A 111,868-nucleotide genomic window follows, 5' to 3' on the forward strand; every position below is an offset into this window, starting at 1 on the left:
GTTGACTGGAATACTCTCTTTCAAATTCTAAAGGTGGCAGGGGTAAAACACAGGGAGCGAAAGGCTATTTACAATTTGTACAGAAACCAGATGGCAGTTATAAGAGTCGAGGGACATGAAAGGGAAGCAGTGGTTGGGAAGGGAGTGAGACAGGGTTGTAGCCTCTCCCCGATGTTATTCAATCTGTATACTGAGCAAGCAGTAAAGGAAACAAAAGAAAAATTTGGAGTAGGTATTAAAATCCATGGAGAAGAAATAAAAACGTTGAGGTTCGCCGATGATATTGTTAATTCTGTCAGAGACAGCAAAGGACTTGGAAGAGCACTTGAACGGAATGGATGCTGTCTTGAATGGAGGATATAAGATGAACATCAACAAAAGCAAAACGAGGATAATAGAATGTAGTCGAATTAAGTCGGGTGATGTTGAGGGTATTAGATTAGGAAATGAGACACTTAAAGTAGTAAAGGAGTTTTGCTACTTGGGGAGCAAAATAACTGATGATGGTCGAAGTAGAGAGGATATAAAATGTAGACTGGCAATGGCAAGGAAAGCGTTTCTGAAGAAGAGAAATTTGTTAACATTGAGTATAGATTTAAGTGTCAGGAAGTCATTTCTGAAAGTATTTGTATGGAGTGTAGCCAGGTATGGAAGTGAAACATGGACAGTAAATAGTTTGGACAAGAAGAGAATAGAAGCTTTCGGAATGTGGTGCTACAGAAGAATGCTGAAGATTAGATGGGTAGATCACATAACTAATGAGGAACTATTGAATAGGATTGGGGAGAAGAGAAATTTGTGGCACAACTTGACGAGAAGAAGGGATCGGTTGGTAGGACATGTTCTGAGGCATCAAGGGATCACCAATTTAGTATTGGAGGGCAGTGTGGAGGGTAAAAATCGCAGGGGGAGACCAAGAGATGAATACACTAAGCAGATTCAGAAGGATGTAGGTTGCAGTAGGTACTGGGAGATGAAGAAGCTTGCACAGGATAGAGTAGCATGGAGAGCTGCATAAAACCAGTCTCAGGACTGAAGACCACAACAACAGCAACATACATATACAGTTACTGTATTACAGTATCCTTACATGGATCGTTACCTAATTATATTACAAGAAGGCTTTCATGTACATTACTACTTTAGGAAAGCAGTGATTGCAAATTTAAACACTGCACCACATTGAAACAGCCTGTGCCCTTAGTAGCTTTATATCTGTGTAAACTGTAAATAATAACAATCACAAACTTTATCTCCACATGGCAGACTGGTAACTTTATAAAATATAACGATTTATGACTTTGTATATTCCCATATCAAAATTGTGAATCATCCATCATATGTTCTTCAAGTTCCATGACTGTATAAGAAATTGTGCTTTTTACACATTTTGTTATTATCTTTTCAAATTTACTAAGGGGCCCTTGTTGAGTATTTTAGGTAGTTTGTAAAAATATTTGAGACCAAGATAATTATAGCTGTTGTTGATCTTTGCTAGTCTAGCTTGTCAATTATATGTTTATTTCTTGTGTTATGGTGGTGTATTGACATCCTTAGGTCAAAGTTATTCAGGTTTCCTTTGGTGTATATCTAGCAAATATAAATAGATGAACTAGACACTGTCATAATATTCGATTCCTTGAAGCAGTTTCTAAGTAATTCTCAGGATGTGAGTTTCATAATGCAGCTGATAGCGTTTTTTACCATTTACATGAAGCCTTAAACCCAGGTGAGCTCACTCATAACAAAATTCCATGTGTCAGATGGGAACTGAAGAAAGAAAAGTATGTATATGGTAGGAGAACGTTAATAACACAGCCGCTCAACTTATGCAGAAGACATTTCACACGTGCAAAAGTGAGCATAATTTTTCTTTGTGTGTATCCTAGGTAAGACTTTGATCAATACAGCATCCCAGAAGTTTCACTGATTTATTTCTCTGTTAGAGGGTCATTATATTAAATACAATATTTTCCATTTTGCTACTATTTATGAGTAATGCATTATCCTGAAATGAGCAGGTATACCTAATCGTTGTTACTGCTACATTCAGTTGTAATTCATTCAGTTTGGCATTCTAAGCAGTTAATGTGGTGTTGCCTGCATACAATGTAGCCTGACAGGCAATATGGAAGGCAGCTTGTTTATATATAAATTGATGGAAAAAGTTCACAACACCAAAAAATAATTAATGTAGAGTGATAAAATTTCTGGACTACATTTGTCTAGGTAACGTGTTTAAGTGATTAATATTGCAAGATCACAGGGTAATGTAAGCGTGAAATAAGACTTTGAAAATGTGAAACGCTGGTACATTAATAACAGGAAAGGAAAGCATGCAAATGTGCCTGAATTCTGTTGTACAGATGCCAGACATCAGTTTGTCAGATAGAGTTTCATGCCTGTTGCGCTGGCTTGGTCAATACAGGTATGGTTCATACTGTCTGTCAATGACGCTGGAGTAGCCGTGTAATGACGTCCCATATGTGATCGACTGGAGACCGATCTGGTCATTGAGCAGATCCAGGCAACATGTCAACACTCTGTAGAGCATGTTGGGTTACAACAGCAGTAACTAGGAGAGCATTATACCATTCGAAAATACCCTCTGGAATGCATTTCATGAATGACAGCACGACAAGTCAAATCACCAGACTGACAAACTGATTAGCACTCATGGTGAATGGGATAACCAAGAGAGTGACCATAACTCCAGTGTGCCTATAAAGTGGACAGGCTGGCTGGAAAACCTCAAATGACCTCCTCTTAACCAACACACAGCCATCACTGGCGCTGAGACAGAACCACTTGCATCAGGAAACACAACAGACCTCCAGCCTGCCCTCCAATGAGCTCTCGCTTGACATTACTGAAGTCGCAAAATGCGGTGGTTTGGGGTCAACGGAATGCAGGCTACAGAGCGTCTGGCTCCATGCTGTCCTTTAAGTAACTGATTTGGAACGGTTTGTTGTGTCACTGTGGTTCCAACTGCTGCTCAAATTGCTGCTGCAGAGCCATACACGGAACACAATGGTCTTCCCCCTCGTTAGTGCCATATGGTCGTCTGGGGCCAGGTCTTCTTGCAACAATAGAGTCTCGTGACCACCTCTGCCAGCAATCATGTACAGTGGCTACATTCTGTCCTTGTCTTTCTGCAGTGTTGCTGTAGGAACATCCAGCTTCTTGGAGCCCTATTATACTACTTCGTTCAAATTCAGTGAGGTGTTGATAATCGCGTCTTTGTAGCCTTAAAGGCATTCTTGACTGACATCAACTGTACACGCCTAATTTCAAAGGTAACTAACGCTCACGAGCTTTATAGCATGTATTTAAAGCAAACCTGGCACGAAATTTGAAAAGACATCATCATTTAGATGAAGAAATACACCTACCAATTTCAGTTTATGTCACGCAGCTCCTTCTTGGGTCTGAGATTTGTTCAGTCATGGAATAATAAACAGAAAGGTTCTAAGAATGGAGCCCTTTGACACTCCCTTTTTAACAGGTAAATCACCTATGTTTTGGTTACATACATACAATAACTGTTTCCTATTGGTTAGGTATGAGTGCTGTAGGAGGAGAGGATTCTCCTCTATTTGAAAGTACTTTAACTTTCTTATTAGGATACTGTAGGACAGTATATCAAAGACTTTTACTAAATACAGTAGCGTTGCACAATTTATTGACTTATATTTGCAGCATTTATATATTGTTGTTATAATGTCCTCAACTACATGCACAGTAGATCTAAAGCCATGCTTCCAAGAAGATATTGGGATGCTGTATTCAAAACATAGTTTATCTCTAGGGCACACAGTGCTCTGTTATTTTAGAGATTCTTGGAACATGTGAAATGGATTGGTAATCATTAGGTTATACTGTGCCACCTTTCTTATGGACAGACTTGTTTATGAATATTTTACTTACTATTATCATTTTCCTTATGTGGTTGATGAAAATATCAGAAAAGCCACATTGATTTTCTGTCTGGGATTTACCTAGCTTAGCTATTGCTTACTGACTGGTCAGAAGTTACATGAGTCCACTGGAAACATTCCATTGCTTTATTGTTAATAGTGACAGTAGTGCTTCTGCATTGCTCACATCATCGCTGATTTTTGTTCCTAATATACAATTGATAAAAACTGTATTAAATATATCAGATGGATTTGTAATTTTTAGTCTTTTTTGCCAGTATATTTCAGTATTGTTGACTTCCCATAATTGCTTTATTTTTGTTTAAATACTAAAGAATATATCCATCATTGGCTTTGCAGTTTACTAGCTTTATTGCAGATATTTAGAGATTCTTTATGATCGTGTATTTATTCTTATCTGTTATGTTGTGTTGTGATATATCATAATATAGGAGCATCAATATTCTTATATTATTTAGTTGAGGTATATACCATTGTTTTTTGCTTTCTGGTTTAGAATGCTTTCGGTGTTCTTTGTAATACCTAATTAGGACACATTTCTTCAAAGATTTCAATTACATTACAGTTAAACTATATTTTTATTTTGTTTAGCTTGTGTTCATTTATGGAATAGATTAATCTTCACTGACATGTATCTGATTTATGATCCAGAAGAACTCTAAACTACAGCCCTTCATTTTCAGAAAAACTAATTTAATTGTATTAAATGGACGTCTGCTCAACTGGAAATTACAGACAATGTTACCCAGACATGTGATCAGACTGGTGGGCTTGTCATTATGCAGTAAAAATTTGGTGACCTTAATGCATTATGTAAATAACTTAGAGTTCTATTTGTAAGCCTAATTACTATATTTATGTCACCAAATATTATTACTCTGCAATTTTTATTCTTCAAGAATACACAAAATGGCACATCATAATGTAGCAAAACCAATTCATACACAAGATTAACATCTTCCAAAAACATAAGTTTAATGTGTCGTTAAAGAGAGACAGCACAGTACAAAGCAAATAAGAAAGATAAATACAATATTTCAGGAATATATGTAATAATGTGTAGCAGATGCAACCCTAAAAATATCAGGGAGACTATAACAAGTTTTAATATCACATACATATAATGTCACTGAAGAGTAAATATTCCCATTCCACACATGCAGGATATATAATAAAAGAAATTCACGACCACACTGGCATAAAAGCAAACATGGAAATCTTCTGCCATAACTACAAAGGAGGGAACGTGCACTCTGCAGGAATATCCCCACTTTACTCTCATCCTCTACAGCTTCCATGATCTCTCAGTGAGCCCTGCAACATGTGAGTAAGACTATATACAGAGCACTACAATATACACTCTTGGAAATTGAAATAAGAACACCGTGAATTCATTGTCCCAGGAAGCGGAAACTTTATTGACACATTCCTGGGGTCAGATACATCACATGATCACACTGACAGAACCACAGGCACATAGACACAGGCAACAGAGCTTGCACAATGTCGGCACTAGTACAGTGTATATCCACCTTTCGCAGCAATGCAGGCTGCTATTCTCCCATGGAGACGATCGTAGAGATGCTGGATGTAGTCCTGTGGAACGGCTTGCCATGCCATTTCCACCTGGCGCCTCAGTTGGACCAGCGTTCGTGCTGGACGTGCAGACCGCGTGAGACGACGCTTCATCCAGTCACAAACATGCTAAATGGGGGACAGATCCGGAGATCTTGCTGGCCAGGGTAGTTGACTTACACCTTCTAGAGCACGTTGGGTGGCACGGGATACATGCGGACGTGCATTGTCCTGTTGGAACAGTAAGTTCCCTTGCCGGTCTAGGAATGGTAGAACGATGGGTACGATGACGGTTTGGATGTACCGTGCACTATTCAGTGTCCCCTCGACGATCACCAGTGGTGTACGGCCAGTGTAGGAGATCGCTCCCCACACCATGATGCCGGGTGTTGGCCCTGTGTGCCTCGGTCGTATGCAGTCCTGATTGTGGCGCTCACCTGCACGGCGCCAAACACGCATACGACCATCATTGGCACCAAGGCAGAAGCGACTCTCATCGCTGAAGACGACACGTCTCCATTCGTCCCTCCATTCACGCCTGTTGCGACACCACTGGAGGCGGGCTGCACGATGTTGGGGCGTGAGCGGAAGACGGCCTAACGGTGTGCGGGACCGTAGCCCAGCTTCATGGAGACGGTTGCGAATGGTCCTCGCCGATACCCCAGGAGCAACAGAGTCCCTAATTTGCTGGGAAGTGGCGGTGCGGTCCCCTACGGCACTGCGTAGGATCCTACAGTCTTGGCGTGCATCCGTGCGTCGCTGCGGTCCGGTCCCAGGTCGACGGGCACGTGCACCTTCCGCCGACCACTGGCGACAACATCGATGTACTGTGGAGACCTCACGCCCCACGTGTTGAGCAATTCGGCGGTACGTCCACCCGGCCTCCCGCATGCCCACTATACGCCCTCGCTCAAAGTCCGTCAACTGCACATACAGTTCACGTCCACGCTGTCGCGGCATGCTACCAGTGTTAAAGACTGCGATGGAGCTCCGTATGCCACGGCAAACTGGCTGACACTGACGGCGGCGGTGCACAAATGCTGCGCAGCTAGCGCCATTCGACGGCCAACACCGCGGTTCCTGGTGTGTCCGCTGTGCCGTGCGTGTGATCATTGCTTGTACAGCCCTCTCGCAGTGTCCGGAGCAAGTATGGTGGGTCTGACACACTGGTGTCAATGTGTTCTTTTTTCCATTTCCAGGAGTGTATGTTATGTGCAATGAAATGTTTAAATGTGACCTATCAATCAGAAGTTTGTAGTATGTCCATCTAGTACATACAGATGAACTTTAGTACATGAAGATGAAAGTGAATGTAAATGTAAGAAAAACAACCACATATTTGTAAATAGATAATTTTAAGTGAGCTGACACCCCTCGCTACAGATCTGTTATGAAAACATACCACACAGCGGAATGAAGCAGGACATGTTATCATTACTATTTTGTTAGTGCTAATATATGAAGGATTTATTTCAATAGTGGTACAAGTCCATTTCTTGCTCATTTTGAGACACAGAGTCGTAAAATTAAATGAGCACTGAAAAATCTGGAGTTGAGATACCAGAAATATTCAAGCATATGGCTTCTTGCTAGAGATGAACCTTTATTTCTGTTTGTTTGGATCATTAATTTCAGAAGCATTATAGGCAGAAAAGTGGATGTAATGGACTTGTACCAATATTGAAATAAGCCCTTCATATAGCGAATCACTCTGAAGTTAGTCTATGCACTTAGTTTTGTCCAACAAGGTTTAATAAAACAGATACATGTGTTTTGAGTTAGTTTCGTTGGTAAATAGTTGACAGAATATTTTTTCTTTTATATAGGAAAAGGAAAACTACCTGATACCTTCGCAAAACTCTCCATAGCTTTGAAGATCACTAATAGAATTATCATATTAACCAGACCTGGTACTGAGGTTATTCAGTACGACAATTCTCATGATATTTTTGTCATTAATTTATCCACAAGGCTAATTTGTTTAAATAACTGCTGTTTTCGAAGGGAAAGTGAGACATGCTCAGAAATTATAAAAACCTCCTGGGAATGCTGGACTCTTTAAACAAGATGAAAATGTAATGAGTAAGAGTATTGCAGAATACTGGAGAAGTGGCAGAAGCTTAAGGAAAATAGCTGAGGAATATGATGTTCTAAAAACAACGCTGGGAAACTGGGTAAATGAAAAATTTAATAAGCAATATGGAGATCAACAAGTTTTAATTTATGAATATAAAGAATTATTAGTAAAAGGGATGTCTACGGCCTTGCCACAGTAGTAACACCGGTTCCCACCAGATAACCGAAGTTAAGCTCTGTCAGGCTGGGCTAGCAATTGGATGGGTGAGCATCCAACCTGTCAAGTACTGTTGGCAAGCAGGGTGCACTCAGCCCTTGTGAGGCCAACTGAGGAGCTACTTGATTGAGGAGTAGCAGCTCCGATCTCGTAAACTGACATACAGTTGGGAGAGTGGTGTGCTGACTACAACCAGTGCCGCCTGTGGGTTGAGGATGACACGGCGGCCGGTCGGTCCCCATTGGGCCTTTCAAGGCCTGTTCAGATGGAGTTTAGTTTTTTTAGTAAAAGGGATTTTAACGTGTGCACACTGGGGGTTTCCCCTTTAAAGTGGTGATCTGAGGATTTGATGAAAACTTTTCTTGATCGGCATGGACATCATGTCAGCAAGTTCAAGGATAACAGACCTTTGGTCGATATCATAATCTCATATTTCGTCTATATGAAAATGTAAATAGGTGAATGGTTGTTATTGTTGAAATAAATCTGTAAAACTTTGTATATGATAGCCTACAAAACCCATGTTCTACTTATTGTTCTCTGGAGTGTTAATTTCCTGCAAGAGAGAGAAAAGCAAAATCTCTGTCCCACTTCACTCCAAGAGGGGCAAAGTGAGACATTTCGTAAAGCCACAGAAATAGCAAAATATATTTAAGAAGTTTGAGCCTGAGCACATTATAACACATTGTTGGATGATTTTATATTCAAAATGTCATGAAGCATGGAAGTAAAATTGATGGGCAAATTTCCTGAATAGTTGAAAAATCTTTTCCACCTAACCCTATTGTATAATATAATTAAATAATTTTCTTTGTATTATAGACCACTGATGACGCCTAGCAAGAATAGACAAGCCATGTTTGGTAGATCTAAATAAAATATTCAACTGCTAAAAACGGAATTTTCCCTGATATATATGATAAAGCGTAAGTAAGATAACTATTAAGACCACAGAACAGAACAAAACTAAGAACCGACTATTATAATAAGAGTGTAAGAGTGAATATGGCAAGAAAACATTAGTTACCAATATTAACAGATAACCCCACACTTGCCCCCCCCCCGTCAACACTTTTTTCCAAGTATCCTTAACCCTGATGTTCCATTCCATTGATTGTCTGTGTGAATAACGCCATTTGAAATACAATATGGAATGTTTTGTTATTCTGTACCTTAAGTCCTGCCTGCACTGACCTTTAAACATTGGCACTAGAAATGGTTAAAGAAGTTTGTACCCCAGTAGACACTGTCTTCGCTACAATCAGGAAATGGTACCATACCTTTAAATTGGGATGAATATATCGTTTCAGTTCCATTTTATCTAGCATATTAATGTAACATATCACTTGGCATTATGTTTTAATATGAATCACGAAATCAGCATTATTAACATCGACTCACACTGGATGGTGTGGAACAAAACGTAAACATAAAACATTCAACGATGCGTTTCAAATAGTCACATTCATACTCGTATAGGTCATTAGTAGAATGGCATATCAATGCCAAGGTCCATCACGAAGGAAGAACTGACACTGACATTGGTAGGAGAGGGTGGCGCGACGATATCATGGCACTGTCTGCTAACATTGGACTCTCACCTATTCTCATTGCTCTCACTCATGGTATAATAGGAGATTATGTGTTCTTATTCTTAACTGTATTGTTTGCTATGTTTTCATGACAAATTGTAAAGCTTCCAAGAGGACTAGGATATTTGAATTTTAAGATCGATTCCCAGCTGACACAACTGAATATCAAGACATTCTACAATGCACTTCCAAAGATGGTGTTCACACAAGGCATCAACGAAGGAGGGTATCAACAGAACGGACGTCAACGTTAAGATTTCTGAAGACGAGAACCATGATGTTGACGTCGTTGGACGGCATGGTTTGCTTATATCGAAAGTTAACCTATTTTTGCCGCACTCACTCATGTTATAGTAACGGATTTCATGCATTCTTAAGGCCCAGCTATACGAAACGATGTTTCTGCTCATGTGTCTGTACACATCCATCTATGCAGACAAATCGTTGTATGTGAACAGGAGAATTGCCAGATGTGAGGTGTGTGCAAAGCTGGAAGTTTGGAGTTGGAGATTTGGGTAAAATTGCTGAAATATGCGGACACCAACCACATCTGCACGGACAAATCGTAGCGCGTGAACAGAAGAGCGCCACAAATCTGGCAAGTGAAAGGTGTTTGAGTCAGCTGTTTATCAGTCTAGTGTTTCTTATTTGTCAGCGTGTAAAAGATTTTAAAATGACAGATACAGTCAGTGTTCTAGAGAGTTCACTGCTGACATTATTAAAATGTATGGGAATCACGCGTTTGTGGACAATTAAGAGAGAAGAATACAACGATGAGGTAAAAAGGCAGCTGTTTATAATTCTGTAATAGAGAAATTACAAGCGATTGACCCTATGGCACACAGGGAAATGGCAATAAAAAGTATAAATTCATTGCGGACTGTTTGTCGTAAAGAGGTAAGCAAAGTAAAGAAACCTATTCGATCTGGCACCGAGGACGATGAGATATATAAGACAAGTTTGTGTTTTTTTGGCTTCCTCTGCTTTCTGAGTGATCGCAGGTGAAGGTTGACCATACGAAACACAGTGTAAGATTTATCTTGTGTTTGCAACTCTATTTACTTATCTACTCTATTCACTTATCTACAACACAAAAACCATACAAGGCGCAACTGAGGGAATGGCTGCATATATTAACACAGCTTTACCCAGTTCTTCTTTTAAATGTTACTGACAGAAAATCTTTGCAGCAAACTGAAGTGGCACTAGCATGTGAATACTTTAACTAGAATTGATAGTTCTGCTTGCTTTGCACTTAGAAATCTCTCTCATTCTGTTGACCTGCAGAAGGGATTGTTAGCACATTGTTAAGCCCCAAGATAGTACCGAGCATACTTTAAAAATTCCTCCAGCTTCTGCCTTGGCAGTTACCGGAAGACAAACAACCCATGTCAGTAATCCATAAACTGGCAGCTAGGGTGAAATGCTGAGCGAGTTGTGGCAGACACGGAAGCTATTTCAGCTTGGGGGAAAGACCAAGCGCCCAAGTCTGTAACCTAAGTATAATGACATCAAGAAAGCCAAGAGATACTGTTGTACTATAGACAAAGCAGAGTGTCATAAGAAGGCATAGCTACAACACAACAATAAGCATTCAGGCGCTGAACCAGCAGAAAAGAGCCTCTGAAAGGTGAAGTCAGGAAAGTCGGAACTCACTAGGAGAGCTGAGAGAGAGAGAGAGAGAGAGAGAAAGAGAGAGAGAGGAAACCACGATATTTTATATCAATGCTGTCCCCACTGCTGCAGGGGAATCGACAACTTAAGTACCCCACCCTTCTTAAAAAATATCTGATTTCTGTGTATGGTTTGCGTGCTGTACAGTGCATAGACCAAGCCCTTTTGTCAGTTGCAACTATCTATGGAGGTCGATCCTCAGCACACCTAACTGTCTTTGAAAATCTATGGAACCACGAGTCTGACTGAAGCGATACTACTGTGGCCAGCTGTACTGCTAACTTCTGAGGCAATGCTGATGGTACATGGAGGCCATCATAATCCTGCAGACCTGCTGGAAACCTGACTTGCGCGACCAGGACGCTGCCCTTGATTGGCTTTCGAGAGGAAGGGCCACTGCTGCTGCTCATGCCATACCTGAGGCCGACACCGATGCTGCTGGCTTCTGTTTCTTAAATGGGGGCTGAAAGCCGACCCCTGTGAGTCATAGAATAATTCAGGTGGACCTGGGGTGTGACTCCTGAGTGCAAATCTTCGACGTAAATGAAAGGCCTCTGGAGATCGGTGCGTAGAGCTAGAGGCCACCAGTTTCCATGGGTCGACATCCGCCCCATGATGCAACCACTGCCACCCAATGCTTTACTGCACTGGTGGAACTGCAAGTCGAGTGCTTACTGGCCCTCTTCTGCTGATGAGGCCGCCTCTCTGCCGATCTGGACGTGGCACGATGCTTTTGAAGATAATCCTGTATTGCTACATAATAAATGTGTTGTTGTCAATTGTGGTTTCTTGGTGTTCTCAAGTGTAGCAAGATCCTCATCACCACACCATGCCTGGCTCTCTCCTGACAATTGCTGGAGTCTGGGACAGGGCTCCTATATCTGATATCAGCAAGTGGTTCCTGGTGGAAGAGGCGTATATGCCTGGTGCCATACCTACACATATAGAATCTATGCAGCTATGACTTGAGGTCAACAGCAATGAGTTGGACTTTGTGGCAATGCAGTGTGGTGAGTGACTGATATTGTTTTTTGCTTTCTTCTTCTGTATTTTCTTATAGCCATGTTTAAGCATAGGGACTTTCACAGTACATTAAAAAAGTCATTAGTTAGGCCACAGGAAACTGCAGACTTGTCTCAGTTCCATGGGAAAACTTGGAGCCAATGATGTTTCCATAGTGTAATTTATCTGGGCATGCCTTGCCATGTTTTCAAGCTGTGTCAGCTACCTGTGGTACGTGTAGAATGGTGGGCCACAAAGTACAATAGTGGACCGAATATCCTTTAGCTATGATACAGCATAAAGATTAAGTGTAGCTTCACTCCTCTTTTTTGCCTATCGTGTATGCAGTTTCCTTCGTTTTTGGTATTAGGCAGATGGAGTTTATGCAAATGCCACATGCATGAGCAGTGAATCTGACTGAAATGGTGGAAGTTTTGAAGGGGCAGAGTGCCACATTGTTGCAAACTACAATGCAACACGAGAAAGTCAATGAAGCATTGCGTAGGAGTATAAAGCAATGGGAAGCCATTGGACATTTAGTCCTCCTTCACTCAAGAGAAAGTGAAACACTGCTAGGTGTACATGCCCATTCCATCAATTCCACAGTAGCTAACCTCATACAACCATTTTCGGAGAAAGCAACTCAGAATGTATCTATTTTTTTAGTGAGTTGGAGGCTGCCTCCAAATTGGGAAAATGGTCAGAGGAAACGTCTTTGAAAATGGGTAGATCAAGGTTGGTGGGTGATACAAAGATGTACGTTATGTACCATGAGACCAACAGTAAGGCCCAAACATTTGATGAACTCGCAAATAGTTCAATACAGCGCTATTGGATGCAGAACAGGGCGAGGTCCTTTAGGAAGAAACTCAGTGGACTATCACAGAAGCACAGCGAATGAGAGGAATCCTTCTCTGACACAGTTAGAAAACTGAACTCGCAAATGTATGAACTAACGCGGAAACGTGGAGGGCGATAGAGTGATTCTGCATGGGGCAGAGAATAGGGCTATGGATGTGTTTCTAAGCGATATTTCTACTGTTATGTCAAGGACGAGCAAAATAGAGAACCCAGGTGACTTATCTGCTTCCATTAGGACTGCTATACAACTGGAGGAGATTGACATTGCTACACGAGACAGATAATCGCGGTGTTTTTTCATATGAAGTGAAATGTTTTAGATGTGGGTGAATGTGCCATATAAGGAAAAAATGTCGTCGACTCGCATGTTATGAATTTGAATAGGTAGGCCAAGAAGTGCGTGATTGTCAGAAGAAAAGTACAGGACAAGCAGAATCCTTATAACCAGTTGTTAAACAGGAAGAGGGGTGCCTCATCCATCGGACAGCAACCCTAGTAGAACATGAGACTGCAAAGCCGTATGAAGAGATGGAGTGCTGCTTGCTAGGCAAAGTAAATGGTTGGGAACATAAATTTCTGGAGTACAGGGGGGGGGGGGGGGGGGGGCTCACGTGTCAGTAGTCAGTATGGAACTCTTCGCTAGAAAGAGACTGAGGTCACCACAGTATAGGTTACACAGAGTAAGTGACAATGCCGTGAAATCGTTGGTAACAATGCTGTTCAGTTTTAGCATGGGAAATAAGTGTTCTAGAGAGCATGTGGAAGTATAGAGCGGTCCTGAGACGCGACTTCGTTGCTAAACATGATGCTAAAGTTAACTTGGTGTGACATTGTTTCCACTTGAGGCAACAGCTAAAAGTGTTACATTGTCACAAGGTTCTCCAATCATGGAGGCTGTACCCTATAAACTGTGGACACAGGCATTGCAAATTAATTCATGTGATACAATACCACGAGGTACAGGGAAGTTGAGCTGGGCGGACATGAATATGGACCCACCTATGGATGTATTATATTTGTAGAGCCACTGGAAACTAAGAGAAGAAGTCAGTAAGTTACACCATTTTGTACGCAGCGTGTTAATGGAGATTTTATAGTTCCAGTCAGTCTTGATAATTTTAGCAGTGAAGAAGTGAGTCTGCTGAAGGGTTTACTAATTTCTAATTTGGATGTTTTGGAGCAAGATGACATGGATAGATCAAGTGAAGATCTCTGCTGCAAGCATACCATCAAAGAAACTGCATCACATGAGAAACTAAAACGTTTACAGAGGAATGCTGGAGAAGCAATGGAAGCTTTGTTACTGCAGTTAATGGCTTGGTTTAATCTGAGTGGTCCATTACCAGCAATTCCACATACGTATCACAGAATACCAACAGGGAATAATGCTCCAGTGTACAAGAACCTATATTGAGTTCCAAAGTGAATGATATTGTTAACAGAAGAATTTATCTACCAACAAACTATCTGATGCTATTACTGAGATAGTGATAGTTCTTGTGGAGCACCCATAAATTTTGTCCTGAACAAATCGCCAGATTTGGCTGCAAATTCCAATACCTCACTGCATTAACGATCACAAATGCATATCCAGTACCAAACATAACAGAGTCTCTCGATAACCTGGATCAGCATGACTTTTTCTCGAGAACAGAGTTAAGTAGTGGATATCATCAACTAGAAATAATGCCAGAGGATGGACCAAAGACAGCTTTTTCTGTTCTGGGATGATCATTTCCAATATCATCGAATGCCATTTGGACTCAAGAATGCACCTGCCATCTTTCACAAATTGTTTGGCGGTGTACTTAGAGAATTGAAACCAAAACAATGTACAATCTATCTTGATAACATTATAGTGTTTTCAAAGGATGTGGAAGAGCATGTATGATGGTTGAAGGAGGTATTCAAAAGAGTGAGAAAAGTATGACTACTGATAAGCAATGATAAACGTCATTTTGCTCCAACAGAAGTAAATTATCTTGAGCATATAATTAGCAAGGAAGGTGTGAGAACAGATCCACATTTGGTCTGAGCAGTTCAGAATTTTTGCCACGAAAGGTAGTTACAGAGTTGCAAAGTTTCATTGTATTTATATTACTATCATTGATTCATAAAGGACTTTGCTGAAATTGTCAGACCTTCGAACTGTTCGTTACAAAAATGAGCAAAACTTGAATGGTCTACTGAATGTCTGATGGCCTTTGATACTTTAAAGTGAGAATTCACCATGGAGCCAGTTCTGATATTCTCTGTTTCTGGAAAAGAATATATTCTATTTTGTGATGCAAGTAATATGGCCCTTCAGGTACTCCTAGGGCAGGATATAGATGGGTAAGAGCATCCTGCAGTATATGCATCATCACAGTTCAACAAAGCAGAGCAAAAATATTCCAGAACTGAGAAGGAGGTTTTAGCAGTAACCCATGGTATTATCTACTTCCGCTGTTATTCACATGGCCGAAGGTTTACAGTAGTGATGGATCACACTACTCTCAAATAGTTATTAGGACTGAAGGACCCTTGCAGCAGATTAACAATGTTGGCACTCTCAGTGGGTGAATTCGATTATGGGGCAATACACAAGCTAGGGAAAAAGCATTGTAAAGCTGACAGTTTGACTAGAAAATCTGCAATTTTACAGCCATTGGGCAGGAGCGTTATTGAATGGTGAAAGGCTGTAGCTGCTTATCTATCAACAATTCAATTGGCAACCTCAGTTTGTGATGCATGATGGCTTGCTGTGCAGAAAAATGCTGTAGATTATGATTGGTCGTACCTACAGGTTTCTGGAACAAAACCTTGGCACAATCCCATGACCATATGTTGTCAGGTCATGGTGGGTGCAGAACAATTGATAGACAAATTTATGACAAATTTTGATGGAGGACTAGAAAACGAGATACCGAACAATATGTCAGGAAATGTGAACTTGTGCTAAGCGAGCTGATCGAAGCCACTAATCGATTCCATTACAGTGTCAGCTGGAAGCATCTAAAACATTTGAAATGCTTGGGATGGACACATTAGGAGCATTCAATAAAACACCAACATGAAATAAATACTTATTAACTATAATTGAACATTTCTCGTGTTATATAGTATTGACTGCAATTTCTGACCAAAAAGAGAGTATAGTTGCTCAAGCATTAGTAAATAATTGGTTGCTCACATTTGGCATTCTGGACATATTAATTACAGACCAGTGTATCAGTTTCATGTCTGACTTTATGAAGCAGCTGTGTCGATAGCTCCGAATTCGCAAGATGCAAGAAGGCATCTTCCACCCACAAGTCAGTGGGAGAACAGAGAAGGTTCATGGCATGAGTTTGAAGATGTTGAGCTATTATGTGATCAGCAATCATGAAAATTGGGATGTATATTTAAATTTTGTAACTGTTGCATGTAATGCTGAAGTTCGTATGACTACCAGTGCTTCGCCATATAAGATAATATATTGGAGATAACTGCCTTCATCTTTTGAAGTGATTAAGCTAAAGTTTGAATCTGATGTCGAATTAGTAAAAATGTTTGTTAAGAAATTACAATGTTTCTTAAGAAATTACAAGACATATGGCAACAACCAAATGTGAAAGCCTTAGAACAAGAGCAGATAGGACAATGTTAAGGGAAGTTATGACAATACAGTGTAGGCCAAAAGGTATTAGTAATGAATTCATGTACAGTCTTAGACATAAAAACTGACTGCTGGCCGGCCGCCACAGAGACTAAGTCTGATTCGTTCACTTAAAGTGGCCAATAAAATCAACCACCGCTGACAAAGGTTAAGTCCGGCTGTCTGCACAATGTGGCAACACTGTAAGATGCATAAGTGTCAGGAGGAAATTCTGTCTACTTTCGAGATGTTGCCATGCTGTGTGAGCCTGTGGTCTAATGGTACTCGTTACGCAGTCTAAACTTACAGTCGCGTGTTTGCGTCCCACCTTTTTTTTCCTTACCACTATTCGACCCTTGTCTAAAGATATGAGTCTGATTGAACATAAAAGACAATTCGCTTTACATTCTACCCACCAGTAACAACAAATACTTGTTGATGCATCACGACCAGAACAACTTTACGCTCGAGCGCTTCCTCGAACTGTAACGGCTACCGACCATCAGCCAGACGCCATCCGCTGCCTGAAATCGGGCACCGCCTAGGTGAACGCGGCGCGATGCTATCAGTGTAAGTATCAATTGACATTTTCGAATTTGAAGTTCTAGTTATCATCTTGCATTGGATTTTGCATACTTGAAAATCATGAACTATGGTTCAGTGTTGTAAAATTTGATCGCAAAGGTAAAAACTGTAACATCTGTAACACAATATTTACTTTTGGTATAATAGAGGGAGAATGCAGAGGAGGCAGCTCAAAATATTTGAACTGTGTGTGGAGTGACTGCCTTTGGAAAAAATACGCCAGAAAAAGATATAAGATATTCTTGTTTCAACAAAGATCGTTCTGGCATGAATAATTTTCCACATTAAGGAAGTCTCGACTACTGATATAAGTTAGCCATCTGCTGCCAAGCAGTGTGTCAGCAGTGCGCAAATAGCAGCATTACTGCATTTACTAGGCAGTCTTGAATTTTAATAACCGTTTAAATTTTGTGTCGAATTGTTTGTGTTCTCTGTAGATTAGTTCAGACGTTCTTTGCACAACAGTATTTAGCATGGATAGGGATTGCGACTGCTGTGTTCGGATGCGGGCTGAATCGGCATTCCTTCGCTCCCAGCTTCAGGCAGTGCTTGTTCCGGTCACACAGCTTGAGGCTGTTGCCAATGGGCATCACTGTGGGGGTCTGGACGGGGGCTTGTCAGCGATGGCCAGCTCGTTCCACACATCCCCCGATCGGACTATGGCTGTGGGTGCCCAGGATACTGCCCACATTGAGGCTGACCCCTCAGCTGTGGTAGAGTGGGAGGTCGTCTCGAGGTGTGGCAGGGGGAAAAAGACATTCTGGAGGGCTGAACGGAAGGCCTCTCCTGTTTGTCTGATGAACCGGCTCTGTCTCCAGCTGATACTGATCTTCGGCTGGACATGGCTGCTTGTCCTGTTCCAGAGGTTGCCCCTCAGTCTGCAAGATCCAGGTGGTCGCAGAGGGTAGGCTTACTGGTATTTTGCAGCTCCAACGTCAGGCATGTAATGGGACCTCTTAGGGATATGGCTGCAAGGGAGGGGAAAAAAACCAATGTACACTCCATGTGCATACCGTGGGGAGTCATTCCAGATGTGGAAAGGGTCCTTCCGGATGCCATGAAGGGTATGGAGTGCAGCCATCTGAAGGTGGTCGCTCATGTCAGCACCAATGATGTGTGTTGCTATGGATCGGAGGAAATCCTCTGTGGCTTCCTGCGGCTATCTGATTTGGTGAAGACTGCCAGTCTCTCTAGCGGGATAAAAGCAGAGCTCATCATCTGCAGCATTGTAGACAGGACTGACTGCGGACCTTTGGTACAGAGTCGAGTGGAGGATCTGAATCAGAGGCTGAGACGGTTCTGCGACCAAGTGGGCTGCAGATTCTTCGACTTGCGCCATAGAGTGGTGGGGTTTCGTGTCCTGCTGGATAGGTCAGGAGTCCACTACACATAGCATGGGGCTACACGGGTAGCAGGGGTTGTGTGGCGTGGCCTGGGCGGTTTTTTGGTTAGATGGCCTCGAGCAAGTACAGAAAGGGCAACAGCCTCAAAGGGTGTGGGGCTAAGTCAGGACATGCGGGGACCACGCAGCAATCGGTACTGTAATTGTAAACTGTCGAAGCTGTGTTGGTAAAGTGCCGGAACTTCAAGCACTGATAGAAAGCACCGAAGCTGAAATCGTTATAGGTACGGAAAGCTGGCTGAAGCCAGAGATAAATTCTGCCGAAATTTTTACAAAGGTACAGACGGTGTTTAGAAAGGACAGATTGCATGCAACTGGTGGTGGCATGGTTGTCGCTGTTAGTAATAGTTTACCCTGTAGTGAAATAGAAGTGGATAATTCCAGTGAATTATTATGGGTGGAGGTTATACTTAACAACCGAACTAGAATAATTGTTGGCTCATTTTACCGACCTTCCGACTCAGCAGCATTAGTGGCAGAACAACTGAGAGAAAATCTGGAATACGTTTCACATAATATCAAGTGAATTTAGCAGGATAGTTCTGTGTCATCAAAGAAGTAACTCGTCGGTCAGAGAGTTGCCAAACATATTCTAAGTTGTTGCCAGGATACCAGCTGATGTGTTCTGTGAGTCACCTCGGAAGTGACTATAGCTTCGTCTCATACTTGTGGGTGGCAAGAGCTGGAATATGATCATTATATCTCAATGTGTCTTATTGGAATTTCTGTAACAGGGTTTAGGGGCTAGAGTGTAATTACTTGTAATACATCGAAGCACTGAGTGCAAACGAAACGTCACAAATTAGTAATTGCGACAATTATTTTTACTCTCTTAATCGGAGCGAACCCTCGAAAGGGTATTCACCAGACGCGATTCACAATTTTGGAGCTTCTCCTGTGGTTGAGTTGGCAACGTATCTTCGCTAGACAATTTCGCTATTGAGATCATTGTCATTGGCACACCTGCCAGAAGACAGGAATGACCTGGCTTCTTGTTGTCAGCTTTTCTGACGGATATTCTGCCGTTGCTCAAAACGTGAAGACTTAAAGTGAATTCGAATATTCTATATGGCGGAAGTCCGATGTTTCTATTCTTCCAACTCCAACGTTCCAAAAATAGTTACAATAAGCGGCAGGAAAGCGCCTCTGATGAAGCAACAATTAATGATGCAGTCATAATTAGTGGAATTTGACAAACTCCATCAGTCATCTGACAACTGTGAAAAACTACTGTTTTCATCTGCACAGCACCGCAGTATGAACTCAGGGGGCTTCGTAGGATTCCTATACTTTCGTTGTGATTGTTTTTAATGGTATTACAGGAGCAACAAAACCATCTGACTTGAAATATACGTTTCCAGCGGGATTTGAATCTTTGGCTACAGTTGCAGTAGCACAGGCAGTGAGGTATCAAGAATCTGAGCATTCACTCATTGCTGTAGTGTAGGCAAGGGCAGAAAGAAGCAGGTTTCGCAAATAGTAAACGATGAAAGACACTGTAATTAACGCATAAAGTAACCATCTTGCAAACGTAAATTTTCCAAATTGCTGTCATTTGTTAAACATGAATTGTTCAGAAGTTACAATATTATATCTAGTGAAATGATTAGGTTTATGCAACTCCAGTCCATCACTACCACTGAGTTGCCAAACATTTTCAGCAGTTAAGATAGAAATGTATGTATGTGTGTGTGTGTGTGTGTGTGTGTGTGTGTGTGTGTGTGTGTTGTCTGATCTTTCGGACATGTCCGAAAGAAAAGACACTACCAATCGACACAGACAACCCTGTATCACCACACATTACTTTGTGAGAAGGTTTCTATTTTCTTGGGGTTCAAATAAAGTGGACATTTCATCACTGGTTAATATTCTGATGACTAATGACATATACCAGTTCCAATTGCTCCATGGCACCGTGAGTAGAGATGTCCGCTCACTGTAGTCAGAGCCAAGATTATTTCATTCTGTTGATGACGAAGCGTCTGCTGCAATGTCCACACTCAGCCAACATAAACAAATCTCGGTGGCATTCATCACTGCTAATCGCTGCACTTGTCGCGAGCCGTGACAAGAGCACACTGTCTTTGCTAACGATATTTTGGAGTTAATACATCTTACTTACTTAACGTAATATGTATGGTCCCTTTAAAGATGTGTTATTGTCAGTATTATTTTCAAGAGTAGGTAGGTCCTTGTCACCACATCCTGCCTGGCACTCCCTTGTTTGTGCGTCTAAAGCACAAATAACACCAATGTTATCAGCTCCTTTACACATGTTAAAAGAAACGAATGTAGAGGTAGACTATATTAGCTTCAATTTTAGTTCCATAGACCCAAAAATGAGGTGATTTTCATGGGTGTGGAATATGTCAGATAGTATAACACAAAAAACATAGAACATCTGAATATAATACTCACTTTCACAATAATTTGTCAGTAGATTGTCTAAACATGTGAATACATTACAATAAACTGGAACTGCCAATATTCACAGAATTAATACACTGCCAGAATGACAGATAGTTACGCACTTTCAATAACTTTATCATACATAAGTTACCTAATCTTGACTGTTATGACCATGTGCTGTCAAAACTAAAATCAAACAGACTTTTTACTTAAACTGATCTAACAGTCCCTGTAAGATCTATAGAGTAGAAGGAGTTGCCCAACAAAAAGTCTTTCAAACTCTGTTTAAACTGTACTTTACCTGAAACCAAGTTTTTAATAGTTGCTGGCAATTTATTAAAAATGTGTGTTCCTGGCCATTACACTCTGTTTTGGACCAAAGTAAGTTATTTTAAGTCTTTAAGTATTTTGACCTTATTCCTCGTATTGACACTATGTATTGAGCTATTGCTTGGAAATGGAGACATATTATTTGAAACAAATTTCATTATGGAATAAATATACTAAGAAGCATTGGTTACAATACCCATTTCCCTGAAAAGGTTTCTAGATCATGTTCCTGAATATATACTAAAAATGAGTCTTATAACACGCTTTTGAATCCTAAAACTTTCACTCAGCTAGAGGAGCTACCCACAAATATGGTCCCATATGACATAATAGAATGAAAATAGCAATCATGCAAGTTTTTTATATTTATGTCTACTACATCTGACGTCATTCACATTGCAAATACAGACTAGATTAGGCAGTTAAGCATTTCTGTGGTATGTCCTTCCCAACTGAATTTATTATCGAGTTGAAATGCCAGAAATTTGATACTGTCAACTTCTATCTGCATGAAATCATATGTTGTACTCAGGCTGAAAGGGAAGTTTTGAACTGCATGTAGTGGATCTTTTAAAAGTTTAATGACAGTGAATTAGTTTTAAACCATTTATTAATGCCAGTGAAATTTTGATTGGCAGCTATTTCTGAATCTGTACTTCACTTGCTATTTACTCCAATGTTTGTATCATCTGCAAAGATAGAAAACTTAGCATTGGCAATCTAACAGACGAGAGGTCATTAATGTACACAAGAAAAAGCAACAAAGCCAAGATGAAACCTTGAGGAACAGAGCATGCAATTAATTCCCAATCAGACAAAGACATATTGCATGCTCTATGGCTATTTCGCAACGAAACTCTGTTTCCTGTTAGTTAGGGAAGACTCGATCCATTTTGTCTTTGACACCATCATATTCTAATTTATTTAAGAGAATGCTGTGATTCACACAGTCAAAGACTTTTGACAGGCCGCAGAAAATGATAGTAGCCTTTAATTAGTTATCTAATGAATTAAGTTCATTCTCACTGTATGTATAAATAGTGTTTTCTATATTGAAACCCTTAAGGTACTAAAATTGCAACACATTGAGGAAGACACATATAAAGTGACACTCATTCACTCGCTCCCACCTCACCCATGTTGACTCAGAAGATCACTGCGTCTCTCACACTTTAACACAATGGAAAAAGGGTGCTACACATGGGATTAAACCAGAAGTAAAACCACACAAGAGCTAAAAGAAAGGCACAGGGTAATGTGACAGGTTGACCACTTAGAAAAAATTTTGGTGAGCCAGTCACGCTGCTAACACATTAAGCACACTGAAATAAAATTTTAGTAAACAAGTTGGACAAATCACAGAACCTTAAATTTCTCACCACATTCATTTGAATGTTACGTAAATTAGAGGGTAGATCTGTCAGCAAATCTGCCACTGCCCTCTGGTCAGAAAATAAAACACAGTGTAATAAAATGTTGTCCATAGGAATCTGTACATCACAAGCACCACACAATGGAGTTTTCTCTAGCTGGACCAAGAAGCCATGTGGCATAGCGCTGTGGCCTATGTGAAGATGAGCATGAAGGATCTCGTCTGGTCAACGTCACTGGAAAGAGGTACGCCATGGACATGTTGTCAGCTTTACTAGATGGAGCTTATTGTCTGCCACTTCCAGCCACTCACCCTCCTATCGAGGCAAGACTGTATCTCAAAAGTGAAGTGACAGCATGTTCGAGAATGGCACACTAAAATAGTTGAGGATCACGACATGCCTCCTTGGCTGTTACTACTGCCCTTTCATTCCCCGCAGTATCCATGTGCCCTTGTACCCAGTGGGGAGACGCCCCCTCCCACAATCACTGTAGTTGGAGCAGGGCATCCTGGATATTCTGGGCGAGTTTATCTGCTGGTACAAGCGTTGTAGACAGTGAAGAGCACCCAGAGAATCGGAACAGTAAGGAAATCAGCACTCGAAGAACAGCTCATCTGCTCGAGTGCCCAGAAGATAGCATATAATTCCACGCTGAAGACAGTAAAAATCGCGAGGCAGTTGGGCCATGAGGACACGACCAGGGAAATTAACAAAGCTACCAAAGGTGTTCCACTCTTTCGGTCCATTCAAAAAGACAGGTGTAGAGTTGTGGTGCACAGTTAATATGTTCTTAAATAATATATTAAAAATTTGCTGGAGTACAGCCTCTCCTGTACTGCGACTAAATATAAAATTACACAGGGTCTCTGCAGTAACCAGGGTAGTAGACAATTAAAAACCTCGATGTGGGGTTGTACTTGCTCCACACCAAGCGATTCCAGCATACGCCATTCGCAGATCCCAAGAAGACTAGTTGCGCGTCGAAGATTGTAGAAAAGGCGTTCCAGAGACAGACGAGCAACAGTATGGTATGCGTGTGAATTCGGAATTGTGAAGGGCTTTCATGCCTGATGTGCCATGAGGAGTTGCCGTCGTACTGTAAGTGGTGGTTCGACAGTTGCAGCACAGAGACTGTGTATGGGTCTTGTTCTACAAGCACCCATGGCCAGCCTAATCCCCTCATGGTGGACACAGCGTCGATGAACTTCGTGTAAGAACGCCTCGCTGATCCATGCACTGTGCACCTGTAATCTATCCACGAAAGCACAACAGGCCAATAAAACTGGAGCATATGCGCCCTGTCCACTCCCCAAGACCTGTCGTTAAGACACTTTAGGATGTCCAATGCCTTCTGGCTTTTGGCTTTCAGGTCCCACAGGTATGACAACCATGACTATTTTGTGTAAAAAAAATAAGGCCCAGAAACCTCACTGAGTCTTTAAAATGCAGAACAGTGTCCCTCATATGCAAAGCAGACAAATTAAAAATTTATCGAGAATGATTAAAATGAACACACACACATTTACCTGCAGAAAACTGGAAACCTGTATTAGCAGCATACTCCTCCAAACTCTGGAATGGAAGCTACAACTGGCGAGTCGTTGTTACGACACTGGAGAAAGAACGGAAAACAGCAAAATTGTCCACAAATAAGAAGCATTGCACGTGACATTACTGTTTGTGGCTATCCTCTTCAGTCTATAGGTGCACACACGTGCACCTTTGTTCGTAAGCTTGTGTCGCTGTCTGTTGCGTATTTTGTGTATTGAGACTGCGAGGTCACGGTCGGGTACCTTTGTGCTTTCAAATGACGCCGCTTGGAGCGCTCTTGTAGCTGTACTTCGTGAACTACACACATCAGAAGTTTGTTGTGAAAGAAGATGGCGGCCCGACAGCGTCGTAATGACAGTAACTAAATAATACCTAGAGCTATATGTGTTTATCTTCGTTGTAGTGAGTGATAAGTGAAGTTGAAAGACTGGAGAATTATCTGACATGCAGCAAATGTATGTTATTTCAATTTTCCTGTGCAGTAAATGACGATATTTTCATGGTACACATCTGTGTACCTTGGTTCTTGGTGAGTAATTTTAGGATAGATCGCTACTTCATAATGTAGTTTTTTTTTGCAGCTCATGTGCTAACTGATGAAGAGATATCACGCATACTGAATGAAAGTGATGCAGAATGTTCAAATTCTGACTCTGTGGATGACTTATTTGCTGAAATGAATCAACAGCCTCCGATTTCTGACTCTGGATGTGATACTAATAACGAAATTCAGTCTCAAAGCATTGAAGATGTAATGAATGGTGGTGCTAAAAACCCACAAGAGGTTTGAGGTGGAGAGCTACTTGGTTAGTATCGCTATTCATTTCGAAGAACAGTATTTTTATTTGTTTGTTTCTTTATTTGCAACAAAAATATGTAAAGTGTCACAAAATTTTTTTTTTTTTTTTTAAATGTTGGTTTGGTGCCAACCCATAATCTGTTCAATTTCCATTTCAACATGCCTGAGATGGGCCCATCTCTGGAAAACAAACAGGGATGTGATTCCAGTGGACCTAAAGGAGTACTGGAATCTTTCATGGAATACTTTCCAGCTGAATTTTGGGAGCCTGTGGTGTACCAGACAAACCAGAAATCGGTTCAGACTAGTTCACTTACTTTGAAAACAACAGCATCAGAAATTTTTGCGTTATGTTGGGATTGAAATTATCATGGGAACTTTTAAGATACCACAAGCAAAAATGTATTGGTCCAGGCTTCTCTGCTTTCCTCTCATTACTGAGGCTATGCCCAGGAATCGATATTACAAATTGAGAAGTAATCTGCATTTTGTTGATGTCCTAAGTGCTCGGGATCCTAATAATAAGTTGTGGAAAATTCAGCCACTAGTTGAAGCAGTGTGAAAACAATTCTTAACATTGCCCAGAAATTCACATTTGAGTATTGATGAACAAATTATTCCTTTTTCTGGGAGGTGTGGTTTCACGCAGTATGTTCCTTCCAAGCCTAATCCACTGGCGTTAAAAAATTTTGTTCTTGCTTCTAATGATGGACTGCTCCTGGATTTCTGTTTTTGTGTTGGGAAGGGTACTGTGCCAGAAGATGATCTGAAGATCCTGAGTTTGGGAGGAGCTGTTGTCAAACTACTGTCAATAACTGTCCCTCAAGATGGCTCTCATGTAATTTACACAGATAGATTCTTTACACATGTTAGACGTGCAGAAATGTTGTTGGAGAAGAACATTTTACTGACAGGAACAGTTATGAGAAATAGAATTGATTCAGCTGCTTCAAAACTGAGCAATGATAAGTGTCTAAAAAGCGGTGAATGGAATGAGATTGCAAGGGAAGATGGCAAACTCTGTGTTGTCAAATGGAAAGACAAATGTGTGACATTACTTTCCTCTTGCACTGGTAGCAATCGTGTGGGCACATGTAAAAGATGGTCCAAAAAAGATGGGGCAGAAGATTAATGTCCCCCACCCAGCTGTAGTACAAGCATACAATCAAATGATGAGAGTTATAGATTTGTGTGACAGGTTGCTGGCTTATTATTATTCAAACAAAAAAATGTCGAGTAAGAGTATTTAACCATTTTGTTGATGTGGTGGTTGTGAACTGTTGGTTGATATACAGAAGAGCTTGTGTGATTGCAGATTTGAATAAAAAGGATCAGATGCCTTTGATCGCTTATAAAACTTATAAAACCTCAGGAACTGTGTAATATCAGTAACCAGCCACTGGCACACACATAGTGCCATTGATGAAGAAAGTTCCACAGATGAGGAACAGTTTATACCAATACCAAAATACAGGAAAGTTGTAAGTCAACCAGTTTGTGAAGTAAGGTATGACCAAGTAGGGCATTTTCCTGTATTTTGTGATGACAAGTTTGCATCAAAATGCAGACTTAAATGTTGCAAATGAAGGACAAGAGTTAAATGCACCAAATGCCAATGTATATGTGTGTGATGAAAAACAATTGTTTCTTGACATATAATACAAAACCATCTGGAATTAATAAAAAGTTGTGAAATACCTATTGTAAAATTTCTTATTGAAAATAAGATATGCAGATTGTACAAATTTTACCTTGAAATACAGTAGGTTCCCATAAGAAAATTTAAGAAATATGTCTATGACTGAAACCCGAGGTACACAAATGTGTACCATCAATTTTCAAAAAATGAAAATTTTCTAAATTCAAAACACAACAATCCAGTGACTATGCAACCACATAAACAAAAAATTACTGGCATTTTCAAAAATTTTAATTAAACTTGTCACTGGGTCTGAAGAGGCTATGGCAAAGAGGGTAACAATTACACCACCACCCTGAGGGACACCATTCTCCTGATCAAAATGATCTGATAGTGTCACCAACGTGGGACCTAAAAAACCACTTAGATAGGAAATACCATATGAAGATGGAGATGACCATGAAACCCCCTCATAAAGTTGCTCTAGAATATTGTGTCCAAGTAGTGCTATATGCCTTACTTACATCAAAGAAAATACAAAGAAAGTGATGTTTACATAGTAAAGCCTGCTGAATGGCCACCTCTAGCAGGGTCAGGTTGTTGATAGTGGACCAAAATCTCCGGAATCCAAATTTTGAACAGCTGAGGAATTTCCTGGTATCTAACAATCATGTCACACGACAGTTAATCATTCCGTCTATCGTCTTTCCGACAAAAGTCATTAAGGTGATGCTCTGGTAACTACTGAGACATGGGAGGTCCTTTCATGGTTTAAGGAGAAGGATCATAATTGTCTCTCTAGAAAAGTTTGGAAAGTGACCTGTCAACTCTATCAAATTAAAACATCCAAGTAGGATTTCCTTTGATGCTGTAGGCAGATGTCGAAGCATGCAGTACCATATTTGGTCGTGACAGGGTGCAATATCACAAGTCTCAGAAAGTGCTGATTCCAGGGTAGTTGTAAGACTCAGAACTGTTGGATGTGAAGTCCAGCTTATCATTCTCTACAGTCACACAATAGCGGCAAAATGCCAGATCCTCACTGGCATTGATGGTAGTCTGTGCAAAATTCTTTGCCATCGTCTGAGTGATGTATTGGATGTAGTGTAGAGATACCCCTGTTTCAGCACTGTTGTTATTGGTAAACGACTGTGTTTACCAGAAATCCTCCTGATGGCTTCCCATACTTCTGTAGAACAAGAGGAATGGTTGATGGAGTCCAGGAATGCTTGACATAACCTTTTCTTCCACTCCTTAATTACGCATCAAGCCTTAGCTCTCTTGACTTGAAAGGTTGTGAAGTTGTCTGCTGTTGGCGTCAAAGAGCCACACACCTATACTGTGTTGTTAAGTGGCACTCACTGGTCCACCAAGGTACAGGTTGCCTCCTAAGGTGACCTGATGACATTGAGATGAATAAGTTGTGGCATGATGGATCACTCCTGCAATGTGGTCCACCTATACCTGGACACTGTTGTGGCGTGCACCACGTGACTGAATAGTGTCCAGTTAGTCCTGCTGACTATCCATTTTCGTGGATTCTGTTCAGGTAATGCTCCCTCGAGTGATGAAGTTGGAGTAGAAAGTGATCACTGGAATGAGAGTCGACAATGACTTCCTACAGAGCACAGTCCGCTAGGGCTGGAAAGCAGAATGAGGGTTGAGAGTTACTCAGAAGCAGTGCAGAAATGGGAGGGAGTACCTTTGTTGAGGATGCACAGCTTGGGAGACACCATGAGGCTTTCCAAAACCCGATCCCAGGAGCAAGTAGAGGTCGAGCTCCACAAGGCATGATAGGTACTGAAGTTTCCCAGTAGAAGAAATGGTCAGGGGAATTGTTCCATAAGATCTTTGAGGATCACAGAGTCTATTGCATCTTGCAGAGGTAAATACAGTGAACAAACAGTGAGCCTTGGACACACATGAAATTCAATTGTAACTGTGTGCAGGTCAGTAGCCAAGGGGAGAGCAGAGGAGTGGTGTGTGTTATTTACAAAAATAGTGATCCCTCCCTTGGCCCTTTCCCCTGTCAGGTCATCCTTGCGATAGAGCATATAGCCCCAAAATAGAGGAACATAAGACATTTTAAAATACGTTTCCTGCAAACACGAGACAGGGAGTGTTCCTGTGCAAGGAGTTTCAGTTCTCCTTATGTGTCCTGAACCCATTAATGTTCCACTGTAGAATGGGAGCCACCTATAACATGGGTTCCACTTTCATCCCGACTTCCTGCGAGGGAGGAGAGTTTGAGATGAGTGGAGGCTCAGTCTTGGGGCAAGATGATTTCCCAGTCTGACATCAAGGCCCATTGCCTCTAAAGAAGAGTCGAGAGAGACATCAGAGGGGATAAAGTGGACAGTGTCTGACTGTGTACCTCGTGTCTCCATCAGTGGGCATTCTTTGCTTCGACTTTGATTTCTTATCTGAGAAGCTATTGAGCCACAACTGTGGCACTGGACGGTGGACTAGACTGAATCTTTGGAGAGGCAGGGAGTCCCACAGTGTCAGCAATCACAGTCTTTCCTGACAGTCAAGGAAGGGACAGGGTTCAAAATAACTGCAGCAGCACAAGCGCATTGACAAATGCAGATACTAGTACTGTCACTAGGTACTTCCGTTTGTGAAGCAGCATTGGCTTTCTACACTGGATGTTTAATAACTGAAGCACAGGAGGTCGCGAGTGATGGGGTCAGCATGGCATTATATATCTTTTTGTCTTCACCATATGAGATGCATTTCGTTGTCTTAAGCTCTTGTATCTACTATTCTTCATGGTATACGCAGCAGTCCCAACTCTCAACAGGGTGAGCCACAGAGCGATTCAAATACTTCAAAGGAGATGAACAAGCAACTCCTTTATGGGTGGCCTTACCGCATTTGCCATATGTGGCTTATCCATGACAGACAAGAATAGGATGAGCAGAGTACTGGAATTTTAAACAGCACATTGGGTTTGGGAGTTAACACCTCACACTTAGGCAAAGGAAACCTTCCTTAACATGCTCAGGAAGTTTCGTGCTGCTGAATGTCAGGATAAAGGAGGTGGATTTTACGACATCGCCATTCACCCTCTTCATGATGTTTTGCATGTAGACTATACCTTTTTGGGTCTACTCATTATTCAGTTTCTCCTTGGGAATGTCCAGCAGATCCCTGCATGTGACAACACCTTTGCTGTAATTTAAGATGATGTGTAGCTCAGTTTCGATAGCATATTACCCAAGGCACTGAGGCTTTTTGGAAGTTCTTAACTTGTTGGGAACTAAAAGTTTCTACTATTGGTGTCCCATTGGCCATTACGCAATCACTTGACTGATTTTAAAGTTCCAGCAATGCCCTCTAAGCTCTTTGAATATAAAACAGCGAAACTTCCTGAAAGCTATCCTCTTTCTTTTTTACTATTAAAGACACAGTCTGATTACCAGTATGCATTCTGTTACTGCAGACAAAACTTTTGAAAGGGACTCCTGAATCAGGAGGACTGCCGATACGAGCCCTCTTGTTTGACTGGCTGTTAGTACCTACGAGTGGCCAACCCTTTCCGTTGGGAGGAGGTGAGAATTTCGATGATTACATCTTGGCCGCATAAGCAGCCCCACGTGCCTGGGTAAGCCTTGTAGAACTGAGCTGCGGCAGGTTCCCCAGAGGCTGCCTGTTAATGACTGTTCCATCTCAACTGCCATGCATCTCATTGGCGTGCAGCACACCTTAAGACTGAAGGGTTTTTATAGAGGTTTTCACCAACCTCGCAATCTGGGTGGTCAAGCCAAGATCGCCATTCCCTATAACATGCAACGTCCCACTGCCACACCACATGGTTGTCGCTGAAGCATGCCCAGAGCATACAGTGACAAAGGACTGGCTGCGCTTATTATTAGTCCCCAGTTCAGGAACCCCAGGGTTACCAAACCCATACCCAGGAAATGAACGTTTGGCCGCTGAGGGCAGCTCTCTCCTGATGACTGTTGGGGATCTGGGACCAGGTTTCTATAATATTTTCACTCACAACTGTCCCATGCCATACTCTTAGTTGACCCTGTAGTAAAAAAGAAGTAGCCCTATTTATTCTAAAGAAAAGTGCAGTCGGAATATTGTGATAGGCTGATAATTAAAGTTATTGCAGCAATACCTTCAGGATCATAGGCGTTCTTACACTTGTTTTAGTTCCTAAAATAACGTATGGTTCATAACAAGTGTTAATTAGAGATGAACTGTAGAATTAGCAACCACAATAACAGGTGTTAAACTTGCGAGAGTCTAGAGTTCTGAATGGGGTTTTATATTCTAGTGCAAAAGTCTGGAACAGATTCTCGTAGGCTTCAAGCAGCGAGCTGAAAATCCGACTCAGAAACAAACTAAACTACAAATCACTGGCCACACCCATAATTTCTAAGAGCATACTAAGTTTCAAACACGCCTAAAGCTGTAAAACTATTGTCTGTAACCTTTCAGGATTGGTATATTACAGAACTGAGATACCAATACTTTATCTGCCTTTCTGAAATCCTCCTTCAGTGCAGTATACATAGCTCTTCATGTGTTGGGTGTGATTTCACACAATGCTTGTTTCGAAAGTGCAGTACAGAATCTAGTTCCTTGTAGGGTCTTCCTGTTGCTAAGAATCTTAACTTCAGTGTAATCCGCTCATTTGGAGTAATTAGATGTGCATATTGAGAAACTCTACATGTCCAAGAAACTAAACGTTTCAGACAATACAAAAAAACCATTCCAGGTCTTAAAATTATGCCAAAATTACATGTTTCGTATATTTTTTCGTGATAATGAATGCAGAAGGATAAATGCCAATGCTCTGTAGGCAATCCTAATATGTTTTCTTGACGTTGTGTTAAAATTTATTGAGTGAACATAGGGGTTTTCTCAATATTTTGTAATAAATAAACATAAATGAATACTTAACTCATACTTTAGTGCTAATATGGACAAGAATCAAACAGATTATGGCTATTTTCGATTCTCTTTGGCATACTGCACATATGGTACATTCTTTGACACGTGTTGGACAATTGTATGTGTCAAAATAGAAGTTATTGATGGTTTCTTCTTTTGGTGGGAATGGTAGAAATCGCATTTGGTCGCGCATTTTCTTCTCATTCATGGGCACATGCCCTCAATAAACCTGACTTACAGGGCTTAGTGTAATTACTGTTTGATCAGCCAGTTGGAATGTGTGCTCTTCTGCCCCATCAATGAAGTGTTTAACTTTAACATCACCAAGAGGTTCATGTGAATAGCAGAACTTCATAATTGTGTTACATGAAAGTCATGTTTGTTATTTCTATGTGTAGCCCTTCCTTGAATTTCAATGGAAATCGCATTCTTTTGGCATGACTACAATCACCATTCCTTAAAATTTAGCACCTCTTCTGTTTCACTTCGAAATTCGCCTTAGTGCTGGATGCTATTATTAAAGCTGCATATTCTTTCAGCAAATATATCCTATCTGCCTTTCTGATTTTCCTTTTCACCATACTAAAGTCTCTACTGCAAGGACGGTAAAATTGGCCTCTTATTGGAAAGTGATGAGTAATGAACTGAAATCTTCCCTGTGCCACAAGTATTTAAAAAAATCTCATCATTGTATGTTTTTTTTTATTTTGGCCTCCACAAGAGCCAGAGAACAAGTGAAGGTATTTAACGTGTTGTCCAACATTTTCATCCACATAATAAAAAAAAAAAAAAGTGAACAGATGTAACTGGGGATTTTTGTGCAACTCCTTCATGATAGAGATAGCACCTTGGTCTTCTATTCCATAGGCTTTGCACGTTAAAGACATTTACTGAATGCTGTTGCAATTAAAATGCATGTTGTATCGGTCAGTGAGGAAACTGCAGGTTCTGCATAAAATCAAACATGGGGCCTGCAGTGGTAGAATCAGTTTGTTTTCATTTTAACTGCACCTAACTTCATGAAGAATTTATCAGCACACTTCTTGTGCACTATTAACTCAGCTATTGCTGCCCTTTTAGCAGCATCATTCCGAGAGGGACTTCTGATTTTTACACCGAGCACTTCAAATGTGCAACATGTATCCACTTGTCGTTGCCCAGATTTTGAATTCAAATTTCTATGAAAAACTTTGCATAAAATTTTCCAACTTGGTGCTCTCTGTTCACTTAGTTGTTATGCATTTCATCCATCATCTGTAAATATAATTATGTATTCAATTGGTGAGGGTACAGTATCCTCAAACAGCTATGTATTTCCTGTATGTTATGAAGTTTTCCATTGAGTATGTTGTAGTTGTGGCTACCAGTGTAAGTTAATCTTTGCTCGTTGACAGTATGCTGGAGACCTGTTATTGTTATGTGAGTTTGTTGCAATTGGACTCTCAGCTAGGACAGAATGAGTTGAGCTTGGTTACTGCATTCGTCGGCACTGCTTGGTAACCATCTCAGTACTTTAATAGCATGTCCGTGCCACTATTGGTCATTACTTAGGCTTCAGTGTGGAAGCAATCAGTAGCAAGCTGTCGCATGTAGCTTGAAATGCGGAATGTTATTAAAAGTGTTAATGTTTACTGAGTGTTTGAATAAACTATAATTCCTGACCCCTTAATAATCGGTGTTCTTACTTGAAACAGTCATCATAGTATCGCTGTATGAATAATGTAATGGGATTAGCTGTACAGAAAGTTTGTTGGGAAAGTAAGCAGAGACTGTGACCTATTGTAGTGGGCCTGGAGTAATATCGACAGAGGCATTATAAATTTAATTTCATGTTCTATATTATTATTATGTTCACTGTGATAATTAAACCTTACGTTTTAAGCAATACTAAGTTTCAAATTATAGCTCACCTGCAGTCATAACCATGATGTTTTGGTAGAACTCTATTCCCTCTCCAAATTGTATATCGTTCATTTTTTTACTCCTGCTCTTTTATGGATATATGTTACGGAAACGCCACTTAATTCTTTCTTTTTCATTACTTCCTGACATTTGCTGCTAGCGTCACCACTGTCTGATATTTTATCACTAATGACAATTTAAATCGATTAAAGCTAAGAGTAAGGTCGGTATTGCATTATCATATTTCTTTGACAAAGTAAAATGATCAAATATTCGTCAAATTTCTTTGAAGAAAGATCTTTGATGTGGCGCTAGAAAGGGGTATTACAGTGTCATCATATTTTTCGTCAAAGTTCATAATGGCGGACAGCTCAGTTGCATTGTTTATGCTTTTGGAATGGAAGCAGCAGAAAACAGTGAACATAAGTGGGCGTAACTATGGGTCTTGTGTTGAGATAGTAAAAGCATTCATCAAAATTTGTTACGAGAGCTGCAGGAGGAAGACATCAAGTCTTATTTAAATTACTCACGAATGGAAGAGAGTGCATTTTAGTATTTGCTCAGTGAAGCGGCTCCTAATGTTACAAAGCAGAATACTCACTTGAGTAATGTTATATGTGTAGAAGACAGGTTCACCATGACATCGCGATTGCTTGCTAGGGAGAAAGGTACTCTAATGTACTTTACAGCACTCGAATACCACCATGCATATTAACCAAAATAATTCCAGAAATGTGTGAAATGATTTGTAAAGCACTGAAGGTGGCATATCTGAATATCAATAAATGTTAAATGCGCTACATGGGCACCTAGAACTATTTTTACCTTTGAATAGTTTAATTAATAATATTAGTGTTCCAACAACAACAAAATTAATGAAAAGTACGAAACAGATGAAGAGCTTTTGTGATCCAGAGTTCAAAAATAGACAAACAAGAATGGAAAGCTAAGAATTTTTTTATTTTAAGAGGTGTCATCCTCTATTCCAGTTTGCTGAAAAGCTGCCTTGGTGTTTCCCAATGTAGAGGTGTATGGCTGTAGCTGTGATTGTGGATTTGAAGTCACCTGCAACATGTGTTTCCACCACATGATTAATTGCATGCATTGTGCCCCTTGATCGCTCCCCCATCTTTGTCGAAGCAAGGTTGTTATAAACAGCCGAAGGAACACATGAACTAAACTTTGCAGCCACATTTAGAAACCCATTACATATGTCAAATAGCTGTAGAGGTCATTACAAGCAGTTACATTTCACACTGCAGTGAAGAGATGACGAACTACTTTTCTAATCAAATCTACGGTAAAGTCCTAGATTTCATCATATTTCTTTGGCGAAAGACAAGATTTGTCAAAGTTCCCTATTACACTATCAAATTTCTTTGACATATCAACCTTGGCAAGGAAATATGATATTGTAATATTCTATTTGTTTACAACAGTGCTGAAAACTTCAAATTTTCAAATAAGGTTACAATGCCTGAATAACAATACAAAAATGCCAGAACGTATGAGATTTATCTATAACGTCATTGGGCTATATGTTTAAAGTAGGTACAAAATAAAAAAAAAGGACATGTGGGCTTCCAATATTCCCATTCGATTGCTCTCCTTAAACAAGTATTTTTCGTGTTATATGAGCGTCAGAAGATAATTATGTTTTCCAAATCCATCCACAAATAGTTACGCTAGTGGTCGGGTTCACTCTGCAACTCACTAAGTAAATTTATGTGAGAAAACTGTCTTCACTTAAGCTGCCACTGCTCATATAATTTCACTCAGCATTTCTCTTTGTTGCTTTTTTTTTCAGCAAAACATATTTCGAACACAAACTAGCCACTGAAATTTCTTTTCTAGACCGACTGATTGTGGGTGAGCAGTTACTTGGAACTTGTTTCGTGTGAAGACATCACATGTGTCGCGTTTTAATGCATGTACAGACTGTTGTGGAGGGGCTTCGCCTCCATGACACATTGTAAATGTTCCATGATGACAGATATTTTCCAGGAGTGTTTTTTCACTAAAGAGACCTGACATCATAAAGTGAAAAACGGTTTTGGTTTTACAATAACTGGACAGAGAAAAAATTACACTGTTCATAATAAGAACATAAATTGATGAGACAATTTCCATTAAACAACTTTTGACTATGAAAAAGTCAGCGCTATTTAAGGGAAATAAAGTAGTTGTTATCTGGTACTTAAAAAGAAAATGTTTAAGTGGGTGTGGTAGGAAGGTTCTAAGTGTTGCACTCTACATATTGTAGGTGTTTTTTTTCGATAATACAGAAATACGGATGTTTTCAATTGTTCGCCTGACGCTTTCTTTTTTATTCTTAACGATTTAGCATACAAATTTTGCAAAAAAACATATGTTATGAAGTTCACTTTGGCTATTAATAAACTTTATCATTTCATTCCTAGGTTCTGAATTCTGATATATTCCGACATTACGTATCGAGGATGATATCTCAAAACCTCACTTTACTGTTTAGAATTGAACTAAGGGAAGTGACTTTGTGTTGACGTCCTGTCTGATGTAAACACACCATAGTTTGGCGGTGACGTAGCCTGCCGCTTCATTGATGTCTAGCGTGAATTGACCTTTTTTATGTTATAGCTACTCTACAGGTCAATTCTCAGTTGACGGAGCGGAACTTCAAAACATTGCACAATGTATTTCAAAAGGCTTCATTCACAGATTGTCAACGGAACTGCTCGGTACATTAATGTAAAATTTTTCGGTCAAAATATTAGAGATTGGCGTTTTTGCGGGGATCATGGTGTCGTCTGCTAACATAGGAAGTTGTGTTCACTTATGGAAAGGAAAATGCATTCACTGCTCATAAATGAAAACATAAAACTGGCGACACAGTTGTCATTCCACCCGAAAAGAAAAATAAATTTGGTTTAAGTTAGTAGTTACTTAGAAAGAAATATAAATACAACGCACATGTAAAAAGGCTCTTGCTTTTAGTCACGGATTCTATCTCATAACCTTATTTTCAATATTTGATACTGTGCTAATCAAAGTGAATTTGCTTTGATGTTTCGTGTAGTTCCAATACAACGTCATCTGATGTTACGCCTCCCACCGTTCCCCTGAAGTCCAGTTTGATTCGGCTTTACAAAAAGAAAAGGTTCTTGTAGATATGTGAAAGGCACTAGAATTGTCGAAAAATTTTAGCTGGCACGAAATATAAGTCCAATTTTCTGACAATGCAATGTTTTCAGCTTGTATGACATAAACACTCTGAAAATTACTCTTTTACTACATCGCTTTTCAGATCAACGTTCATTAGCAAAGTTATCAACTGATAGCGTGACGTTTGCAATGATTGACTACGGGAGTAATGTCTTTGCTTTTTACAACTTGCCATGTAATCTTTGTGTATGAACAACTTAGAAAATCTACGAATAAAGAAACACTTTCGAATTAACTGTGATTATTGATTGTTAGATATAGCTTTTACACTTTTATGCTCACGTTATAACGGCATTCCAATGAATTAATGAACATGCATTCTTCGTTCAGCCTAATACACTGAGCTCTGAAGCAGCGCAGCTCTAGATAGTGACCTTCTGAGCGCCATATTGTTTGTCCAGGGCTGGCAACTTCTGACTGCCTGTTTTTACTTGTTAAAATAAGGTATGTGAGTAACGAATAGATTGTTTTGTGTTACAATAGTTAGATTACTGCATGAGCGTATATGTTTTCCTGAACAAATGGTGTGATGCCAACATTTTGTCGTATCTGTACGAAAATAAGGCACACGGGCGTCCTGTAGTGCTCCTTATAAATTTTATAAAGTAATTAATAAATTACTAAATTTATTTTGTTCATACTCTTATAGTATGTAATCTTTGTTGAAACTCAATTGCCCCTCGGTTAGTATTAACAGTACTGAATTTAAAAATATGCCAATATTGGATCATTAAAATGGATACACATTCTTCAGTGAATTCTTGCTTTAGTACTGAATGTGTAGGCGATACAAACAATATAAATTTCGTAATTTACTGAAAAAGTTGAAATACCAGTTTGACAGATAACTATTTAGATGTGGAAAGACACTACATACTTCGATGTTCCATTGCGCGAAACACTTCAAACGATTTACGTATGTTGCGCCAACTGTTGACATTTAAGTTCGTCGCATAACCTAAGTTGGTTTCTTCGTTTAACGAGCTGGTTTTGTGGTGTATTTTTCGGCCAGTAGGCATAAAGTTCGCGCAACATGATTTATGTTATAGAGAATATATAGCATAATCGAGGTTTATGTTAGATATATAGGGTAATACCCAGAATTACATGGTTCAGAAACATCGCCAACTGAAAACACGAACCTGTTGTAGATGTGTTGGTAACGAAAGCGTGTTGCAAGTTGTTGGCAGCCTGTATCAATTGTATATTGACAGTTGCTTGTGCCGAAAGCATCACACAGCTTGTAAACAAATATTTTATTGCATATAATAACGGTCATAGCGTGCAGAACAACCCAACAGTCAAAAGGCGTTATCCAATCCCACACAGTAGTATCCTGTTAAGCAAATACTTCGCCGTTCAAAATCCTGTTGTGTTAATGTTACGCGAAAAAGCGATAGCTTTCGTTTTTGAAGTCATTTATACACACTGAGCTGTAACATTTTAAAATACAATGTTGTCTTACGTTTGTGAACAGTTATATAATTCTACAGTGCATGGTTCTGGCATTTCGCTACATATTTCGAAATTGAGACTGATTAAAATTTCGTCAGTAGTCTCCTTCAGTAATATTAACTTTCATTTCCATTATGCTCCATGACATTAAATCCAATCATTCAGTATTTTTTCAGTTTTTGCAATTAAAACATAGAGTATCATCAAACACTATTGTGACAGTTTAGTCAACTGATTAGTGACAAACCGTAATAGGCGTAATGTACACTTCGTTATTAGTTATTCACTGTCGCAAATCACAATTGAGAAAAATGTACGCTTGTCTTCTCGAAATTTCACATTCAGTCAGGTATTTTAAAGAAACCGTATCTCATCTTTAAATTGATTCTTCTGGATGAATTAGTGTATTTTCAATCACTTCATTCCATAGGGCCTGCAGAAGTCTTCAATGGCATCTCCAGTGGAAACACAGCACGAAGATCAGGAACATCCTGGGTTCTCAATTTCATACAGGTATATAGTGCTTCATTAATTTAGAAGCATAATAAATGCTCTTTCAGAATAGATTTAGTCTTTGTTTATTGAGAAAGTTTGTTGGGAAGTATATCTGGATGCATTACAGGAGTGTACTATGGGAACTTCATGTTTAGTTATTCCTTTAATGACAAATGGTTCTCAGTGTTGCACATTAACACCTGTAATACTTCTCCTAACCAGTTTAATTGTTTGTACTTCAGGTTGTGTGAGATGGTGCATTTTTTGAAATTAATGGAGGGGTGGCATTAAATGTAATTGTTACTGATTGGTTGTAGAGTGTGTGATGGTTAGAGTATTGAATTTGTATCATAAGCATGTTCCTTTCACTTCTATTGTTTGTAAAATGAAATTAAATGTGTTTGGTTTTCTTAAGCTGTTATATTTTGTGGATCCGTTATGGCGATTAGTCGAACTTCCAATGTTACACCAATAAGCAGATGGACTAGGTAAGATGACATTTAGAAGGCTTTGGAAGATGGTGACCTTGAATTGTTAGAGGTAAATCACAACAGATTACATTCTTCATTGTTGTGACTACATCAAAATTATTTGGCCTCGGAATTCAGGTTGCCTAGTGAGATGATGCAGGGAAAGACACTTCCTGTGCATGAGAAGAGGAGGTTGAATCCTCTTCTGATCCTCCAAATTTAGATTTTTTTGTGCTTCACATACAGAAATGCCAAGACCATTCCTGAAATAGAGCTCAGTGCCTTCCTTTCTCAGTTTACTCTCTCTCTGAAAGCTAATTTTTGGTTTCTTAAGACCTTAGAGAAGATTTTAAATTCACACAGCCTTCATTCGTTCCTTTCACAGTTAGTGTAATTTTGGATTTAAAAAAAAGAAGGAAAAAATATTGCATCAAAGATGTAAGTAAAATATTATAAATTTCTGGGAAAGTTTTTGGTGGTGCCAATTTGGTAAATTTGCATAAATATTAATAGGAATATTACAAGAGGGTTTAAAATAGTGATATTACCATTACCACAATGTAACATTCACCCATCTTTACTTTATGTGTGGAAATAATTAAAAGAAATAATGTTGCCAACTCTCTAGAGTGGAGCTGCTAATTTTATGATACTTCTGAAGAGGCAAACCTTCCTGTTTAATGGAACATGTGGACAATGGTTTGGAGTTACCATTTGCACTGAGTGATTATTTATAGCCCTGCACCCATACAAAACATAGATGTTTAAAGGTGTCTGCCAAAGAACGTTGGGCACAAATCATCTTTAACGTGACGCATATAAATAAATATCTTGCACCAGGCACACGTAAATAGTTATATAATTATTTTAGTGAATGTAGGTTTTTTAGGAAGATGGGCTGGAACTATTTTCATTTGCACTATGTGTAAGAGTGATTACTTAAATGCTGGCGCATTAAACAACTCTCTATTTCCAGGTGATGATTGCAAATTGTTATGTTTTGGTTTTAAAGTAAAATGTTACTCGCTGCATTCACATTTGTGAGGTGTTGCCTTCTGTAATTCACAAGTCTGCTGGAGGACTGGCCCATTCCATTAGTATTTTTCTCACTTAGTTCTTAGTGCAACATATACCACTGATATAATACTTTTGTGTTTTATTACTGCATATATATCATTTAAAAAAAATACTTTATAGTCTCTCCAAAATTAGTTTAGGACTGACACTTCACCAGGAGCATGTGAAGGCATGGAACAGTGTTGCCACATCCTGCACAGAACGCACACGTAATCTTAAATTTCATTCAACTAAACCACACAGCGAAACTATTCATTTTATAACTCCACTGATATCATTCCTGTCGCTATGACGGATTCTTGAAGGGGCTTTCACTGGTGCCATTTAATGAAGCATCATCTCCTCCACTGAAATTTCCAAAAAGTGTCATTCTGCCATGCTCTGTCCATGATGCTTTGTATATGTTTGATGGGTTTCTTCCAATCTTCAGTGTGGTGTTATGGATGGCTTCTGTTGTAAGTGCTTAAGACTGCAGAGAGGGTAAATTTGTTATTATTCCTGGCAATGCAACCTTTGATTTGGGCCCATATCAAGTCTGTTGGGTTGAAATGGGAGTGGTAAGGTGATAGTCTAATGGCTGTGTACCCATGTTTTTTTGCCAGTTCGTTGATTTCGTGGAGATGGATCGGTGGCCTATAGAGAGAGATTTTTCCATAAGCTCGACCTTTTTAAGGTCATCACCTACATCGACATTAGGACGCTGAAGGCAGTCAATCATTTCCTCCTTTCTGTTTGCCGTGGTAAGTGGCTTGTCATTAACAACTGAATGGTAAGCAGCATTACTTTGAAAAATTGTTGACTGTTTTCCAAGATTTGGTATCCTTGAACCACTTTTTAAATGTAGTGTGGTTCATTTCTTCAAGGTAATCTCCTGTTTTCTTTGATTTAAAAATCAGGAGACTATTTGAGAGCAAACCTTGCAAGGTACCTACATGGAGAAGAAAAAGTCCACTCCCCCCTTGCCAGAAGGCACCTCTGCTTGACAGCCTGATCAGAACTGACCCAAGTTTCATCAAGCCACACCACTTCGATATTTATGCTACAGATGTCCCTTAAAAATCGGCATCACCATGCAGCTATATCCTCCCTTTCCGTCAACAGCTTACGGCCACAGAAGTTTCCGTAGTGAAAGCCACGAATGTGTAAAACAGTGGACAAGGATGTGTGACTCCCTTGAAAAAGTCCTAGACTTTAAGTGTGAATAGTAACTTCCTGAGCGTCAGATGTTCCTTCCCGCAATAATTATTATAAATGTAATGGTGAATCTCATCCTCGGCAGATGAATAAATATTGGTAATCTGCTTCCAGTATGACATTTTTCCCAGGTATGTTAGGTTCCTATGGTTCTTCAACTTCCTTTTCTTTGTCAAAAATTTCCTTCCCAATATTCACATAAATGTTTTTGCTTGTATTCAAGGCTGCAGCAGTTCTGTCGTTCACTTTTGTATTGGAGAGCAGCAGGCTAACATTAAGTTTTTTTATTCTCAAAGTAGGCACATAACACGCAAACCATTTCTCTTGACTGCCCTCGTATGGCAATCCCATGGCCAAGACAATGATGTCTAACTTTTCCACTTATAATGTTCGATGAACTTCCTGTTGACTTCGTTCAGTACCATATGAGAGTAACAGAAGCAACAAATAAAAGAATAACTCTTACAATAGTAAAAACTCAAACACAAAAAGCCATAGGAGACAACAATCACTCAGGAGAGCTACCTGGCAGCAGCTGTCCACTGCAAGGAGAAAGTGTTATGTGGACTAATGGTTTTGCAACTTTGGGGATTTGCCGCAGCTACTGGTAGTATGGTATTGGTGGAAAGTGGTCCGGGCCTGCCGCGTGGGTCCCCCCCCCCCCCCCCCCCCCCCCACCACCACTACTGTCCCTGCTATCAGTCCTACAGTAATTTTGGATAGACTGCAGTGGTCCAAATACAGGTTGTGACCAATACAGATACAAGGTGATCTTACTGCCAACATATCGTTAACCATCTCATCTGCTGTGTTTCTAGACATTTGTCTGTGAATGTGAAAACTACGGTGCTATGTAATTACTGTGTAAATTATGTTTTAAATCCAGGTTATGCAGTTTTCTCGAATCACTTTGTATTTGTGAAAGTTTATTGCACAGTTTTTGTTAATTTACTAAGCTATTTGCAATTACTCCAAAACTTTTAGTTCTAAGCAAAGAAACATTCTTCGACAAACTTAGGCACTTTGTTTTCTTCCTATGATTCCTGTCTAAAATGTGGTAATGTCATATGGCACTGGCCTATGTGGTATGTGCACCAAATGCCAATAAAACAATTTCTCTGACAAAAGAGGATAAACACCCAGAGGGACAGGAGAGTGAAAGGGAGCTTCACATTTTTGAAAGTTACCCAGTTTTATTTCATAATGAAGACAAGACAAACTTAAATACAAGCACATTGCTGGTCCCTTGTCAGTAAAATGGTGCATCTTCTATCTACCTGGATATATGCACTGATTCAACTTGGGTAGATAAATACAGCTATTGCACACTCTCCAGGGGTTGTTGTCTCACAAATGTTGCAGATGGTTCTTGATACTGTTATATTGGGATGAAGTTAGTGACAACTTGTCCTGCATACATTGTTTGGGGACAGATAGGGATATCTTGCTGACCAAGGGAGTATCTCAACATTATGCTGGCTGTTCACAGGCACATAAGCCATTTGTTGAAAAAGGTTAACACTTGAGGATGATAGATGTTAGGGGATAACACTAATGTGTCCCTACAAACTTTGCCTAAATGTATCCTCTTCCATGGTGCTGCTGTACTCACAGACTGTGATCTGAGGTAGTGCAGAAACAAGATTCATCACGGAAAATGGTACAGTACCACTCAGCAGCAGGCCATGCTTCTAGTCACGGTATTACAGTGGTGTTAATGGCAGCCTACTCGTAGGATGTTGATCCAGTAGGCTTGCTGGTCTTCAGTCAATGGGACGGGATGATATGGGGTGTTGTTGTAAGCCATTGCTTATGCTTGGATGGCAAGTGCAGATATGAAGGGGTTGCAATGTGGTTGGTGCACACTGGGGCATTTCTCCCTTCATGTGGGCAGATTTGGTTGACAAGTACCTGGATGCCTTATGTGGTTTCCCCTTCCATCCCCCTTCAGTCAGACATGAGGCCTCTGTCACATTCAAATGTCTGCTGTTTGCATATTGCAGAATTTGCCCATCTGGCCGCAAGCAGGCTTAAAATGATGCCCCCCATTCGAAACTCTATTAAATGCTGGTTTCTTTACCTTAACAAGTGTGTGGTGTTCTCCATAACCCTCCAAAATTCTTGCTAACCATATGTCGCATTGCACACTCATCATATACTCTGCCAGACTTGATAACATTACCAATAGCTTAAAACACTAACACTTTGGGGCCTGTTATAACCATCACAATTGGTTGCAACTGTAGTGTTTTTATACCAACTGATGGCACTAAGTGCAACATTTACATTTACAGTAGAGTATACTGTCTTAATGGGTAACAATTTTGTCAGTGGTTGTGAAAAAAAAGTAAATCTGTAATGTGGATGAACTAGAATATTTAGGAAGCTTAAATGTTTACGTCACATTCAGTTCTACATTGCTAGATAATTGCACAGTGTGTACAATTTAGATGACCATTGTCAGAAATCTTGACATCACTAAATGCTGTGTCTGGTAATTATTGCTCTACCACATGCCCTCTGCAAGAAAAGAAGTAAATAACATTGCTTATTTGTTACTGGGCCATATGATACGAGAGACAGTTCTTAGTAAACAGCCTAGAACTTACAGTATATGTTAGCATCTCATTGTAAATGAAAATATACTGCTAAGAATTGATAGGAAAGGAACATTCACTGCTTGACAAAAGTAACATGTTGAAATAGTGATGTCTTGTGTTATTTGAACATATATTTCCAAATTAAACTACTGCAGTGCACATTATTGTACCAATAGTTGCAAATTGTCATTACTTCACATTCATTTTGTGCAAATGCTTGTATGGTAAACGTTCAATTCACTCCACTCCTGTATTTCAGGTTAATTCAAGGAGATATCATGACACCAGATACAGAAAAAGAGCAAAACAATAGTTCAAAGACAACCCATTGTTTGATTTGCAATAGTCGTGTGGCAGTCTCCTCCAGAAACAGCTGCAATATTTTTCACAAGTACACAGTTACTTCCACAGAGAAACCAATATCGTATACTATTGGAACTGTTTTAGGGGTGGAGATGAGTGAGGACACAGTGCACAGTCACGTCATTTGTAAAAAGTGTTTCAAACTTTTTAATGAAATAGATGAAATAGAAGCAAGATTGGAGGAAGTGAAACTTGAAATAACAACAAATTATAACAAGACTTTGAAAATTCAGAGTGAAGCAGAAAAGGAAATTGTTCAGATAGTTGAGGAAGATGAGGAGAACCATAAGTTGCCCCTGGGATCAGAAGATGGAAATGTTGTGAAAGCAAAAGTTTTGCCACGAGCTCGTAAAAAGGGACCACTTAAGAAAATGAAATCAAGTCACTTAATAAACAGTGAAGAAGAATATGAACAGCAAAAGGTATGTTATAGATGGTGATATAGAAATAATTGCTCAGTGAAAGCATTATAATCTTAAGATATGCCAAAGATTACTGTTAATTAAGGAAAAACTTCATTTTTAGAAACCCTAAAATCTTGATGAAATTTTATTATTCACCATAGACTGTTTCATGTAGAATACATTGTGCACTTTACAACTAACAGTTAAGCTCATCAGTCTCTCTCTACTATGACATGTAAACATCCTGTAATGTAAGCTATTGTTGTTTGTTATGTTAAAGCTTTTTTCTCTTACTGATGAATAATTGTCCAAAAACAGATACAAGGTAAAGTTGAGAAGTTCCCATTGCGCCAGTGAAGAAATGCACTTATTTTTTCCTGACACACTCCTTGTCTGTAGCTGTTCTTGTGCATATTCCCTCCTTTAAAGTTTAGTGGTGAAAGTTCTCTGAAATATTCATCTACACTTTGTATGGCCCTCCCACTGAAAGGAGGTGTTTTAACTAGGCTGCATATTGGGCACTGCCTTTTTTGCCATCGTCATTCGATAAGTGGCTACCCCACCACTTTGTACACATTGCGGCCACGTTTTAACTGTCCGCCACTTCCCAATGGACTGCCCATTTTTTAACTGTTTACGTTCCCGCTTGGGTTTGCCGTCTGAGTTGTTGGCCACTTTAGCAAATGATGTGCAGGCTCGCGACCATATTTACTTTTTATCCTCCGAAGCAATATGGCAAAGGCCATTTAATTTTTAGTTTTGGACCTCTGTTTCTGTATTGTGTATTTTTAGCCCTTTTCCCATGTGCCTGTTTTTAGCTGTCTCTTGTTATGTCAATTGGGATTGATGTATAGTCGTTTTTTAACTCCTCTCTGTCTTCATGTTATATAGTTTTGACTTGGGCGCATATGACTCCAGTTGTTTTCGCCCTAAAGCAAAGCAAAACCAAAACCAAACTACACCTTGCATAACCTTCTTGTCTATGAACATTTTCCAGCCACAGGATTTTTTACATGTGGAAATCAGTGAAAATATGAAGATTTAACATCTGATGTTAGGGCACATGTTTGAACAATTCATAATCAAATAAGATTTCCCATTGCTGAAGTACATTTGTGCTCAGGTGCTATGATCTGATGACATGTGATTATTTCCTCTTCTTTTAACTTCTCCACCTTTTATATAGGGGGTAAAAAAGATTTGCATATATTTCCCAATCAGTATGTTACCCTTTCATGGTAATCAATGAGAGGAATCTTTTTTGTATCCCAGATGAATAACCATCAATGTACTTCAGAATATATTGTAAGACTTGGGCTGTAGCGCGTGGTTTTCAGTTTTCGGCTGCCAAGACCCGCGTTATGCATTTCTGCCGGCGCCTAACGGTCCATCCTGAGCCGCGGCTTTACCTTGCCGACGAACTTCTTGCTGTGGTGGAGACCCACAGGTTTTTGGGTGTCCTTTTTGATGCCCGGTTGACTTGGCTGCCTCATATCCGGCAGCTTAAACAAGCGTGTTGGCGGCATCTCAACGCCCTGCGTTGTTTGAGCCACACCCGCTGGGGCGCCGACCGATCTACCCTGTTGCGGCTCTACCAAGCGTTAATCCAGTCTCGCCTGGATTATGGGTGCCTAGCTTATGGCTCAGCATCCCCATCTGCGTTGCGGGTGCTGGACCCAATTCTCCACAGCGGGATACGCCTTGCCACTGGTGCTTTCCGCACCAGCCCTGTGGACAGCGTCCTAGTGGAGACAGGTGTACCTCCACTGCGGTTCCGACGCCAACGTTTGCTGGCCGCTTATGCTGCCCATGTTTTTAGCTTGCCCGGGCATCCAAATTATCGTGTCCTGTTCCCGCAGTCAGTCGTCCATCTGCCAGACCGTCGGCCCCGGTCGGGTTGTCCGATCGCCGTACGCATCAAGGAGCTTCTCTGCGGGCTTGGGTTTTTCCCAGTTCCACCTCCTTTCCGGGCGCCTCTGCGTACACCCCCGTGGTGTGTTCCTCGCCCTTGCCTTCGGCTCGACTTGGCACAGGGCTCGAAGGACTCGGTCCCTCCAGAGGCCTTCCGCCGCCGCTTTTATTCCATCCTGGCCACGTATCAGGGCTCTGGAATTGTTTACACCGACGGTTCGATGGTTGCTGGTCGTGTCGGGTACGTGCTAACTCTAGGGGACCATTCTGAACAACGGTCCTTGGCGGCTGGCTGCAGCGTTTACACTGCTGAGCTAGTCGCCATCTTTCGTGCCCTAGAGTATATCCGCTCCTGCTCAGGTGAGTCCTTCGTTATCTGTAGCGATTCCCTGAGCGGTTTACGAGCTCTCGACCAGTGCTTTCCTCGTTCTCGTCTGGTGATGGCTATCCATGAGTCCCTGCATACTCTTGCGCGTTGCGGCCGCTCTGTGGTCTTTGTGTGGACCCCCGGTCATGTCGGTATCCCGGGCAATGAACATGTTGACCGCCTGGCGAAAGAGGCCACGAGTAAACAGTCTCTGGACGTTGGCCTCCCAGAGACTGATTTGCGGGCAGTCCTCCGCCGAAAAGTTTTTGCGCTTTGGGACGCTGAATGGCGCAATCGGATCATGCCCAATAAACTCCGTGCCATCAAGGAGACGACGACTGTGTGGCGGTCATCCCTGCGAGCCAACCGCAGGGACTCTGTCGTCCTTTGTCGGCTCCGCATTGGCCACTCCCACCTGACACACAGTTATTTACTGCGCCGGGAGGAGCCTCCTGTATGTCGCTGCGGGGCGGCTTTGACAGTGGCCCACATTTTGTTGGCCTGCCCCCTTTTAGCTGTGGTCAGGCAGACATTTGCGCTGCCTGATACGCTCCCTGCCCTCTTATGTGATGACCCTGGTATGGCTGACTTAGTTTTCCGTTTTATTCGGGCAGGGGGTTTTTATTATTTACTCTGAGTGTTTGTTCTGTTCTTTTGTGTTGATTCTGGCCATTGGCCTACGATTTTACGCTGAGTTTTTAATGTGTTCTCGGTGGTTGGCTTTTCCTTTTTCTCTCTATGGTCGGCCAACCACTGTCACACTCTGTGTGATTTTAATTTGTTTCGTCTGATCTCTGTAGGAGTATTTCTTGTCCTGTGTCGTCTGACGTCTTTCCTGTTGTTCGTTTTTTATTCTCTTTGGGTGGTTTTACTTTTTTTTGGAAAAAGGGACCGATGACTGTCGCAGTCTGGTCCCTTTAATCTCCCCCAAACCAACCAACCAACCTATATTGTAAGATTTCTAACCTGCCCGTGTTGCTAAAATACGTCAGTGTCACTTGATGTTGTGATGTCTCATCCTCTGAAATTGCTTGAGTTGGTAGTATCATAGTTCAATAAGAGCTACAACATCATTGAATTAAGCTTGAAATTCTTTCACCTTTCTGCAGATTAAAACACCCTTTAGTGATCAGCTCACACTGTCTTTTTCATATTTCTATCTGTGTGTCAACAAGAATACCATCTTAGTCTTATCAGTCCTCTTTCATTAGAGATAATAATGCCAGTAAACCAAGTTAGTAACTACGTACAGTGGATTCTAGAGTGACAGTTTCTTCATAACACACTTCTGTAATGGAGTCCTATCTACAAATGACACACCTTCACCCAAACATTACAAACAACTCCCTGAGATGGTCACTGGAGTTTTACTAGTGTACTACCACAGAAAAGTTATGTTGACTTCTGCAGGTAGACTGTGCAAAGTAAGTCTGTAAATTATTCACCTTTCATTAGAGATAATAATGCCAGTAAACCAAGTTAGTATTCACCAAGTTATCACTTGAATAATTAAGGTGACGTTTCACACTCAGAACTTCATGTGATGGTGAACATTAGCCATGAATTTTTTCATTAAGAAGTTAACGTGATGAGATTTAACTGCGAACATTGATATAGGGACGTTGGTTTAGTGATTATTAGGTCCAAATTCACACAGAGATGTTAACTTGATAATAACTTAGCGAGGACTTGTGACATGTTGTCTAATGGTGGTATATGTAGACAAGTGTAAGAATTATTAGTGAAATTTGTAATTACATTTCACTTTACAGTGATGATAACAGTCAAATTGAATGGACCATCTCAGTCTTATCAGGCCTCTTCCTTCAGTATAATAATAGCAATAAATAAAGTTAGTAACCACACACAATGGATTCTAGACAGTGACAGTTTCTTCGTAACATGCTTCCATAATGAAGTCCAAACTCGTATTGGACCAAGCAATAATTTTGTTTATTTATATGTTAGATAACTGTAAAAGTAATGATGTTTGATATACTATCTGACTGATTCAATGCATACCTCCACAGTGGGTTTACAGAGTTCCAAGTAAATTTCTCAGATTTCCAGTTTTCCTAATTCTTAATTAGTACCTTATTTGGATAATCAGATGTACTAGCTGAATTAAAAAAATTGGAACAAGAGAAGTATGTTATAAGATTAAATAAGTTCAGATGATGAAAGTCTTTACAGGTGGGTCAAAACTTAGCTTACAAATAATTTGTTTGACGACTTCTTAGCATAAATAAAACTGCTTATTGGAAACGGGGAAATTATAGTTTTAGAATGAGTTATGTCTTTTTGGAAATAAAACAGTGAGCTCACAGTACTTTTTATGATCGCATGAACTGTGGACATAATCAGTGATTTCTCTTAAATGAAAACGTTTTCATAAGGAACTTGAGTGGGTCATTTGAATCAGTATAGCTCGACCAAACCACTGAATGATAGATAAATCTTAATGAAAATCACCTAATGAAGAATTTTGATATTGTACATAATTATAGTACATCTGCTATTGATACATAAGATAAAAAGTTGTTTAAGCAGTAATATTGTAGCAAATAGTTACCTCACTTTGCTACATATCGGTATCACTTTTTCTGTTACTACTTTGTCTCTGTTGTGTAGTGAAGGACACACATCTCGTATACTGGAACAAAGCGGTGCACAAAATCATTTTCATTCTATTTGACATGTTCCAAACATTGCTGAGAAATTCATTTTCTCTCTTGCCTTTGGTCAACATTTAACAAAGCTGGAATCTGTTTAGCATAAAGCTGTCTTTCAGTTAATTCTGTTTGCTCGTTCTCCTTTTATGGTTGTGGCATCAGGTAGTTTGTGCGCTTTTGATTGCCGGTCATTCACATTGTGCACTTTGTCAAAATTTCCCTCTGTTGAAGTTTTGAAATGTCTTGTGTGAGTAAGTGCAACCACATTTGAATTCAGCTACCCTTTTAACTTGAGGCTGTAGTCTCCTTGTAAACTTTCACAAACATTAGTGAATTTCTTTGTGTGATAAACTGATAACCTATCAAGCTCAAATAATTACATGATGGTATTGCATCCTTTTCATTACTGTGCAGTGTTTACTAACATTACGAAAACAAAATTTTATTACCATTAGCGTAACTGTAATGCCTTGTCGATAACTTTCTACATTTCTCTTTTATGAGGTACTTCTGTGATATTTGATTTTATTACTCCGCCATCTACAGAATCAGAACAGTAGGAAATATAAAACATATCATAACAATTTTTGTTGGCTTGTGCTTTAATTTATACAAATACATCTGTTTCATAATTAGACTGATCTGTGTTTCAAATTTGTTTTGAACTGCTGCTTAAAATGTTCCGTTTATTGTGCTTCCATAAAGCATACATTGAATTTTTACAGTTATATTAATGTTTGAAGATATCTAAAACATTATTACACAGTCAAGAGCACCCATATGATAGTTTATGTGTGTGTGTGTGTGTGTGTGTGTGTGGGGGGGGGGGGGGGGGGGGAGTTGTGAGTATTATTATTTTGGAAGACAAATGGTGACTAGCAACTAGCCATTAAAAACACCCAGTTCTGACTCTGTTAAATACCTGTGTAATGCCAACTTTGCAGTCATTTTCTTGAAAGATCATCACCTGACTGCACTAATTTTTTCCTGTCCGTAAGAAATGGGGGGGGGGGGGAGGCAACCCCCTTTGTGCGCGCGCGCACACACACACACACACACACACACACACACACACACACACACACACACAGAGAGAGAGAGAGAGAGAGAGAGAGAGAGAGAGAGAGAGAGAGAGAGAGAGGGGGGGGGGGCTACTTTTTATGTAGATGTTTTATTAAATTGGCTATGCCTGTTGTTATTGTTGAAGGCCAATCACTGTGACATTAGATGCTTTAATGACCCAAAATAATGACCGCAGTAGTATGGACCCTGTGTGATAAATTGTACTTTCTGGAGGGTAATGACCATCAATGAAATAATTCATGTTTTTGTTTTTTGTCACATCAGATGTACCATTTAATTCTGTGCTGGAACAGGTTTACTTCTCTGTCATATGAGCACGGAGGGCACAACTCACTCATGTTGGCTTTATTTGATGTACACTGTATTTCTCTGCTTCACAGATCTGACAGTATATTGAATGGCTACTAAATGATGGTGCAGTATGTAGCTGTGCAACTGTTCTTAGAAGCACGTCATGTCTCTTTGGTTTAGTAATGTGTGTTTGTTTTTTTTAAGTTATCAGTTTTTTAGTTTCTGTTCAATTATCTCTTGGGGTCATTGAACTACCCAGAATAAAGGTTGACCATGGACTGTGTCACAAAAATGTTGCCCCCGCCCCAGGGGCCTCACATCTCTTTCGTGACTACATGCTTGGCCGTCACAGAGCCCCAACCTTTGCTGCCTACTTTCTTTTCCATGCTGCAAGTCTCTTTGTGCTGTTCTTTTTTTCCTCTCCATCTTTCCATTAGATGATCTTTGCTACAAATGGACCATAAGAAAACTAAGTACAAGTTTTTCCAAATTTATCCACTAATGGCATATAAAAATCGATAACCAACTAAAAACTGTGCATTTTTTATACTTCAGCAAAACAAAACAGAAAGTCATACATTGGAAACATTATGTAAAAACGGCACAGTACAAAGAGAAAACACACTTGAAAATGGGAATTGTTTCCCAAAATATGTCATATAAAATATAAATAAAACAAAATCTTGACTGGTAGCAGAAAAGTTATTTGTAAATAAACCCATTGTTTTCAGTCGCAGGCTTAAGAAAGGTTTATAATGGACAAAATCAGTTTTCTTACCTTCCAACCTTGTACAGCTTGTTGTTATTAATTATATGTTCCTCTTGTTGGGTTTGACATAATACTTCTCTTCTAAATTTTATGTAAGTGTGGATCATGCAGGAAAGGTCACCCAGCATGGAGTATACCACACCTTTGTGCCTTTCTCTCTTTACGCTCTTCTTTCTTGCAATGGTACTATGCCCAAAACCCTGCACAGTACCCACTCTGTTGTGGGGGGGGGGGGGGGGGGTCATCATGTACCCGCATGGTGGTAGCCCCTTGACCACACAGGGATCGTACTGTTGATGCCTGAGCTAGAAACTCCCCACACAAGCCAATGAGTATGAGCAGTGGTTTACTGGCCAGGTAACTTGCTGTGACTGAGTGGTGCCGGGGAGAGCCCCTGTTCTGAGTGGGTGGTACCATGGCAGAAGATTTGATTTGTCCTGTCAACGGAGATAAATTAGGGGAAAAAATTCATATAGTCACTCATTTTTGTACAATGGTGAGGAAGACTGCCATGAAGAGCATATCAAAGCCCCATGTGTGTGTATGTGGTGGTGGGGGTGGGGGGGGGGGGTGAGGCATTTAAAGGTAATTTTTTTATTTGTTTCTTGAGTAACTCTACTGTGGCTTCTGTCAAAAATGTTTGCCATTACAAAATTAAACTACATTAAATTATTTACAAGAAAGGTCCTAGTCATTTTTTTCTCTAGAACTAATAGTTTCCACATTACATTTGATGGAAGAATCACAGATTTTTAAAAATAGTGATTTAATGGTATAAAAAACCATTAACTGAAAAATAGCAGAAAATCTATGTAAGTTGTTATGAAATAACATCTTTTCTTGAATAGGAATGTTTAAAAAAATAAAAAATTGTATCATCATCATCATCATCATCATAACCATTAATTAGGGCTTTGGTTGTCTTTGGGTAGAGCCGTCCATCCTCCCCTTGGCTCTATCCTCACTCAGTCTGAGGTAGCAGGTTTTTGAGCCATTGTTGTATCTCTAAATAAGTAACCAAACAACTGCGATTAACAAGAAATGGTGGTGCAAAAATCATTATATAAAAACAGAAAATTAATATACCTGTAAATAGACTCTACAAAGAGTGCTGTTGCACAGCTTCTGTGGTGGTGACAGTAAGTTGAGGTCTGGGTTTGGCTTTGTTGATGCTTTTAAGTGTGCAGCATACCAGATTTTATGCAGATCTTTCTGATATTCAAGTGCTTGATAAATATCCAAAAGCATTTTCTCACCAGCCTGTGTGATCTTTTCTGCTGGGGTTAGCAATTGTACTGAACAGCTTAACCATTTCTCCTTTGCTTTTGTTGTAAGTGGCAGAGATCATGTTATACCTGCTAAAAACATCTAGGAGGAGGAAGGTTTCAGCAAAAGGAAGTTGTTGGAGTTCATTTGTTTGAAAACAATTTGGATTCAACCTTGCCCCTACCATGCTCCATGAAGTGTATAGGTCCTGAAAAAGTATTGAGTAAAATAGTAGACTTATTATGACAGTGGGGTTTCAGCAGCTTTCTCTGATGTGCATCTCACTATTGTATTATCAGCATTGCCAGTGAAATTACTGTTTCTGTTCCCTTTGCTGTCATTTTATCACTGAGGATTTCTGTAGTACTAAGCCTGGTTCTGTTCTTTTCGTTTGCAGGAAAATGCTCCTGTTGAACAGTTACAGTCGTGCTTTCATTAAAAATGGGGTTAGCTGAAATTTTTGGGAGGACTCTTCTGCTCTGCTTTTTTGTACCATTGACACCACCATAACCATGAAAAACCATAATTGCAATTTGTCCATAATGTTGAGTACATAGGCTACGCATTGATTACCAGGTATGGGAAACAGTGCCTATATTCCATTTCAAGTGATGAAAGAGGAAACCTCCATCTACTTAATTGGTGCCCAGGTGTTCTTAGGTCATGAGTTGCGTCATTGTCCTCTGGAAAAGGTTCATAGAGAGAAGATTTCTTTCCTTTCCTCATTCTTGCTTCATTAGAAAAGGGCAACAGGGATATAGGTAATATGTATTCTGTAAGCTTTGTAATGTCACCAATCTTTTGCAGTGGCTTGTCTTTGGAAAATTGTCAGATGTTCTACAGCTACTTTTTCACTGTGCACTTTTATGGCATTGTTCATACTAACCAAAGACAAAAGCACATTCTTCTTAGACTGTTTTATGTTGCCAAAATTACAATCAGTATAACTTTGAAAGGTTCTGTTACCAATTTCTAGCACTCGGTGACAATTTATTTTCAGGTTTCCGATTATCCCTGTTGACAGAAACAAGTGAATTCATTTCCGGAAAAGGTGGATGGACATTAAACCACTGGTAAATCTTTGCCCAGTCTTGTACATCCTTATTTCGTTGTATTACCCGTAGATCAACGTCCTGCTTCCCATTTGAAAAAGTCACTTCGATAAACTCTTCTAATGACGGGCAGATGGCAGTTGCTCCAGGGGATCCTCCAACCTACTTTGCTAGAACTAAATCAGTTATGCTGCTTCCTTGTGTCAGACCACTCTTGATGGAGCACATCAGATTCTTCTCTGTGGCTGTATCTGACCGAACCCCTGCCCAAGGAAAAGCAATTCGATTTAGAGTGAAATAACCTTCATCTGCAAAATCCTTGGACACTTGGAAGGCTAGTTTTTAATGGTATTATATGTTGCATTTAAAGATGAGCAAATCTTATATATTGAAAAAAACCACTTGCATAATGGTATCATTTAATTAACACTTGCAAAGGGGGGGGGGGGAGTACTTAATGCCCACCTTTTGAAAAGATTGATTACTACGCATATTTTTTAAAATTTTGTAAAAATTATTTGTTGCCTTTAATGAAGTCTTCTTCCAGATTCTGTGATTTACATTTTTCACTTAAGCTTAGTCGGAAAATTTAAGTTTAAGGGAGGTGGTTATAAAGTCTGCCCCACTTGGTGGTAGATGTGACTTCCCACAATGGTCGTCTTACTCAATAAATAATAGCGTTAAGTGACCATAGAACACATGGAAATTATATTTCTCTTGGTTGACAGCACCAATGATCTCAACAATTCTTCATTGTTTCTTGTTCCGTGGCACTTAGTCCAATGTTAGATACAAATGTGATTGAAAATGTAATGACAGTCACTTACTGATAGAGTACCTACAGCTGCTGAAGATGAACTCTGAGCACCTGAAACTGATGACAATACAACTTGCAAGGTTAGTGACAGATATATTACAAGCACTGGAAAAATTTATAGCTCCTAACATTGTCACATTAGAAGACGAGTAGCACAAAACATAGTGATGGAAAGAGAAGGCATAAGAGACGAAGACAAAGTAAGAACAATAAGAGAATCATCTGAAAAGTTTTTGTCTCCAGAAATTGTCAACATTATAATAAAGCATACCAACGAAGAGGCATTGAGGCAGAAATTACCCAAGACAGACAGACTTGAATTCATGGCATATATAGGGCTACTTATTATTCTGGGGAAGGAAAATGACAGTATGTCATCTGTTATAGATTTATGGTCCTACACTTCAGGAAGATTTGTTTATACTGCTAGCATAAGCCGAACCAGATTCCAGCAGCTTATTAAAATAGTAAGATTTGATGACAGAGAATTGCGAAGCGATTGCAGGAGATGTGATAAGTTTGCTGCAATACGAGAAGCTTTTGATAAAATGAATGAATTACTGCCAAAATATTATTCTGTTGGGATGCACACTGTTACTGATGAAATGTTGGCATTGTTCCGTGGCAGGTGTTCCTTAAAGATCTTCATGAAGAAAAAAACCTGGTAAATACCATATACTTATACTCATGCTCACAGATGCTAAAACCAGATATGTTATCCGCATGGAGCCTTATGCTGGGAAAAGAAATGATGATACCCAACAGTTAAATTCCACTGCAGCTGTGGTCAAATGCCTGGTGGTTCCTATACATAATTCAGGGTGAAATGTCACCACAGACAGATATTACACTTCAATTGATTTGGCTGAAGATCTATGGAGGAATTGCAAACTAACTCTCATGGGAACATTACAGGCTAATAGGAAACATATACCTAAAGAACTGAAAGATATCTCAAGACGAGAATTATATTTTAGTAAACTGGCTTTCAGTGATACTAGTACTGAAAATATTCCAATCACAATTGTTTCTTATATCCCCCGTGAAAATCCCAAAAGAAATCTGCTGTTTCTGTCATCTCAACATTATGACCCTAAGGAGAAAACAGTTATAAATTTATATTATAAAGAGACTAAAGGTGGCATTGACATGATAGATCAAATGGTGAGGAAATATTCAGCTGAGAGGGTGGCAAGAAGGTGGCCGCTGTCTGTTTTCTATACTCTTGTGGACATAGCAGTCGTAAATAGTTATACACTATTTTTGTTGAACTTCTTGGACTGGAATAAGAAAAAAACCTAGTAAGTGATGACTTTTTCTTAAAGAACTGACACTGCAGCTCACGAAACCATACATTGAAGAAAGGGCTACAAAAATTGCAGGACTGCCCAAGCCTGGAGTTTCAAGTATGGAGGGTATTCTCGGACAGAAAATCGTACAGAACTTTGGTGCAAAGGAAGCTCATGGAGGTTAAGGTAGATGTCGTTTGTGTATTAGTGAAAGCTATTCAAAAGCAGAAAAGTACAACAAAGTGAACAAAACAACAATAATAATCAGCAACAATTGTAAGAGATACACATGTGGTAAACACAGCAAAAATCTGTTGTATGCTCCAAGTGTGATGTAGATTCCAAAGGAAGTGGTGAATAATTCTTCTCGCAAAACTATGTTATGTACCTAAGCTATCTGTATATTACCTCAAGTTTTTGTAATATTTTTTTAATTATAGTGAAGTGTACTTCAATAGTACTATGAGTTTTACTAGTAATTTTTATCTATATAATTAGACTTAGTAAACTTAAATGACGAAGTTAGTGGAAGATATGAAATGCATTTTTGAAAACAGTTTTAAGAGAAATATTCAGGTTCTGGATCGTGATTATGACAAATTGAGCCTCTGGATGTTTGTTTTTTCCGTGCTATAAAACACATTAATACACCATCTGCAGCTACGCCTTAAAGGATAGCCAGTTTCACGATGAGCTTCACGACAAAGTGTATTGGTTCTCATCATCCCAATACACCAATATGATTTTATATGCATTCTTCAAGAGTGGATACCTAGCTGAATGTCCTGCACTATTTGTAATCCTTGGGAGTTTGCCTTCGATCTTGATAGTGTGAAACTTTGTGATCGTTGTGGTGCACCAGTTTTCATTAATTGTTAATGATTTCTTTTGAACATTTCTTGAATGTCGGCAATGTCCATTTTGTGAAGTGTAACACATGCATCCCATAAAAAGTTGATCTCTGCAGCTCTTCGGCACTTATTTTCTTTTGCGTTCTTGATGCACATCATGAATCATTAGCAGCTAATATTTTTCCTGTCATAATTGTTAATACAACACTTTCATATGAGCCTTACTAAAGATTGAACTTTCGAACTCACACTCAAAGGGTTCCTTGTCAGATGCAAGGTGAGAAATAGCCCCCCCCCCCCCTTTCCAGTACTTGGTTTGTTTTAGATGGACAGGGATTCCTTTTCCACTACAAAGCCTTTGTTCTTCGTTTATTATGTCAAGGACAAATTTGGGGAAGAGTCAGCAATTTCAAAAATAAAAAGTGGCTCCATTCTGCTTAAAATGGTCTCCCCCACTCAGTCACGGGCACTGCTCACATGTTACAAGTTAGGGGGTATTCCCTGTCACTTTAACCCACCATAAAAGTCTGAATATGGTACAGGATACCCTTTTCCACTGAGATCTCCTTTCACAGACAGATGATGATTTGTATGCTGATTTGGAGCAAACAGGTTTGCATTTTGTCTGTCGTTTCCAGCAGGGACCGAAGGTCAACAGAGTGGATACTGGAGCCTTCATCTTGGCCTTTGAAGGTGACTCGTTGCCTGAGAAGGTCAAGATGATGATGTATCACTAAGATGGCAAGTCATACATTCCTCCTCCCATGCTGTGCTAAAAATGCATGTGATTCTTTCTGTTGCAGTGCCACCCCTGTCTGTAGGTATTGTGGCCATCAGTTGCATAAGATCCTTGTGCTCCTTTTCCATCTGTGTCAGCTGTGGGGAGCACCATCCTATTGTTCAACAGACTGCACCATATTCAAAGGCAAAAAGAATATCCAGGAATACAATACACTAGATTGTTTTGCATATCAAGAAGCCAAGAAGAAATAACATTGCCTACATGTATGCAATGGTGTACATTGGTGCTACATCATCATCCTCTTCGGAGAGTGTGCCATTGCCTTTTGTGTATTCTATGTCTGTGCCCCGGGGCTGCCTGACTACACTTGCTTCCTCAATGGTTAGGCATCCTCCTCCTATGACTTCCCCCACACCTCCTTTGGAATTGTCGACTCCATATCTGCGGGGGGCACCAGCCCCAACCTACAGCTAGAGAATTAATGAGCTCTTACAGCACCCCTTACCAGGAAGGTTTCTCGTGGGACATTTCTTTCCCAGAACTGTGCTAACCTACAACCAGATGCCAGTCAGTGGCTGGAGGAGCCACATGTTACAGGTCATATAACTTCATGTTCATCCTGTGCCCCAGAATCTGGGGCAGGCATGTCCTCGCGGAAGTCTAAATCATTGAAGGACAAGTAGTAGTCCTCCAAAAAGGAGGTGGTTCTGATGGCCCACTGGCTGCCATTCCCCAAATGCTCCACCTCTGATGCAGCATTCCTGGTGGCCCATATGGCCTGCCCCCTCCCCCCTCTGCCCCACGCACCTTGATTCAGAACAAATTTGTATTGATGGTGTATCTTCACAACCAGTGGCAGTAGGCAGCACTGAGGCCTGAGTGGAACTGTAGTGGTTTCCTCCAGGGAACTTCTTTCCCAGCAGCGTGGACCCCTACCCTCTGTGGCTATTGGGGCTATTTTAAGAATCACGCTGACTAAAAGAGCATCGGGTAGTGTTTGCACATACATTCTAGACTCTCTACAGTAAACACACTTATGGAGACTGTGGTTGTTTGTGTGGCGAGTTCTCTGGAATTTACCGTCTGTCACATATATCTCAGTTCCAATGATGAAGTGTCCCAGAAAGCATTGCCTGCACTGTTTTCTCAGCTCCCTCCACCCTACTTAATATTTGGTGACTTCAATGCCTCCAACCATATGTGGGGTGGAACTATGACCACTGGTCACAGTAAAGCTGTCAGAAATTACTTGCAGAGCTTGATCTTTGCTTCTGGAATACCAGTTTTTGCACACACTTCAGTGTGCCATATGGCTCTTATTCACTCATTGGCCTTTCCATTTTGAGCCCAGATATTCTCCCATCGAACCGCTGGAAAGTTCATGATGACCTGTGCAATAGTGATCATTTTCCCATCGTTTTGACCCTCCATTGGCATCACTCGCCTGGGGATCCACCCAGATGGACTCTCTTTGAAGCTGACAGGGACCCTTTCATGATTGCCAATTCCCTTCACAACCTGTCTCATAGAGGTATCAATGCAGTTGTCCAGAGCACAGCTGCAGCCATTCTATTTTCAGCTCTCTCATTGATCCCCCTCACCAGAAAATAGTACCTTGGTGGGCCCCCAAAATCACCATAGCCATTAGAAATCGCAGGTGGACTCTCCAAATCTGTATGCCATACCTGTCGATGGAGCATTTCATTGCCTTTAAACAGCTCCGTGCCCAGGTCCACTACCTCATTAAAATGACAGTAACAAGAATTCTGGGAGAGGTATGTTGCTACCTTTGGACCATGTACCCCTCCTTTGCAGACTTGGATGAAAATTTGACACCTCTGTCAACACCAGTACCCCACAGGTATACCTGGTATCTCTCTGAACGGTAATGTCCACACTCATCCAGATGCTGTAGCCCAACATTTTGCTTTTCATTATGCTCGAGCCTCTGCATTTGAGATTTATCAGCCTGCATTTTGTGTCCTCTGACAGCTGGTATAGATAATACCATTACCGTATACTGCACGTCAGCTGGAACCTCATAATACCCTGATCAATGAGTGGGAATTCCTGTGTGCTAGTCCTTTGCCCTGATGTGGCTCCAGGACCAGACCACATCAACAGCAAAATGATCAATTATCAGTGGATTGCCAGTGTCGCATTCCTACCCTTTCAACCATATCTGGAGCGAATGTGAGTTCCTGTTTCAGTGGTGAAAAAGGGTGATTGTCCCAGTACTGAAATCAGATAAACACCACCTTGAGTTGGACAGTTAGCCTCACTAATATTCTGTGCGTGTTGCTTGAATGTATGGTGAGTTTGAGTCTTCTGGATCTGTCCCAGGGTAGTTTTCGCCAGGTCAGTTTTACTGCTGACAATTTGGTCTGCCTGGAGTCTTCTATTTGCTCAGCTTTCACCTGCCGTCAACATCTTATTGCTGTCTTCTTTGAAATGCATAGGGCTTAAGAAACCACATATCATCACATCCTCGCTACCCTCCATGAGTGGGTCTCCGGGGCCAATTCCCAATTTTTGTCTGAACTTCCTGTCTTGCTGTACTTTCCAGGCTCAGGTTGGTGCTTCCCACAGTACTCCCCTTATACAAGAGATAGGGTCCCACAAGGCTTTGTATAGAGTGTGCCACCATTTCTAGTGACTGTCATTGCTCTAGCTGTGCCTGTGGGGTAATGTCACCCTCTCTGTGTACTCATGACTTTTGAATCTACCATTGTTCCTCAACTGTGAATGAAGCTGAACGCCATCTGGAAGGTGCCATATGAAAGACACAGTCCTGGACTCTCACCAGTGACTTCCATTTTCCACTGCCGAGACATACGCTGTGCATTTCTGTTGCCATCGTATTGTCCATGTCCAACCAGAACTCATCTCGAGGACCGATTGCTGAATCTGCTGGAGTCTTATCATTTTTTGGGATTGGCCTTTGATGTCAGATTTATGTGGATTGCCCTTTTTTGCCAACTTAAGCAGACGTGCTGGTCGCACCTTTACCCTTCACTGTCTCAGCAAAATCAGCTGGGGTGTAGACCATTATACATATTTGTGGCTCTGCAAAGCTCTGCTTCTATCGCATCTTGATTAGAGAGTCTGGCATATGGCTCAGCACTGCCTTCAACACTGCGGATGCTGGACTCTAGACATCATTGTGAGGTCCAACTTGTGACAGGTACCAAGCAAGGTGGTGCAGTGGTTAACACACTGGACTCGTGTTCAGGACGATGACGATTCAAACATGTATCCAGCCATCCTGATTTCGGTTTTTCCTGATTTCCCTAAATTGGTTCAGGGAAATGCTGGGATGGTTTCTTTGAAAAGCCATGGCCAATTTCCTTCCCCATCCTTCCCTAATCTGAGCTTGTGCTCCATCTCTAATGGCTTCGTTGTCGACGGGACATTAAACACTAATCTCCTTCTCCTTCTTGTGGTAGGTGCCTTTCGGACCAGCCCTGTAAACAGCCTACTCATGGATGCTGGTGTCCCTCCCCTTCAGATCAGGCACCAACAACTGCTACTCAACTATGCAATATACATACACTGCTCTCCTGAGCATCTGAACTACTGTGTTCCTATTTCCTGGTTAGTAGTGCTACCTCCCCAACAGAGGCCAAGGTCTGGAATCACGATTGTAGTTCTACATCTACATATGTACTCTGCTAGCCACCAAGCGATGTGTCGCAGATGGCACAATTTGCGCTCGCATTCGGGAGGACGACGGTTCAATCCCGCGTCCGGCCATCCTGATTTAGGTTTTCTGTGATTTCCCTAAATCGCCCCAGGCAAATGCTGGGATGGTTCCTCTGAAAGGGCACGGCCGACTTCCTTCCCCGTTCTTCCCTGATCCGACGAGACCGATGACCTCGCAGTTTGGTCTCTTCCCACAAACAACCCAACCCCAACCCACAATTTGCGCCAAAGTCATTTCTCCCTCTCTGTTCCACTTGCAGATCACGCGAGGGGAAAAAGAAACTGTCTGTACGCCTCAGTATGAGCTCTAATTTCCCTTATCTTTGAATGGTGATCATTGCGTGATTTGAAAGTTGGTGGTAATAATATATGCTCTACGTCCTCAGTGAAGATTGGATTTCGGATTTTAGTGAGCAGCCCCTTCCGTTTAGCACGTCATCTATCTGCAAGTGTATCCCACTTCAAACTTTCTATGAGATTTGTAACGCTCTTGCGATGGCTAAATGTGCCAGTCACGAATCTTGCTGTTTTTCTTTGGACCTTCTCAATCTCTTGAATGAGACCAAACTGGTAAGGGTCCCATACAGACGAACAATACTCTAAGACTGGGTGAACTAACGTATTGTAAGCATTTTCCTTTGTTGGAGGACTGCGTCACTTGAGGATTTTACCAATAACTGAAATCTAGAGTTTGCCTTGCCTGTTACTTGTGTAATCTGATCATTCCATTTGAGATCATTTTGAATAGTTACACCCAGGTACTTGACGGACATTACTGCTTCCAAAGATTGGGCATTTATTTTGTACTCGTACATTAATGGAGATTTTCGCCTCGTTATATGCAATAGGCTACACTCTTATATTAAGAGATAACTGCCAGTCATCTGCTCTGAACTCCATCTTTCCCCAGTGTTGCCTTTTGTCAGGGAAAAAAACTGTGCGCCCCCTGTGGTGTGTATCTGATCCTCAGATCTACCTCAATGTCTCCTTTGGACTGAGAAACTCTGTAGACTCCATGGTTTTTCGCTGCCTGTTCTTGGACATCCTTCACACATTTCCATTCTTAGATGGCTCTATGGTCAATGGATGAACAGAGATTGCCTACACATTTGCAATATGCAATGAACTATGTTCCCTGTCAGATGTATGCAGTGTATTTGCTGCAGAATTGGTGGTTATTGCTTGAGCCCTCAGTCAGCTTTGCTCTTGCACTGGCGAGCCATTCTTAATTGACAATGACTTCTTGAGTAGTTTTCAGGCTGTCGACCAGTGCTATCCTCGACACCCATTGGTTATGACTACTGAGGGTCTTCTGTATGACCTCCACCACACTGTATGGTCTGTCATCTTTGTATGGACTCCTGCTCACATTGAGATTGCAGGGAATGAACATGCTGACTGTTTGGTCAAGTTGGCTACCATCATGCAAACTTTGGAGATAAAGGTACTGGAACCAGACGTTCAGTCAACTCTATTCTGACAATTATTGGAGCATATTGGTGTGACCTGGTTTCTCCGAATAAACGGCGAACCATGAAGGAGACCATGAATATGTGACAGTCTTTCAGTCATGCTTCTCACAGGGAATCTACTATCATCTGTTGGCTTTGCATTGGTTATGCGTGACTGACCCATGGCAACATCCTCTGGTGTGAGAATCCACCCACTATCAGTGTGGCACCCATGTCACAGTGGTCTGCACCCTACTGGATGGCCCTAATTTGGCCAACTTATGGTGAAACCCTAAACTTGGTGACAACCTGTAGTGCTAGTGGACATCAAAGTGGCTGATTAATGTTTTTACCCATGAAAGTGACTTTTTACTCCTCTCTCTGTGGTGTAGGACACTTTAACCTCATCACCTGCTTGAGAAATTGGAAGGGGCCCATGACTGCCATTGCACAGTGGTCTGGACTGGCTCCTTTTGTACCCACCTTTTCAAATCTTTTTGTTCTTTTATATCTGTTGTTGGACACAGTAATTGTTCTCTTGCCTGAGATTTTATCTTGTCCATGTAGCTAGTTTTCTTGAGGATGTGGCAGCACAAGTTGGATGCAGAGGGTGTGTTTCTGGTTGCATAACGTGTTCCAGAGGCCTCCAGCTACTTTCTGGGCAGGGTGGCTTTCACTACTTTAACCTTTTACCCCACTCTCATTTCTGTTTGCTTCTATCTCTTGCCTTTGTTGGTTCTTGGATAGAATATAGAGTCCATTGAGTTTTGTCTTCTGCGTCCTTCCTGTCTGTGGACTGTTCCCGGCTTGACACACAAAGGATTAAGGGACCAATAACCCCATTAGTCCGTCCATCCATGTGCAGATATTATGCTGAGGGTCATTTACATAATTGTACTATAAATTATGTTTAGAGAGGTGAAATGAAAGGTGAAGACATTCTCACTATTTTTTAAATGTCTGAGACATTATTCCATCTTACATTGATTGTCATTAGGAAGGAGAGTCAAAACTTTTCATGGAGCTGAAAACTGAAAAACTATACAAAGGCCAAAAAGACTGTTTGATGGTAAGAAATTAGTAGGTTGTTCATTTCTTACACATCCTGATGGATTTTCTTCAGTGTTACTATTGTTTGGCGGTATGGAGAAGAGCGGTAAAATCAGTTAAATAACACGCACTCTCAATAGACTTTGCTCAAAAGATTCTGAAGCAAGCTGAGAGTTATACAGTCAATTTTATTGACAGGGAAACAAATCGATAAGTGAAGATCTAATTTTCAAGATCTAAATGATAAGACTTTTAGCAATTTGTCTTCATAGTCTTGCACAGTACGTGAATGAACATTTCAGTCACATAAATTAGGAACAGGTATTAAAAAACTTTTTTGTAGGAATAAGTGTCTTGAAACTTGGAGAAAAAGATTCTGCGACACTTTTAAATGACATAGCAATATGTGGGAGTTTGGAGTTTGCAGTTAAGGATAGTCTCAGAGAATACTGCTGACTGCGGGCATCTTGCCACAGCAGAGACACTTAACTCTTCAAATGATAAACGAAGCTAGAACCAAGGAGACAGGAAGTGAAAGGGTAAAAAAGGAAGAGCAGTTGTTTTAGAATAAATAACGCAAAGGTTTTGAACTGTTCTGACGAACTCTAGTAGACTTTTTTTTTTGTACTTTGAGTTTGAAGTTGGCTATTGCAATAGCAAAAACTAATAATTTCAGTAAAAGTTAAAAGTGTAGTTCATGAGTCAATTAGGGCTGAATTATATTTCACTGTTTCTATTATGTCTTCACTAGACAAACATTCAAACAATTGTATTCGTAAGTTTTATTACAAAAGGAAAAGATTACAATACTTAAATGTCAAATTCACAGATGGTTCGCAAGCAAGGGGGGACATACAAAATAGGTAATCTTCTTCAGTACAAACAGTTCCAAGTCTGTGCTACATAGTGTACAAGTGAAGTAACTAGAGTTGACACTTCTATCCAAGTCGTTAATCTTAAAGCTGCTATTCAACTGGACCGTTACCAGTCAGTCGTGGCGCTTTGTCCTCTTCAGATAGGGGGCTGCTGCTGTCATGTTGTCATCCTGAAGAAGGCTTGGTCATCATGTGATTGGCTGTTGTCTTCTCACAGTCATCTAACAATCTGTCATTCCCGACTGATGTGCCGGCACATGACTTTACGCTGTAACAGTTTCTGCACCATCCCAATATGATACGTGTTATTTTGTGGACAGCATTTGCCGCTGAGTTAAATAGAAATGAAAAATTGCTCTATGTAATCCTTTCTTATTGATGACCTGACCTGGAATGACGGTGTGTATGTCAAATAACCCTCCAAACTAAAACTGCTATTGTGAAAGAGGTAATTAGTGTTACTGTATATATTCTAATTTGAGAGAATGGTGACAGTATTTTCCAGTGAGCATTTTCTTTACTTTGGCTATTGTTGATTCACAATAGATTTGTTGAGACCGTTAAACTGATAGTGTAAAACTTCCCATAGAAACAGTAATATTATAGGTAACCTTGCATGTAATGTACAAAAAATGTGAGTATTTAATCTGTTGGCACACAGAGTGAAGTAATTTGTTAAAATGCACTGCTCAGCAAAACTTAAGGATAACAACTTGGTCGAAAGAGTGGGAGCATGTTGCCAGAGGTCTCCTTGTCATGCACAGAAATGTGGACGTCATACAGCATGAGGTCAGCGACTATAGTGCCAATTGGAGCTGGCCCTGTAACATGAAGCAGTTGAAGGAACAGAAAAAGATGGTTAGCATCAATCAGCAAGCAGTTATGGTGTACTGTTGTGGTGGTCTTCATTACAGCATGGTATAGAAACAGTTTGGATTATTTCACATTGGAAGAATCATCTGGAACAAAAACGAAGTGTGTCTTGTGTAGCTTGGGAGTTTGGTAATGCTCACAGCATTGTTTCTCATGCATGGGGAGCATTCCAAACCACGAGCACTGCTGTCCGAATGAGAGGAGGTGATTGACTGTGGTCAACTACAGTAGCAGATGTCTGCCTCATTCTGCAACAGCCAAGGAGTGACCCATGTCAAACGACAGTGCAATTGTTGCAGTCACATTTAAGAGTACTGCAAGGCACACAGTCTCACACTCCACAGTGGCACAGCAACTGATTGCGGCTGTTTTCGTTTTCGTTGCTGGATGACCAGCACATTGTGTTCTATTGATACCTGTTCATCAGCGGCAACCTTTCGCAATTGTGCCAAGAGTATAGGGACTCCACCTGTGAGGAGTAGAACATGCACTCTTCTTGGATAAGAGCAGATTAACAGTGTAGTGCTTCTGGATTTACCCTCATATGGCAAGTGGTGGAATATGTGATGTGCCCAGAAACATTGTCAGACATGATTGTCTTGGTAGTCCAGGTGTTATGATTTGGGGAGACATAATTTTACATTTCCCAAATCTTTGAACATGGTACATTCATCGTTCAGTGTTATTGTAATACTGTACTCCTTCACCATGTACTTCTTTTCAGGGGTGCATTTGACCCTGGTATCATTTTTATGAATGACATTGTGCAACCACATCAAACAGTGGAGGTGGAGCAGCTGTGGGAATGAGAGGATATTCAGCAAATGGATTGACCTTCCCGTCCCACCAACATAATTCATATCGAGCATTTGTGGAATGCCCTGTAGACGTGTATTGATGCAATCCTCAAACACTAATTGTCCAGCAGTTGTGAATAACACTAGTGGAAGAATGTAATGCCCTACCACAAGTACCTCTTACCAACATTATGGCCAGCATGATGCAGGATGCCTTGCTGTTTGTGGCGATCACTCACCCTATTAAGAACCATGTCCTAACTTTTGCAATGTCCAGGGAACCATCATAAATTGTGCTGGCTTTTCAATTTAATTCTTATTTTTGAATAAGGTCATATCTGTTTCTCATCTGGTATTTCTTTCAGCTACCTTCTATTCTAAACATGTATTTCTTTCAGCTACCTTCTATTCTATACTGTAGCAGTTCTTTCTCTGTACGGTCCAAGTTTCATCGAGCTATGTTACTTGGCAGTGATACACCATGCAAAAGTTTTGCACACCAATGTATATTACATATAAGGAAATGTAAACTTTTCAGTGTTTTAAACATTATGAGAGAATTTCTTCTTTTTCACTTTTAACTGTGGTTAGAGAGGTTGATGATTCCTAGCTGAGTAATTGAACAGTTTAGTGTATTCCCACCTACAGTTTCCAGTTTCTCTCCTTGGACAAGGGTACTGGATAACATTTCCATAAAAATATGCAAAAGGTCCCTTTAATATCTGCAACTGTGCAGTGATGATAAACTTTTGATGGTGGTGTGCTCTGGTATAAGGAGGTTTTGGATAAATCAGCAGAAGTGGAATATCAAGAATATCATAAGGAGCTGTACTTCAGCCATCAGACCTTTATCTACATATGCCTGAAATTGTGAAAGCAGATGTGCATGGAGGCTAAAGTGGTTTTGTTGATAGTACCACTTTTCAGATTCCCTTGCTAGTTTTATTGTGTGGTTCCTGTCAGTATACTGTGCTAAAGTTGCAATGCAGAAATGACCTTTGATTCTCAGCCTCCACTTCCCATCTCAAAAACTTTTTGCAAGGAGATCGGTTAAAATAAGCATTTCGAATATCTTTGTAATAATGCTATTATCCAGTTGTGTAATATGTTTCTTTAAACAACATAAATGATACAATTTTTAGTTTTTATCATTTACGCATAACTTACATGTTAGTTTAACATCTTCTGTTCTAGGAAAATAGTGTGTGTCAGATAGAAATATCAGATCCTGATAGTAATTATGCCACTGAGGTAATAGAAAACAGCGAAATCACAGATAATAATGGCGATGTTATACAAATCAAAATAGAGCAATCTGAAGAGTCTAATTCGAGGGAAGTGCATAGAAAACGTGGAACGAAAAGGAAACAGAAGACTGCTAATGAGCCACAAGATTATGATGCACAGGACAAGGTTTGTATAATGGGTTGTATCAAGTTTAATTGTAACAAAAAAGTTAAAGTTGGGCATTTATTCACTCTTAATAACCTGTCTTTGTGTGTTGCTCCAAAAGAACTCCTAGGCTTCAGGTAGTCTAATATGTAGGGTAACTGCTTAGTGTGAATTAGCTTCTTGCTTGATGTTATTGGTTTTGCTGTTTCCTGATTGTGACATAAATATGGCGTTTTGTGTTGTACATCGATGTACTTGTTGCAGATCATCTGAAAATCTCTAGTTACTGCTGTTTTGCATTTACTCGTAAGATATAATAGTGGAACTCAGTATATTTCTGTAATTTACGTTTACTAATTCTGCTAAGATTCATTTACCTATTCATTGTGTGGTTTTCTGAAAAGATCCTATTCAGTGTGGGATATATTTTAGTCCTATTCAGTAGGAGATGTATTTTAGTGTAACCATTATAGTTCCAAAATTACCAAGTATTGAAAAATCATAACACTTACTTTGAGTGATAGGTCATGGGTGCACTACATGCAGGAAGCACCTTCTTGGGTAACAGAGTATATATCCCCCCCTCCCCTCCCCCCAAGGCTGGGTGACAGTTCGGTATTCTCTGAATATTTGGCGGTAGAATCAAATCATGAACAAAGTGAAGACAGTCACCATCAGAATTTTAACAGTAAATTGCTGAACCATTTGTAAAAGGTTCCTGAATTTACTACTCTCCAGGAAATTTGTCACACTCAAATTATACACGGGACTGAGAGCTGGGTGGAATGTGAATAGAAAGCTCTGAAACATTTAGTGAGATACACGACATATGTTGAAAAGACACATTGGATATCATAGGAGGGAGAGTGTTCTTTGTAGTCGAAAAAATAATGTCCTCCTTTGATGTCAAAATTGAGCCTGACTGTGAAGATATCTGTGAACACAAACTTTGAACTGATTGTAAATTATGCCTTAGAGAAATATGTTGAAGTGGATTACAGATGGGAATGCCAACAGAGAAAAGTTAGCGAGAAACTGGTGCATCTATGAAAAGATAGATGTTCCAAGCATGTAACAACTTCACTTGTAATCCTTTGCGAAAGATCTTCCTAAGAACCTGAGAAAATTCTGGTCCTATGTAAAAACACTAAGCAGAATGAAGTCTTCTGTAAAGTCAGTCATCAGTTAGTCCAGTGTGACAAAAGAAGACAGCAAAAGGATAGCTGAAGTTTTAAATTTCGTGTTTAAGAAATCGTTTCATGCAGAAGAATTGTACAGACGTAATGTCGTTTGACCATAGTGCAGACTTCCACTTGGAAGCCATACTAACCATCTCTGGTATAGAGAAGCAACTGAACAAGTTGAAACCAAATAAATTACTTGGTTTGGATGGAATCCCAGTTCAATTTCGCAGAGTGTGCTTTACAGTCTTGACCCCCCCATAGTTAGCTTGCATTTACTATCACTCTCTCATCCAGCCCAAAGTTACAAGCAAATCTGAAAAAAATGCAGTTTACTAAGGTTAAAAGAAGGTACCCGCAAAATTACCGAACCTTAACACTGATTTTCTGGAGAATTCTAGAGCATATTCAAAGTTCAAATATAATAAATTTCTTTGAGGTAGAAAAGCTTCTGTCCACAAATCAACACAAATATAGAGGGCATTATTTGTGTCAAACTCGGCTTGCCCCTTTCTCACATGATATCATGTGAACTATGGATGAAGGTCAAGAGGCAAATCCCATCAATTAAATATCTAGGTGGAACATTGCGAAGCGATATGAAATGGAATAAGCTCATAAAGATGGTAATAGGGAAGGCAAATGGTCATCTTTGATTTATTGGGAGAATTGTAGGAAAGTATAGCCCATCTACAAAGGAGGCAGCTTATAGAACATTAGTATGACTAATTTTTGAGTACTGATAGAGTGTTTGGGATCCTCAGCAGGTTAGCCGGCTACTGTGGCAGAGCGGTTCTAGGCACTTCAGTCCGGAACTGCGCTGCTGCTACAGGTTCGAATCCTGCCTTGAGCATGGATGTGTGTGATGTCCATAGGTTAGTTAGGTTTAAGTAGTTCTACATTTAAGGGACTGGTGACCTTAGATGTTAAGTCCCATAGTGCTTAGAGCCAGCCATTTGAACCTCAGTTAGGTTAAAGGAAGACAATGAAGCAATTGGGAGGCATTCTGCTAGATTTGTTAACAGTAGGTTTGATCAACATGTGAGAACTACGGAGATGCTTTGTGAACTGAAATGGGAATCCTGGAGGGAGGATGATGATCTTTTCGTGAAACACTGTTGAGAAAATTTAGAGACCCAGCATTTGCAGACTGACTGCAGAATGATTCTACTACTGCCAAAGTACAGTTCACAAAAGGACCATGAAGACAAAATAAGAGAAATTATGGCTTTAATGGAGGCACAGAGTGTAATTTTTCCTTTGCCACATTTGTGAGTGGGACATTTCTTATACTTTTATATCTATCTTGGCAATCGTAAAAATTTTGCGTGTTGGGGGCAGGTACTGGCCTGCAGTTCTGTCTCACAATTTTATAATTTTCTTAAGTGAATTTTCCTTTTAATACAATGTGATTAAGCTGTATTTGTTCTAAGGCCTTTGCATTCTCATGAAAAGATGCTTGAATGTACATATTTCAGTGCAGATTCAGTATTTTCTAGAACGTCATGTGTTTCATAAATGAAATTTAGATATTGAAAAATATTTTGAATTCCTAGAAAAATGGAATAAATTTTTTATACTTGGTGTATATGACACTATTGTTTTCAAACCTGTGTGCAGTCTCAAACCTGCCCAATTAAAACAGTTGAAAAAAATTATCAATTCATTTTCAGTTTGCAGTGTACAGATTACTTTAAACTGAAACATGGAATTGTATATTTTCTCAGATATTTGTATCAAACACAAATATTGTAATTTGTTTCAGATCCATGTAATTCACTTTGTGCCAGCTATTCACATATACAGAGACACAGTGAAGTAGGAATTCCATAAAACTCACACAATACTATCTGTGCATTGTGAACTAACTTTGTCAGAGTATGAGGGGTTGCCTGGGTTGCCTGTGTAATGTTTTCCCCTTTGTACGAGGTCTGTTAAACGAATTCCAGAACATTCATAATTTAGTACCAATGGTGTGTTGGAGTGAAACGGGATTGGCATCCCTGTATACACCTGTGTTCAATCTATAACTGCTGGAAGTTTCATTGTTGTATGTCTGTTAGTTATTGTTCAGTGTTGTATTGAGTAGAAAGTTGTCACACAGTTTTCAAATTTCAAGACATTACATTTAGAGGAATGTCTGCATTAAATTTTGCATGAAACTCAAGAAAACCTTTACAGAGACACACCAAATGAAGCAGGGAGCCTACAGTGATTAGTGCTTAAGCTGTACTTGGTGTTACGAATGGTTAACACAGTTTAAAAATTGACTTGATGGAAATTAAAATGATCCTCATTCAGGATGCCCTTCAGTGTCTGATGATGCTCATTTTAAATACATGAACAAAATTGTGCATTTCAGTTGAAGCCGGACTGTCCATGAGATTGCAGAACAATGTAACATTTCAGTTGGATCATGTCATGAAATCCTGAAATAGCATTTTGGAATGCATTGTGTTGCCTTGTAGTTTGTCCCATGGCTCATGAGTCAAAACCATAATGACCTTTGCCTTGCAATGTGTGAACAGCTTTTGGAGTGCACAAATGAGAATGAGATTTTACTTAAGAGAATCATAACTGGTGATGAGCTGAGTCTACAGTTACGATGATGAGGCCAAGGTTCAGTTTCACAGTCGGTTGGGAAAGGTTTTCCAAGATCATAAAAAGCTCATCAGGTTAGATTAAATGTCAAAGCCATGCTGAAAGTTTTCTTTGACTTTGAAGGATAAGTTGATCATGAATTCATGCCGCAGGGACAGACTGATAATCGATCGTGCTATCGTAACATGTTGCAACGCCTGCAAGAAAATGTGAGAAGGAAACTGCCTGAAATGCGGTGGGACAATTCATGGTTCTTGCATTGCAGTAACACAGCTGCACATTCATCCCTGGTGGTGCACGACTACTGCATAAAAACCGAAATCACTGTACTGCCTATAAGCGATGTGGCACAGTGAATAGCACACTGGACTAGCATTGTGGAGGACAACAGTTCATGCTTCAGGCAAATGCTAAGATGGTTCCTTCCATAGGGCATAGCTGACTTCCTTCCACATCCTTCCTCGAATGGGACTGATGACCTCGCTGTTTGGTCCCCTTCCCCAAGTCAATGAACCAACCGTTGTACCACCTGATGGTGGTAGCTCTGAAAGATAGTAACACTCCTTTGTTTTAGTTGTTGGGCTCATTGATGACTCAACACCTCAAATAACATAGTTGTTACCTTCACTAATCCCACTGCTTACATTCTATGGAGAACATGTCTTAAATTATTTTACTGTGTTTCATTTAACTGTCCCTGGAAACTGGGTTTTGTACCAGCACAGTCTGAGCCCCCTAATAATTTAGGGATACCTAACAACTTGGGAAACACCCTCTTGGTGCCAGAGCTGCAAGCTCCCCATGTGCAGGCCTAGGAATATGTGCTTTTCAACTTTGGGATACAGTGATTCTGAGCAAAGGTTACAATGCCAGGCAGAGGAATAATTACCAAGGCAGGCAGCCATTGCTGTGCGGCTGGGGTGGGAGGGGTTAGCCATGGGGAGAGTTCCCAGATGGAATGGGTGACACAGTGGCAAATGATCTGCAATGTGTAGGATCAAAACATTGCACCTTGGTGGCTGTGTGGCCCCTGTAGTCTCACCAGATAGAACAGTATATTCAGTGCAGAAAGGTACAACTCAAAGCACTTTCCTTCATTGACCACATCTTTGTTGGAAAGCAAATTCAATAGAAATGGCAACAATTATTCCCCTCAGCTTCTAAATATGTACACTTTTTGCATACAAAACCAATAGAAAAATGGTAAATGGCTGCATCCTCTTTAAAAGAGTGACATTTACTGAGTCATAGACATTGCCTCCTATGAGAAGCTTGGTGACATCCTGTATTGCAGTCACAATCCCCCCCCCCCCTATACACACACCCTCTATGAAAGAACTTCAACATGCATCTCACATTACAGGCAGATGAAGAACTGCATACAAACTTGGAAAAGGAAAAATGGGATGTCCATTTTGTTCTCTGTATTCAACAAGCACCAAAGGATAATAGAGTGGATAATGAAGCTTTCATTTTGGCTTTTGAAAGGGATGTATTACTTCAAAAGGTCAAACTAATGGTTCACCCCTGTCATGTAAAGCTGTACCTGATTTTACAGTTTATATTGCCTGCAAGGTCATTAAAAATAACATGAACAGCAACGGTCCCAACACACTTCCGTGGAACGCACCCGAAGTTACTTCTGTCTCTGATGATGACTGTCCATTCAATATAACATGCTATGTACTCCCTACCATAAAGTCCTCAATCCAGTCACAATTTTGCTTGATACCCCATATGATCACACTTTGGTCAATAAACATAGATGCAGTACTGAGTCGAAGGCTTTTCGGAAATCAAGAAGTGCTGCATCTATCTGGTTGCCTTAATCCAAAGGTTTCAGTATGTCATATGAGAAAAGCGCGAGTTGGGTTTCACATGATCAATGTTTTGGAAATTCCTGCTGATTGGCTCTGAGTAGGTCATTTTGTTGAAAATACCTCATTATGTTTGAGCTTGAATATGCTCTGATTCTACAACAAATCAATGTCAAGGATATTGGATGCTAGTTTTGTGGTTCTCTTTTACTACCATTCTTGTAGATGGGTGTGACCTGTGCCTTTTCCAAGAACTGGCACAGTTTTTTGTTTGAGGGCTGTACAGTAGATTATAGTTAAGAGGGGCTAACTCAGCCAAAAATTCAGTATAGAATCTGACACGGATTCCATCGGGGACTGGAGCTTCGTTCAGTTTTAATGATTTCAGCTGTTTCTCAACACCACTGACACTAATACTTAATTTGTTCATCTTTTCAGTGGTTGTTGTTGTGGTCTTCTGTCCAGAGACTGGTTTGATGCAGCTCTCCTTGCTACTCTGTCCTGTGCAAGCTTCTTCATCTCCGAGTAACTACTGCAACCTACATGCTTCTGAATCTGCTTAGTGTATTCATCTCTTTGTCTCCCTCTACAATTTTTACCCTTCACGCTTCCCTCCAGTAATAAACTGGTGATCCCTTGATGCTTCAGAACGTATCCTATTGACAGATCCCTTCTTTTAGTCAGGTTGTGCCACAAATTCTTCTCCTCAATTCTATTTAGTACCTCCTCATTATTTATGTGATCTACCCCTCTAATCTTCAGCAGTCTTCTGTGGCACCATATTTCAAAAACTTCTATTCTCTTCTTGTCCAAACTGTTTATTGTCCATGTTTCACTTCCATACATGGCTATACTCCATACAAATACTTTCAGAAAAGATTTCCTGACACTTTAATCTGTATTCAATATTAACAAATTTCTGTTTTTCAGAAATGCTTTCCTTGTCATAGTCAGTCTGCATTTTATATCCTCTCTGCTTCGACTACCTTCAGTTATCTTGCTCCCCAAATAGCAAAACTCCTCTACTACTTTAAGTGTCTCACTTCGTAATCTAATTTCCTCAGCATCACCTGATTTAATTAGACTATATTCCATTATCCTCGTTTTGCTTTTGTTGTTGTTGTTGTTGTTGTTGTTGTTGTTGTTGTTCACTTTATATCCTCCTTTCAAGACACTGTCCATTCAGTTCAACTGCTCTTCCATGTCCTTTCCTGTTTCAGCCAGAATTACATTGTTAGCAGCGAACATCAAAGTTTTTATTTCTTCTCCATGGATTTTAATTCCTACTCCCAATTTTTCGTTTGTTTCCTTTACTGCTTGTTCAGTATACAGATTGAATAACATTGGTATAGGCTACAACCCTGTCTTACTCCCTTATCTACCACTGCTTTCTTTTCATGCCCTTCGACTCTTATAACTGCAGTCTGGTTTCGGTACAAATTGGAAATAGCCTTTCGCTCCCTGTATTTTACCCGTCACCTTCAGAATTTGAAAGAGAGTAGTGCTAGAAATGTAGGTTTGCCTTTCTTTAATCTATCTTCTAAGATAATTCGTATTGCCTCACATGTTCCAACGTTTCTACGGAATCGAAACTGATCTTCCCCAAGGTCAGCTTCTACCATTCATTCGTCTGTAAAGAATTTGTGTTAGTTTTCTGCAGCCATGACTTATTAAGCTGATTGTTCAGTCATTTTCACACCTGTCGACACCTGCTTTCTTTGGGATTTGAATTACTATGTTCTTCTTGAAGTCTGAGGGTGCCTTGCCTGTCTCATACATCTTCCTCACTAGATGGTAGAGTTTTGTCGTGGCTGGCTCTCCCAAGGCTGTCAGTAGTTCTAATGGAATGTTGTCTACTCCTGGGGCCTTGTTTCGACTTGGGTCTTTCAGTGCCCTGTCAAATTCTTCATGCAGTGTCATGTCTTCCATTTCATCTTCATCTACATCCTCTTCCATTTGCATAATATTGCCCTCAAATACATTGCCATTGTGTAGCCCCTCAATATCCTCCTTCCACCTTTCTGCTTTCTTTTCTTTGCTTAGGACTGGTTTTCCATCTGAGCTCTTGATCGATCTTCATACAGGTGGTTCTCTTTTCTCCAAAGGTCTCTATAATTTTTCTGTAGGCAGTAGCTATCTTACCCCTAGTGAGATAAGCCTGTACATCCTAACATTTGTCGTCTAGCCATCCCTGCTTAACCATTTTGTACTTCCTGTCTATCTCATTTTTGAGACGTTTGTATTCCTTTTCGCCTGCTTTATTTACTGCATTTCTGTATTTTCTTCTTTCATCGATTAAATTCAATGTCTCTTCTGTTAACCAAGGATTTGTACTAGCCCTCGTCTCTTTACCTACCTGATCCTCTGTTGCCTTATTTATTTCATTTCTCAATGCTACCCATCCTTCTACTGTGTTTCTTTCCTCTGTATTTGCCAATCATTCCCTAATGCTCTCTCTGAAGCTCTCAACAACCTCTGGTTATTTCAGTTTGTCCCGATGCTATCTCCTTAAATTCCTACCTTTTTGCAGTTTCTTCAGTTTTAATCTACAGTTCATAACCAATAAATTGTGGTCAGAGTCCACATCTGCCCCTGGAAATGTCTTAAAATTTAAAACCTGGTTCCTAAGTATCTGTCTTACCATTATATAATCTATCTGAAATCTTCCAGTGTCTCCAGTCCTCTTCCACATATACAACTTTCTTTCACGATTCTTAAACCAAGTGTTAGCTTTGATTAAGTTATGCTGTGCACAAAATTCTACCAGAAGACTTCCTCTCCCATTCCTTACTTCCAGTCCGTATTCACCTACTACTTTTCCTTCTTTTCCTTTCCCTACTATTGAATTCCAGTCCCTCATGATTATTAAATTTTCATCTCCCATGACTATCTTAATAATTTCTTTTATCATATCATATATTCCTTCAATCTCTTCATCTGTGGAGCTAGTTGGCAAACAAAGTTGTACTACTATGGTGGGCATGGGCTTCGTTTCTGTCTTGGCTACAGTAATGTGTTCACTATGCTGGTCGTAGTAGCTTTTAGGAAACATTCCACGTGGGAAAAATATATCTAAAAAGAAAGAAGATGAGACTTACCAAACAAAAGCGCTGGCAGGTCGATAGACACACAAACAAACACAAACATACACACAAAATTCTAGCTTTCGCAACCAATGGTTGCCTCGTCAGGAAAGAGGGAAGGAGAGGGAAAGACAAAAGGATTTGGGTTTTAAGGGAGAAAAAAGGACAGGTATACACTCGCTCGCGCGCGCGCGCGCACACACACACACACACACACACACACACACACACACACACACACACACACACACACACACACACACACATATCTGTCTGCTTGTGTCTGTGTATGTGCGGATGGATGTGTGTGTGTGTGTGTGTGTGTGTGTGTGTGTGTGTGTGTGTGTGTATACCTGTCCTTTTTTCCCCCTAAGGTAAGTCTTTCCACTCCCAGGATTGGAATGACTCCTTACCCTCTCCCTTAAAACCTACATCCTTTCATCTTTCCCTCTCCTTCCCTCTTTGCTGATGAAGCAACCGTTTGTTGCGAAAGCTTGAATTTTGTGTGGATGTTTGTGTTTGTTTGTGTGTGTATCGACCTGCCAGTGCTTTTGTTTGGTAAGTCTCATCATCTTTGTTTATATTTAAATTCATTATTAAATCTACTCCTGCATTACCCCTATTTGATTTTGTATTTATAACCCTGTATTTACCTGACCAGAAGTTTTGTTCCTCATGCTGCCACGAACTTCACTAATTCCCATTATATGTCACTTTAACCTTTCCATTTCCCTTTTTAAATTTTCTAACCTACCTACCTGATTAAGGCATCTGACATTCCATGCTCTGATCTGTAGAATGCCAGTTTTCTTTCTCCTGTTAATGATTTCCTCCTGAGTAGTCCCCTCCCAGAGATCCGAATGGGGGAATATTTTATCTCGGGAATATCTTACTCAAGAGAATGCCGTCATCATTTAACCATATAGTAAAGCTGTATGCCTTCAGTGACATGAGGATTAAATTGGGGCAATTCTCCTGGGTTTTCCCTTATAAAGGAACATTTGAAATCAGAGGAGAGAATCTCTACTTTTGCTTTGCTGCCCTCAATTTCAGTACCACTGTCATCAAAGTTACCTGATGCTAACTTTGGTGCCACCAACAGGCTTTACATGCAACCAGAATTTGTTTCTGTTCTGTAAAAGATCAATTGACATTGTTCTGCTGCGGTAATCATTGAAGGCATCATATATTGCTGTCTTGACAGCCAAATGTGTTTCATTCAGTAGCCCTACAATTTGCTTTTCACCTGTTATGTGGTAATCTCTGGTGCTTTTTTTTTTCCTTCCCCAGTGACTGTATACCATAGAGGTTCTCTCCCATTATAAACTGTTCTACAGGGTACACAACTATCCAGTGCGTGGTCAACTATTCTTTTAAACTTGAGGCAGACTTCTTCTTTGTGCTCCTGCCCTGTGTTGAAAGTTTGAAGTTCCTCATTGAGATATGACTCTACTGATTTTTTTAATCAAGTGTACTGAACACACCCCCACGCATGTGCACACCGCGCGCGCACTCACGCCCACAGATATGTATATCTGTGTGTTTTAATTGTGCTTTGTACTTTCGTAATCATTGTTGCCACAACCACATCGTGATCACTGATACCAGTTTCAATGTGGACATCCACAAAGAGGTCAGGTAAAGTTCCACAAGATGTCTTATCTCACTCACTACTAACAAAACTGTAATTTTCCCAAATAATCATTGGAAGATTGAAGTATCCACCAATGATTACAATATGATTGGGGATTTTGTATACAAGTGAACTGAATTTTCTGTGAAGTTTTCGGTAACATCAGGGGATGAGTCTGGTGAGTGATAGAAGGGTCCAGTTATCCTTTTATGCCCAACCCTGATACTGAGCCTTACCCAAACAAATTTACATGCAGTTTTAATTTTTTCTACCTCAGTGAATTTGAGTTTCTTGTTTACTGCGACAAGTATGCCACCTCTATTTCCGATTTGCATATCCTTTTGATGTATACTTAAATTTTCCCCAGAAATCTCACTTACCTTCCCCTCTGAACCTCAGACATAAAATTATGTGCACTAACGTTATTCCCACTGAACATGGGTTGTAGGCAGAGGCAGAAACATGAACCATCTTACTGCTTTTTTCCCATCTCCCTTTAGTACCCCTACAACCATCATCTGGTGGAACTGTAATGGTTACATTAATCACATAGCAGAACTTGGAAATGTAGTTTCCTGTCATCAAGCAGTATGTACAGTCCTTTGGGAAGCTTGATTCCTTGAAATGTATATCCATATCCTACATAATCACTGTGCTTATTTTAAAAAATAGAGCTGGATCTGAAAGGGCATCAGTTTGTGCCTCTACATTGGCGCTTGCAGACACTTTATCAGTCTCTACACAGTACAGCTGTAAAGGCTGTGGCTGTGCACATGTGGACAACAATGGATTTTACTATCAAAATACCTTTCTCTTTCCAGGCAGGGAGCTGACATATCAAGATATTAGTTGATCTGTTAGCTACCTCTAACTTTTCTCCTCTTGGACATTTTCAGTGCCCCCAACCCATTGGAAGATGGTGATGGAACACATACTGAGGTACTTTAATGGAACAACTAATCAAAGACCAAAGTTATTGACTTATGTTTATGAAACAGTGACAAACCAACTCATTTTAGTGTGGCACATATACAGGAATTCTAGCACGTACTTAAATTTTACAGGAGCTTCAACCTGTAGCAGATCTTCTGATGCAGATGGTACTACAGAAGCAGGTGTGACACCTTCAACTTTTTTAAAAAAACTGGTTGACTAAACAGTCTTCAGTGCACTCACTTTTATTATCAGAAAACGCCACAAAAGCTGAAATTTTGTAGTTCTTATATACAATCATTCATCATTCAGAAGTTCTGTTGCTCATATATCATTATTTCTGGAAATGTTTCCAGATAGCCAAATTGCAGCAAAAATGCAATTGCAAAGAACAAAAATTGGATATAGTATTGTTTACAGTGTTGCTCCCTATCTTCACGACAAATTTGCTGACTTGGTTAAACAATGTGAGACTGTTGTTATTGAATTTGATGAGAGTTTAAACACTGTTTCTCATAAAACACAAATTGAAGACCCCCCCGCAGGTCCAGTGGTTATAATAGCCCCAAGGTATTCCTACCTGTCGCACAAGGCGACTAAAAGGCATTTCACACGTTTCAGCCTTTATGTGATGGTCTCCTGTAGGGTTTGACCTCCATTCTTCAAAATTTTCCTGAAGAGCGAGCCAATTGGGGAGGGGCGCCTTACAAGGTGCATTGTGTCCATCATGCATTGAGATCTTTAGCCCACTTTCTTGTTTTCACATGGCAGTCCTGCCCATTCTCCATCTCTTGGGTGAGGACATCTTCCCGGATGCGTTTTCCACCATGCACTATGGAGTGTCGATTTCTGCGTCGACGATGACCGTGGACTTCTTTGCACCTGATATCCAGCACGGTAGCCAGTCCGTTGTGGTGGGACCGCCATGTACCCTGTTGGTTGTCACCCCTTGACCACACAGGGATCCCTCTGCTGATGTCTGCGCTGTTAACTCCCCACGTATGCCAAGAGGTAGATGCCCAGCCCCCGGGGGCATCGGGATTCCCAGCAATGGCCATCCTGCCAGGTGACCTTTGCTGCGGCTGGGTGGTGTCCGTGGGGAGGGCCCCTGGTCGGAGTGGGTGGAATCAGGGCAGATAACAAGGGAACCTCCCCATCGCACCCCCTCAGATTTAGTTATAAGTCGGCACAGTGGATAGGCCTTGAAAAACTGAACACAGATCAATTGAGAAAACAGGAAGAAGTTGTGTGGAACTATGAAAAAAAAGCAAAATATACAAACTGAGTAGTCCATGTGCAACATAAGCAATACAAGGATAATGTAAGATCAGGAGTGCCGTGGTCCCGTGGTTAGCGTGAACAGCTGCAGAACGAGAGGTCCTTGGTTCAAGTCTTCCATCGAGTGAAAATTTTACATTCTTTATTTTTTTCAAAGTTATTATCTGTCCGTTCGTTCATTGACGTCTCTGTTCACTGTAATAAGTTTAGTGTCTGTGTTTTGCGACCGCACCGCAAAACCGTGCGATTAGTAGACGAAAGGACGTGCCTCTCCAATGGGAACCGAAAACATTTGATCACAAGGTTATAGGTCAACCGATTCCTCCACATGAAAACACGTCTGATACATTCTATACGACACTGGTGACGGCATGTGCGTCACATGACAGGAATATGTTGTCGACCCACCTAACTTGTACACTTGGCGAATGGGTAAAAAGATTCTTCTACCTTGCCCGATTTAGGTTTTCTTGTCGATGTGATAATCACTCCCAAAAAAGTGATCACATAGGACGGACGGACGGACAGATAATAATTGTCTGAAAATAAAAAATTAAAACTTTTCACTCGAGGTTAGTCTTGAACCAAGGACCTCTCGTTCCGCAGCTACTCACGCTGACCACGGGGCTCCTGAGCTTACATTTCCCTTGATGTTGCCTATCTTCTCATGGTCTACTCAGTTTGTATATTTTGCTTATTTTTTTCGTAGTTCCATACAACTTCTTCCTGTTTTGTCGATTGTTCTGGGTTCAGTTTTTCAAGGCCTATCCACTGTGCCAACTTATAACTAAATCTGAGGGGGTTGTGATGGGGAGGTTCCCTTGTAAGCAATCAAGAGCTCAATTCAACGCACAGAAGTACGACCCCAAATTGTTCCCCTCCCTGGCCACACCATGGGAGGAACATCAGGCTAAGGATGGCAGTGGATCTTATTCGCCCCGGTACGAGAGCTGGTGGGGAATCTTTCATGACGATGAAGCCTCAGTTTTTTGTTGAGCATTTAGAGGACAAGTTTAGGGAGGTGGAGGGCTTGTCCACAATTAGATCTGGGTCAGTCTTGATCAAAACAGCATCCTCTGCCCAGTCACGGGAGTTACTCGCTTGTGACAGGGTGGGGGATGTTTCTGTAACCATCATGCCCCATAAGAGCTTAAATATGGTCCAGGGTATCATATTTCACAGAGACCTTCTGCAATCCGATGATGAGCTGCGCACCAATTTAGAGCGGCGAGGTCTACATTTCGTCCGGCGTGTCCACTGGGGTCCGAAGGATAATCAGGTTGCCACCGGTGCCTTCATCTTGGCCTTTGAGCATGATACATTGCCCGAGATGGTAAAGGTGATGGTCTAGCGGTGTGGTGTAAAGCTGAATATCCCTCCCCCCATGCGGTGCTTTAAGTGCTGGAAGTTCGGCCATATGTTTTCCTGCTGTACTTCCAGCGTCACATTCAGAGATTGCGGACGCCCATCATATCCCAATACTCCATGTGCCCCGCCTCCCACCTGTGTCAACTGTGGGGAGCACCACTTGCCTTGCTCGCCTGACTGCAGGATTCTTCAGAAGGAAAGGAAAATCGTGGAGTAAAAGACCATGAACTGACTGACCTACACTGAGGCTAAGAGAAAATTTGAACGCCTGCATCCTGTGCGTATGACATCTTCTTACGCTGCTGCTACAACAGTTCTGGCACCATCAGCTCCGCCAATCCAGGTCACCTGTCAGAGCCTGAAGGCTACACCTGTCCCCTTGATGGTGGGGCATTTCCCTCCCTGTTGCGCCTGCACCACCTACTTCGGTAGAAACACCCCCCCCCTCAATCCCCCCCCCCCCCCCCTCCAACCATCGGGGACATCCATCCCCACTTCTAAGCTGGAGAAGCGTAAGTCTTCTTCGGCTTCTCTCGCTAGGAAGGGGTCCCTTCGGTCACTCCCTTTCCAGGTTTCTTCTAGTGGGAAAGATGACACCCGTCAGTGGCTGAAGAGCCCAAAAGCAGCTGGTCGTAGGGCTTCACGCTCATCCTCAATCCCGGAGACTGAGCCAGTGAAGTCCTCCCAGCTAGGGAAACCCAAGGAGCAGTGAGAGAAATCCAGAAGGAAAGCCCCTAAGACCAAGGAAATTGCGGTAGCACCCACACCACCACTACCTACAAGCTCTGCGGCTGAGGATGGGGTGGAGATTTTGGGGTCCGCTGAGGACCTAGGTCTCGCCAGGCCCTCGGACACAATGGATATAGACTGCTCAGGCAATAAATCGGTGGCAGCAGGTGACTCTGATGTGTAAACTGCCTTGGGCGAGCTACGGCAACTGTTAAGCTTTACAACTGCTATTTGCATTGCTCTCCAGGAAACCTGGTTCCCAGCAATGTGGACCCCTGCCCTCCGCAGCTATAAGGGATATTACAGGAACTGTTGCGACTATAATAGAGTGTCAGGTGGAGTTTGCGTTTATGTCCTAAAATCAGTCTGTAGTGAACATGTGCCCCTTTAACCCCCTCTTGAAGCTGTGGCTGTCAGAATGAGGATGGCACAGGAAATAACTGTCTGCAATGTATATCTTCCTCCAGATGGTGCAGTACCCCTGAGTGTATTAGCTGCACTAATTGATCAACTCCCTAAACCTTTCCTAGTTCTGGGAGATTTTAATGTCCATAACCCCTTGTGGTGGTACCGTGCTTACTGGCCGAGGTAGAGATGTTGAACTTTGATTTTATCCATACTGGATCAGAGGTCGTGGTTCCGAATGTCAATGTAGTGTTTTACACTATAAACAAGTGGTTGAGCCGATATATTTTTTAACATAGAGATGTCAAAACTTTACTGTCGCAATTTGACCTCTGCCTCTTAAACACTGGGGCCACCACACATTTCAATGTGGCTCATGGTAGTTACTTGGCAATTGATTTATCAATTTGCAGCCCAGGACTTCTCCCATCCATCCACTGGAGAGCACATGATGACCTGTGTGGTAGTGACCACTTCCCCATCTTCCTGTCACTGCCCCAGCATCAGGCACATGGACACTTGCCCAAATGGGCTTTGAACAAGGTGTACTGGCGAACTTTCACCTCTAATGTCACCGCTGAATCTCCCCCACACGGTAACATCGATGTGATGGTTGAGCGGGTGACTAGCACAATTGTTTCTGCAACAGAAAACGTGATCCCTCGCTCTTTAGGGTGCCCAAGGCATCAGGCAGTCCCTTGGTGGTCGCCGGAAGTTGCTTAAGCAATTAAGGAGCATTGGTGAGCTCTACAACGGCATAAGTGGCACCCTTCCCTGGAGCACCTCATAGCCTTTAAACGGCTCCATGCCCGTGGCTACCTTATCAAACAACGGAAGGAGTGGTGTTGGGAGAGATAAGTCTCCACCATTGGGTGCTACACATCACCTTATCAAGTTTGGGCAAAGATCAAACGTCTTTTCGGGTACAAGGCCCCAACAGTTGTCCTCAGTGTTACCATAAATGGCGAGTTATGTACCGACACAAACGCAATTGCTGGACACTTTGCTCAAGCCTCTGTGTCGGAGAATTACCCCCCAGCCTTTCGCACACTCAAACGGCAGCTGGAAGGGAACGTCCTCTCATTCACTACACGCTACAGTGAATCCTATAACGCCCCCTTTACACAGTCGGAGCTCCTCAGTGCCCTTGCACATTGCCCCAACACAGCTCATGGGCCTGATCGCATCCACAGCCAGATGATTAAACATCTCTCATCTGACTACAAGTGACATCTTCTCATCATCTTCAACCGGCTCTGGTGCGATGGCGTCTTTTAATCACAATAGTGGGAAAGCACCATCACTCCGGTGCTCAAACCAGGTAAAAACCTGCTTGATGTGGATAGCTGTTGGCCAATCAGCCTCACCAACTTTCCTTGTAAGCTGCTGGAACTTATGGTATGTCAGCAGTTCGGTTGGGTTCTAGAGTCATGTGGCTTGCTGGCCCCATGTCAGGGCAGCTTCCGCCAGGGTGACTCTATCACTGATATTCTTGTGTCCATCGAGTCTGCCATTCGAACACCTTATTACCGTCTTTTTTGACTTGCATAAAGCATATGATATGATATGACATGACTTGGCGACATCATATCCTTGCCACATTGTATGAGTGGGGTCTCCGGGGACCACCCCCGATTATTATCCAAAACTTACTGTTGCGTCATACTTTTCATGTCCAAGTTGGTGACTCCCATAGTTCCATCCATATCCAGAAGAATGGAGTCCTGCAGGGCTCCGTATTGAGTGTCTCTGTATTTTTAGTGGCCATTAATGGTCTAGCAGCAGCTGTCGGACTCTCCGTCTCACCTTCTCTGTATGCAGACGACTTCTGCATTTTGTACTGCTGCTCCAGTACTGTTGTTGCTGAGCGGCACCTCCAGGGAGCTATCCACAAGGCACAGTCATGGGCTCTAGCCCACGACTTCCAGTTTTCAGCTGCAAAGTTGTGTGTCATGCACTTCTGTCAAGTGTCGTACCGTTCATCCGAGACATATAAATTCCTAGGACTGGATTTTGAAGCTTGATTTACTTGGCTCCCTCATGTTTGTCAATGCCCTCCGTTGCTGAGCAACGCCAATTGGGGTTCAGATTGCTGTACGCTGCTGCAGCTCTACGGAGCCCTTGTCCAATCCTGAATTGACTATGGGAGTCTGGTTTATGGCTCGGCAGCGCCTTCAGCATTGCATTTACTCAACCCTGTGCACCACTCTGGGGGTTCTATTAGTGACGGGAGCTTTTAGGATGAGTCTGGTGACCAGCATACTGGTGGAGGCTGGTGTCCCTCCACTGCAGATCAGACGTGAGTAACTGCTCGGCAGTTACGCAGCACACATTCATAGTTCCCCTGAGCATCCGAATTACCGTCTCCTTTTCTTGCCCGCGGCAGTCCATCTCCCTCATCGGCAGCCCAGATCAGGGCTAACGATTGCGGTTTGCGTGCAGTCCCTTCTCTCCGAACCGGAGTCCTTCCCTTTACCACCTCTACTTGTGGTCCGTTCATGTACGCCTCCATGGTGTATGCCTCGGCTGCAGCTTTGTGTGGACCTTTTGCATGGCCCTAAGGACTCTGTTAACCCCGCCGCTTTCCGCTGTCTCTTCCTCTCAATTCTTGACGTGTTCCGGACTCTGAAGTGGTTTACACCGACAGCTCAGTGGCTGATGGTCATGTAGGCTTCGCATATGTTCATGGAGAACATATTGAGCAGCATTCCTTGCCAGTTGGCTGCAGTGTTTTCACTCCAGAGCTGGTGGCCATATCTCTTGCTCTTGAGTACATCTGCTCATGCCCTGGCAAGTCATTTCTCCTGTGTACTGACTCATTGAGCAGCTTACAAGCTATCAATTAATGTTACCTTCGCCACCCTCTGCTAGCGTCCATTCAGGAGCCCATCTATGCCCTGGAACAGTCCCGCCGTTCCGTGGTGTTTGTGTGGACCCTAGGACACAACAGAATCCTCGGTAACGAACTTGCCGACAGGCTGGCAAAACAGGCGACGCGGAAACCGCTTCTGGAGATAGACATCTCCGAAGCTGACCTGCGTTCTGTCTTACACCACAGGGTTTTCCGGTTTCGGGAGACGGAATGGCATAACAGCATGCACAACAAACTGCGTGTCATTAAGGAGACTATGAATGTGTGGAAGTCTTCCATGCAGGCCTCTCGCAGGGAATCAGTTGTCCTCTGCCAGCTGTGCATTGGCCATACAGGGCTAACGCATGGTTACGTACACTGTCGCGAGGACCCATTCAGTGTCGCTGTGGCTCCCAAATGACAGTCGTCCACCTCTTGCTGGACTGCCCACTTTTAGCCGCTCTGCGGCAGACTTTTAACTTTACCAGCACCCTGCCTTTGGTGCTGGGCGACAATGCCTCCACAGCAGCTTTGGTTTTACATTTTATCTGTGAGAGTGGGTTTTATACTTCTATGTAGTTTTTAGCGCATGTCCTTTGTCCCTCTGTATCCTCCACCCTAGTGCTTTTAGGGGAGGTCTTAATGTGTTGCAGAGTGGCTGGCTTTCCCTTTTTATTTTCGTGGTAGGCCAGCCACTGTAATCTGCTTTCATGTTTTACTCTCTTCTGTTTCCAGCATCTCTCTGTTGTTTTCTTGTCCTCTTTTGTTCCTTTTAGTGTTCATTGCCTTCCCTTCGTTCTTGTGGCTTTTTATTTTGTGTATATGTTTTGTCAGTTTTATTCTCTCACTTGTGGCACTGTTTTATTAGGGACAAGGGTCAATGACCTCGTAGGTTGGTCCCTTCTCCCGCCTTTAAACCAACCAACAAATTGAAGTCCTTTTTAGGTTTTGGGATAAAAATAAGTTAGTTTTCAATTTATTATTTTGACTCTGCTTTTATTCAGTGCACAAGGGTCAGTGACTTACTATATACTTTGAAAGGTTCCTTTGGCTTGAAGAATCTTCCAAAAGTTTTGAATTTGTCAATGAATGGACCAAAAGTGAATTTTTAAGTTTGGAATGGCATTTCTTATAACACGGAACTCTTGCATGTAGTTAGAGCCTGCATGTAGTTCACGGAACTTTCAAAACTGACCTGTGACAGACAAATTGGGAAATTGCACCATTTTTTAGAGCCTTACTCGTTTCAACAATTCTATGGCACAAGATGGATCAAAAATATATGTGTGGCTGAACAAGCCTTAAAAAGTTTTCCACATCTAAGAACAGCTGCTCAAAATAATGAATTGTTCCCTCTTACCACGCTGTTAATGTAGTGAATAGCCAGATCAGACAGTTCAGTAAATGAAAAATCTCTTGTGAAGATTGACATGAAGGATAAGAATAATCTGGTCAATACGTAGTACTTTGTAACAGAAAGTTAAGGACCTGACTGACATCTTGAGGCATAAAGAAGAAATGCATTCTTGTGTTATTGGTGTGGTACAAAAGCTACTTGAAAGGTCACCACTGAAATATAAACTTACAGGTGCCATTTCATGTATCAGTAGCATTAAATTAAGAAATGGCTGTTAAGAGGTTGACATCATGCCTTGAAATTCTCATGCTTGCTCAAAGGTTATCTGGTGTAAAAGCAAACTGTGTCAAACTAGAATTTTTCAATATTTGTAGCAATGTTCATATTAAAAAAGAAACAACATTGTTCATAAGTAGTGAAACTCATTTGGATGAATGTCACTGTCACAAAAAGAATGTTGTAACTTTGTAGATTTGCTCAATATTATTTCAGTATTTTTGCTTGGGAATGTTGTACATACTTCTGCTGCAATCTATGATGATGGTGGTTTTGGCAATTATAAAATAGACAGAAGTTTAATGCTCTCTAGGTGTAATGCGAGTTCCTCGTATAAATATGATAAAAAGAAACAAGTAATTGAAATTGAAAAACAAAAAGAACAGTAATTTGCCAGAAAAAGAATAAAATATGAAACTGACACACTAGAATCTAAATAAATAAAAAAAGAAAAAGTGTTGGCTGAAGCAGCCAAAATTATGGCAGAAATTGAACATTTGAGAAAGTTGTTTTCATGTAAATATTTTTGTTGGGGTTTGATCATATTCTTCATGACACAGTATGAACTATAGTGCTTTATAAATGTTCAAAGTTATTTCTGGAAAATGTTATTTAAAGTGCTAAAACAGAATATAAATTAAGTTATACATAAGTGTAGCAAACTCACAGTTACCCAGTATGCAGATTATCTTTACACATTTCAGTGTCTTTCTTGAACTGTTAAGAATAAAAAAATGGAGCATCTTAATTACAACAAAATAATGTTTCAGTTTAAAATGCACTATTGAACGTGTAACTCTTGCATTACTGCCAGGGGACACCATGTAAGTCTGAATCCTACATGTCCATTGTTCGTGAAATGGTTTTCCATTTCCCATTGCATCTTGTCCAAATTCCAGAACTCTGCTCTCGCAATATTGTCCATTAGGCCTATGTGTTATTACACACCCAGAGGCATTAAAATTTTTTCATCTGTTACTAGAGTTTTGCAAAACAAAAAATGATTACATTGTATCCTTACCATAGTATTCACAAAGGCATTTAAGCAGTCATTCTTACTGTGCTCCACAGACAAATGGATTAGGAAAACCGTAATAACTAATAGAATGGTAAGTGTTCTCTGCATGCACTTCACTGGGGCTTGCTGAGTATGGGTGTACATGGCTTCTCCTGAACATAAGCTTTGATTATAAAAATTGGCCCTTGATGATAGAAATACATTTGTTTTCCCAAAGTGTCTCACCTCTATGCTTTGAAACCAGGGAAAGGGAAAGTGCCCGTACTTGTACATAAAAGCGAAAGAAATGAATTGGAAATTGAGAAGGAAGAATGTTGTGATATTTTTCTCCTTTTATTGTGCAGGTTTTTAGATGTACGTTTGAGCGAGGCAAAGTTGCTATCTTAAAGTTGAATAATCTATTTTTAATGAAAATGGGTTGGGGGGGGGGGGGGTTGTTGATGCAATATTTCAAAACTATGCTGATGAATTAAAAAAAGTGTGTGTAACTTGCCTTACACATTTTATTTCAGTTTTAATATTTTAAAACATAGAGATAATTGATGTAAAGTAATACAGAAGCTGTTTTAAAGTAATTGGTTTCAGAAATTAAACAAAGTATGTGTAACTTGCCTTCAACAGTTTATTCAGGTTTTAATATTTAAAAGCATTGAGATCTTTTACAATAAGTACTGGTATAAACCATTATTGTTACTTGGGAACGTGGAGAGATTAGAGAAAACATATGCTGTGTGTTACGAAAAGCTTTGAAGTAAACTGTGTTAAATGGGATTTGTCTTCCAAATAATAATGTGCCTTGCACAGATAACCATTGGAAGCTGGACTTCCGTGACCTGTGAAGATGTCGTTTCAGCATGTCCGTCCTTCAGACACAGGCATTTGAGGTGTAAACAAAGTTTTCAAGACATACACTTGGGGGCCATGACATAGTGTTGTTGACATGTATGAGGTTTGTAGTAAATTAGAAACATACACAGAAAAGTATGTGGACTGAGTGTGCAAGACATATAACGAAGACGATGATGATCAGTTTGTTTGTGTGTTGGTTACTATGGATATTTTTCAGAAGGAAAAACAGTTTGTGACAAGTTTTTGTGTAATTTGCAATCAAATTACAAAGAATTTCCAACTTGTGGCACCTTCAAGAAATGTTGATTGTACATTTGTATAAGAAACTTTGTGACATACTTAGCAAATGCGTTAAATAACTAACAAGTGAAATTTTTTTGCTGAATATGCGTGACTACTTTAAGAAATGTCAAATCTTGCAGTGTTTATATCTAAATTATGGCAGTGTTAGTTACGAGGGTTCTCTTAGATGTGGGCTCACACTTCCCAATAGAATTTTTGCCTCCCTGTACCCTTTCTTGACACCATTTCAACATGTAAAATTTAGTATTTTTATGTTTCTTTTTTTGTGACTGTCTTCGTCATTTTGTTTATACTGGATGGTTATAATTACAGGTGTTCAGAGTGTTGCAGTGTAGGCTATATACATTGCAGGACACAGAAATATTGTATGCATGTTCGTTAATCTGTGTGCTAGCGGAGTATGCTAGGAAAAAAAAAATAGTTCCACTTTCTGGACCGGGTGAAAATATGGCACTGTAAGCAGTCAGAATGTGGTATAGATGCAGGAAAAGGGGAGGTACCATTACACACATGATAATGGTGGTTCTGTCACATTTATTGGGATGTGGTTACAATGTGTATTCAGTATGGTCTCCTGATTGAGCAACATGCTACATCTGTAACATCTTGTCAACAGTTGCTCGCATCATATGCGATACAATCAGAGCAATGGGTCTTCATGTGCTATCCTTCAGATCACGAAGAGTCCAGGTACATCACTAATAGACATGGTCTTTCAGATAGCCCCACAACCAGAAGTCACTTAGATTTAGGTTGGGGGGATCTGGAAAGCCAATCGTCTTGAAACTTTGCATTTGTTAGCAAGCAAGTCTTTCACATGGTAAGCAATATGTTTTCGCCCCATCTTGCATGAAAATAAGGATGTACTCACGTCGGTGGTACATACACTAAAATTGGAACGATACAGAGAAGATTAGCATGGCTCCTGCGCAAGGATGACATGCAAAATCATGAAACGTTCCACATTTTTTGGAGAATGGGGTCCCGCAGGGCTCTGTGTTGAATGTATCTCTATTTTTAGTGGCCATTAATGATCTAGCAGTAGCTGTAGGGCTGTCCGTTTCACCGTCTCTGTATTCAGACGACTTCTGCATTTTGTCCTGCTCCACCAGTACTGGTGTTACTGAGCAACGCCTACAGGGAGCCATCCAGAAGGCACAGTCACAGGATCTAGCCCATGGTTTCCAGTTTTTGGCCGCAAAGTCTGATGTTATGCTCTTCTGTCGGTGTCGTACCATTCATGCGGAACCAGAACTTTACCTTAATAACGATGCACTCACTGTAGTGGAGACATATCGATTCTTAGGACTGGTTTTCGATGCCTGATTGACTTGGCTTCCTCACCTCCGTCAGCTTAAGCAGAAGTGCTGGCAGCACCTGAATGCCCTCCACTGCCCGAGCAACACTAACTGGGGTGCAGATCACTCTACGCTGCTGCAGCTCTACAGAGCCCTTGTTCAATCCTGTCTTGACTGTGGGAGTCCGGTTTATGGTTTGGCGGCACCCTCAGTGTTGCGTTTACTCAACCCAGTGCACCACTGTGTGTGGCATTTGCCTAACGACAAGAGCTTTTAGGATGAGTCCGGTGACCAGCGTCCTGGTGGAGACCAGAGTCCCACCATTGCAGGTTAGGTGTGCACAGTTGCTCTCCAGTTATGTTGCACATGTTCGTAGTTCTCCTGTGCATCTGAGTTACCATCTCCTTTTCCTGCCCATGGCGGTTCATCTCCTGCATCAGCGGCTTAGGTCAGGGCTTACAATTGCAGTTTGTGTGTGGTTCCTTCTCTGTGAACTGGAGTCCTTGGCATTACCACCTATACTTGAGGTTCATTTACTAACACTTTTGTGGTCTACACCTAGGCTGCGGCTTCGCCTGGACCTTTCACATGGCCCTAAGCACTCAACTAACCCTGTGACTCTCCGCTGTCACTTCCTCTCAATTCTGAACATGTACTGGGGCCATGAAGTGGTTTACACCGATGGTTCTATCACTGATGGTCAAGTTGGCTTTGCCTATGTTCATGGAGGACATGTAGAACAGCAGTCCCTGCCAGATGGCTGCAGTGTTTTCACTGCAGAGCTGGCGGCCATATCTCGTGCTCTTGAGCACATCGGCTCATGCCCGGGAGAGTCATTTCTCCTGTGTACTGACTCCTTGAGCAGCCTACAAGCTATCGACCAGTGCTACCCTTGTCATCCTTTGGTAGCGACCATCCAGGAGTCCATCTACGCCCTGGAATGGTCCAGTCGTTCAGTGGTGTTTGTCTGGACCCCAGGTTACATCGGAATCCCAGGCAATGAACTTGCTGACAGGCTACGCAGAAACTGCGGCTTCTCTGAAACTGACCTGCATTCTATATAACACAACAAGTTTTTGTGGCTTTGGGAGATGGAATGGCATAACCTCAATATGCACAAGCTGCGTGCCATTAAGGAAACTATGAATGTGTGGAAGACCTCCGTGCGCGCCTCTCACAGGGCTCTGTGGTTCTCTGTCGGCTCCGCCTTGGCCATACGTGGCTGATGCAAGGTTACCTTCTCCATTGTGAGGACCCAACTCGGTGTCGCTGTGGCTCATGAATGACTGTTGTCCATCTCTTGCTGGACTGCCGACTTTTAGCTGCACCGCGGTCGACTTTTAACTTTCCCAGCACCCTACCTTCGGTGTTGGACGACAATGCCTCCACAGCAGCTTTAGTTTTATGTTTTATTTGTTAGGGTGAGTTTTATCATTTGCTCTAAGTTTTTAGCAGTGTCCTTTGTCCCTGTGTGACCTCCACACTAGTGCTTTCAGGTTTGGGGTTTTAATGTGTTGCAGAGTGGCTGGCCTTTCCTTTTTATCCTCAAGGTCAGCCAGCCATGGTAACCTGCTTTCTTGTTTTAACCTCTTATACCTGTTTCTTTCATCTTTGTGGTTTTCTTGTCCCCTTTTGTCCATTAAAGTGTTCGTGGCCCTTCAGTCGTTGTTGTAGTTTTTCATTTCATTCTGTTTTGTGTTGTCTCATTGTCTTAGTCTCAGCCTTGTGGCATTGTTTCCTTTGGAACAAGGGACCAATGACCAATGACCTCTTAGTTTAGCCCCCCCCCCCCCCCTCCCGCTCCTTTTTAAACCAACCAACCAACCAACCAAAATATGGTGTGACAAAGTTGCGTACTTGCGAAGCTGGAATAAAATGTTGCACAAGGTCTTTATAACATGAAGATGTCACTGTACAGCTAACAGACCATGAGGTGTCATCTGTGCAGAGAAAAACAGATGGACAATGAAGGAGCTCGTGAAATGACACCACACAGTCACTCAAGTTGGGTGCAGTGGGTGTTCCTGCACAACATGTTGTGGAGTAGAACCCAATATGTAACAGTTTTGTGCATCCATGACACCATGCTGAGTAAAATGTGCCTTGCCCGGCCAATGAATATTCCTTGGCCACACGTCATATATTTCCATGGATGCCAAAAAACAAAAGACAAAGTCACGGTGTTGTAGCTTTGGGGCTTCATTTGATGCACACTTTGAATCTTGTAGGGATACCAGTGTAAAATGTGCTGCAAAATCTTTTATCAGTTGACCAGGGGAGAGAAAATTCCCATGACACAGCTTGAGCACTGTCTGTGCAGAGTTTGAGCCATATGCTGCATGTTCGGTTATAGCAACAGTAACTTCAACAACTACTTCCATGGAAAAGGGTCACTTCTGTCTCCTTGCTGCACCCCTAATTCTCCTCTTTCTTCAAAGTGCTTGATCATATTCTTTAGCCCATTTATTGACATGGGGCCTCTTCGCAGCTGTTTCTTTTGGCAATATTCCCGCAGTATAGCACTGCTATTGCTGTCGTTCTGATGAAATAACTTTACCAGCAGTGCACGGTCTTTCTTGTCAATACCACTGTGTTTCAAACAGAAAACTTCAATCTTCTTAATCGTTTACACCAACAGTCACTTCACAATAGATATCAACATGTACCGCCAAGCCACAAACAGCATATTTATGTGAAAACAGGAAATGTTTCATGTTCTGACTTCTTACGGTGCCTAGTTTTTCACCTGGTGGCAGAAAGTGAAGCTTTTTCCCCCAGCGAACCCCATGAGCACAACGATTTGATGAACATACGTACTATGTTTCAGCAGCCTGTTATGTATACAGCCCACACTGCAGCAATTGGAACAACATCAGTTTAATTATGACCACCCGGTATGTTTTTCTCATGCGTTCATTATTGAACTGAGTGTTATACATTTATATATTTTTTTTATAATTGCAGGTAATTGAGAGAGATGGACAGAATTACACTTGCTTGTTATGTGACGAAGACCAGAGGGCTGTAGGGGACATGAAGAGCATATCATCACACACAAAAAATGTACATAACATCCGTGTTTACATTTGTGATATCTGTGGTCAGGACTTCCGCAAACGAAATGAATTATCTGCTCACTTAGATGAGCATGCAGCCACCGAGGATGGAGACTATCAGTGTGAAGTGTGTAATCGTATATTCAGTAACCTTAGACTTTTCCGTGTACACAAACGTATGCATTATCCACAGTCAAAGTTGTGGACATGTGAGACTTGTGGCAAGCGGTATAGCTCTCGAAATTTGCTAGAAGAACATATCAATACACATACTGGAGTGCGACCTTATGTGTGTGAGGTGTGTGGCAAAGATTTTGCATCAAAATACACATACAGGGCTCATGCAAAGACACATGAAATACGCCCTCGACCTTTCACATGTAATGAATGTGGGAAGACATTCCTGAGTGCACAGAACCTTGCACAGCATGAACGTACTCATAATGGTTCTCGTGAATACATCTGTGAGCAGTGTGGAAAGGCATTTGGTACACCTCGAAATCTGGAAGTCCATTCAGTTGTTCACTCAGGGTGTAAGCCTTTTGTATGTCGCACCTGTGGTAAAGCATTTGCAAGAAAGGCTGAGATACGTGATCATGAACGTACACACACAGGTGAGAAACCATATCAGTGTGAATTCTGTGGTGCAACATTCAGTCAGCGTAGCAACTTGCAATCTCACAAACGTGCTACACACCTCCAAGACAAACGATATAAATGTGCTGATTGTGGTAAAGGTTTCAAACGACGCCGTCTCCTAGATTACCATGTAAAAGCTGCTCACACGGGTGAACGACCTTATAAGTGTCCCACGTGTGATGCAACTTTTGTTTATCCCGAGCATTTCAAAAAACATCGCCGTATCCATACTGGTGAGAAGCCTTTCCATTGTGAAGTATGTGGTAAAGCATTCAACAGCCGTGACAATCGCAATGCTCATAGGTTTGTGCATAGTGACAAGAAACCTTATGAATGTTTGTGTTGTGGAATGGGTTTCATGCGCAAACCACTCTTATACAATCACATGCAGAGCCAAGGTCATTTAAATGACACAATTGTAGTGAACCAGCCAAGGCTTACTTCAGACGATGATTTAACTAGAGAAGCAGTAGTTGCTACTGCTGGTGAACTGTCTGCTGGCGCAGAAGTAGAAATGACTGTCGTTGATGGCAGTCATGTACCTGAGCATGAAACCAAGGTAAATTTGGGATATGAATTTATTATTATTATTATTATTATTATTATTATTATTAGTAGTAGTAGTAGTAGTAGTAGTAGTAGTAGTAGTAGTAATGCAAGAAGTAAAGATATCCACTCACCATATAACTGATATGTTAAACAGTCAACAAACAACTATAAACATTTTGTGAAAGCCTAACAATGATTTTAGTGTCCTTGCTTGGTGATTATTGTGTTTCAGTATTTTAACTCCAAATGAGTACATTGTCTGAAAACTTAGTAACTATTTATCTCATGTTTATGTACCAGCCAGCCATTCAGTACCTTAACAATACTGAGTGTGGTTACTTTTACCCCTTTCGGTATTTACTGTCTACCCAGAACTTTCAGGTATTAAATTAATAATTTGCAGCTGTTTTTTATGTTGTAAGTGTTAATCTAATATCACAGTTAAATAATATTGAAGTCCTAGCACAGAAGTAATAATGCAAGGAATTATTTTATGATGGAAAAAAGGAAAAATATTCATTCTTGCATACTCTGTTCATGGAAGTGCATATAACTTAGTGTGCATTATTATAGCACCTTAAACGTTCTCATTGTACAAGTAGTTAGAGCTATAGGAAATTTTTTAGTGATGCAAGAAGAAGTTGGTTTGGAGAACAGTCAACGAATGGCTAACCCACCTAAACTATTTTCTGAACCTTAGGAAGATTGTGAATCACTAAGCATATAACTAATTAAATTCTGAGTGAGTAATTCTGCCTGAACTGGCCTCAGTAGATCCAATGGTATTGACTGACTGTCATGTCATCCTCAGCTGATAGGATGCAGCTATGGAGGGGCACGTGGTTAGCACATAACTCTCCTGACCATTGTTAGGTTTCTTGACCTTAGCCCCTATTCCTCAGACAAATAGCTCCTCAATCGGCCTCACAATGGCTCAGTGCACCGTGCTTGCCAACAGTGCTCAGCAGGCCTGTATGGTCACCCTTCCAAGTACTTGCGAAGCCCGATGGCATTTAACCTTGGTGTGATGACGGGAACCAGTGTTACCAATAATGGGAAATTTACTAAAAAGATTCTGTTTTGGGTTTCTTATGGTCAGACAGACCTTGAGGGTACCAAATGGAAAATGGACTGACGATGTAAAGAAACAAGCTGGGCGAAGTTGGGATGTGAAAAGCTAAAGATCATAATGAATGCAGAAGTCTGGAAGAGGCCTATGTCCAGTAGTGGATGATAAATTGTTGATGATTGCAATGATCCATCTCAGATGTAATACTAATACTAATACTAATTACTAAATGGATTTTGAATTGAGAAGAGAATTTTAAATAACCTGATTGTTATATAAAGAGGACAGTGGGAATAAACTGTTAAAATAAAATTGATGGGTACAATGCACAGACATTGGTTTTAGTAAATGCTTTAATCAAGAGTAGTATGTTATGAAATTATCTTTCTTTCATCATTGACATATTGATCTCACTTCTTCTGTCCCAGAATACAACAAACATTTACCAAAACTGTCATATTTACTGTAATGAAGTTTGTTTCTCCAATATAAAAACATCATAATTATTACATTAAAGGAGATGAAATTTTTTATTCCACTTGAACTTAAAAGATTAGGAACATAACAAACTTCATTTTACTGTTAGTATCGGTCTTATATCACTCAATGAAAAAGTGACATCAGTGTTAGTCCTCTTTCATATTCTTTCCTGTTGGACAGTGGCTGTCTGCTACGGATATGTACTAAGTATGATACTCTCGCTTTTAACAGCACACATCCAGATTGTGTTGCATAAGAATTTCAAAAAATAATTACCTATTATTAATAAATGATTTACATTGAATATTATCCAAGATAGCACAGAAATACGTTGTTCTAAATTTTTAATCAGGCTCTTTTTTTATATTGTTCAGACTTAATTGTGAACTTTGCCATTTGCGAGTTCTGCCTCCTCGCACATGTGGAGTGGGCGAGTGGAGAAAGAAGGCAGGGATTGGGAGGGAGTGTTGGGGTAGAGTAACAGATTGCTGGGAGAGAAGGCAGCAGGTGCAAGGGATAGGAATGTGCTGTCAGAGAGCTTGTTCTGGCTATAGGTAGGGGGAGTTGTGCACATTGCTCAATGATACGGAGGAGTGAATGTGGAGGACGGGGAAGGAACTTTGAAGAAGAGGGTGTGAGTGCAGAATAAGTGAAGTAAGATCACGGAGCAGGGGAGGAGGCAGGAGCTAGCAAAGTTAGAGGCCAAGAGGATCACAGGATTGAAGAATGCTTTGCAAGGACAACTCCCATCTATATAATTCAGAGAAAGTAGTGTTTGGCAAGGACCCAAATGGCACTGGTTGTGAAGCAGCTATTGAAATTGAGCATGTTGTATTTAACGGGTTCAGCTACTGTCTGATACCCACCCAGTACATTCTACTAAAGTCCCATCACAGGCCTATGCTACCTTACATTACCCTGTCATATCCTATCGGTGGCATGGGCACCTTTGGAAAGCAGTCATCTTGTATACCAGCTTCGCTGTAATTTCTGCACGGCATTTCATGTGGACATAACGTCCAGCTAAATGTCCATCCAAATAAATGACTACTGTCAAACTGTGACCAGTAGCAAAATTGACCACCCAGTGCATGAGCATGCTGCTGAGCAAAACCTGCTCGATTTCAATTGCTGTTTCACACCGTGTTTTTAATTATATTGTATCCTTACTATCCACTTGTCATGTTGTGTGTATCTTACAGCGATTTGTAAACACTGCTATTCATTTCTCCTCATTTTTTAGAGTCACTATATTACTTAGTAGCGTAAATGTCACTTTATTTTAATATTTCTCTGTTTTCTGTCTGAATGTGACTGTACAGAAGGAAGTAAAAACACTTAACTTCATCCTTTTTACAGTTACTGTAAGCTGTTACACAGTGTGGTGCATGAAAAACCGGCCCTAAGTGCTACATCGCTCATTGTTGCCATCTATTGTTTCAAACATGTTGCGACTGCATTTTGTATTCTCAGTATGAAAGCCATTGCAACTTGGTCAAGATGTGTTAAGTAAAAATGTCAGCGAGGTGTATTCTGTTCAAGAAAGAATTGTCGCACAGGAGGCATACGTGTCTACCACTTCATGTTAGGAAAAGCGGGACATTTTTGCAAAGAAGTTTCCTGGCATTTCTGTAGTAGCAAAGAGCAGTATACAGGATATGGTAACAAAGTGGCATACTACAGGGTCAGCTGCAAATGATGCTGTAGTTGTGGATGTTCGAGCACAAATGGTCCAGACTCCAAAGAAGTAGAGACGTAAATCGTCACAAAAAGTGACTTTTTTGCATAAGTCTTGTCAGTGTGTTTTACACCATTTAGGGATAAAGCCCTACAAAAAGAGATGTGCCAAGGAACTCAAAGAGGAAGATAATACAAATGTATGAATTACTGTACATGGCTATGTCAAACAATTGAGAGTGGAATGCTGGATCCGCTGCTGTATTTAATCAGTGATGAAGACCGGTTCCATCTGACAGGACAGGTGAACTTCTAGAACACCACATACTGGTCAACATACAATCCATGATTAATGAGAAACCCCTTCACAGAGAAAAAATTGGAGTGGTGTGCTGTGTCAGAAAATGAAATAGTGAGTCACATACTCCCCCCTCCACTATAAACATACCTATACTGTCTTTCAGCAGGATGGTGTAATCTGTCACACTTCACGTGACTCAGTCTCACAAATTTATGAAAGATTTATGGAAGAAAGGACTGTCAGCAAAGGATTGTGGCTGCTGTATTCACTGGACCTAACCACTTATTACTTTTGTCTGAGGGCAGTCTAAAGGGGAAAGTGTATGCAAATAAGCCAATAATGTTAGAAGATTTGAAGGACAATATTCATAATGAAATTTTAAAAACTGATATGTCAGAGTTGTTCAAAATGTGTATTAACACATTAGGCATGCAAAAGTGGTTTGAAGCACAAGGTGATCGTTTTCAGCACTTAATTTAATGTAAAAAACAAGATCAGTTCATTAGGTTAGCTCACTTTCTATTTATTTATAATCTAATTACTACATGTTTATCTTTTTGCTGTTGTATCTTTTCTGCTGGGCAACAATTCGTGCATAGTTGGCGAGGATTGTGTACTTGGGACCAGTTTTTATGCACAATCCTTTACTTCGTACAAGTAAACGTTATAATGTTTGGCAATATTAATTTGGGTATTTCTATAGATTCCCCCCCCCCCCCCCCCCCTCGAAGCAAGCACACACAGAGACTTCTTCATCCAGTACTCGGAGTATGTGCAGTGGGATACTTTCTTGAGTTTAGTGGAAGTAAAGTTTTGAATGTAGGCAAGTGCTGGTTAAAAGAAGTTAATTTTCTCCTGTAATATATTTTCTCACCCATAAGTTCAATTTTTGTACTGAGTTGTAAGGTTTTACGGCTTCTTTCTAACTTCTTTTTTCACTGTGCCTAAATTTTGACGAAACTGTAATTTAGCAGTTCACTTAATCTAATATCTTTGTTGCGAAAAATCCTAGACGTTATCTTCTACTTGTGTCAACCAGAGACCCAACTAATTTTTCAGAGCAGTTATCCCTATAGTTCAAGCTTATCATTGGAACTTTGAGATCTGCCTTTTAACCTCTCTTGTTCATGTTCATATTATAGAGTTGCTTGCTACTTGTGACTGTTAGATGTTCCATTATTTTGATCCTTTCATCTGATTTATGTACTATCTTATATCCTTGATCACACTCTTCTATAACTGATCTGTATGGCCATTGAATTGGCTCGACATATTTACCGATTCACATCGTTTTTATGCTCTCTCACATCATCCAGTTTTGCACCCATACTAAGCTTTTGTCCATTGACACCAGCTGTTTCCTCCCTAAACTACTCAGCTGATTCCATAAACAAAGTTAGTTACATTTTACACTAGAACTGCCATACAAATCTGTATACTACTAAGAAAGATGTATCCTACTTAATAAAATTACACGTAACTTATTCTGTTTGTTCAGAAGGAAAAGTATTTTCAAGAAAATGCTAATTAGAAGTACTCAAAATGAACTTTTTAGATCATTACAGTTTAATTGTAACTTGGACAGGCAGACAACTGGACATTCTGCTTCGCTTTGTCAGCTGTCTTAGTGGCTTTCTGAACAGTTTTCTTCTTCACTCCAAACCCTTCAGAGACAGTAACAACTCAAACTGAAATAACTTATTGTAATTAAATGGTGCAGCTGCTGCAGGAGGTCTGTGTGGTTACAGTGGGAAGTAAAGTAAGCCCTTTTGAGCTGCCTGCTCCTTCTGAAGCCAGTTTGACACTACGGGTAGAGGGGGCACTGTCCCTTACAGTCGCTGCAGCCCACTGGATGAAGATACACTACGAAGTTGTAATGTTGTGGCTCGTTACTCATAAGTGCCAACAAGAATCCCACCTGATGTAATAGTGTCACTCCAGTACAACTGGCCAAATTTTTACTACCTAGAAACCCACAAGATTATGTGGCTGTCCTGATGTTAAAGTGTCTTGTGAGTATGTCAGCTGAAATTCTGCTCAATACTATTGCGATGACTCATTGTTTAAAATCCTCTCAATCCGTGAAGGCTGACAAAGGGCCTCTGGTTAGGCACATCTACATCTACTTCAATATTGCACAATCCATTGAAAGGCACATGGCATGGGTATTTCGTACCACTACTAGACATTTCCTTTCCTGTTCCAATTGCATATAGATCGAAGTAAAAGTGACTGTCTGTACCTCTGTATGGGCCCTAATTTCTCACATCTGATCTATGTGATCCTTATGTGCAATGTTTGTTAGAGGAAACAGGATCGTTCTCCAGTCAGCTTCAAATACCGGTTCTGTAAATTTTCTCAATAATGTTACTTGAAAAGAACATCGCCTTCTTCCAGGAATTCCGAATTGAGTTCGCAAAGCATCTCTATAACATTTGTGTGTTGTTCGGACCAATCAGTAACAAAATCAGGCAGCCTGACTCTGAACTGCTTTGATGTCTTCCTTTAAGCCAACTTGGTACGGATCCCAATCACTGGAGCAGTATTCAAGAGTTAGTCACACTAGCATTCTATATGTTGTCTCTTTTACAGATGAACCACTCTTTCCTAGAATTCTCCCTGTAAACCGAAGTTATCCACTCGCCATTCCTACCACTGTCCTCACATGCTTGTTCCATTTCATATCAATTTGCAATGTTATGCCCAGTTTTTAAAATCATGTGATTATGTGAAGCAGGACACTACTAATGATGTATGACTTACCCAAACATTGTTTTTCCTACTCATCCACATTAACTTACATTTCTCTACATTTAGAGCTAGCTACCATTCATCACCCCAACTATAAAATTTTGTCTAAGTCATCTTGTTTTCTCTTACAGCTACTCAACTTCGACATCTTACCATACACCACATCATTATCAGTTAACAACTGCAGATTGCTGCCCACTCTGTCCGCCAAATCTTTTTCCACTGAGGACAACATACTGCATTGTATAACTTGAGAAGTCTTCAAGCCACTCGCATATCTGTGAGCCTATTCCATATGCTCGTACCTTCTTTGACAGCCTGTAACTGGGCACCATGGCAAATGCTCTCCTGAAATCTAAAACTATAGAATCTGCCTGTTGCCCTTCATCCATAGTTTGCATTATATCATGTGAGAAAAGGGAAGCTGAGTTTTGCACAAGTGATTTTTTTTTTTTTTCTAAAGCCAGGCTGAACCATGGACATCAGCTTCTCGGTCTCAAGAAAATTTATTATATTCAAACTTAGAATATGTTCAAGGATTCTGCATAAAACTAATGTTAGGGATATTAATCTGTAATTTTGTTGGTCTGTTATTTTGCCCGTCTTATACAAAGGAGTTACTTGCACTTTTTTCCACTTGCTTAGGACCCTGCGCTGGGTTAGAGATTCATGATAAATGCAAGCTAAGTAAGGGGCCAATGCCATAGACTACTCTTTGAAAAACCAAATTTGGATTCCATCCGGACCTGGTAACTATTTGTTTTAAACTCCCTCAGTTGTTTCTCCGCACCAGGGATGCTTATTACTATGTTGTCCATACTGAAGTCTTTTCGATGGTCAAACAGCAGTATATGGCTTTCATTTTGCTATTTTCAACTGCCACATCAGACTGGTCAACAAGTGACTGGATGGAAGCCTTAGACCCACTTAACAATTTTCTTTGGTTCTCTGCCATATCTGTTACTAAGGTATGATGGTGGTAGTAGCTGTATGCTTCGTGCATAGATCTTTTCACAGCCGCATGAATCTCTACTAACCTTTGTTTGTTGGCATTTGTGCATTCTCTTTTGAACAGAGCGCAACAGCCTCTGCTTCCACAGCATTTTCCAAGTCTCGTTATTAAACCATGGTGGGGTCTTTTCCATCCTTAATCCAATTACTGGGCAATAAGCCTCGAGACCACGATTTACAATCTGCTTAAACTTTGCCCGTAATTTCTCTATGTCCACCTTACCAGAACTAAGTGATGTCAGTTCAGTTCACTTGTGGAAGTGGATTGCTAACAACTGCTTATCTGCCGTTTCTAGCAGAATCACTCTCCTAGCCTTCTTAACTGGTTTATTAACTTCTGTAACTGTAGTTGCTATAATGGCATCATGATTGCTAATCCCTGTTAATGTACTTTAATTGTCAATAAGGTCCAGCCTATTTGTAGCTACAAGGCCTAAGATATTTCTGTTGTGTGGGGGTTGCCAAAATATCTGCTGAAGACACATTTTCAGAAAAAGTGTTCAAAAGTGCTTCACATGAATGACTGTACCCTGCTGCATTGAATCCATAGACATCCCAGTCCATACTTGGTAGGTTAAAGCCACCTCCTACTAGTAATGATCTGGGTATTTACGTGCTGCTGACATTAGACAGTCTTTGAATGACTGTAGCTTTGAATGACTAGAAATGTCACAGCAGAATTGGATGGCTGGGAAAAACATCAAACAATTAGCTTGGTTTCACCTAGACCTGTTACACGCAACCAGATAACTTCATTATCACACTCAACTTTGACCTCAATAGAGACAATATTTTTGTCAACCACAATGAACACTCCCCCTCCTATGGCCTCTAATCTGTCTTTCCAATATATGTGCCATGACTCGCTAAATATCTTGGAGCTTTCCACTTTGGGTTTCAGCCAGCTCTTGGTCCCGAGAATAATTTGAGAGTGAGAACTTTCCTAGAGGGCAGTAAATTCAGGAACTTTGTTCCAAATACTTCAGTAATTTACTGATCAAATTTTGACAGTCGAAGTGTCTTTACTCCTAATGCAGTATGACTTCTCTTGCTGCTTATCAACTGATGATTGTTCATCAGAGTACTTCAGACTTCGTCACATGCAGTCCACAAGTAACCTGCTACCTGCTACCTGAGTAGCTGCTTCCTTTGTATAGTGCACCCCAGACCTATCGAGCTTGTTGAAAGCTCTGTCACCATACTCTGGCAGCTCGGGGTACGTAGCTGTTGGCTACAAGAAAGCTCACTCAGTATGGTCTCTTCCAGTCTCCCACTTCACGTTTCTTCTTGGAAAGTATATATAATTCATTTTTCTTATACCTACTGTTCATACTACTCTGAATAAATTTGATTGCAATTCGCTCCTTTCTTTCTGTCAAACACTTACAAAGACTTTCCCGGTTTGCTGCAAAACCAGCTTTTAATTTCCTCGTATGTGGAAAATTCAAAAAGTTCCATGATTAAATGATTTCAACTCCCCGAACTTACTTTATTTTAATTGGCCTCTCTTCTCATTATGTTTTGTAATGTTCCCACGTTCAGCTGTGGATTTTAAACAATAAACTACGAAAGGATGTGGGTTTTAAGGGAGAGGGTAAGGAGTCATTCCAATCCCGGGAGCGGAAAGACTTACCTTAGGGGGAAAAAAGGACGAAGAGTTTGGGCCTTTTAATATGTCTGCTTGTGTCTGTATATGTGTGGATAGATATGTGTGTGTGTGCGCGCGTGAGTGTATACCCGTCCTTTTTTCCCCCTAAGGTAAGCCTTTCCGCTCCCGGGATTGGAATGACTCCTTACCCTCTCCCTTAAAACCCACATCCTTTCGTCTTTTCCCTCTCCTTCCCTCTTTCCTGACGAAGCAGCCGTTGGTTGCGAAAGCCAGAATTTTGTGTGTATGTTTGTGTTTGTTTGTGTGTCTATCGACCTGCCAGTGCTTTCTTTTGGTAAGTCACATCATCTTTGTTTTTAGATATATTTTTCCCACGTGGAATGTTTCCATCTATTATATTATATAAACCTCACATGCAGTCCACAAGTAATCTGCTACCTGAATAGCTGCTTCCTGTATAGTATATTGCCATTATTATAATTTTTATTTTTGTGCGTACTCACTCCTTTATGATCAGTATTAGTTTTTACCTACTTCATCATAAGTTGTGTCATTTATAACATCAGTGACATACAGGAAAATTACTTTACAAGTAACAGCGGTACTGCAGAGTTTCTTACCTGCAATACAGTAGATACACTTCAATAGTGTATGTGAGGATTGCTTTATAAATACTGTGCAAGTTGGCAACTCTTAGGATTAGGTGATGCGACAATAGTAAAAATACTGCTAGTTGCAGTGAGTGGCTTCAGAAAAAGGTGTTTTGTTTTATCCTCTGGTTTTAAGTAATGCAGATGTGAAATTAATAGAGAATGGCTGGATCTTGGGTAATATTACTGTTGACCAATGATTGTACATAAAGATCAAAACATTATTGATCAAAACCTGATAGAAACTCGGACAGTCAACAGTAAACTGTCGTGCAGTTTCTCATAAATTTCTTTTTTGTGGTGGTTGTGCGAGCACAAATGGTGAACCAACAACATAATTACAGAAGACTTGACATCATGTAACACGTTCTTGAAGATCATTATGTGTGAATGTGGAAAACATTGTGAAACTGTCCTTGAGGATTTTGAATTCTCACAGTGCTTTACACAAGAGACCAATTTCTGTGCAGTGCATCCCTCATTGCCAGATAGCTGACTATAAGTAGAAATGTCTGGGCATCGCAACAGTCTCGTGTGTAATGAATACAGGCTTTCAGCTGGAGTTGAACTTCCAGTAAAACAGCAAAAGAAAATTGGACAAGCTGAGTCAAAGGTCAAACAAGTAATGATCTTTGATTATAATCACAAAGGGCAATGATTATTACAGACAAGTTTCACTGCAGTTTGTCTCCTTGTAAAAAAAAAAAAAAATACTTAAAAATGTGCATAAAATGAGACCTTAGGTTCTTGAGGCTGAGCAACTCGTTCTCTACAAATGCCCATGCTTGCATGAAGGAATTGTCATTAACCCTTTTAGTGCCAGACGTTTTCTCAAAAGATCATGTTAAAAGTGCTATGCGATTTTACAGTAAAATGCAGACCTCTGCCATACTTGCAATAAAATCTAAACTAATGCATAAGGGAATGTAATTTTTTTTTAATTTTTTGGGAATGCTGCTGGCTACAGTAATATGTGCAATACACATTGTCAAAGAACATATTTTCAGAGAAAAAAATTATTTTCATGGTGCGGTTTATCGAAAAAAATTAAAACTTTGATTTCAGTTTACTCTGAGACCCATCAAATGATGATATACTCAAAAATTTCAGGTATATATGGAATCTCTGTAGTTTCCTTAACAAAAACATCATAAAGGAATACAAAATTTTTTATTTCACTAAGGAAAAAATCAAGAAGAACAAAACATTACAAAAAAAATTGTTTTGCTCTGAACGTGTTCTCAGTTCTTCAGTCATGAACCACTGACAAATGTGAGGTTGCAGTTATGACAACTACTTGCACACATGCTGATCAACACATGTAGGATGCAGTCCTTTCTTGCAACACACACATACTGTTCGTGAACAACGCTTCTTATCCTTCGTAGAACAAACACTACAGTAGCGTTCCTTTCTCTCCATAAGAGTCTCTACACCATGTACTGTTGGAGCAGGTACATTTATATCTATTGCACTTGTGGTTGCAGTCCTTGCCTGAAACCACTGTTGAGAAAGTTTTAAAATGACTATGCTGTTTAACTTCAGCCGTGTCAGTGGTTTGTCCCTGGGGTTTAGGCTTTCCTTATACAAAACATATGCATTCAGCAACATCCTGGCAATTATGCTGAACACTACCTTCTTCCACATCTTGACACCACTCCTCTCATCTAAATAGCAGTATGCCATCATATCAGATGAGTCAATGCCACCCATATACTTATTATATTCAAAAATAACATCTGGTTTCTTGACCGACTGTCTATTGCGAATTGTCTTTTCTGACGATGTAGCAGAGGATGACCTACTCACAAGGAGGACTGGATTTCTCTGATTTCTTCTGTCTGAAGCCACAGAGAAGTATAAAAAATTTCTTGAAAAACTTTAGCTGACCTACAGCATAATTCGACAGAAGACCACGTGGCAGGAATTTTCTGTTTCTTCCAATTGTTCCCGTTAGATAAGTGCTGACTGAATACAGCTTTTCTGCCAGAGGAATAAATGTAAAAAAGTTATTGCAAAACACATGGTAACCTTTTTGCATGTAGCTACCAAGAGCTAGTAGTTTCATGACTACTACATATCCCAGGCAATTCTTTTATTTTGTTTTTGTAATCATCACTTTTTGCACCACGGTATGCATAAAACCTTAGGCAGTAATTTACTACTGAATCACACAGCATCCAAAATTTGACTCCCCATCTGTGATGATGTTTATTGGGAAGGTACTGGATTAGCTGTGAGTGCGCCTTTGTCCCAACAAGACTTTCATCAACACTCAGTTGCTGGTGTGGAGTGTAGTAGCGACGGAAAACATTGTTGGCAATATCCACCAACACTTGAAATTTGGCTGTTTGATCGTATAATGGGTGACCAGGAGGGTGAAGTTTCGAATTGTCTACAAAATGTAAGAACCGCAACAACAACTGAAACCTGTTCCATGAAAACATTTGCGAAAACTACGGTGTCAACAGGTTTGCATCAGTTGACCAATAACTAAAAATTGTCGGTTTTTGTATCAGTCCCATATTCAAAATCACTGCTATAAAAGCCCTCATTTCTGCTACAGTTGTTGGTTGCCACTGTTTCATTCTCGAATTTGGCAATAAATGTGTTGACTGAATCACCTGGTGAGCGTATCTGTTAGTCTCAGTCACCATAATCGTAAGAAGCTGCAGCGAGAAGAACAAATTGAAAAAATCAATTGGTGTGGCGTTTGCTGGTATATGTTTAGGGCCTGGTACTTCTGTATACACAAAGCTTGGAGGGGGTGTATTATCTAATGCCTCATCCATTATTTCAACAAAAGTATTTGCACTGCAATTCAGTTGTGTTTGGTCGTCGTCGTTTGCTGACGCATAATCGTCACTTGAAGAAGAAAACAATGAGTCCTCTTCTCCACCAGACATCTCATAATCCGATTCACTTTCTGCAAATCCTGCAAATTCGTCTTCACTTCCACTACTTATCATATTATTGTCTAAATCACTCGTATCAAACCGCAACTTCTTACTTGACGACGCCATGCTGCTGCGAAATACTCGGTAAATAAACACCACCAGAGACTTTTATTTTACTCGAAATATCACACTGACAATCAAAAAGAAGATCGATATGCTGTGCCTTCGACCTTCCTTCTGCGTCTTGGCTAGGAAATACTAACAACTTTGCCTTCAAGCGCGGAAAAAGTGAATGAGGAGGGCATCACGATCAGATCGTTACTGGCATTTTTTGCCAAAAATCTGGAGCACGATCAGATCGTATTTGGCACTAAAAGGGTTAAAAAACATGCACAAATAAGGTTAGGAAGTCAAGCACTCTACAGACATCAACTTTGTATGGAAGTACCTGTGACGGTGATGGTTTCCTTCTCTGGTCACTGTTATCCAATACATTTGACATAGTATGAAAACAGATTATCTTGGATGATATAGTAAATCTTTTCAGACATTTGAACTCTTATCATTGAGAATTGAAACTATATGGTAGGAATGTCAAGAGACACCATAAAATAAATGTGTAGTTGGAATAATTATCTTTATAACTATGTAACAACTGTTTCTGTGTCAGACTGAAGTGTTTCAGGTTGGCTTGGGCTGTGTGATGGTTTGTTGGTTTGTTATACTTAACCTCATGCACCAAACAATTAAATAAGTTGCCATCTGAACATTCCTTTTATATACAGTGACTCTTGCTTACTGAATATTCAGTTGCAGTTAAGTATTATTAATCAGGGTCCAGATAGTCTGGGCTCTGAATCCATTCACCTTCCTCCTCCAACTTGGCCCAGACTTTGCCTCCTTAAAGGCTGCAGATAAAGCTGCTGAAAATTAACTCTTCATTCTCATTAATTCCTCCTCATAAATAAGAAACGAGATTCAATTCACCTTCTTATATTATCTTCAAAATTATAACTCAGTACATGATAAATGAGGACAGCTACCAACTCTGCCTCTCTATACTATGTGTATAACACATCTGATATTCAACTTGATAATTAACAATTACAATACATTTATTATCTTCAGCATTTCATGTTCATAGATTTTGCGGAGCTCTTTCTTCCGCTCTGCCCGCTCCATGGAAGTCCTATCTCCACCTCAGCACATAGAATCGTCTGACTGCTACCCACTTCCATACAGTCACTGGATCATTAGCTCTGGTATCAGATGTAAAACACATTTCAACAGTGGAGTGCTTGTCACTTTTCGATTACTCTGTCATGAACATATTTTCTCTGACGTGTATTTCAGGATGTGATACCTCTCATTCAAGGAATGGGATGTGTCACTACAAGACTTGTGTGATGAATGAGTTGTTATATGTTTTCTGTAACATTGAATATTGATGATGTTTTAGTCTTGGCAGTATTTCATAAAAAAATCAGTGTGCGCCACATTTGTTGTTTGCCAATGATTTTCCACATCACTTTGATAGAATCATAATAAGAAATACGGAACCTGAGTTTGCCCTTCATTATTTTTATAAGATGATCCCTCGTGGAAAAATTGTTGATTAATTAATAGTTGCATTAAGTATGAATTTATAAGTGTATGCTCTTGTGCTAGATATCAGGAGGCATATTAATAATAAATAGTCTGTGCATTTACTTGTTAAGCTATTTGTAAAGGAAGAATGTGTCTTTCATTACACAGAGGCCTGTATATAGATATTATGGCCATATATGTCTCTTAAAAGTTGACAATAAGGACACATCTGATGGACAAAAAAAAAAAAAAAAAAAATTTGGCGAAGTGTGATTAGGACACGCACACAGAAGGTTCCATATGAACTATAATGTGTATACACAAATCAGCCATTCCGGGAGTCAGTTTTTGCCCCTTATTGACACTGGCTCCGGTCCCAGGGATTCCAAGGCTATTAAGAACGTTTTAATTTAATATTTGAAGTTGAATAACAAATGACGGGAAAATAATTTTTTTGTTTGATAAAATTACAAGTTTCTGTTTTTTCCTTTACGTGTACTGTGTACATCAAGGGTAAGTGCCCTATAGGTTTAAATGGGTGAGTTTGCAAGTATCAAAATATGCGACATAAATGACTGAATCTTTTGATTGCATTGACTTAAAAGCTTAGTATGTGACATAAATTTCAACTCTATATGTCTAGCAGTTTCTGAGAAAATGGATTTTGAAAAGTCAGATGAATGAACGGACAGGCAGGCAGACAGACAACATAAGTGTTACATGTTTACTGATTTACGTACAGAACCCTAAGAATGAATATTTTCCTAACTATAATTATTATTATTATTATTATTATTATTATTATTATTAATATTATTATTATTCAGGAATCTATTAAAATAAATAAATTTTTTTCCAGGTATACATTGCAGAACTGAAGGATCATGTGATTATCCAACAAGACAGCGATGATCGCTGCTATGCAGAAAAGACAGTAGTAGTGGAGGATGCCGACACGAAGAGCCAGACTGTCCAGGAAGCAGTGGAGCATCTTATAATTGATGGACAAGTTCACTTTGCGGACCCTTCGGAACTAGCTGATATTCACACTGATGTTGGTTCGGTAACAGAGATCACAACATCGTCCGGTGATACGAGCAGACACACACTTGTGGTGCCCGCTACTCCAAACTTAGGGGCAGCTGCAGCTGCATATGAGCAGGATGCTGTTGCTACCCTCAGTGGATCCGTACCTGCTATCCAGACTAGCTCTGGCCCTGTGCATCTTGTTCAAATTAGGATACCCTCATCAGAGCACCTAGGAGCTGGTCGGACGTGGTTTAATGTGGTGAATGCCAGCCAGTGAACTTTAAGTATGAATTGTAATTGAATGTGATTGCTCTGGTGTGATTACACTATGGAACTGTGCTATGCTGGCAGTCATGCCAGTATTCCTTGTTTGTTGACATATTTGTAAATTTTCGCATGTATAGTATGGGTGCATGTTAAATGATGTACGGTCTAATGTATCCTTGTACACTATTGTGGTCTTAAAGTAAAATGAAAGTCACATATGAAAATACCTGTGTGTGTGTGTGTGTGTGTGTGTGTGTGTGTGAGTGTGTGTGTGTGTGTGTGTGTGTGTGTGTTTAGATATGCGCTTGCTTGTAATTTTTCTTTGTAATTAATGGTGTGATTGAGTTTGTGATGTGTGTATATTTCGTTGTAATAATATTAACTGTTTGTGTACTCTGTTAATATTACCCAAGAATCATGTCTTCAAAAGCACAGTGAGCTGAAAGCAAGTGTTTTTCTTAGAGGCCATTGAATTTCGTCGATGTTTTTTTATCTGTGAATTACTGTTGCAGAATTGTATAATGTACATAATGTGCGCCATGCAAGCTGTTATCTTGCATAAATGCGTGATAGACCAACACATTTTGTGATAAATTGTGTTTTGTGATATTGTATTGTCAGATAACCCAAGTTAGGGAAGAAATATCTACTTTTTTATTTTCTGTTCTTTTCTAGTGATGGCCTGATGAATGACATTGTAAAAGTTATTTTTCTGTGTAACTCACACTAGACTGTCATAACAGATGATTGCAAAACAGAAGAAAAGAACAGATGAGCCATGCAATATGAACATTTTGCCTATATGCTCCACTGTTTTACCTTAACAGTGATTAAGGACATAAAAGCAAAATTAAAATTTTAGTACTGTTCTGTGCTTCAGTTATTAGTTTTTCATATTAACTGCTCTTATTTGGTTACTAAATAAAATGTTACCATCCCATAATTTCTTCATATTCTGGACTTCGGTTTTAAGCAGTAAGTTATTGACACTTGATTGAATAATGGAGTCCTTACGTGTTGTACAGCCTCACCAAATGGACTGGTCTGCCTGGCACCAAGGGTAGTGCTGTATTGTACTTCAGGAGGAAACACCAGTAGTTGTTTGTGTATGGAGGGCAAATGAAAAGTGAAACAGACTTCAGTATGTCAAGTAATTTAATTCAAATCTGGAAATACATGTTACTTTGTTACCATAAATTCAGGGCATAAATTTGTCAATGTTCACTATTTATCTTGCTTGCAGAGGACAATACCATGTCAGGTTCAGCAAAACCAGTATCATAAATCATAACATTTAGTCTACAGGCTCGTGGTCAATAATGCATCACAATTTTAATATAGTATATGCTGATGATTCG

General features: G+C 40.5%; 1 protein-coding gene and 1 non-coding gene across 4 annotated transcripts; both read left to right on the forward strand.

Moving 5' to 3' along the window:
• The first annotated feature begins 36,825 nt into the window (after positions 1 to 36,825).
• Positions 36,826 to 111,453, forward strand: LOC126162226 (zinc finger protein 37-like). 3 transcript variants are annotated; one of them, XM_049918584.1, is made up of 6 exons: positions 36,826 to 37,094; positions 38,536 to 38,618; positions 44,201 to 44,726; positions 67,761 to 67,979; positions 93,903 to 95,192; positions 110,074 to 111,453. In XM_049918584.1, the coding sequence occupies exons 2-6, from the start codon at positions 38,554 to 38,556 to the stop codon at positions 110,518 to 110,520; spliced, it is 2,547 nt and encodes an 848-aa protein (XP_049774541.1). In that variant the 5' UTR covers positions 36,826 to 37,094; positions 38,536 to 38,553; the 3' UTR covers positions 110,521 to 111,453. The 3 variants fall into 3 exon arrangements, with proteins under 3 accessions (XP_049774541.1, XP_049774544.1, XP_049774543.1); XM_049918587.1 differs by lacking the exon at positions 36,826 to 37,094 and adding an exon at positions 37,124 to 37,255; XM_049918586.1 differs by lacking the exon at positions 36,826 to 37,094 and adding an exon at positions 37,339 to 38,454.
• LOC126163327 (U6 spliceosomal RNA) lies at positions 90,504 to 90,610 on the forward strand. Its single transcript, XR_007535218.1, has one exon. It is a non-coding gene; the product is annotated as a U6 spliceosomal RNA (small nuclear RNA).
• Positions 111,454 to 111,868: the final 415 nt, after the last annotated feature.

This window comes from Schistocerca cancellata, chromosome 2 (genome assembly GCF_023864275.1).
Source record: "Schistocerca cancellata isolate TAMUIC-IGC-003103 chromosome 2, iqSchCanc2.1, whole genome shotgun sequence".
Lineage (NCBI taxonomy): Eukaryota > Metazoa > Arthropoda > Insecta > Orthoptera > Acrididae > Schistocerca > Schistocerca cancellata.

Excerpts from the sequence above, each read along its gene's own strand:
- LOC126162226 (XM_049918584.1), top strand. The coding sequence starts at position 38,554 with ATGGCATCTCCAGTGGAAACACAGCACGAAGATCAGGAACATCCTGGG. Across the intron at positions 67,980-93,902 it reads ATTATGATGCACAGGACAAG|GTAATTGAGAGAGATGGACA; the intron begins GTTTGTATAATG and ends TTATAATTGCAG. Across the intron at positions 95,193-110,073 it reads TACCTGAGCATGAAACCAAG|GTATACATTGCAGAACTGAA; the intron begins GTAAATTTGGGA and ends ATTTTTTTCCAG.